Here is a 144,179-nt window from a genome sequence, read left to right as displayed (position 1 = left end):
ATTTTCTGCCTTTCGCAAAGTACCCAAGTGGCTACAATGCATGGTGGTTATCACTTCACAGGCCCATTTCACTTAGCTAAACTTCACCTCACAGCAAAGGGAGAGATAACTCCAGGGATCTATCACCAAGAGCAGCGAAAAGTGAAGGTCATTATAATTTCATCACAAGTTACCCTGCTGACCTGAAAAGCCCAGAGATTGAATATTGTCCGCTGTGGAGCAAATATAGGAGTAGAAACAATGAGAGGAGGGACGGTAAGAGAAAGAACATAAAGGGCAACAACACAGAGACAAATGTTGACAGACAGGAATTGTTAAGAGGAAAAAAAAGTGAAAATATAATAACATATTACAGTAATATATTTATGCAGGATTAAGTTGCATTGGAACAGGTAATGTATAAGCTGCCTGTTAGATTTATACCAGAGAGAATACGCTGGTAAAGATGCACTTTATCTTCAGACATGAAAACAGCCCCTCTGCTCGGGCGCAATCCCAGCAGGGACCTGGTGGGAAATTGCTGTTTTTACATTTCTGTATCATTCTCCCACAAGGAATATGGATAACAAATGAAATATTCAGCCCCATTGTCTGATTTATTCCTTTATTATCCACAAATATCACCCTGGCAGTCAAAGGATGCTTTTCATTGTTCAGGGGTTCTTCTCACTCGGGGCCCAACAGCCATTCAGGTCTTTTCACATAAACAGGTCAAGATCATATGAGCACTCCAATATTTGGTATATTTTGTTTTCAGCATTCAGACTCTCGAAACAGACCAGCAGTATACACTCACTGGCCACTTTATTAGGCACACCTTAATAGTACCGGGTTGGACCCACTTTTGCTTTCCGAACTGCCTCAGTTTTTTGTGGCATAGGTGTTGGAGGTGTTGGAAACATTCCTCAGATATGTTGGTCCATACTGACATGATAGCATCATACATTCACCTATTCAATCAGTCTGCCCATTCTCCTCTGACCTCGGACATCAACAAGTCATTTTTGTCCACACAACTGCAGCTCACGAGATATCGTCTCTTTTTCAGGCCATTCTCTGTAAACCCAAGAGATGATTGTTTGCGAAACTCCCAATAGATCAGCATCTTCTGAAATAGTCAGAACAGCCTGTCTGGCATCAATGACCATGCCACGTTCAAAGTCACTTAAATCCCCTTTCTTCCCCATTCCGATGCCCAGGTTGAACTTCAGCAAGTTGCCTTTACCATGTATAGATGCTTAAAGGCATTGAGTTGTTGTTGTTGACAGTTGCATGTTCTTTCCTTCTTGTGTGCAGCTGTAACAGTATGTTTATGATAGATTTAACATCTCGTTATAATCGTTCAGATGAGCTGCACTCTGATGCGGTGCGCTGACGCAATCACTCACTCTCTTCACTTCTTCTTTACTCCACTTGACGAGCTGCACGTATTGTTGGTGAGGAGATCGTGCCATGTTGCACGACATTTATGCGTGAAAGATTTTTTGAACATTTCAAAATTCTCGTTGCACAATTGCACACGCCGACGACCCTCTCGCGTTCAGTCTGCACCCATTAAAGATGAGTTTACTCTCTGGTACAACACAGGGTGTGCAAGTGCGTGAATCAGTGGGCCTTTACTCCTTCTCCCCCCGAATGAGGAGTTGTACAGCCTGATGGCCCGAGGGACAAAGGAGTTTTTCAGTCTGTTGGTCCTACACTTGGGAAAGACCAGTCTGTAGGTAAGGAGAGAAATATTAACAGAATGTACCAAGCACTTGTATCAAAGCAGCATTAGCCAGCAGGGGATATTGTCCTCTCAGAGAACACTTGTTCTTGTTACCTTTCCATTCTTGTATATTGTTATGTGTTTGCCCTCGTAGCAGGCATCATGTTACTCACCACGGTTGCTGCCTAAGCCTAGCTGTCAGTGACATTAAGGTAAGTAACATTCTGCAGGTGGCAGATTTACATATATAAATCTATTCATGCGCTTCAAACAGTGTAACGGTCATTTCCAACATACTTCCATATATTGTTTATATTGGCAGAGATGTTAACCCACATAGCCACTATAGGGCACTGCAAACCTTCTTGAAACTTTCTGCCAGCATGAAACACGGTGACAGTCAAAGAAACTGCAATAATGTATTGACTGCAAAACAAAAATGTAGTCAACATTTTTTTTTTTTTTAAGATTTTAAAAACTTTATGGCACAGGTTTTCCTCACGAAGCATTCATAGTAAAATGTATTAATTCCCATATTATCATCAGCCGGAAGGCTGTAATCACATAACCACATAAATAAATGAATATGCAAAGGTGGATATACCACTTATAATTATGGATATTGTTATTCTAACCCTAATATGTGTTCTGAAGGCTAATAATGTGAAATGTGTGTTGCACATGTGTGTGGAAATATATAGGATTATGCATGAAATGTGCTCAACTTTTCATATGACATCATACACAATGTTGATTAGCTTCTTTGTGTCCTTTTTGAGGGTCACATCTTGCTTGAACAACACTGCCCCCCACAATTTCTAGTGGTAGTGTTCAGTTTCTTCTGTATTTTTAGGTTTTCACAAAATGGACCCAAATAAAAAATAAATAAATGGAGAGCATAGCCAGAAGGTGCCGTCTGAATTGTTATTGAGCATAAATAAGCCTTAATTCCATCCACAATTGTTTGTAATTTTCAATGCTCATACAGCATCCACTAACCATCCAGCAGGGGGCAGGCACTACTGTGGGATATTACTTCGAGAAAAAAAATCCTAAATTACCAAAGTATAATTCCCTCTTGTAGTTTTGCAAGATTAAGATAAAAAAAGAATCACCATGTCATGAGTCAAATAATTAACATTAAAATCAAGTAGCAACAGGAGACACAAATAATATTTTTCCTTAGAAGGTTTTCTTCTCTGTCCTAAAGTGTCCCTCCAGCATGTTTCCAGCCACAAAGCCCCACTTTATGTTACATTTGAAAAGCAAAAGAGACAGATGCCCAGTTACTGCGCCGTCATTACACAATAAGCCTCATCAGATTTTAGTAATTGACCATTAATGAAGTCCCTCTGATAGTCCACTGAGGAATGCACACAAGGACCCTGGGGACCATGTGGCAGCAGAGGAAAGGGCCTCGTGACATTAACATATTCCCAAGGCTGCAAGAGGCTTTTAAATGCCCAATCAATAAAGAGCATTAGCTCATCGTGCCCTCTGAAGGACCCCGGAGGTGTCTGTTATGTGACAAGGGCCCCACAAAAAATGAGCAATCAAGACTCCTATTCTTTGGCAGTACTGAATATCAGGAACCAAAATGAAGACAACTGTTTTGTGATTGTCAAATTGTGAATATCATAAAATATTTGCAAGAACAGATTGGACATTCTCACAAAATTCAATTTTACAGTTGTCATTTGTAATTTTAGATGTGTTGTTAAAACGATATGATACAATGCAAATGTAGATACATGGGCAGTTCAGGAACAATAGTTTTTTTTTTTTTTTTTAGTCTGTGCCAATTCAGTCTGATATGTTGCGATATGATACAAGTCGACATTCAATGACAATGATAATTTAGTATAAGCCAAAAGTGGCATTGTTACATTCAAATACATGTTTCAAGAAAAACGAGAGACCTTCTTCAGGTTTTTACTACTGTGCTGCAGCAAGTTGGTACTACTCATCTTTTGCTCACCACTGCAGGCAGCATCACAGGCAATCACACAAAGCACAGCATAGAAGAAGCCCAGAAAGAGAAGCCAGTTATTGTTAGCATAGCATAAACAGTGTCATATAACTTCCTCATTCTAAAACAGTTGACCAACATTTAAAAACTGTGAACAAAACATGAAGTTCAAATAGTACATTTATCTTTTTTACTGCCTACAACTGTCAGGGATATTGATTTCATTTTTACATCACAAAATGTTCCTGTGACCAAACTTGTGAGATCCTCATGTTAATTTTTGAAGTTTTACAAGAATTTGAGTAGCAACAGAACAGGATTAGCTGATTTGATTTATAATGTTAAAATCACCTGGTTCATCATATATTTAGAATGATTACAGGATCTGTTCATTGATATAGTCCGTTCCTTTAAAATTGATTTTTGCGTTGTATTCGTTGTTACATACTAATTAACAGTCGTTTTTATTCATTTCTTCTTTTATAATTCCATCCATCCATTTTCTTCCGCTTTATCCGGGGTCGGGTCGCGGGGGCAGCAGCTCAAGCAAAGCCGCTCAGACCTCCCGATCCACACACACCTCTCCCAGCTCCTCCAGGGGAACCCCAAGGTGTTCCCAAGCCAGCCGAGAGATGTAGTCCCTCCAGCGTGTCCTGGGTCTTCCTCGGGGCCTCCTCCCAATGGGATGTGCCCGGAACACCTCTCCAGCGAGGCGTCCAGGGGGCATTCGGAAGAGATGCCCGAGCCACCTCAACTGACTCCTTTCGATGTGGAGGAGCAGCGGCTCGACTCCGAGCTCCTCCCGAGTGACCGAGCTCCTCACCCTATCTCTAAGGGAGTGCCCAGCCACCCTGCGGAGGAAACTCATCTCAGCTGCTTGTACTCGCGATCTCGTTCTTTCGGTCATGAGCCAAATCTCATGACCATAGGTGAGGATCGGAATGTAGATCGATCAGTAAATCGAGAGCTTTGCTTTCCCCCTCCCCCTCTAGCTGCCACCTTATCGCGGCGGGGGAGTTTGCGTACCCAGATGATCCTAGGAGCTATGTTGTCGGGGGCTTTGTGCCCCTTGTAGGGTCTCCCAAGGCAAACAGGTCCTAGGTGACGGGTCAGACTAAGGGCAGTTCAGAACCTCCATGACCAGTAAAAAATCAAGGACCGAGATGTCGCCCGGTATGGCAGAGCTGAGGCCCCACCTTGGAGCCAGGCCTGGTGTTGGGGCTCGCGCGCGAGTGCCTGGTGGTCAGGCCTTAGCCCATGGGGCCCGGCCGAGCTCAGCCCGAAAGGGCGACGTGGGCCTGCCCTCCTGTGCGTTCACCACCTGCAGAGGGGGCCATGGGGGTCGGGTGCAGAGAGGATTGGGTGGTGGTCGAGGGCGGGTGGCCCGGCGGTCCGGTCCGTGCTCACAGCCCCTGGCTGTTGGGACGTGGAATGTCACCTCACTGTGGGGGAAGGAGCCTGAGCTTGTGCGGGAGATTGAGAGATAGCGACTAGAGATAGTCGGGCTCACCTCCACTCACAGCTTGGGCTCTGGTACCCAACTCCTGGAGAGGGGCTGGACGCTTCTTCTTTTATAATTAATTTTGGCAAAACTTTTCACCACTTTCTAATATGTTGCTGAAGTCAAACCAACATCAACACATTAACCACTACTGTAAAACCAGGACAAGGGCATCACAAATACTGTGTGACATTTACTGTACATATCCCATTAGATGGCTATGAATAAAGTCAGACCTGCACTGCTCCAAGCTGTTTTATTCTTAATTTTCTCATTTGTGTTATATGGCACAATGAAATGGATATCATTACACAGAACAGCACTATCATACAAATATCACGCTGTGTCCTTGAAGGCGGCATAGTAAATGGTTCATCACCGGCAACCAAATGGCAAGACAAATTTATGACCGCTGATCCCTCGTATCATCAGTGAAAAGTACTCAGTAAAATTTCATTGTAACTTCCAGGGAAATAAATAAATTTGCCCCTTGACCTTGAGGAGAAATCCGCTCCCACCCACTCAGCCGAGATGATGGACCCTCTGTCTCCATCCCCCCCTCAATCACCTCCATACATCTTACCCTCTGCTCAGATGGGAGGCTAAAGATAGGTGTCCACCTTCACCTGCAGTCTTCTCCGTCTCCGTCTCCGGGGAGACGTCCAGCCTGCTGAGGAGTGAAAAAAGGGAGAGTCTAAATGTGAGGTATAGAGGCAGCACAAGAGCCTGAATTGATAGAAATGTGCAGAAAGGCTTAGTTTAAATGAAGATAAAAGGCAGAAATACAAAGTAATGGAGTGAACATACTCTGGATGTTGGCTGTCTTTAATGGAAACACACGGCTGAGGTGTTGTCAGCACTCTGCCGACACACGCTGACGTTTCTGCCTGATAATCTGGCCTGCCATGAAATTAGAATAGCAAATACCCCACTGACAGAGATGCATGTCCTCCCTCTCTCGTGCCACCATAAAAAAAAAACTCCTGCTGGTGTCTCCGAACGCCGCAAACTTCAATTTAAATTTACAGCGCCGCAAAAAAGGAGAAGTGATATGCATTCAGAAATTTTAATAACCTATTAAGTTATGACTTCAATTTCATTTTATGAATATTTTCCTTGGAGAGCACTGCCATCACCAGAGAAAGACAGAAATTTGAAAAAGATAAATAGAGCCATTAATCTATAACATTTCTCTCCCATTATTCTTGAAAATGAGAAGTTATTTTTGCTCAGATCGTCACGAAATTAGCTCCTTATATTTGACTCACAAGCCAGAAAATGACCGTGTACAAAAATACAAAATCTGTCAGCGGATTAGATTGAAATGAGAGCATCTTAATAATTGTCGAGCTGAGAAACAGATTCTGACATTGAATCTGTTTTAGTCTCTGAAGAATCAGAGCGACAATATTAAAAGAATAACATGAAGCTGAAACACACACAAAAAATTAAGACACTTAAGTTAACATTTTTACTCGAAGTGATATGTAAGGAATAAAATTGCCATTTTAATTTTACTCACAATCTGAAGTACAGTGTACTTAAAAATGCCATGAATGGTATTTTAATTGCTAATATGACAGCAGCCAACAACTATTTTCTATGTAAAGATTTCATGGTTTATGGCGTCCTATGGGAGAATGATCTTTACGTGTTTCCTGTTTGCATTCTCATTCTGGCCGAGCATACACAGTCAGTACATATGTTTTCTACATGTGCATGTTTAGGTCATGTGAGCCCTGCTCTGTGAAACTATTATTCACCCCACTACTCACCACATAGCAGTAAATAAATAAAAAAAATTGCAAGATGGTGACAGTAAGTTTCAACAAAAACATAAAACACACACACATACACATAGAGGCTATAAATGCCTCTAACCAAGAATGTGCTCAGATGAAAATCCACAAACATTTGGCTTTTCCCACATACAGAGCTTTTAAAAAAGGTTCCACCTGCCATTCTTTCTGCCCAATGCAGTGAAGGGAAAGGGCTGAGAAGGAGTGGCCGAGGATCAAAGCTTTGTTTATGTCCTGAAGTATGGTGCATCTAGTGGCATAAAAATAATTCTTGGTACCTTTAAAATAATATTTTTATTCAACTTGAAATTATGCATTGATAAATATTTTTTGTTATTGTTTTTAACAAAGAAATTTCTGATTTGCTTTAATCCTTCCTGACACTAACTAGCACATGAACGTGGGCTGGAGTTTATCTCAGGCCCAGCATAAATATAAAACAGTGAACCGCAATGTATTTTTTAAGGAAATAAATGAGGAACAACACAGGATTAAGTAAAATTAGCATAAAGCCATTATGCTGTTTGGCAACCACAGCTTGAGTGCTAACACGGGTTATCCATAAACAAAAATCTTGGTGGGTAAGTCTTTGCTTTTTAAAATGTATTTAAGCAAGCTACAGAAGCTCAGTTTGCTCCTGGTCTCTACCTGATAAAATTGGAGACTGTTATTACGAGGATGGGTTTAAGGCAATCGTCACTTCTTTAAACAAGCAATACTGTTACGTCCGCCAAGGATGTAATAAAATCATCAGTGTTCATTTATTTATTTGTCTCTTAGCAGGATTATGTCAAAACTACTGCACAGATTTTGACGAGATTTTCACCACAGATAGATATTAGGGCATGGAAGACTCCACTCAATTTTGGAGGTGATCTGGATCCGGATTCTAGATCAAGATTTCACTTTATATAGGCTTTGAAGGATTATGTTAAAACTACTTCACGGATTCTCACCAAATTTATACACAGATAGATATTAGACCATGGAAGACTCCACTGAATTTTGGAGGTGATCCAGATCCGGATTCTTGTTCAAAATTTCACTTTATATAGGCTTTGAAGGATTACATCAAAACTACTACAGGGATTCTCACCAAATTTGCACCACAGATAGATATTAGGCCATGGAAGACACCACTGAATTTTGTAGGTGATCTGGATCCGGATTCTGGATCAAGATTTCACTTTATATAATCTTTGAAGGATTACATCAAAACTACTTCACGGAATCTCACCAAATTTGCACCACAGATAGATATTAGGCCATGGAAGACACCACTGAATTTTGTAGGTGATCTGGATTCTGGATCAATATTTCACTTTATATAGGCTTTGAAGGATTATGTTAAAACTACTACAGGGATTCTTACCAAATTGGCACCACAGATAGATATTAGGCCATGGAAGACACCACTGAATTTTGGAGGTGATCTGGATCCGGATTCTGGATCAAGATTTCACTTTATATAATCTTTGAAGAATTACATCAAAACTACTTCACGGAATCTCACCAAATTTGCACCACAGATAGATATTAGGCCATGGAAGACACCACTGAATTTTGGAGGTGATCTGGATTCTGGATCAATATTTCACTTTATATAGGCTTTGAAGGATTATGTTAAAACTACTACAGGGATTCTTACCAAATTGGCACCACAGATAGATATTAGGCCATGGAAGACTCCACTGAATTTTGTAGGTGATCTGGATCCGGATTCTGGATCAAGATTTCACTTTATTTAATCTTTGAAGGATTACATCAAAACTACTTCTCGGATTCTCACCAAATTTGCAACACAGATAGATATTAGGCCATGGAAGACTCCACTGAATTTTGCAGGTGATCTGGATCTGGATTCTGGATCAAGATTTCACTTTAAATAATCTTTGAAGGATTACATCAAAACTACTTCACGTATTCTCACCAAATTTTCAACACAGATAGATATTAGGCCATGGAAGACTCCACTGAATTTTGGAGGTTATCCGGCTCTGGATTGGGGGACATCAGAAATCTCTGTTTGCTCCAGTTGTTTCATGTCAATTTTAAGTTAGTCAGTCCTAACTTGGTAAATTGAATTACCCACCTAACACCTATGAGCCATACTCAAAAGGTCTGTGCTTCATGTATTACATTTTTAATTATTCTTAACTTTTTCCTCAGATCTAGAGCGCGCCTGCCACAGATGCTACAGAGGTCATTCTGCTTTCATTTGAAATATTGCTGCACTATAAATTCTCAGACATATTATAACCTTGAACATGGTGCTTTATAGCTCAAAGTGGTTTTAAGCCACAAAACTATTAAACAACTCATCACAATTCCACTTTGTATAGAGTGAATGTGGGAGTACAGCAGGGTGTAATAGCTTTAATCTGTCTGTTGTTTGTCTCATGGGCATTAAACACCATCTTGATATGAGTGAGACTACAGTGCACGCAGGAGGGGGTCCTCATAATATTTAATAGGTCATCAAAGAGAATGGGGGGTAGACTGCTGACATTTGCCAGGATAGTTAGGAGAAACCCCAGGAGTTGTCATATGACTCATTACCAGAGCACAGTTGAGTTGGTTGCATCATTGTTCAAAATGGTTGGTTGGTGGGGGTGAAAAAAAAATCATAATCCAATAGATATAACTATTCAAGTCACAATAGCCCCATTAATGAGCAGATGATTCTGACTCGTGTTTCCACCCTGAAAATAGAGACTAATCAGTTAATAAAACTCTATTACTGAGAATGAGATGGCTGCATCTGTTACTGTGGAAACAGTGGTAACGGTGGTCCAGGAGCATCACAAAGTAAAGTGCATGTCTCTCTAACAGCAGCACAGGAGATGGATTGAATTTGGACTCTTCCTCTCCAAGTACAACAACTCCTGGCATACAACCACCAGCCTAACCTTTCCCTGTTCAAAGATTAAAAACTGCAGCCCTACACCCCAGAAAGGGTTGATGGGATCTCTTTTGGGGTTGTAAAGTTTTTCATAAAGAAAAAAAAAAAGAAATATGGCGAATGAGCCAGCTGCTGACCTCCTCAGGCTTCCTCAACAACAGGTGTCAGACCGCGATGCCTGAACTCTGTAATCAAGCTCACAGGCATGAAGACAGTCAGGACGACTGTAATCTGATATTTGACCCCAATGACCTTGATCTTCACCCAAATGATTGACATTTGGCTGACCTTGCCAGGTCCAAATCCAAATTGGGTGGAAATTCACATTCATTGAGCTTAACCTTTGCCAAAATGTGTTCTTGAAGTGCAATTTTAGTGTCAACCTACACTGACTTGCCACGTTTGGAAGAAATCAGACAAAATATGTGGGAGGAGTTGGACAACAGGCAGGAGAAATGACCTTACACCCACTGATCAGCCTTCGGCAAGTTAGACCTCACCTAGGGGAATCCAGAAACCACCTGTAAATGTGTGCCAAGTTGGAGTGAAATGCTTCCATTACACCTTTGACCCCAATGACCTTGACATCAATGATCAACCTTTGACAAATATGACCTTGTTGAGCAATTCCTGAACACACATCCATGTGTGTGCCACGTTTGCTGTAATTTGGAATGAAATTTTGACCTTTGATCCCAATGACTTTGACCTTTGCCAAAACAATCCCTTTAAGGGACATTTTTGGAGTCAGCCATCATCCAACATCTGTCTCTTTATCTCTTCAAGGGTCTGTCTCTGTGTCTCTGCTTCTCTCGCAGTCTGTCTCTATGTCTCTGCTCAACTCACTGTCACACAGAGACACAGACACAGATGGTGAGACAAGCACACAGACAGCGACACAGAGGCAAACAGCAAGACAAACAGATCCACAGAGACAGATGGTGAGACATGCAGAGACACATTCTGCCTCTGTGTGTCTGCCAGCGTCTGTCTCTGTTCTTCTCAGATTCTGTCTCTGTATGTCTGCCAGCGTCTGTCTCTGTGTCTCTACTTGAGTCACAGAAACACAGAGACAGAATGTGTTTCTGCTTGTCTCGCCGTCTGTCTCTGTGTCTCACTCTGTTTCTCTTTATTTGATCAGTGTTTCTGTTGAGTTTGTACACTGTTAAGTTTTTCTGACTTGTGGAATCCAAAACGGCAAAATTAGATGTTTTTGAATGATACAATAAAACAAAAAGTAATCTCTGATCTTAAGATGTGATCATTTTGTTTCAAGATGTTGTGTAGCTACAAAACTTTTTTGTTTTCAATGCGACTGTCAAAATGCTTGGTTTCGCTAATGTGCTTTGTTGCCACTGAAGTATTACATTTCTGAATTTTTGCACAGTTGCATTTTGAAGAAATGTGCAATAGTTGCAGCAATGGCTCATAGGTCCACAAGTAATCGGACAGTGGCATACTTTTTAGAAATTTGCTTCTGTTCACCACCACAGTGGAGTTTAAATGAAATGCTGTCAAGTGCAGCTGTGCTTGTTGTGTTGACTTTTAGTCTTAATTCAAGTGGTTTCACTGAAATGTCTCATTAAACTGTTTTGGAATTCTGATCATTTGCATACACAGTGCCTCCATTTTCAGAGCCCATAAGTAATTGGACAAATTAAATATAAAGATTGTTGTTCATACAAGTCATCGCTTTTATAGTCAGCTTTCTTTAGATACGTCAGACATTTTACAGTGGATGCCCTTCCTGACACAATTTCAGACTTACATGGAGAAACACACATCCCCTGATCTCCCATCCAAGTACTAAACAGGACCCACGCTGCCTAGCATCTGAGATCTGACAGGATCAGGCTTGCACAGAGCAGACTGGCTGCAAAGAAAAACTGCATGATACTCAGTAGTAAATATATCTGAAGTACTCAGTTCTCAAAACTGAGTGAATATACAACAAGCAAACTAGAACCCCAATTCCAATGAAGTTGGGATGTTGTGTAAAATGTAAATAAAAACGGAATACAATGATTTACAAATCCTCTTCAACCTGTATTCAATTGATTACACCACAGAGACAAGATATTTATAAGGGAGGTGATGGTCTAGTGGTTAAGGTGTTGGGCTTGAGTCCAGAAGATCATGGGTTCATGACTAGAAAATCACTAAGGGCCCTTGGGCAAGGCCTTTAATCCCCTATTGCTCCCGGTGTGTAGTGAGTGCCTTGTATGGCAGCACCCTGACATCGGGGTGAATGTGAGGCATAATTGTAAAGTACTTTAAGCATCTAATGTAGATGGAAAAGCGCTCTATAAATGCAGTTCATTTACCATTTATATTTAATGTTCAAACTGATAAACTTTATTGTTTTTGTGCAAATATTTTGCTCATTTTGAAATGGATGCCTGCAACATGTTTCAAAAAAGTTTGGACAGGGCAACAAAAGACTTGGAAAGTTGAACACCTAATTGGAAACAGGTGAGTGTCATGATTGGGTATAAAAGGAGCATCCCCAAAAGGCTCAGCCATTCACAAGCAAAGACCGGGCAAGGATCACGACTTTGTGAGCAACTGCATGAAAAAATATTCCAGCAGTTGAAGAACAATGTTTCTCAACATTCAGTTGCAAGGAATTTGGGGATTCCATCATCTACAGTCCATAATATAATCAGAAGAGTCAGAGAATCTGGAGAACTTTCCACACTTAAGCGGCGAGGACGAAGACCAACAATAAATGCCCGTGACCTTCGATCCCTCAGGTGGCACTCCATTAAAAACTGATATTATTGTGTAAAAGACCTTACCGCGTGGGCTCAGGAACACTTCAGAAAATCATTGTCAGTTAACACAGTTCATCGCTACATCACTACTTACTTTTAATAAAAACTCTCCTTAGTCCTGTTCCACCATGAAGCTGTTTAACTGGTGATACAATTGGGCAGCGCAGTCTCGTTTGAGGGTGGGCACTAAAGGGTTAAAATATGACGCATATGACGCAATAATCCTACATCCGGGGACAACTCTTGTATGTCCCCAACAGAAACACGGCACTTTCTCTGAGGTTTTGGGCAAATTACACACAACAAAGTGAAAATGCAAAGAAAAAGTGACGATGCGGTGGAAAGTGAACATGTGCTGTGGTTTGTTTATGACCCGGAGCTCAAATATGTCGAGGCGGTTGTGCAGGTGAGAGAACGTAGCTACTCTGTCAAAGTGTGTAGGCCTTTCACACTGAATACTTCAGGCCAATCCGTCAGTGTGTCCCAATCCGCTGACGCATGACGTCAGAGGCGTCGCTTCGGAAGCGGCAAGGGGGCAGAGATTGCTACATCACGCTCTGGCTGTTTCCACAACCTGAAAAAAAGTTCAGCGATCGCCATCTTGAATTTGGGTTGCTTGAACCACAAAAAAGCTTTAAAAAACAGCAGTACAATGATTCAACCATCACCCTGCTGGGAGAAGCTTTTTTCAGCTACTTTTCGGAGTGACGCTGACCGAGGGAGGACTGACGACTTGGTGGGATATCGATCGAACTGCGACAGCAGGCCGACCCGCACGGAGAAGCCGGCCTTCAGGCATCATCACTGTGCAGAGCGAGGCAGGCAGCCAGGGTGGAGCAAACCCACTCAGTCCGAAATCTCCCACTTTTTGGATATATGCGAAGTCCCAGTTTGCCCAACGGAGTTTAGTTCTGCAGCTTTATCGAAGTGAGAATAATATAAAAATAAAACGTGATGTTTACTGAACTGCTGTGAAGGTTTAATGATCGGCTAACGTTAGCTTAGCCTTTTAGCACAGTTGATCTGAGTGAACGCTTTAATTTGTAAATAGTCCAGTCTTTTTTATTTTTACCAAATAAAGCTACAGCTTTTTTCAGACACTACAAAAGCTCAACTTTAAATAACTTATTTTTTCAGCGTTTTTTTTTTTTTTTTTTGTCCATCGCTTTTTTCACTTTTTTTTCCTTTTTTTATATATAAACTGTTTAGTGTTTAATATAAAGACTGTTTAGTCTTTATATTTAAAGAAATATTTTTATTTGTCCCAATCAGGAACATTTGCTGTGCAGACAACCAAACTTCCATTGATGAGCTGAACACTATGAAGTCCAGTCGAAAGAAAACATCTCTGCTCTTCAAAATAGGACAAAAGTGTCTTCAGCAACACCACCAGAGTTCAAATCTGCAGAAGAAGACCTTCATCTGGTCCCGAGAATCCAGCAGAACATCACCTGCTTCTAATTAAAAGGCTCTTTCAACAGCAACTATTTTAGTATTTTTAAAAAAAGCTGTTTCACTTTATATTTTAACAATAAATGAACAGATCATTAAAAATGTCCACGAAATCAAAGTCAAAAGACATTTGCACAAGTAGAAGCTCTCCACTTATTGCACTCAAATTCATATTTTAGAAATGACTCTGTCCTGATAACAACATTAAAGGCAATTACATATTTTGGCGAAATTACAAGTGAAATGACCATTAAAAAATTCATCATGAGGTTTATGTCACAGAAATCCTACTTTACAATCACACTGCAGTCATTGTTAAATTATTTCCTGTTGCATTTATAATAAACATTTGTATTTATTTACAGTGTCTGTTTTTCTGGTTGAAATGAGATATAAATAATCTACCAGACTTTAAAAAATGTACAAATTTCCATGTTATTTTGTCTAAAAATAAATGTCCGGGGTTCCTTATGTTAAACAAGAAATTATCTAATCTGAAATAATAGGTGGTTTTAATTTACAGATGAAAGGTTTCTAAAGAACCATTTATTTATTTATTTAGCTACTTTAATTACAAGTGTTCTAAACTTTTTTTAACAGTAATCATAAATTCTGAGGTAACAAACAACAACAAAAAACATTTTGAAGGATTTTTCTTCAGAAAACTGCTCCATAAATAAGCGGTCCTGTGACACATATGTTTTGCACAGATCAGTGGTTTCTGTACCAGTCCGTTTTGTAGAGATCAGTGGTTTCTGTACCAATCCGTTTTGTAGAGATCAGTGGTTTTTACACCGATCCGTTTTGTAGAGATCAGTGGTTTCTGTACCAATCCGTTTTGTAGAGATCAGTGGTTTTTACACCGATCCGTTTTGTAGAGATCAGTGGTTTCTGTACCAATCCGTTTTGTAAAGATCAGTGGTTTTTACACCGATCCGTTTTGTAGAGATCAGTGGTTTCTGTACCAATCCGTTTTGTAGAGATCAGTGGTTTTTACACCGATCCGTTTTGTAGAGATCAGTGGTTTCTGTACCAATCCATTTTGTAGAGATCAGTGGTTTTTACACCGATCCGTTTTGTAGAGATCAGTGGTTTCTGTACCAATCCGTTTTGTAGAGATTAGTGGTTTTTACACCGTTTTGTAGAGATCAGTGGTTTCTGTACCAATCCGTTTTGTAGAGATCAGTGGTTTCTGTACCAATCCGTTTTGTAGAGATCAGTGGTTTCTGTACCAATCCGTTTTGTAGAGATCAGTGGTTTCTGTACCAATCCGTTTTGTAGAGATCAGTGGTTTTTACACCGTTTTGTAGAGATCAGTGGTTTCTGTACCAATCCGTTTTGTAGAGATCAGTGGTTTTTACACCGATCCGTTTTGTAGAGATCAGTGGTTTCTTTTTCTCAGAGTATCGAAAGTTGGATTGGGTTGAACTTTGACTGCGTCAGCATGCTGACAAGCGGCAATGCGCGCTCCCGTCAGAAGCATTGACGCGACGCTTCTGACGCATCTAAAAAGCAACGCGTCTCATTGATAATAATGCTTTTTAGACAGATTTTTGACGCATTTGACGCATCTGACGTATTCACTGTGAAAGGCCCATAATACTTGCTGACACGACCTCTCCCATTTGCCTCGTCTTCCCTTCTCCACTGGGAACCGAAAAAAAAACTGCACTTTTCGTGACTGCTTCAGTGATTGCAGCTGAAAACAAAACAGTGCACCATCTTTCCGTGTGAAGTGATGCTGGGTTTGTGTTGTGCAATGGCAGGCTGTCCCTGGAAATGGTCAAATCTCACGATATCATGCAGGGGTTCAGATGAAACTGTGCTGCCCCATTACAGCCACAGAAGCCTGTTCCTCCTCCAGAGTTGTTGTGGGTGTGTTGAGGCTTCCCTCAGTTGTCTCTCTTCTTGTATGGTCACTCAGTTTTTGTGAACTGGCTTGGTAAGGTTAGAGCTTATTTGTGTTGTGATTTGGCACTATATAAACTAAATAAATTGAATTTAACTGCCTGCTACATAAACATTTTACCATATAGCACCATACTGTGTGTGTTTCTTAGTGATTGCTGCTGGTGATTTTTGTTGTTGTTGTTGTTCAAACTAATGCTTATATTTAGTTATGGGCTCTGAAAATGGAATAACTATGCATAAAACAGGCCTAATTCCTAAATGGGTATTGTGATATTTTTGTTAAAGGTAACAAACTATCCTGCAAGCACATCTTGATTGTTTCATTTCGGATTTATTTTGTTAGTGTATAGAAGTAAAATAACAAAGCGTCTGTCACTGTCCAATTATTATTTTTTTTTTTATTGAGGATTTATTTCATTCATTTAAAAGAAAAACAGAAAAGCAAAATTAACAAAACATTACAAACCATTGAACGAAAAGGAGCAGTTTGGAAGAACAAGTCTTATATATTCTGCCCCTTTTTTACAATACAATCTTGCAAAGCATTATCAATCGACATCATTGCATTTCTATGACTTTGTCACATGCCACCGACTTCTTTCCTAATTTTAACCATTATTTAAAAGACTACATGTTGTGTGGGCCGCTGAAGAGGAGGTACTGCTGGCCACCACCAGAGGGCGCCCTGCCTGAAGTGTCGGCTTCAGGCACGAGAGGGCGCATCCGCCCCAGGAGCAACCGGGAGTGGCAGCTGTCACTCATCATCAACGCCAGCTGTCACTCATCAACCACCACCACCATATAAGCCGGGCAGCTTCTCCACCTCACTGCCGAGATATCGACTACCCTGTAGGTAATACTCTCAGCCGTGTTTGGTGCCCAACGCACGTGATTCTCTTCTGAACTGTTTGCAGGTGTCCTGATTCTCGCTACTTGAAGCTGGAGGCTGGGTTCGCGGATGGTGGAGGAGTGACGCCTTTCACTCCTCACTCCGAACTCCGATAAGTAGTGATTCAGACTCTGCATAACTGTGTTCTTGTTTCGGAGGTGGAGGTGTTTTTCCCACCAGAAAAAAGGAGAGACTCGTATTGCTGACTGTTTACTGGGTGTGTTTTCTCACACTCACCCTTAACTGTTTTTCTGCCTCACGACAGCAGTACCAGATCTGACAGCTGGAGACAGTGGCCACCTGGGGACTCAGGACTTGGCGACTCCGGCGTACTTCAGATCCGTTGGCAGTGGAAATCGTGTGGGACCTGACTCTTCTCTGGACAGACGTCTTCTATCCTCGAGCCTGCCCACATGTCACCTCTGTATATTGACTGATATCAAATTCTATGATTGTCTGTATTTCGTTGTGCACACTCACAACATTAAATTGACCATTCATTTATGCCCCCTGTTGTGGGTCCGTGTCACTACACTTTCCCAACAGGATATCTCGGCCAGCCTCATGGATTCCGAAGGGCGTCAACCATCTGTTGAACAACCAATGGAAGAGCAGGGTGCACAGGCGCCAGCGGGAGGCGTGGTAGGTGAGTTGCAGCAAATCCTCACCGCCTTCACTGCTCGGTTGGATTTAATGACCGAGCAGAACGTCATTCTCAATCGCAGGATGGAGGCTCTCACCACACAGGTGGAAGCGCGCGCACAGGGCGCTGCTGCAGCTCCTCCTCCTGCTGTCCTGGTGCCAAATATAGACGTTACAATGGTCATTCAATGACCCCCCCCCCCCCCCACCATCCCCTGAAGCATACATAAGTCCCCCCGGTATGGAGGCTGTGTGGAGACGTGCGCAGACTTCTTGATGCAGTGTTCGCTCGTCTTTGCACAGCGTCCCGTGATGTACGCGTCAGACTCCAGTCGGGTGGCTTATGTAATTAATTTGCTTCGAGGTGAGGCACGCGCCTGGGCTACGGCGCTTTGGGAGCAGAATTCAAGGCTCCTAGCAACATATACTGGGTTTGTGAAGGAGTTCAGAACAGTCTTTGATCACCCAAATAGAGGCGAGACCGCTTCAACAGTGCTGCTGTCTATGAGACAGGGGCGTCGGAGCGCAGCTGAATATGCAGTCGACTTCCGCTTTGTGGCTGCGACGTCCGGCTGGAATATGACTGCGCTCCACGCCGCCTTTGTAAACAGACTGTCGTCAGTCCTGAAGGAGCACCTGGTGGCTAAGGATGAGCCGCGGGATTTGGACGGGCTTATTGATCTAGTTATACGATTAAACAATCGGTTAGAAGAACGCCGTCGGGAGCGAGACGAAGGACGTGGCCGGGCACGCGCCGTCCCTCTCCCTTCCAGGTCCGAAAAGGTTCTGCCCTCCCCACGCTCCACAGCCTCAGCGCTCCGTGTGGCGACAGCTCCCCCTGCTGATGATGCTATGGACACGAGCAGGGCAAAATTAAGAGCTTCTAACAGACAGAGGAGACTGGCCCGCGGGGAGTGCTTTATCTGCGGCTCAAGCGAGCATCAGCAGAGAGACTGCCCCAAGTGGTTAAACACCAACGCCCGCCCTTAGAAACTGGGCTAAGGGTGGGCCAAGAAATTCACGTGGGACACACACGTATTTCTGCACGTCTCCCAGTTACGATCCTGCGTGGGGATCTAACCTTTCAAGCCCCAGCACTGGTGGACACGGGGTCAGAAGGGAATCTCCTGGACAGCAGATGGGCAAGGGAAGTAGGGCTCCCTCTAGTGGCGCTCCCTTCACCATTGAAGGTGCGGGCGCTAGATGGCACCCTTCTCCCTTTAATCACACACAAGACATTACCTGTAACTCTGGTAGTGTCTGGAATCATTGGGAGGAGATTGAGTTTTATGTGACTCCTTCTACCTCCTGCATAATCTTGGGCTTCCCGTGGATGATAAAACACAATCCCCGGATTGATTGGCCGTCTGGGGTTGTGGCTCAGTGGAGCGAAACCTGCCACCGGGAGTGTTTGGGATCCTCGGTTCCCCCCGGTTTGACTGCTAACGAGGAGATTAAAGTTCCCCCCAATCTGACGACGGTGCCTGAGGAGTACCATGATCTTGCTGACGTCTTCAGCAAAGATCTGGCACTCACTCTCCCCCCGCACCATCCGTATGATTGCGCCATTGATTTGATCCCGGGCGTTGAGTACCCGTCCAGCAGGCTGTACAACCTCTCACGTCCAGAGCGCGAATCAATGGAAACCTACATCCGGGACTCGTTAGCTGCCGGGTTGATCCAAAACTCCACCTCCCCGATGGGTGCTGGTTTCTTTTTTGTGGGCAAGAAAGATGGCGGACTCCGTCCATGCATTGACTACAGAGGGCTGAACGAGATCACGGTTCGCAATCGATACCCGTTGCCCCTGTTGGATTCAGTGTTCACGCCCCTGCATGGAGCCAAGATTTTCACCAAACTGGATCTTAGGAATGCTTATCACCTGGTTCGGCTCCGGAAGGGAGATGAATGGAAGACGGCATTTAACACCCCGTTAGGTCACTTTGAGTACCTGGTCATGCCGTTCGGCCTCACTAACACCCCCGCAACGTTCCGAGCCTTGGTAAACGACGTCTTGCGGGACTTCCTGCACCGATTCGTCTTTGTATACCTGGATGATATCCTCATCTTTTCCCCAGATCCTGAGACTCATGTTAAGCATGTACGTCAGGTCCTGCAGCGGTTGTTGGAGAACCGGCTGTTTGTGAAGGGCGAGAAGTGCGAGTTCCACCACACTTCTTTGCCCTTCCTGGGGTTCATAATCTCCTCCAACTCCGTTGCCCCTGATCCGGCCAAGGTTGTGGCGGTGAGAGATTGGCCCCAACCAACAAGCCGTAGGAAGCTGCAACAGTTCCTCGGCTTTGCAAATTTCTACAGGAGGTTTATTAAGGGCTACAGTCAGGTTGTTGGCCCCCTGACAGCCCTGACCTCCTCTAAGGTCCCCTTCACCTGGTCAGATCGGTGCGAAGCCGCATTTAGGGAGTTGAAGCGCCGGTTCTCGACTGCGCCAGTTCTGGTGCAGCCCGATCCAAACCGCCAGTTTATTGTTGAAGTGGACGCCTCTGACTCAGGGATAGGAGCCGTGCTGTCCCAGAGCAGGGAGTCCGATAAGGTTCTCCACCCCTGTGCCTATTTCTCCCGCAGGTTGACCCCGGCTGAGCGAAACTATGACGTGGGCAATCATGAGCTCCTTGCGGTGAAAGAGGCTCTTGAGGAGTGGAGACATCTGTTGGAGGGAGCTGCGGTGCCATTTACGGTTTTCACGGACAATCGGAACCTGGAGTACATCCGGACCGCCAAGCGTCTGAACCCCAGGCAAGCCCGCTGGTCATTGTTCTTCGGGCGTTTTGACTTCCAGATCACCTACTGCCCCGGGACCAAGAACCAACGATCCGACGCCTTGTCCCGGGTTCACGAAGAGGAAGTCAAACCCGAGCTGTCAGATCCAACGGAAACCATCATCCCTGAGTCCACTGTCGTGGCCACCCTCACCTGGGACATGGAGAAGACCGTCCGGGAGGCCCTGACACAGAACCCGGACCCGGGAACTGGCCCGCAAAACAAACTGTACATCCCACTAGAGGCCAGGGCTGCCGTTCTGGACTTCTGTCATGGTTCCAAGCTCTCCTGTCACCCAGGGGTGCGAAGAACCGTGGCAGTGGTCCGGCAGCGCTTCTGGTGGGTGTCTATGGAAGCCGACATCCGGGAGTACGTCCAGGCTTGTACCACCTGCGCCAGGGGCAAGACAGACCACAGGAAGACACAAGGACTCCTCCAGCCGTTACCTGTGCCACATCGCCCCTGGTCCCACATCGGCCTGGACTTCGTCACGGGTCTCCCACCGTCCCAGGGCAATACTACCATCCTCACGATAGTGGACCAGTTCTCCAAGGCGGCTCACTTCGTGGCCCTCCCGAAGCTCCCAACGGCCCAGGAGACAGCAGACCTCCTGGTCCACCATGTCATGCGTCTGCATGGGATACCAACTGACATTGTCTCAGATCGTGGTCCTCAGTTCTCCTCTCAAGTCTGGAGGAGTTTCTGCAGGGAACTGGGGGCCACTGTGAGCCTCTCGTCCGGGTATCATCCACAGACCAACGGACAGGCAGAGCGGGCGAATCAAGAACTGGAACAGGCCCTCCGCTGTGTGACCTCCGCGCACCCGGCGGCTTGGAGTGACCATCTGGCCTGGATCGAGTACGCCCATAACAGTCAAGTGTCTTCAGCCACCGGCCTCTCCCCGTTTGAAGTATGTTTGGGGTACCAGCCCCCATTGTTTCCTGTGGTAAAGGGAGAGGTCGGTGTACCCTCGGTCCAGGCCCATCTTCGCAGATGTCGTCGGGTGTGGCGCACCGCCCGTTCTGCCCTCCTGAAGGCCCGGACGAGGGCCCAGGCCCATACAGACCGCCGGCGATCACCGGCCCCTGCATATCAGCCTGGGCAGGAGGTGTGGCTTTCCACTAAGGACATTCCCTTACAGGTGGACTCCCCCAAATTGAAAGACCATTACATCGGACCATTCAAGATCCCCAAGGTCCTCAGTCCTGTCGCAGTGAAGCTTCAACTCCCAGCTTCACTGCAGATCCACCCGGTCTTCCACGTGTCATGCCTCAAGCCACACCACACTTCACCCCTCTGCACCCCCGGACCGGCGCCGCCTCCTGCCCGGATCATTGATGGGGAGCCTGCATGGACGGTACGCAGGCTCCTGGACGTCCGTCGGAAAGGCCGGGGGTTCCAGGATCTGGTGGACTGGGAGGGTTATGGTCCCGAAGAACGCTCCTGGGTGAAGAGGAGCTTCATCTTGGATCCGGCCCTGCTGGCCGACTTCTACGCCCGCCATCCCGACAAACCTCCTGGCGCCCGTTGGGGGGGGGTCCTGTTGTGTGGGCCGCTGAAGAGGAGGTACTGCTGGCAACCACCAGAGGGCGCCCTGCCTGAAGTGAGGGCTTCAGGCACGAGAGGGCGCATCTGCCCCAGGAGCAACCGGGAGTGGCAGCTGTCACTCATCATCAACGCCAGCTGTCACTCATCAACCACCACCACCATATAAGCCGGGCAGCTTCTCCACCTCACTGCTGAGATATCGACTACCCTGTAGGTAATACTCTCAGCTGTGTTTGGTGCCCAACGCACGTGATTCTCTTCTGAACTGTTTGCAGGTGTCCTGATTCTCGCTACTTGAAGCGGGAGGCTGGGTTCGCGGATGGTGGAGGAGTGACGCCTTTCACTCCTCACTCCGAACTCCGATAAGTAGTGACTCAGACTCTGCATAACTGTGTTCTTGTTTCGGAGGTGGAGGTGTTTTTCCCACCAGAAAAAAGGAGAGACTCGTATTGCTGACTGTTTACTGGGTGTGTTTTCTCACACTCACCCTTAACTGTTTTTTTGCCTCCTGACAGCAGTACCAGATCTGACAGCTGGAGACAGTGGCCACCTGGGGACTCAGGACTTGGCGACTCCGGCGTACTTCAGATCCGTTGGCAGTGGAAATCGTGTGGGACCCGACTCTTCTCTGGACAGACGTCTTCTATCCTCGAGCCTGCCCACACGTCACCTCTGTATATTGACTGATATCAAATTCTGTGATTGTCTGTATTTCATTGTGCACATTCACAACATTAAATTGTTACCTTTTGGCTCATCTATTGACCATTCATTTACGCCCCCTGTTGTGGGTCCGTGTCACTACACTTTCCCAACACTACATCCCTAATAGATTACATTTTAAACTTCAAACATTCTAAACATTATTAACAGATTACATTTTTGGCTTTGTCACAGCCCACTGACTTATTTCATAGTTTCATACTTACGAAATACATCAAGTTTAATACGTTTTTTAAATAATTTAAGCGACCTTGATTCTTTGATTTCTTTGCTGAGGTTGTTCCATGAATTTACACCATTCACTGCAATACTCCATTCCTTTATCTTAGTTCTGAATCTTGGTTTTTTTTAAATAAATAAAGGTTGTGTATAAGTTGTACATGTTGATCCCCAGATTTCTACACAATAAGTCAAATATGGAACAATCCATGAATTGTACAATGTTAATAATCCATAACTATTTAATGAATATTTAACTTTATGCAAAACAGCAATGGCTTTCGCTTTCTTTCCTTTTATGTAATTTATGTGTGACTTCCATGTAAAATCTTCATCAATCATAACTCCTAAAAATTTTGTTTCTTTTACCCTTTGAATGTCCATTCCATCTATTTTTAATGACACATCATTTTTTTAACTCTGTCATTAAACAATATGAAATTTGTTTTATTAAGATTAAGTGACAATCTGTTTATATCAAACCAATATTTCACTTTTTCCAACTCTGTATTTATCAGTTGTGCTACTTCCTGTATATCTGATCCAGAGTAAAATAATGTATCGTCAGCAAATAAAATGCTACCAAGTACATTAGATATATTCACAAAATCATTGATATACAAAATAAACAGTTTGGGTCTGTTATTTATGGACTTATGGAAGACTTCAGAAGACGTCTGTTACTTATGGACCTGACTGTATGTACTGTATGTAACTAGGGTACATGTTCGTGTATGGCTGGTGCACGCAAATATGATTTTAATACATACCTCAACTGTGGAACTTACCTTCAAATCTAACATCTTTGACACAAAACCTTTCTTTGTATAGAGGCAAATAACTTATGGGCATTTTCACAAAAGTGAGAGAGAGAAAAAAAACAGCTGTCACTTTTGAGAGCCTCAAACTTTGGACAACCCCCACAGCCGTCAACAGCACAACACTACAGCGCTTACATGCCCCTCTCACATTGATTCTCCTCCCGAGGGCCCAAACCATTTTCTCTTGTTTTCAGCCATTCTGTCTGCCTCAACCTGCAGTAGCCATCAAAGACATTCATCCATCCGCCCAGGATGACTATGACTGATCTTGTCACCAAGCAATCAATTTGTGCCCTTCTCCCTTTATCCTTTCCTTTTCTCTGCTCTTTCTCCCCTCTTTGTCTCCTAAATTCATCCTCTTTGTAATTTTTTATTTTTTTCATGTGAAGAATATGATGAAAAAGTGAGCGAGCCGATCACTTGACACCGTGGCACGTGAGAGTAACAGTGCAATCAACGTTTGACCTTGGAGAGCAGCTAATTCATATGTTCATCTGTCTGTATTTTTTTGACACGTAACTTTTCATTTCGCAGATAGCCCCCCGCCGATCACTCATGCAACGATAAAATAATAATTCTGTACTTGCAGGATTTTATTCTGCCGGCTACTTGATCTTTGATATGCTGAGCCATTAAAACATATGGGTGCACAGATCAAATTTTCAGAAGACGTCCTCCCTGAAAACTACACTGTAAGTTGTTTCAAAGCCATTTCGATAAATGTGATGTTATCAGTGGAATATGAATCGCTGTCATTCATTAAGCTGCAATCGGATGCGAGTCTCACCCAGGTATGGGTGGTGTGCGGGGTGATGATGACGACAGCAGTAGAAAGTGCTGCTAATCCATCTTGTAATTCCACAGAGCAGACGGTGGGTCAGTCTGTGAAACAGAGCAGTCGGAAAACAATGCGTTTCGGTACATCTGATTGTGCGATGAAAGCTTTTATATGTATTTGTGATGAGAGTCGAGTGCACGTTGATGGAGCTCGGGGGGGTTCTCCTTGCTATTCACAGACAATTTGTAAGGCCGGCTGTTGAAGTCAAGCCAGAGCCAGTAGAACAGCTGGAGCCCCTCAATGATTGATAAACGTGGCGGCGAGAACTTCATCTCCTCCTGAATGAAGACAAAGGCGCCACAATGCGCAGCCAGTGTGTTCCGCCTGCCTGTCGTTAAGTGTGGACTGCGGCCCTGCCCCGGTCCTCAGCTGGGGGAGTCGAGGTGCCAAGAGGGAGGTCAGGACCCAAACTAATTACCATTTTATGACAAAACGCTCCTTTTGTCGTCATTATATAATTGATTTACCTTTCAGGGAGAGATCATTATGAAGTGCTTTTGGGAAAGTGGGATTAAACAAGGAAGGATTGACTTCAGTTGTACATGGATTTTGATATAGAGTTGGAAACAAATATATATATATATATATATATATATATATATATATATATATATATATATATATATATATATATATATAAAACACAAAAAATATTTGCACTTTCATGTTGTGAAACTGATAAAAGTGTTCTGAGGATATTTTTTAATGACAACTGTGTGCAAATCATCAAGGAATAAATGTAATGTATTTGTATAATTTAGCAAGCAAATTAGCTCTTTTGGGGAAGAACATTTGAAACTGCATTTTTTTTATGTTTCCTTCTTATATTCAACAATATTCCTTCAATATTTTCATTATCAATCAATCAATCAATCAACTTTTTTCTTGTATAGCGCCAAATCACAACAAACAGTTGCCCCAAGGCGCTCCACATTGCAAGGCAAGGCCATACAATAATTATGAAACACAGTCTACGTCTAAAGCAACATAACCAAGGGATGGTCCAGGGTCACCCGATCCAGCCCTAACTATAAGCCTTAGCGAAAAGGAAAGTTTTAAGCCTAATCTTAAAAGTAGAGAGGGTATCTGTCTCCCTGATCTGAATTGGGAGCTGGTTCCACAGGAGAGGAGCCTGAAAGCTGAAGGCTCTGCCTCCCATTCTACTCTTACAAACCCTAGGAACTACAAGTAAGCCCGCAGTCTGAGAGCGAAGCGCTCTAATGGGGTAATATGGTACTACGAGGTCCCTAAGATAAGATGGGACCTGATTATTCAAAACCTTATAAGTAAGAAGAAGAATTTTAAATTCTATTCTAGCATTAACAGGAAGCCAATGAAGGGAGGCCAACACGGGTGAGATATGCTCTCTCCTGCTAGTCCCCGTCAGTACTCTAGCTGCAGCATTCTGAACCAACTGAAGGCTTTTTAGGGAACTTTTAGGACAACCTGATAATAATGAATTACAATAGTCCAGCCTAGAGGAAATAAATGCATGAATTAGTTTTTCAGCATCACTCTGAGACAAGACCTTTCTGATTTTAGAGATATTGCGTAAATGCAAAAAGGCAGTCCTACATATTTGTTTAATATGCGCTTTGAATGACATATCCTGATCAAAAATAACTCCAAGATTTCTCACAGTATTACTAGAGATCAGGGAAATGCCATCCAGAGTAACGATCTGGTTAGACACCATGCTTCTAAGATTTGTGGGGCCAAGTACAATAACTTCAGTTTTATCTGAGTTTAAAAGCAGGAAATTAGAGGTCATCCATGTCTTTATGTCTGTAAGACAATCCTGCAGTTTAGCTAATTGGTGCGTATCCTCTGGCTTCATGGATAGATAAAGCTGGGTATCATCTGCGTAACAATGAAAATTTAAGCAATACCGTCTAATAATACTGCCCAAGGGAAGCATGTATAAAGTGAATAAAATTGGTCCTAGCACAGAACCTTGTGGAACTCCATAATTAACTTTAGTCTGTGAAGAAGATTCCCCATTTACATGAACAAACTGTAATCTATTAGACAAATATGATTCAAACCACCGCAGCGCAATGCCTTTAATACCTATGACATGCTCTAATCTCTGTAATAAAATTTTATGGTCAACAGTATCAAAAGCAGCACTGAGGTCCAACAGAACAAGCACAGAGATAAGTCCACTGTCCGAAGCCATAAGAAGATCATTTGTAACCTTCACTAATGCTGTTTCTGTACTATGATGAATTCTAAAACCTGACTGAAACTCTTCAAATAGACCATTCCTCTGCAGGTGATCAGTTAGCTGTTTTACAACTACCCTCTCAAGAATCTTTGAGAGAAAAGGAAGGTTGGAGATTGGCCTATAATTAGCTAAGATAGCTGGGTCAAGTGATGGCTTTTTAAGTAATGGTTTAATTACTGCCACCTTAAAGGCCTGTGGTACATAACCAACTAACAAAGATAGATTGATCATATTTAAGACTGAAGCATTAAATAATGGTAGGACTTCCTTGAGCAGCCTGGCAGGAATGGGGTCTAATAAGCATGTTGATGGTTTGGATGAAGTAACTAATGAAAATAACTCAGACAGAACAATCGGAGAGAAAGAGTCTAACCAAATACTGGCATCACTGAAAGCAGCCAAAGATAACGATACATCTTTGGGATGGTTATGAGTAATTTTTTCTCTAATAGTCAAAATTTTGTTAGCAAAGAAAGTCATGAAGTCATTACTAGTTAAAGTTAATGGAATACTCAGCTCAATAGAGCTCTGACTCTTTGTCAGCCTGGCTACAGTGCTGAAAAGAAACCTGGGGTTGTTCTTATTTTCTTCAATTAGTGATGAGTAGAAAGATGTCCTAGCTTCACGAAGGGCTTTCTTATAGAGCAACAAACTCTTTTTCCAGGCTAAGTGAAGATCTTCTAAATTAGTGAGACGCCATTTCCTCTCCAACTTACGGGTTATCTGCTTTAAGCTACGAGTTTGTGAGTTATACCACGGAGTCAGACACTTCTGATTTAAAGCTCTCTTTTTCAGAGGAGCTACAGCATCCAAAGTTGTCTTCAATGAGGATGTAAAACTATTGACAAGATACTCTATCTCCCTTACAGAGTTTAGGTAGCTACTCTGCTCTGTGTTGGTATATGACATTAGAGAACATAAAGAAGGAATCATATCCTTAAACCTAGTTACAGCGCTTTCTGAAAGACTTCTAGTGTAATGAAACTTATTCCCCACTGCAGGGTAGTCCATCAGGGTAAATGTAAATGTTATTAAAAAATGATCAGACAAAAGGGAGTTTTCAGGGAATACTGTTAAGTCTTCTATTTCCATACCATAAGTCAGAACAAGATCTAAAATATGATTAAAGTGGTGGTGGACTCATTTACTTTTTGAGCAAAGCCGATAGAGTCTAATAATAGATTAAATGCAGTGTTGAGGCTGTCATTCTCAGCATCTGTGTGGATGTTAAAATCGCCCACTATAATTATCTTATCTGAGCTAAGCACTAAGTCAGACAAAAGGTCTGAAAATTCACAGAGAAACTCACAGTAACGACCAGGTGGACGATAGATAATAACAAATAAAACTGGTTTTTGGGACTTCCAATTTGGATGGACAAGACTAAGAGACAAGCTTTCAAATGAATTAAAGCTCTGTCTAGGTTTTTGATTAATTAATAACCTGGAATGGAAGATTGCTGCTAATCCTCCACCCCGGCCCGTGCTACGAGCATTCTGACAGTTAGTGTGACTCGGGGGTGTTGACTCATTTAAACTAACATATTCATCCTGCTGTAACCAAGTTTCTGTTAGGCAGAATAAATCAATACGTTGATCAATTATTATATCATTTACCAACAGGGACTTAGAAGAAAGAGACCTAATGTTTAATAGACCACATTTAACTGTTTTAGTCTGTGGTGCAATTGAAGGTGCTATATTATTTTTTCTTTTTGAATTTTTATGCTTAAATAGATTTTTGCTAGTTATTGGTGGTCTGGGAGCAGGCACCGTCTCTACGGGGATGGGGTAATGAGGGGATGGCAGGGGGAGAGAAGCTGCAGAGAGGTGTATAAGACCACAGCTCTGCCTCCTGGTCCCAACGCTAGACAGTCACAGTTTGGAGGATCCCAAAAAATTGGCCAGATTTCTAGAAATGAGAGCTGCTCCCTCTAAAGTGGGATGGATGCCGTCTCTCCTAACAAGACCAGGTTTTCCCCAGAAGCTTTGCCAATTATCAATGAAGCCCACCTCATTTTTTGGACACCACTCAGACAGCCAGCAATTCAAGGAGAACATGCGGCTAAACATGTCACTCCCGGTCTGATTGGGGAGGGGCCCAGAGAACACAACAGAGTCCGACATTGTTTTTGCAAAGTTACACACCGATTCAATGTTAATTTTAGTGACCTCCGATTGACGTAACCGAGTGTCATTACTGCCGACGTGAATTACAATCTTACCAAATTTACGCTTAGCCTTAGCCAGCAATTTCAAATGTCCTTCGATGTCGCCTGCTCTGGCCCCCGGAAGACAATTGACAATGGTTGCTGGTGTCGCTAACTTCACATTTCTCAAAACAGAGTCGCCAATAACCAGAGTTTGATCCTCGGCGAGTGTATCGTCGAGTGGGGAAAAACGGTTAGAGATGTGAACGGGTTGACGGTGTACACGGGGCTTCTGTTTAGGGCTACGCTTCCTCCTCACAGTCACCCAGTCAGCCTGCCTTCCCGACTGCACGGGGTCTGCCAGGGGGGAACTAACGGCGGCTAAGCTACCTTGGTCCGCACCGACTACAGGGGCCTGGCTAGCTGTAGAATTTTCCACGGTGCGGAGCCGAGCCTCCAATTCGCCCAGCCTGGCCTCCAAAGTTACGAATAAGCTGCACTTATTACAAGTACCGTTACTGCTAAAAGAGGCCGAGGAATAACTAAACATTTCACACCCAGAGCAGAAAAGTACGGGAGAGACAGGAGAAGCCGCCATGCTAAAACGGCTAAGAGCTAGTAGCTACGCTAAGCTAGCGGATTCCCAAACAGGGAATCCGACACTAGACAGGCTGTGGAGCAGCACAGGTAACGCACGACAACAGTGCTAAAATAAAATAAAAATCCACTAGACAGGCTGTGGAGCAGCACAGGTAACGCACAACAACAGTGCTAAAAAATAAAATAAAATAAAAATAAAAATCCACTGGACAGGCTGTGGAGCAGCACAGGCAACGCACGACAACAGTGCTAAAACAAAATAAAAATCCACTAGACAGGCTGTGGAGCAGCACAGGTAACGCACGACAACAGTGCTAAAAAATAAAATAAAAATAAAATCCACTGGACAGGCTGTGGAGCAGCACAGGCAACGCACGACAACAGTGCTAAAACAAAATAAAAATCCACTGGACAGGCTGTGGAGCAGCACAGGTAACGCACGACAACAGTGCTAAATCAAAATCCACTGGACAGGCTGTGGAGCAGCACAGGTAACGCACGACAACAGTGCTAAAACAAAATAAAAATCCACTAGACAGGCTGTGGAGCAGCACAGGTAACACACAACAACAGTGCTAAAAAATAAAATAAAATAAAAATCCACTGGACAGGCTGTGGAGCAGCACAGGCAACGCACGACAACAGTGCTAAAACAAAATAAAAATCCACTAGACAGGCTGTGGAGCAGCACAGGCAACGCACGACAACAGTGCTAAACAAAATAAAAATCCACTAGACAGGCTGTGGAGCAGCACAGGTAACGCACAACAACAGTGCTAAAAAATAAAATAAAATAAAAATCCACTGGACAGGCTGTGGAGCAGCACAGGCAACGCACGACAACAGTGCTAAAACAAAATAAAATCCACTAGACAGGCTGTGGAGCAGCACAGGTAACACACAACAACAGTGCTAAAAAAAAAATAAAATAAAAACCCACTGGACAGGCTGTGGAGCAGCACAGGCAACGCACGACAACAGTGCTAAAACAAAATAAAAATCCACTAGACAGGCTGTGGAGCAGCACAGGCAACGCACGACAACAGTGCTAAAACAAAATAAAAATCCACTAGACAGGCTGTGGAGCAGCACAGGTAACGCACAACAACAGTGCTAAAAATAAAATAAAATAAAAATCCACTGGACAGGCTGTGGAGCAGCACAGGCAACGCACGACAACAGTGCTAAAACAAAATAAAAATCCACTAGACAGGCTGTGGAGCAGCACAGGCAACGCACGACAACAGTGCTAAAACAAAATAAAAATCCACTAGACAGGCTGTGGAGCAGCACAGGTAACGCACAACAACAGTGCTAAAAAATAAAATAAAATAAAAATCCACTGGACAGGCTGTGGAGCAGCACAGGCAACGCACGACAACAGTGCTAAAACAAAATAAAAATCCACTAGACAGGCTGTGGAGCAGCACAGGCAACGCACGACAACAGTGCTAAAACAAAATAAAATCCACTAGACAGGCTGTGGAGCAGCACAGGTAACGCACAACAACAGTGCTAAAAAATAAAATAAAATAAAAATCCACTGGACAGGCTGTGGAGCAGCACAGGCAACGCACGACAACAGTGCTAAAACAAAATAAAAATCCACTAGACAGGCTGTGGAGCAGCACAGGCAACGCACGACAACAGTGCTAAAACAAAATAAAAATCCACTAGACAGGCTGTGGAGCAGCACAGGTAACGCACAACAACAGTGCTAAAAAATAAAATAAAATAAAAATCCACTGGACAGGCTGTGGAGCAGCACAGGCAACGCACGACAACAGTGCTAAAACAAAATAAAAATCCACTAGACAGGCTGTGGAGCAGCACAGGCAACGCACGACAACAGTGCTAAAACAAAATAAAAATCCACTAGACAGGCTGTGGAGCAGCACAGGCAACGCACGACAACAGCGCCAAAAAAAAATAAAATAAAAATCAAAATCCACTGGACAGGCTGTGGAGCAGCACAGGTAACGCACGACAACAGTGCTAAAAAATAAAATCAAAATCCACTGGACAGGCTGTGGAGCAGCACAGGTAACGCACGACAACAGTGCTAAAAAAAATAAAATAAAATAAAAAAAATAAAAAATAAAAAAAATAAAAATCCACTGGACAGGCTGCGGAGCAGCACAGGTAATACACGACAACAGTGGTAAAAAATAAAATAAAAATCCACAGGACAGGCTGTGGAGCAGCACAGGTAACACACGACAACAGTGCTAAAAAAAAATAAATCAAAATCAAAATCCACTGGACAGGCTGTGGAGCAGCACAGGTAACGCACGACAACAGTGCCAAAAAATAAAATAAAAATCCACTGGACAGGCTGTGGAGCAGCACAGGTAACGCACGACAACAGTGCCAAAAACAAAATAAAAATCCACTGGACAGGCTGTGGAGCAGCACAGGTAACGCACGACAACAGTGCCAAAAAATAAAATAAAAATCCACTGGACAGGCTGTGGAACAGCACAGGTAACGCACGACAACAGTGCTAAAAAATAAATAAAAATCCACTGGACAGGCTGTGGAACAGCACAGGTAACGCACGACAACAGTGCTAAAATAAAATAAAAATCCACTGGACAGGCTGTGGAGCAGCACAGGTAACACATGACAACAGTGCTAAAAAATAAAATAAAAATCCACTGAACAGGCTGTGGAGCAGCACAGGTAACACACGACAACAGCGCTAAAAAATAAAATAAAAATCCACTGAACAGGCTGTGGAGCAGCACCGGTAACGCACGACAACAGTGCTAAAATAAAATAAAAATCCACTAGGCAAGCTGTGGAGCAGCACAACAACAGTGCTAAAAAATAAAACAAAAATAAAAACGAAAGCGTTAGCAAGCTAGTTAGCCTGCCAACGCTGATGAAGGCCAGCTGATAAAAGAGCTCCGTCGCGATGCTTCGACCGTTAGAGGTCTTCCTTAGGCGTTGGAGCACGGTGAAAAAGTAAAAAAAAGTAAAAAAGTCTTGAAAAAGACTGTTAATTCAAAGAACTCAAACAGCTCAGTTCAAACAGCTAACAGATACAGCAGAACACCGCTGTGCTCCGGAACAGGAAGTCAATATGTCAAGTGCATATGTCACAGAATGCTCCTGGCTGTGCAACGAAAGCTCATCATTACTTGATTGATGCTGCATTTGCACTGAGGGTAATTTTGTGTGTGTGTGTGTGTGTGTGTGTGTGTGTGTGTGTGTGTGTGTGTGTGTGTGTGTGTGTGTGTGTGTGTGTGTGTGTGTGTGTGTGTGTGTGTGTGTGTGTGTGTGTGTGTGTGTGTGTGTGTGTTTTGAAATGGCATGTGCTGGGAACCTGGAAGTACATGCAGTTTGTGTGCATATTATGCATCCAAAAATATGTATTTCTATAGCTGCAAGATTTAATTATTTCAAAAACATTATAATATTGTTTTCATTAAAAAATAATGCAAAGTGTTTTTTTTAAACACAAAAACACTACAATGAAGCACTCCATAATATCATACCAGCAATTTTCTGCTAAGAAGAAAATGCTATATGAACATGAGGAATGCACAACTCAGGAGACTATATGATGCAAACTTTCACCTGAAAGTGATAAATGCAGTAGTCATCAAACAACTCTCAAGCAGCCAAGAAATACAGTGCAACATACTGCAATTTTAGAATATGACAAACACAAAAAGACCACGTTAACAATGCTGACAGTCGTAAAATCTTATGGTGTTCCTAAAATCAACTATTTACAAGAGAGATTGAAAGACAAATATGTCATTACATGGTTGAGAAAACAAATAAGGAGCTGCCTACAAAATGGGCTTTTATTAATATTATTTTCAAACAAAAGTATTGTCTTTATACAAAAAAGATTTTTTCTTCAGAAAATCTAATTCCAAAAATATGTCTTCAAAAAGGGGTGGGGGGGGTCATCTTATAATTGAGGTTGTATTGTATTTGGAGCAATACAGTAACATAAAAGGTATTACATTAAGAGAGTGAGTTTACTTTCCATTATTCTGTTAGAACTTACTGCAAATTATATCAGTCAGCTGGTAGAAGAGTTTAGACTTCAGTAGGGTAGAATTTTATGAAATTAGTTGATGTCTCATGGCTAGCTAATACAAGTATGATAGCCACCACACTAGAATAACACAAGAGCCATATAGTGAATAGGTCTTACAAAATGTCTAAAAACAATTAAAATCTTTTTGACACATTATTAAAGTTTGATTTAAAAACATAGTCATAGTGACTAAATTCATGGCACTAGAAAAATGGAAAACCACTGATAAATGGCTGACCCGATGAGAGGACATATGCTATAAGCAAGCACCATGAAAGTGACAGTGAGCATCAGTTCCCCATGATTAAAAACCAATCACTATGTTGTATTGATTATGGCAGATATCACTTCATTTCACAGAGTAGGATTTAAAACACATAAGTTGAATGGTCTGCTGCTTCAGTGTCATAAACTTTTGCTAAGTTTGTGACCCGTGTAGCAGCAGGTCATTGAGTCAGATTGGAGCCAACTCGGTCACTGTCTGCTGTATTTGTCTGTAAGCTGTTTGCTGGAACTACATAATACCTTGAAGATATCTTTCAGCCTCAGCAATAGACTGATGTTACAAACTGAATGCGCATGCTCAACGGTGTGTAAATCTCGCGTGAGTAAGCATGAAGTCCCACGTCCTGTATCAGCTTGGGGGCCAAAGTGTTATTCCAAGAATCCAACAGTATAGTGTGTAGCATGTGTTGCCGGCCTGAAAGATGGCCAAAAACAACCATCAGTGTGCAGTTGGCCATAATTTTAGATTTCATGTGGCATTTGTCCGTCACCAGGATGAAACTGGATCTCCTGCACAAACCCTTCACAGAAGAACTTGTACTCTTTGGTGGCCTTGTATGCACAAATCGGTAGTCTGTCAAAAGTTTAATCTGGGTACTCTACTAAATATTGTCTTATTGTTCTGATGGTCACATCTGGGACACATTTAAGGCACTTTGTCAACCCTTCTTTGAGCAATTTACAGACATTTACCGCAATGTTATCCATAGATTCAGCTATGTCCATTTAGCTTATGCAAAGCGTGCATGTCCGAGAACTGCTCATGTAACGCTTTATAACACTCTATTAGTCTTTTAATGTTTTTTGTTTTCTTTTATTCCAAAACTATAGCTTGAACAGAACCTCTATAGTACTCCTGCATCACATTTCATCTTCCTTCCAAGTGACAACCTCCATTGTAAAAAAAATAAAAAACATGAAGCAACTGTGGAAATGTCAAATCTTACAGATCCTTGAATGGTTGTTTGAGGGTGGCTCCAAAAGCAAGTCACTCCCCATAGACCCCCATGTTAAAACGGCAAACTTTATAGCAGAAATAAACACTCCCTATGGCTTGTTTCCTCTTTCATGACTGGCAGTCAGGCACTGCCAAGATTATGTCATCTAGGACCCCCCACCCCGCACCCCCATTATACACTCTAGGGTTGCTTCAAAATTGCTTGTAAAACATCAGTTCAGTATTTTCTTTTGCATATAATCGCCTTACTGCAAGTATTTCCTTTTCGGTGAAACAAATCATGCTTTGCAAACGTGCTCCCCACTTTCTTTGTTGGAGCGAGAGAGCAGCGTAGCCTGCGTACATCCATCCTTGACCTATTTAATGGCTGGGTTATGTTGAGGACCTGCTGCACAAATTGAAAAGTTTTCACTCACTAAGTGAAATGTATGACTCTGCCTTCAGTCCAGAAAACTTGGGTATTGTTCCATTTTAATTTAAAACTCCATTTCAGACATCCTCCTCTCTGCAACAGAAAGTGGATGTCTGGTCCATCCACTGCCTCAAGCCTGTCGAGATTTCAGCTGCCAAGACCAACAATGAATGAGTGAATATTGATGAACACAAAAGATAAACAATGGTCATTTTTTCCTGTTAGCGTTGGCGTGAAGCTGGAGAAAAGAGGAGAGAGCAGGCGCCTTTCAAATCTCCTGGGAGCGAGGAACCCCCTCTCCATATTCAGAATATTCCCTGTGAAGATCAGTAAAAGATATCAATCTCACTTTGAGGCTCCGGCTCTTCATTTGTTTGTGAGAGATGCGCAGCGCCGCTTAGATGACTGTGCCAATTCTTCAAATCCCACTTACAGTACAAGTTCACACATACACACAGATGAGCATCTGCCACTTTCCCAGCCGCTGTGTCTCAGGCATCAGCGTAGTTTGCAATCTAAGACCCTCAGGTCTTGATTGAGGAAGCACTCTGAGCCCACTTGGCAGCTGAGAGCTTGGAATAAATAGTACACCATGGCTGTTTGGGCAAAAACAACAAAACTGTTTATTGGATAAATGGTTATCAAACAGACAAACAGGTTTGTCGGTTTACAAGATGGTGCCTGTGTTTGGCATCGCCGTCGTTGCTGCCCGAGTTTCTGTCGTGTTTGTTTTATTGTTAGTCTTCCTGCTGGTCTACAATGGTCTTGCTGCTCACTGGGTGTATGACTGTCAGGCTCTACTAAATATCTCTATGGAGAATCACGGTGCTCCATTTTCATATTTTGTTGATGTGCCCTTTCAGTGGTCTCCATTTTTGCCATTAGCCAGTGATGCTAGCGTCAATCAGCGCTGTAGGAGCTCCCGTGGATGCAGACGGAGGAGAGGGAGAAAAGATGGAGTCTAGGTGAGGCTAAGGCTGCTCTGGAAACGTGGAGTTATGGGAAAACATCGTCATTCCCTTTCGATCAACCTGAAGTCTCTGGACCTACTCCTTCGGTGGGTCATCACAGGAGGTCTTGCTGTCTCTGTCAGGTGTTTCCTGACCTTCTCGCGGCTGTGATGGCCCCCCACTGGTGTGCAAAACCTACGGCTGCAGTGGATCATCTCCGCGGGTCCTGCACACCTTGCCCCTGCTGTCCTCTGAGGAGAACCTGGCTCCAACAACTTTTAGGATGGCGCTGATAAATGTGCGCTCCGTTACAAACAAGACTTTTGTCCTGAAAGGTTATATTTTGTCCAAGGACCTGGACTTTTTGTCTCTGACTGAAACTTGGCAGAGAGAAATGGGGCAAGTCCCCCTTATTTAACTCTGTCCCAAAAATGACAGATTCTTCAGATTTAAGAGAACCTGTCAGGACGTGGAGCATTTATGGAAATCTACAAAGTTCCAGGTCCACCGCCTTCATTTTAAGGAGCTTTTAATTTCTTTTAACAATATGGTGAAAGACGTGAGGGCTGCTTATTTTTCTAAACTAATTTTTAACAGTCAAGGGAATCCAAAAATTTTATTTGACTCAATCAGAGATATTGTTATACCTGCATCTCCTGCTGCAACCAGTCAGTCTAATGAAGACTTTGGGAACTTTTTGTCCTTTTTTATCAGTAAAATCCATCATATCAAGGCAAACATCAGCCCCTCTCTTCCTTCTTCTGTCCATGTCTCACCCGGACGTCAGTACTGGACAGTTCCACCTCACTGAAAGATCACTGAAAGAGCTCATCAGTCTGGTTGAGAGAAGGAAACCTCCCTCCTGCCCACTTGATATTCTTCCCACCTCATTATTCAAAAAGGTTATCCACAACACTGACCCATGTGTTTTATCAATAAGAAACAGATCATGGCCCTCTGGCAGTGTCCCTCAGTATTTTAAACAGGCTGTTGTTCACCCACTTTTTAAAAAGCATACTGCTGATCCTCTTCCTCAGAATTTTAGACCGATTTGAAAATTGCCTTTTATCTCAAATGTTTTAGAGAGAAAGTGGTGGCCAAACAACTTAACGAGGTTTTAGCTGAGTACAATATTCTTGACAAATTTCAATCTGAGTTCTGTCACTTGCACTCTACTCATACAACTCTTCAAGAAGTTTCCATTGATATTTTAATACACAGAGATGCAGGTGAATACTCGGTACTTGTACTTTTGGATCTCTCTGCAGCTTTTGGCACAGTTGATCATGGTGTTTTAATTGAGAGACTAAGGACATGGGTACACATCTCTGGGTCAGCCCTAGATTGGTTTTCATCCTCTCTCTCTCTCTCTCTCTCTCTCTCTCTCTCTCTCTCTCTAATAGGAGTTTCTCTGTTGCTATAGCTAAATATACATTCTCTTCTGCCATTCTGTCCTGTGGTGTGCCACACGGTTCCATTCTGGGACCTATTTTATTTGCATTGTATTTGCTACCACTTGGGCACATCTTGAGTTCTTTTGATGATGTCATATCATTGTTATGAAGATGGCATACAGCTGTACATCTCCTTTACTCCACAAAATGTTACTACAGTATCTGTCCTTCAAAACTGTTAACATCATAAAAAAAACTGGATGGCTGGTAACTATCTGTCACTTAATACAGCAAAAACTGAAGTTCTTGTTTGTGCCCATGATAAGTTTGTTCCCTCAGTGATTAAGAACCTTGGCTCTCTGTCCTCTTCTGTTCACTCAGCAGTCAGAAATATGGGTGTTACATTTGACCAGGCTCTCAATTTTGACACACGTTACCCATCTTGTACAATCTTGCTTCTTCCATTTACGGAACATTGCCTGTCTTAGAAACATTGTTTCTCAAGCTGAGCTGGAAATGATCATTCATGCTTTTATTTCATCACATCTTGACTATTGAGGAAGACTGTCTGATGGCCTGAGGGACAAAGGAGTTTTTCAGTCTGTTGTTCCTGCACTTGGGATGGAGCAGTGTGTGGCTGAAGAGGCTCCTCTGATTGCTGATGACATGTACAGAGGGTGAGTGGCATCATCCATAAAGTCCAGCAGTTTGAATTTCAATTCAATTTAATTTTGTTCAATTTCATTTCATTTATATAGCGCCAAATCACTACAGAGTTGCCTCAAGGCGTTTCACACAAGTAAGGTCTAACCTTACCAACCCCCAGAGTAACAGTGGTAAGGAAAAACTCCCTCTGAGGAAGAAACCTCAAGCAGACCAGACTCAAGACATAAATTACAGAAACAATTCACAAAAGGAATATACAGGAAATGTTGTTGGTGCACAGGACAGGATGGTCGCCAGCACAAATACAACTCCCATCTCTGGATGGAGCTGCAGCTTAAACAGAGAGAAAAAACAGAATCAGGCATCAGAAAGACAAGAAATACAGTATCATTTGCCAGCATTAATCAATGAGAAAAACAGAAGAAATACTAAGGTGATCGCTGACGACTAGCCTTAAGCGTCACTAAAAGACCCAGAATTTAAAAAGCGTAGAACAAAACTTTACCAGTATGTTAGCCATACGAAAAGGAAAATAAGTGCATCTTAAGTCTGGACTTGAAAATCTCTACATATCTGACTGTTTTATTGACGCAGGGAGATCATTCCACAGAACGGGGCACGATAAGAGAAAGCTCTATGACCTGCAGACTTCTTATTCACCCTAGGGACACAAAGTAGTCCTGCACCCTGAGAATGCAAAGCCCGGGCCGGTATGTAAGGTTTATTTAGGTCAGCTAGATAGGGAGGTGCCAGTCTGTGAACAGTTTTATAGACTAGTACCAGAACCTTAAAATCTGATGTCACTGGGACAGGAAGCCAGTGAAAGGATTTTTGCTTTTTGCTTTGTGTCAAAAGTCTGATTGCAGCATTTTGAACCAATTGGAGAGCCCTAATACATGTGTGCAAATAAAAACTAAATAAATAAAAGAAAATCAGCCATCCATTAACATACAACAACCACCACCAACCATAAATATCTACATTGGTTGTTAAATATATATATATATATATATATATATATATGGTTGTGTGGTTGTGTTAAAGTGCTTTATAAATAAATTTGGTTTGGTATGGTATGGTATCTAGGAGCCATAATAAGTGGATAAACTTAAAATTCAATTATGGCCAACAAAACTCCAAGAAATGAATCTGTACCTCTGTCACTGATTGTTTATACTGAGTTATAATTAGCACCATTGGGTTTCTTGCCTCAGAATATAGGTATCCTACTGGAAATCATAATCATCAGTAAACTAAGAGTCAAGCCATTGACAAAACCACACCTTGAAGGTCACGTTTTAAAAACGTGGCAAAGTGACTTCTTCAAAAATGGAATCCCATTTCTGATCTTAATCTTTGCCTTTTTTAAAAAATGTACAGTCGTTTTGTTGTTTTTTTTTTCTTTTAATATCCTGTAAATAGCCACAATGGAGCATTACACCGGTCTAGAAATAAGGTTCTTAGCTGCTGACAGCATAGCAAACAGGAAACAGGGCCGATAATGACTCTAAGAAGTGAAATAATTACAGGCAACCCTGTGAATACAGTTCTTCTACACCTCAATGATCACACCTTCTCGGGCTCTGTCTCTTTCAAACCCAATCGCTTTCCAGCTTTTATAAAGACTGTGGCTAGGGTTTATTTTTTTCTTTGCATTTTGTATTTGATGCCATTGGGTGATTCTTTAACTACGGGCACTGTTGGCCTTGTAAATGTAATTTCCACCACACCATTGCCTTACAATATAAAGCGCCTTGGGGCAACTGTTTGTTGTGATTTGGCGCTATATACATGTGCTCTGATGTCACTGTTTATCTCCATAGAAACTACCCAAACAATCTTTCATACAAACTGTTTAAAGGGACATTACAGTGTTGTGGTGGAAATTACGGCAATAGTGTGGGACAACTACATTTTGTTTAAAAAAAAAATCACAACAGTTGTATGACATTGAATACCCCAATTATGTTTTGATTATTTTACTGATATTTTATTCAGAGATATTTTAAAACATTAGAAAAAACATTTCTTTACCATTCATTTTTATCACTGAAAATCAAAAGTCTGGGTGTGGGACAAGCACAAAACGGCAATATTTGCACATAATGATGCTGAAAAAAGGTGAAAAAGTCATCATAGACTAGTAGAACAAATTTCTTAACACACTTTCATTGTAAAGATAACTATAAAAGTGTGAAATTTCTCTGTTTTCTGTTTTTCATACAATATGATCAAAGGACATAATAAGTGCCCGTAGTTTAAGAATCACCCCATTATCCCTCCATGTTTGTTAATTCAGACTCTTCAAAATTACGTTTCTCCTGAAGACACCGTTGCTTCAGGTGTACAATCCGACTGTGGTTTGGTTTTAGCAAGGCAATGGGCCATGCAGAACTCCCCCCCCCACAGTGGGTTTCTAAGTGGCGTCTTTGCCCTCACATGCATTCAGTTGGGCCTGCTTTACCCACACTATTGATTGCAGGTGATGTTCTGGACTCAGTCCAGCTGACCTCGAAGGGGACTCAAATACATCATTGTCCGAACAGGAACCTCCCGGGACCGGACAGAAGCGGCACAGAAAAGATAAGCAACATGACTTTCTCCAGCAGCTACATCTGTCAACAAGCACTTGGACAAAGGCGCGTGTGCTGCTTAGCGTATAGATGCAAAGTCAGTCAGATAGTTAAACATAAAAGAGAAGACAAACATTCACGGTTCAGCTGCTGTTTCTCGAAAGGCCACACGCACCGCATATTCCTCGATTGCTTCACCTTTTCTGCAACCTGCTAATTAGAATTCTTAATGTGCAATCATGTTAGCATTGGGTCTAATTTGTGCAACGTGCATCTTTGTTTCTTACACACCTCACAGCAACTGATGGATATCCAATGAGACGCAGAGTCCCTGCCAGAGGGAGTAGCTCTGCAGCTTGTGACACATCGCTTGGGGGGGGGTACGCCTTAAATTAATTAACATCGGACCTCTTGTAGCTGCTCACTTCTGTAAACAAACATTTTTATATGCAGTAATTAATTAAATCTGCCAAGCTCCTCTGCCCCTCCCATAGATCTTCCTTCACTCTTACTTTCCTCATCTTGTTAAAGAGTTTATTATGTGCTGTTGTGTGAGATGAAGAGCAAATTTTTCAACTTTGCCCACCACAGTTTCTATAAACTATAGCCTTCTAGCTGTGATATGTAATATTGTGGTTTTAAAAACAGACAAAAACACACTCTTGAGTCCTTACTCTTGACAACACAAGGTACTTGGTGCCATGCAGGATTCACATTTTATATACGAGGTCTGTCAATAAAGTATAGGTCCTTTTTATTTTTTTCAAAAACTATATGGATTTCATTCATATGTTTTTACGTCAGACATGCGTGGGACTTCCCACGGTGCGAGACGTCACGCAGCGGTCCCAGGCGTCAGCCTGTTTCAAGCCGCGACGCTCCGCCACAGGAAAAACACCTCTGTTGGAAGCCTTAAGGACAAGTTGGAACATGTCCAGCTGTTAAACAATTTCTCATATACTCACTCCACTGAAAGCCATCAAAAGCCGCCTGGATTTTACAAATGGTTATCAACACGGAGGTGTTTTTCCGCGCCGGCTGCGTCCCGACGTGCGGACCCGTCCGCACATCTTTCATTAAAAAAATCTCCTTTAACAGTGGAATATCCGGATAAAATGCTGAAACCGACTTCTTCTGAAACTTCTCTGTTCTCTCACGACGTCCTGGATCAATAGAGCCTGAAATGTGGAGGTTTTCAGCTTGAAACAGGCTGACGATGGCGCCTGAGAGCGCTGCGCGACGTCTTGCACTGTGGGAAGTCCTTAAAGCGACAGTATCACCTCAAATTCTCTCATCAGCCGTTAAAATTTTCACAGAAAACCATCTTAATTTTTCGAACCGTGTCCACTTCGATGTGTCTCACAGGTTTAGAAAAAATTTTGATCAAACAAAGCGCCAGTCTCTCAGCAACTTCTCAGACAAAGGAATTCTGACGAGGGGCTGGACGACTCCTCCCACAAGGAGTGCTCACAGGCAAATGACGTCACCGACAGGCGTGGAAAAACTCACGCATGCCCACGAGGGTTCAAGCGTGTCTGACGTAAAAACATATGAATGAAATCCATATAGTTTTTGAAAAAAATAAAAAGGACCTATACTTTATTGACAGCCCTCGTACAGTATTGTGAAAGTTGAAATATTACTTGGCACTTGTGAGGAATTGACCAATAAATGGTTTTATTGCACAAGTATGACACCCTTTAAAACTTTTGGGTTTAAATGCGGGAAAACAAAAAGGTACTGCTGAGCTAACTGACCAACAGCAGTGCCTAGAATTCCTTTTGACTGATGAGACTGACTAATTTGGCAAGAGCGTAATATGGGTCATTGACATTATTCCTGTCTAAAAATCATATTCGTAGATTCGTTCATTTGGGAATGGCGGCCATTTTTATGCTGAAAATAGCCATTTTGAGCACTTAAAGGCAATTTTCTCAAAAAACTGTCTGATAACTTTTTTCTAATTTGTCAAGGGCATAATATGGATTGTTGACATTTTTCATGTCAACAAAGTATGGTCATAGATTCATTCGTTTGGGAACGGTGGCCATTTTTATGCTGACAACAGCCAATTTGAGTATTTGGTCCCAATTTTCTCAAAACCTGTCTGATAACTTTTCTTTTAATTTAACAATGACACAGTATTGGTCATTGACATTATTCCCTTCCCAAAATTATTCATGGAAATTTGTTTGTTTGGAAATGGTGGTCATTTTTATGCGGAAAATAGCCATTTTGAGCACTTAAAGGCAATTTTCTCAAAAAACTGTCTGATAACTTTTTTCTAATTTGTCAAGGCCATAATATGGATTGTTGACATATTTCATGTCAACAAAGTATGGTCATAGATTCATTCATTTGGGAACGGTGGCCATTTTTATGCTGAAAACAGCCAATTTGAGTATTTGGTCCCAATTTCCTCAAAACCTGTCTGATAACTTTTCTTTTAATTTAACAATAACACGGTATTGGTCATTGACATTATTCCCTTCCCCAAATTATTCACGGAAATTTGTTTGTTTGGAAATGGTGGTCATTTTTAGCGGAAAATGGCCATTTTGCCGAGGCTCCAATTGAGCCGGTAACCCACAGGGCCCCTGACAGCCAATATTTAGTACTTATATAGTGTTATGTATGTCTATTTATGGTTTCCATAATATGTGTCAGTGTTGTTGTTGCTGTTGTTTAAATTTGTGTTGAAGTCTATCAACACTGGATTTTAACTTCAAAATTTTTACTTTTAGCAAATAAAAACATAAACATCCAAGTGCAGAACTGACTATACAATGATGACAAAGAGTCCTTGAGCAACACAGTGAACTCCAAATTCCACCCGGTCTCAAAAACTGAGTGTTAATTGGAAAAACAGCTTAAAAGAACAAGTGATGACACAAAAAAATTATTTTCATTACTGTCATCACATTATTTCCTCTTTGGCACACTTAAAATTTTGAATCAAACGATGCTGGGAATTGATTTCTCAACTTTATATTTTTTAACAGTGTATAAGTGTAGATTTTCATTGATTAGATAAATAAAATAAACAAATATGGAAACTTATGTTGTAAATAGGAAAACAGCCATTTGATGCAAGCTGAATATCACAGTTCCAAATATCTACGGATTTAGTTTTTTTTTTTTTTTTTTTTTTTTTAAAGATTTGTCTTTCTCAATACATTATTTCAAACACCTCCCAAATCCCTCAAATTATCTACAGTGGGTAGTTTTGCATTTATCAGAGATGGAAAAGAATGAGTTTATGAAAATCCACATCAGCAGGGACTGGATGCAGACTCAAGGGGCATCACTGCACAGGTAAGCTGCTTTTGGAGGGTTCATGTAAATCCTAAAGTCCAAAAAGTCAATTACTGGGGCATCTCAAGCGTGTGTTCGTGAAAGACTCTGATGTTTTATTGAAGAGAGGCTTTAATTCATCAGGCTTCTCAGCTCCTTTTCATGCAGCTTGGAGAGAGAGAGCGAGGTACCTCCTTCAGATGGCCAGTGTCATATATCACACACACACACAAAACACACACTAATGCCCAAAAACAACTCTCAGGTGGTCTGCTTCACTTGGCTGACCACGCCATTACCCTCACACAGCCATCTCAGCGCGGACCACACAGACTAAACAAGAAAATCTAATGCATCCATGCAGCTTCTTGTCCACATTAATTAATGTGGAAAAAAAAGAACTTCCATATGGTCAAAGGTGCAGTTATGAGGTGGATTTCGGGGTTTAAACCACACACTGTTATGGAAGAAGCAAAGCTTTAGAAACTTTCATCCAAATTAAAACACTACTCCAGAAAATGAAGGTCTCTTTTTTTAAGATACTTGAGTTAACTGTTATGCTACATGAACACTCTGGGATAAATAAAGTTTTCTTGAATCTTGAGTTGTATCTTAAACCACAATTTAACCATTGCTGCTAGTTTCCTTTTAAAATGGAGATGTTTTTAAGTGTATAATAGACGTGCATGTTGCCTGTGGGAATCCACGGGCTCTAGATTGGGTAGTGTTTGTAAAATAGATAGCTGACATTTTTTCAAGGTTCGAAATAAATTAAACAAAGTTTCTGTAATGAGATGGAATGGTGTGTGAGTCCAGAATCTTTGTAGAATCTTAGACCTCAACCATTTTTAGAAGAAGAACTCAACCCTTTTATTTCCTGTTAATTATGTAATTTTTAATGTTAATGTACTGTCTTAATGTATTTATAAAATGTTTTGGTTCTTGTTATCATATACACACTATTATTATTATTATTATTATTATTATTATTATTATTATTATTATTATATTTTGTCATTTGATTTTTAAATGGATCTCAATAGAAATAAGTGTTTTCACTTTTGTGTCATCCGTGTATTTTAACATATTTGCAATTATTATGTACTTACATTGAACTTACTAAATAAAATCACACACGCACTCACAGTTTAACATAAAGATGATTTACCGCCCCCTATTGGCATAGCTTGTGAGTCCAGAATGTAGTTAGAAATGTAAGCTACCATCCGCAGCTTCTCTAAAAATATTAGTCATATCAACATTCTGTTTTTGGTGGCGTTCATCCTTGACCCAAAAAACATAAGCATACCAAACGGAAAATGCCAGCTGTCCTCAGTTTCTCCATGATCAAAGTTACACACACACACAGAGCTTTTTGTCTTTTCTGAATTCTGCCACAAGCAGGGGCACAATAACAACATTTAAAACCCCAAACTCCCATGATGCATTGCAGCACAACATCCATTGTTTACTGGTTAGCTAAAATTGCTAATTTCTCCAAAATATTTGTCCTATAAACTTTCTGGTTTCATAGCATTCATGTTTGACTTAAAATACATAAGCATACCAAACAGAAAATGCCAGCTGACCTCAGTTTCTCCATGATCAAAGTTACACATGCACGCAGAGCTTTTTGTCTTTTCTGAATTCTGCCACAAGCAGGTACTTCTAATTTTAGACACAAACGGAGATGGCAGTGGAAGACATCAACCACAATACACAGTTCACCCATGGTACCATCAATAAAACTAAACTAACTAAATTGACTAAAACAATTGAACTACAAAAAAATACAATAAATCAGCAACACTAACAACACTGTTAAACTTACGTGAAACACAAAAACAACATTTAAAACCTGAAACTCCCATGATGCATTGCAGCACAATGTCCATTGTTTACTGGTTATCTAAAATTGCTAATTTCTCCAAAAATATTTGTCCTATAAACTTTCTGTTCTCACAGTGTTCATCTTTGACCCAAAATACATAAGCATACCAAACAGCAAATGTCAGCTCTCCCCAGTTACTGCATAATCAAAGCCATACACATGCATGCGTGCATGCATGCACACAGAGGCCACTTGGCTAGTATAATATAGATGATTAACATAGTAATTGTTGAATTTAACCCATTTTAGATAAACACATGAATATGTTGGTGGAAATGCACAGAAAAGCTCTTATTTTATCAATTTTATTGGTTTATAAATTTTTTAATTAGCTTTTTTAACAGACCATAGGACTGTTTGGGTTGTTGGTTGAAATCCTTCTTAAAGGAGATGCAAGTTTAACTGTAAATGTATTAATTAGTGGCAAACTTGTCATCTTTATGTCAATGATCCAGATTTCAAACCCTTTTAAGGATAAGTCTGCAGTAATACCACTTAGGGGTTCAGTTCCTAATGCTTCACAAGCTTATTGCAGTCAGTAAGTGTTAAACTGTTCATGAGCAAGATGCTCAGTTCCTCATTGATTCATTCTTGGACCAAAAAGATGCAACATTTTCTTCAGCAGTCACTGTCTTCAGACATTCAAAGAATCCATCCATCCTTCCATATTCTGTACCTGTTTAGTGAGTAATTAAGTAAGTAAACTTTATTTATATAGCACTTTTCACAGAGAGAGGTCACAAAGTGCTCTACAAGATAAAATATCACAATACAAAAAAAAACGTCAGGGTGCCAACTGTCTAAAAGCTTTGGAAAGCCTGTTTAAAAATGAAAACACATACAGACACACAAACATAATCACACGCACACCTACGGACAATTTTAAGTTCCAGTCACCTAACCTGCATGTCAAATGAGATCCCATGACCTTACTGTGAGGCAACAGTGCTAACCACTAATCCACTGCGCTGCTGTAGAACAAAGAATTACTATTTATTGTTTCAAAACATTAGAGAAAATTGCTTCAGAGAGTCACTGTTTCAAAATGTTCAAAATTGTACATGAAACAGTTGTAAAAGAAAATGAAGCATTGTCATGAAATATTCAAGTACAAAATGAACATCACAAAGCATTTACTGTTTTGAAAAATAAAATGGGAAAACTGCTTCAGAAAGATGCTTTCAAAAGTCTTGAAACAGGGAATGAAACATTTACTTCAGAAAATCACTGGCTTGAGACACTCAAAGCACAAAACAAACAAATAGTTCTGAAAATGTTGCTGTATATAAACACTAAATAGAATAAATTGCTTTGAAAGTCATTGTTTTAAAGGGTTCAAAACAAAAAATAAAATGGGAGGTGGGCAAACTTCAGAAATCCACTTTCAATATGTACAAAACACAAAAATAAATCAGTTTTCACACATGTGACATACAAATCATGAACTACTTTAAAAATATATTCAATGCTTCAAACATTCAAAACCAGCCCAGTCTCTTTTTTTTTTTTTTTTTTTTTTTCTTTTTTTTTTCTTTTTTTGTGCCCCGCCACAAAAAGGGCCCGCTTTTCATGACACAGTTTATTTTTTATTTTGCTATTTATAATCTTCCCCTAGCTCTAACCATAGAGTACGTCTACCCCTCCCAAACATTAACCATGACCCCCCTGCCCCATTACAAAATGATTTACTGACCCCATTACAAAAAATGCCCTGCCCTGTTACTTAGTAATGCGTTACCAGCATCACTGCCTGTCACGAACCCATATGCGAGATCTGTTAGAAAAGTATCCAACCTTATTATTTTTTTCAAAAACCATATGGATTTGAATCACGTGTGATTGCGTCAGCCAAGCTTGAACCCTCGTGCGCATGCGTGAGTTTTTTCATGCCTGTCGGTTGCGTCATTCGCCTGTGAGCAGGCTTTTAGTGAGGTGTGGTCCACCCCTCTCGTCTATTTTTTATTGTGAATAAATGTCTGAACGATTTGGATCTTTGCTGCATCAATTTTTTTCCAGAAACTGTAAGAGACCTCCAGGTGGACACCGTTCGAAAAATAAATATGGCTTTCAGGGACGATTTTATGGGGATTAATCGTATTAATGTACTTTTTGTTACCCAGTCCTGTTATGTGTCGGACGCAGGATGGAGAAGCGACCAGCGTTTGAAGGACCCAGTATAAAATAAGCAGAGCACGGTACAAAGGATAACAGAGTTTAATAAACATAACAGTGACGTGGAAATATACAAACAAATAAGTGCGCGGTCTGGCGTGGTGGATTGCGGTGTGCTCCCAGCAGCGCTAACGGTCCGGAGCCAGAACCAGTTCGGACCCAAGGACCCCACCGACACCCCCCAGGTGGCCGCAACAAACCGAGTCTGTGAATGAAGAAATCATCATGTGAGTCCACACTCAACACACAGAGAGACCGCTCAAAGGTGTACAAACAGCAAACACTTCCTGGCTTAATTACTAATCAGCTTCCCACCCTGCAGGCATGGAACATCCTGTTCAGCAAACTCACTGCAGTGGAAGCTGATTAAAACGACTAACATAACAGCTCAATATAATAAGGTGTGAGGGACACCACATTTACTGACTGTACAAATGTTAGTCACAAAACCTAACGTACCTCAGGAAGTGTGCTGACGAGCGTGAGACCTCACCCTCTCCTCTTTCACAGACCATGCATCAAACCTGGACATTCTCTGCATCCACTGATGATGAGATGGCTCTCGAGACGACGATCTCACCCGTCTGGTCACAAGGTCGAGTCTCTGGCAAACACACACTGTGCACTCCAGACTTAAATGCCACCATGTTCCAATCCATGTAGATGCACCACAGCTGTGAGTCCTGACGAGCTGCACGTGATCAGCCTCAGGTGATCAGGGTGAGGTCCTGATAAACTCAGCTACACAGCCACTCAGTCCCAAATGCGCACCACCTGGGAGGAAAACCAAAAGACAGAAACAGAAGACAAACAAAAGCCAGCCAGGCACGCCAGCCACAACACAGTCCCACGAAATGCCGAGAGACTGGGTTGTTCAAACATTGCTTCATAAATTAACTGGTTCAAAACATATTGTTTTGACACCATCAAAGCACAAAGTGAAGTGTTTATCATAACATTATCTGTTTGAAATATAATAACAAAAACTGCTTCAGAGTCACTATTCAGAACACTAAATGAAACAGTTACTTTACACAACAAATCAGTCTTAAATCATTTGACATACCAATCAAACAACTGCTTCTTAAAATATTCACTACTTAAAACATTAAAACATTGCTTTAGAATTGAAATGTTTTTTAAATGCTCAAAATGCTAATGCTAACAAAGGGTAAATTTTATCAATTTAAGGTGCTTCAGAAAGACAGGCTGTTTTTAAGTGCTTCAAACACTTCATGAAACAAACTGCTTCAGAAAATGATTTGCAGACTTGAACCACTTGAAACACTACATTGACAATATTGAATGAGCAACGCCCCCCCACCCCCCGGCTGCAAATAAAATCCTGCCGCCACTGCGTATTGTAACCTCCGTGAGCTTTATGGTGCTTGTTGTGTGTCTGCTTTTCCGAGATGTTATGTTCCTCTTCCTGCCGGCTATCCCAGTGTCAGGTGGCTCCGTGTTCACTCGTATGCTTCTATGTTTTGGGAATGATTGGTGTTTTTTGTGAAAATCCTTTCTACAGGCTGACACAGCCGTCCACAGCTGGAGTTCAGGCTCGCCGTGGCTTGCTGCAGCAGACAGCTTATTTTTCCACCGTGATTAGCCAAACTGTGCTGCTCATATACAAATGGAAATGGGATGTGCATGAGTGTTCTTTTCTCCTCACCATCTCTCGTTCTCTCCCTCTCCCATCTGTCAAGACAATAGATTTTAATCTTAATCATGAGCAGCCATTGAATACTAGGAAATTACAAATTACAGATGTTTTACTGTGTTTTTCAACACCTCGTGCCCGCTGCTCATCTTTCTGTTCAGGCCCTTCAGCTACTACTGTTATAATGTCAACACAGAAAGGTGCCCGCAATCACTTGCCGCAAACAAATGTGCACGAGGGGCACACAAGCGCACGCTCATCCTGTGCCATCATGGTGCCATATGACACTGTCATCATTTGGTAATTAAACCCTTGCTGGCTTTAAATATGAAAAGCTGGCACAAGCTGATGATGATGATGAAGATGATGATGATGATGCTGGCTGTCGCTCAGCCCAGATTTCCACCAAAACCATCCAGACACCAGGCAGGAAACATATTGTTATTGTTGTCTGAGTTTGGCTGAGGAAATGTGATGCAAAGAAGGCAGCTGACCATTTGCAAACTAATAATAATAATAATGATCATTCAAATAATGCAGTGCTGGAGAGTGCACACTGGGGGGAGATACGGGTTCAGCCTGCTACAGGGAGTCACAGTGGCCTCCAAGCGAGGGAGGTTTAGTTAATGTTCAGGTCTCGAGCAAGTAGGACACTCTATTTTTGAAAAAAGAAGAGGAGTTGGAGTGCAGGTGAGAAGTTTAGATGTCCTCAGAGAGGTTTTTGCACTTGCACTCACACACACACACACACACATGCACGAACAACCCCATCCTGTTAGCCCTCTGGCAATCTTGCACACAGTAGATACCGTTGACCACTCTAATGGACTCCGCCATAAGATCTCTTCCCCCACCCCCCCCTTACCAACAACGCGATCCAACCAAAATCACTCCTCTCCTTCAATTTTCAATCGGCGTCTCCTGCAGACTCCGGTCATAACCCGTAAATGTGATGTGGGGCTCTGAGAACAGCTTAACTTCCATTACTGACAGCCCACACAGCTTTATGGCCATTTAAGATGCTCTATTTGGGTTCCTCCCATTCGGATGTTGCACACCCCCAGTGTGCCTGGGCAAATAAAGGAAAAAAAAACAAAACAAAAAAGAACAGGAAAAAAGTCCCTCTCTTGCTAATGTAAGTCTGTTTTTAGATCTGATTCTCGTAAACAGTTTTGAAAAGAATAGTGGGTCAAACACTTCAAATCACACTTTGGGTGAATTTGCAGAAAGTAACATACTGGCTGTTTTTTTAATGGACATTAATCAAGAAATGCCTGAAAAAATATGTGATTTGTCATATAATTGATACAGCTTACAGCTCCAAACACACAAAAAAATTTAATATTACTGTTTTACAACAATACTTTCAATTTTATTTGAAAAACAAGTCATAAACAGCATATTTAAGTATTAAAATTGTAAGAAGATTAAGAGGTTTAATGTAGCATTACACTTAAATGATAAAAATGGACACAAGTCAACTTGTTATGATGACGTCATGCTGAGGCTATTATTTAAATGAAATTGAAAGTGTAGCTGGCTTTTTTTTTTTTTTTTTTTACTTTTTTTTATAACTTTTTTCTGTGGCAGTATAAAGGCATTCTGTAATAACTGCATGGTCTTTGGTCCAGTGGCGGTCTTATTGCCATTTCTGAACTTCAAGCACTGTAAAGACTCTTATAATACAAAATGTTTGTTAAATAGCCGATAGAGAAGCTATAATCTTTTAATGTTGAATTTTATAGCTTTACCACGCTCTGTCGTTCTTGTGGATATTGTAATATTGCATTTTTACTGGTTATTCATCTGTTAATGTTCCAGTTACTAAGTTTTATACTCTTCCTTGTACTTTTTTTTTCTCTTTGTGAATCTGGTCACACTGTAAAACACACAGAGAAAAAGTTTCTTCTGGGAAGTTGTATGTGTCTTTTGGTTGTACACCTTGACAACCAACCTGGTAAACCCCATTTTACAAACAAATATTGCAGTCAATAAAAATTATAACAGTTTTTTTTTAATAATATAGTTTGTGAAATCTATTTTAATTTACTCACAATGAGTTTACCACGAAATCTGTCTATCTTTACTGACTGTGAGTTTTTTACTCTGCCTTTTTTCTTCTCTCTCTCTCTCTCCCTCTCCCTCCTTTCCAGCATTGAGTAATTATACATGCAAATGTGAATTAATCTCATTTGAATATTTTTTATTATTATTACTGACTGTCGCCTTTCCTTGACATTTTGGTGCCATCTGAATGTGGCATTTTTTTTGTGATGGTTTTAAACCCAAATTACAACATAAGCTTTGTCAACTGCAAGTGCATAAAATTAAAAAAATAAAAACTTACTAGAAGCACTCAGAGAGTGCAAAACTCCACCAAGGCCATGGGGTCACTGACGCCATAACATCTACACACAGTGGAATCATTGAACCTAAAAAAGTCTAACAATGATGTTTGCTCAGTAGTAAAAAAAAAAAAAGTTTCATCTGCTGTGACTGGATAGCATGTATCCTTAGTGCTTGGCATCACAGTTTATTTCAACTTGCACCTTTCCCAGAAGCTACTGTCATCTGAGCACTGATATTGATATTGCATGTGCTTATAGACAAAAACAAATAAGAGACAAAATTCAATTTATTATTCAACTAAACTGCAAATATATGAATTTTTTTACATTTATGAAACACTTCTCTAAACAAGGCCATAGGGTCACTGACCCTAAAGAGATTCCCTCCTTGGCACAGTGATCTATTTCTTTTTGTCTCTTTCTCTAAAACTGTATATAATAATCGTTAGATTATTAATATATAAACAAAAATATATTTAAGAAATATTACAATTTGAAAACAAATGCACCCGAACGTGATGACAGCTGCAACTGCTTAATGCTAACTTTTAACATTGAAAATGCCATAGACATGCTAACGCGTTAGCATCGGGATCCGGATCATGATCCGGATCACCACTAAAATTTAATCACTTGTTCCTCTTGTCATTTCCAACCACTCCACAAAATTTCATCAAAATCAGTTCAAAACTTTTTGAGTTATCCTGCTGACAAACAAACAGACAAACAAACAAACAAACGCGACCGAAAACACAACCTCCTTGGCGGAGGTAATAACAACAATTCTCGTGCAGGAACCATCTCTTCGTGTTTTCTGCAAACATAAATGCACGATGTTTCCTTTAAAAAAAGTAAACACCGATACACAGTCTATAAATTAATAAAATAAAATAAAATAAATGCTAGAGTTGATTAAAAATGTGGAAGTTCCACACTTAAGTCCAATCTGTGTAAGTTTTACTGCTGCACCTGCACTGTGCTTTGATTTCTTTCTTTCTTTCTTTTCTTTTTTTTTTTTTTTTTGCCTTTATCAATTCTTAGCTCATTGGAGCACGGTTGCTTCCTCTTTTTGTTGTCGTATAAACCGTTTAGTTTTGGATGGTCGCTCAAAGATTCTCACAAGCAGCGGGTAGAAACACGACGGCCAGCCGGGGAGGGAGCGCAGGAGGCCGGACAGATGTAGTGGGCTGCATCGGGGAGACGCACCATTAGACAGCGGGGAGCAATGCGTCACAGCGCGCCTCGATCAGGTACCCACTTCTCCCTGTGCCTCAAATATTAATGTTGGTTTGCGGGACACGACACACGTCTAATTATTGATCTGTCGTTTTCAAACATTTGTTTGATTGCGCTTTTTTCTCCCTGTTTTGTTTAAACCTGTATTCACAGTCGTTTTTTATTATTTGCCCACGTGTTATTAAAAAATGCCAGGTAAGATATAATAATAATAATAATAATAATGATAATAATAATAATAATAATAATAATAATAATAATAATAATAATAATAATAATATTATCTTTCTTCCTTGGAGCTTTAATTGAAAACATAGATCACAATGTAATTCACCTCTCAGTTTTGGTTTTAGGTGGAAAGATCAATGGAAAACAATTGTAATGATCTAATTAATTATGGCAAAATTAAAAGCAAGTACAAAATCAATCTGCGGTGGTGTCGAGGAGACAGTCAAATTGATATCCATCTGTTCCCACTATAAAGCACATGAATAAGCAATCTAAGGGCGCAGCTGATATCCTGCAGTTTGCCATAGCCTACCCATATGGCTGTGGGTGTCAGGAGACACCAAATCATTGTGGGATATTTGAAAAGGACTGTGTGATACTCATGATTTGACCCCCCCCCCCCCAAAAAAAAAAAATAAATAAATAAATCTGATATTAATAAATAATCTCTTAAATAAATGCCATGGTTGTAAAGAAAGTGACACACACACAAAAAATTGAGCTTAATATACATTTTTTAAAATGCTCATTTTAATTTCCACTATTTTAAAAAATATACATGTGTATTCTGAAAATATTAATTCAGATGTCAGGACTTTTATATGTAAATTACAAGTCAAACTTGTACGTTCTGAAATTTCAAGTCATCAAATATATTAATGGAAACCAGTAAATTTCCACTTCATCTTTTATTTCAGTCCATAAATATAAGCTCAACAAAAGAGAGCCTTGCACTTATGTCATAAATAATTCCTCAAACTCTATTTTATCACTGAAATTTGATGGTTGAAGGAGCCTCTATGTAACTCAGTGTGATTCAAGAAAAAATTTGAAATGCTACAAAGGCAACAACAAAACAGTTTGTCCTCAACAAATTCAGCTCTCTCTTTGACTTTGATAATAATAATAATAATAATAATAATAATAAAATAATAATAATAATAATAATGATAATAATAAATGATATTTATCCAAATGTGAAAATATTAAAAATACCCTATGGTTTGAAGCTGTGTATTACTTATGGAATTGTTTCTGGAAATGTTCACATCAGCTGTAGTATTTGGCAAATACTCCATTTATATTTATTGTTTAATTTAAAAAAAGAAGAGGGGGAAAACCAGTGAAGTCCTTGGTGACTCGAATTTTAAAGGGGGTTACAGTAAGTCAGGACTAACAGTTTCTTAATTATCACACCATTTGTTTTGCTGTAGTGCTGTGACACGGGCACGTCACCACAGCAGTGCACAGAGGTAAGGGGGGCAAATCGGGTTGTTGTGGGGAAAATAGCAGCAGCTTTAGGGCAAAAGTGCACTGACGTGTGAAATTACAGCCTATGGTCCTACATATTGTACCAGACCCCCCCCGAAAAAAAAGAAGGAAAAACAGAAACAAAAACAGAAAGGGTGGTCTTCCTCAAACTTGTCCAAAAGGCAGGGGGGTCAGCTCCATAAAGTCCAACAGCCACAAAATCTCTGTCTAAATAGAAATGTCGAAATTACAAAATAATAATAATAATAATAATAATAATAATAATAATAAATAATGCAGCCGTTAATTTGCATTCACATATTAAGATAACTATTTACATATCATGTTGCAATTTTTTATTCAAACCTGCAGAATTAGTGCCATTTTCTCATTAAAAACCATGTAAAAATGTTGCTTGTATTTTCTGGGCATTTTTTAAAGGGGGTGAGAAATTAAATTATACCAGAAGAGATTAGAAGTACAAAATTCAGATTATCCCTAACCTTTGACCCAGCTAACCTCAGCCTGTACCTACCTGCCTGACAGGAGTGCAGCGAGGAGTGTAACCTGCTGTCAGAGCGCCATCTACAGAGCGACGCTGCGCACTGGCTGCAGGTGGTGACGTCCCTCTGCAGGCTGCCAGTTTACCTGCACCACTCACACACACACACACACACACACACACACACACACACACACACACACACACACACACACACACACACACACACACACATACAGGTGCAAAAAACAAGATGTGCACTTTAAAATCATCATCATAATAATAATTATTATTATCATTATAATGTAAACAAATAAAATTGGGAGCTGCACAATCATTTAGACTTGTACACCATGTGATTCCCATCACAAAATGAGAAGAGTTGCTATCGAGAAAAAAAAAGATCAACTGTAATTTTGAAACATCTTGAAGTAAAAGTGGATTACAGGCCCAAAGGAAAATGAAAAGTTCATTTTAATGTTAGATTTCTTTGAGAAAACAATAAAAAGTTCCGGCTGCGACTCGCCAACATTTTATCAGCATAAAACAAAACAGACAATCCTGAGTCCACGTGTTTTTGTTTAGATTACAAAAAAAAAGCTTTACCCTCTTACCCCCCACCCCACCACCACCACCTCTTTAATTTCCTTGATTCTTCACCCCCCAAAAGTCTCATCATTTCCCACTCCGTCTCCCTCCCCTTCCTGGCTGTTGGATGCAGGGACCTCCTCATTTGAGCTGCAGGTTTTTACGTGGGCGAATCACAAAGTGTTGGAATCTATTGCCTTTGTCTGACAAGTCATCCATCTCTACGCGCGGGGATCTGTGGGATGGAGGCAGGAGGGGGGTGATCATTGGGACTGCAGCTTTTAGAAACAGACACGCGGGGAGACGGCTTTCATTCTCAGCCCACAGCGCGGTCAGTGCGGAGGAGAGAGGGGGGACGCGCACAGCTCTCCGTGTCGACGTGTGTCCGTCAATGCTGTCCGATTAAAACCACACAGCGGCTCTACGCACAGGACACACACAGGGGGATTTTTTCTTTTCTTTTTTTTTTTTTTTTTTTTTTTGGTTTCCTGTTATTTTTTCCCGGCTGGAGCCCGTTGCTGTTCTGCTTTCCCTCATGATGTCCTTTAAACATTAATTCGAGCCGATGCTGATGCGGCTGGTGCGCTCTGCACGCGCGTGGGTCACGCTCTGCACTTGACAGCGCTTCTTCTGCAGACTTCTGAGGAAAACTTAGCAAGAAGTTCATCCCTGCAGCAGTCTGCGGACTCTTCTCACACGGACTGTTTTGCATCCAAAACATAAAATCGTTTGTTGTTGTTTTTTTTCGCATTTTAAAGCTGCACCACAGAGGCGAGACGGCGACCTCAGTCGATTACCTTTCTTTCCTTTGCTATCCAATGGATATTCACTGCAAAGCAGACCCCTTCTCGGCGATGCACCGTGAGTATAATCAGTGAAATTCGTCTTTATATTCCTGCGTGATCCCCGATCTGCGTCCACGGTGCTGCCTTTAGTGGTTTTAGGGGGGAAAGCGCATTGTTTGACCTTAAAGATGAAACATGTCTGAAGTTTTAGTCTTTTTTTTTTACTGTACAAATGCCTGCTTGATGAAAATATTTAAATTATTTTCTGTTATATTAATTTAAACATGAGAAAATACGCACATGAAATAATGACAGATATTGATAAAAACAGAGTATAATCTTCTGTGACAGAGACAAAATTCGTATCACGCGTGCTTCTAAATTGTAGTTGTTTTTTAATCTCGTGGAAAAACCTAAATGAAAATTACAAAATATTTATTCATGTGAAGGCAATTCCTATATAAATACAAAGCTTTTACATTCCACGTCACTGTGCGCAAATTGGCGCAAAAAGTGCCACTTTATTTAACATTTTATTTTACAAAGTATTTAAAAAGAGAGATGTCATTTTTCCATTTTGTTTTACACACGACATGGGTAACGGTGACCTGGACTGAAACATAAATTATTTATTCTTTCTCATTCACACCATGCGCGTTTGTAATATGAGTTATCAAAGCTCATTTAATTATTTACAGTAATTGTGGCAGGGAAAAATTAAACGGGTTGAAACGCGATATGTGCGACATGTGTTAGGCTGGAGTAGAAGAGATCCTCCTGGAAAATATGACCTAACGTGGTCAGTGCCATGGAGAGACGCAGGTTATTATTATTATTATTATTATTGTTATTATTATTATTACTATTATTATTATTATTATTATTATTATTATTATTATTATTATTATTATTATTATTGTTGTTGTTGTTATTGTTATTATTATTATTATTATTATTATTATTATTGTTGTTGTTGTTATTATTATTATTATTACTACTACTACTATTATTATTATTAAAGGGACATTTTTTATGTTTAAGAACAGTTAAAAAACTCTTCAATTTTTTTTTATTGTAAGAATACCGAACGTATTTTATATTGTTGTTGTTGTTGTTGTTGTTATTATTATTATTATTGATTCCCAACCGCTATTTAAAAAGTAATATTATAAGAAATTAAGATACATATATCGAAATAAATAAAATATTGAAAACAAAATACAATATTTCACTATAAGTTCTGTTAGATGGAATTTTTTTTTTTTTTTTTAAAGCTCCCACGCGTGTTTTCTGCAGGTATGTAATGTTATTCTCCGCCTGTGTTGCTGTTGTATCCCACGCAGGGCACGGCGGTGTGAACCAGCTCGGCGGGGTGTTTGTGAACGGCAGACCCCTCCCGGACGTGGTGCGCCAGCGGATCGTGGAACTGGCTCACCAGGGCGTTCGACCCTGCGACATCTCCAGACAGCTACGGGTCAGTCACGGCTGTGTCAGCAAAATCCTCGGCAGGTAAAAGGGGGATCGGAGCCCGTGTGTGTCACACGTCAGTTTTATATATATATATATATATATATATATATATATATATATATATATATATATATATATATATATATATATATATGCGCGCACTCAGCTCTATACGCCAGCCTCAGTCATTTTAATTTATTATTTTTTAATTATTTTTTTTTCTTTTTGCTTGACCGTAGCAGGTTTTCTATCCATCACGTGCAGCCTGATTAGAATCATGAAATGCTAAACTCACATTTGGGGGAAAAATACGAGGCTGTATAAAAACAGCATTTGGAATCACAAAATTATGTTAGTAAAAATATTTTTTTAAAAGCGCATCTAATTTTTCATCATCTTCAAACTGAGACATGACATCTATATAATTTCTCCTGGGAGCACAAATGCTGAGATTTAATTTCTTTTTCCAGCTATCAGAAGGCATTACAGAGGTATTTCATTTCACACACACTGAATGTTTGTCACCAACATTGTTTTTTTTTAGTAGGTCATGGTGGCATGCTGTGCATGCTACCATTCTGGAAACAGTTAAACTGTGCCTTTATTTATTTTAATTTAATTTATTTATTTTTTTCTTCTGTGCGTCTCACTGCTTTTTGTTCGCTCACCCTCCACTCAGTAATTAGGCCCACGCAAACCCGCTCCCACACCAACTCATAGATCTATTATCGCTCCATTTTCTTGCCTTTTTACGTGTAACAGCAGAAAGTCGACGAAAATTGAAAGGATTTAAACAAAAACAAAAAAATTCTGTGAGGACTGGAGGGTCAGCCTCAGCATTCAGGAGCGCTCCCTCTGTCCTCACGCAGGTACTACGAAACCGGCAGTATTAAACCCGGAGTCATCGGCGGTTCCAAACCAAAGGTGGCGACTCCAAAAGTGGTGGATAAAATCGCAGAATATAAACGGCAGAATCCAACCATGTTCGCTTGGGAGATTAGAGACCGACTACTGGCGGAGGGCGTCTGCGACAACGACACCGTCCCCAGCGTCTCATCCATCAACAGGTAGGTGCTGGAATGTTTTTTTTTATCACTATTATTTTCTTCTTAAAACACACAATCCAAACAAAAAGTCAGTCCTGTGATTAAAAAAAAAAAAAAAAAAAACGTTTGCAAAGGTGTAATAAACGCGTGCGTAATTGTTACATTAATATGAATCGAAGCCAAATTGATGTTTGTGGCGCTAAACGGTGCAAATCAAACGAGTAGAAATCGGAATAATGATATTTTATCCAGCCAGTGCACACCGGGGTGGTCTCACAAGTGCAATTCAATCTGCGCTACACGGGCAGCCACGAAAAATCACATCTGTCTCGATAAAAACCGATCAATACCGTGTAACCAGATCTAGAGGCAGAGGGAAATACCCGACTCAGACCACACTGCGACACGCACGACGGTTTTAAAATAATATTAATAATAATACACAAAAAACAACCAACTCTACATATTATTATCAGAAATTTTGACAAGAGAAGAGACAAATCCTAGCCATCAAAGCTGTTGCCCCGTGCGTAAAAAACGGTTGATAAACGAGTTTCTGTTCCACTGAAGGAGCTGAAGCAGACACTCTACACCTTCACCTTTCCCACGTGAAGCAGTGGACAAAGTGTCTTCAGACAGAGGACAGCGAAAAGCATGTGTGCAAAGTGAAGGGAAAAAAATCCACGGTGACTGGCGAGTGGTGAACTTTGGTTAGGAGGCACCGTTCCAGAGAGCTGGTCATCGGCATTACATTTTAATGAGCTGAACAGAGTCTCATAAAAGGCGCTCGGCTGAATGCAGGTGAAGGTGGATGAATCCACAAAAAAGAAGAAAAAAATGAAAAGATATTTAGATGATATGATTTCATCATTTAGTCAGTTAGTTGTTTTTTTTAATCTCCTTTCACCCATTGTTCGTTTGAAAAACATCACAAGCTCTGATCAATACCTGTGTAGCTAAAATCGATGAAATATTTATATTCTCATTGGTTTGACCTAAACTGGAAAAAATGTGTCCTTTGAAATAAAGTTAGAAAGCGTGTTAATAATTAACAGTGGGCATTGCTTGCAGTGGTATAATCCGCCCTTGAAGCTTCACATATTCCAGTACAGGATTTTCATTTTTTTTTTTCACCTTCTTATAAAAATCTGTAACTGCACCATAAAATATTATTTAATATTTCAGGAGTTCCCTCACAGTGTGCATTACATCTAACCTCAGATTTTCCACATTTTCTACCACAGAGGCTGTTTTATTTTTAACGAAAGCCACACAGCAGACCCCCCGGTGGTCTCTGTGGTTAAGGGTTTGACCTCTGCTCTCTCCACTAAGGAGGATGTCCTGGCCTTAAACACATTTTTCCTGCATGAATTATTAAAGATTACACAGAGGCTGGGTTGCACTTTGTTTTGTTGCCGCACAGAAGAGTTTCCACCCGCTGTACTGTGCGTGCCCAGCAGACACAAATGTACCCATAAGGCCCTAAGTGGCTTTCAATCATATTGATCCAATTTTTAATATTTCTTTGGGGATCTTTTTTTTTTCTGACAGCCCAAACACCAATGTTGTTAATTCCCCCGACCAAATTGCTTATTCAATATCAACAACACAGACTCGAAACAAAGTCCTTGAATTTACGAGGCTCCCTCGAGTCATGAGGTCAGATAACTGTTGTGGTGAGATGTTAGAAATTCAAATAAAATATTGATGTGTGTTTTGTGGAGGAGGCTGCTAGAGCCTTTGTTGCCCTGCCTGAAGGAGTATGGAGGACACATGAGATATGAAAAGAGTCTGATGTACATTTTACCCCTGAGGAAGTTAACCCATACCTGCCTGATTACTGGTGCACGCTGCACACACACACACACACACACACACACACACACACACACACACACACACACACCACACACACACACACACACACACACACACACACACACACACACACACACACCACACACACACACACCACACACACACACACATGCACATCTTTTACTTCAGCTGCTATGTGCAAAAGTCTTGAAGGAGCAATCTATGTGGGATTTGTGTCAGCCTACAACTCTGCTTATTAAATGACCTCACATTCATCTGTCAGTCAAAAGATAACAATTACTGTATGTATTCTAATATCCCACATTAGCTCAAACTCTGTGTAAATCCACTACTCTGCCTGGCGGGAAGACTTATTATAAAATTACGCAAATGTAAAATTTTCTCAGACCTCAATTTTTTTAATCTACAGTTTTATTATCTTTTCAGTTCATAAGCTTTTTTTTATTATTTTATTTGACAGACGTTGTATGCAGCATTGGCCTCAGGTTGTGCCAATAAGATGCTATTGCTTTCCTGTCACATGTAATTTATAGATCACCATTTGCATTTGCTGTTGTTCCACGCTATTCGTCATCAACTTTTCTATTCCAGGGTCACAATCAATACACTCTGATCCTCAGTGAGCCACAAAAAGAGCAAAAACTACTACAGAGATCAGAGAGGCGAAACACAAATATAGAAATATAGATACACAAACATAGACATATATATATATATATATATATATATATATATATATATATATATATATGTGTGTGTGTGTGTGTGTGTGTGTGTGTGTATGTATGTATGTGTTAAAAAGTTGCCTTTTTCTATTTTGTTAAAGTCAGCTATCATATTACAGTCTTTATTTTCCAATAATAATAATAATAAGCTAAAACAAGAAACACTAATGTATTTGTAGTTTACTGCCTCATATATGGCAGCAAAAAGAAAGTACACATGATTACTCAATAACTAAAATAATTGTGAAAAAAAACATTACTTGATTTGATTTGACTTGAAATGTAAGGGACAACTTAAAACTATTATGCAGTTTTATAACCAAAAAGAATTATGTATTAAACGTGAAAAGTGGTCAGATATTTTCTCATTTATGTATATATGATTAATCTATATTTAGCAGATTTTGGTTATTTTAAAATGTTTTCCTCACTTTAAATCTGCTATAAACATTTTTACAGTATACAAGTTTACAAGTTTTTCCTTACTATGTGCTTGCTCGTGGGGGAGAGAAGGTTTGATTGTACTCATGTGAAGCACCTTGAGGCAGCTTTTTGTGTGTGTGTGTGTGTGTGTGTGTGTGATTTAGCGTGATACAGACATTGAAAATAAATTTTAAAAAAATTGAATTGACTTGCTGCAGTAAAATAAATACAGTGCATAACTCTTGTTTGCCTTCCAAACTAAATTATGTTTGGTTGAACCCTCCCATATTTTTACAAGAGCATCATGTTGATCTATTCATTAGATTATTAATTCCTGTTTGTTGCCTTTGTGGAATCATGCATTGAACTGTAAATCTATTATGTTGTGTTTTTTGTGTTCTTATAATTCTCTGCAACATTTGATTTTGAAATATAAATGTAAAAATGTATTCAAAAATGTATTCAAAAATGAATACTTTTGACTCGTGCACAGCACTGAGTTGATAAACAGAGGAAGACAAAGTCTAGAAGAGAGATGTAACATCGAGAAAATAGAGTGAGCAGATTGGACAGTGGGGAGAGTAAAAATGTAAGTCTGGGAATGAGACGAGTGTACGATCAGGTCTGAGAGGTGGATAGAGAGAGAGAGAGAGAGAGAGAGAGAGAGAGAGAGAGAGAGAGAGAGAGAGAGAGGAGCAGGAGATTATTAGAGTTGGCCAGGTAGAGTCAGTGAAGCTGATCATTGAGGTGAATTGATGTGATTTCATGCTTTGTTTGCAAGATCATTCAGACCAAAGTGCAATGAAGACTTTCCCTCCACATCACATCTGACTGGTACGGAGACTTTATCATATTTCAAACCTCAGAATCCAGCTAGATTGAATCCACAATCTCAGGGGGCAGTCCTTATTCAGGTGCACAGAGTTGCAGAGAGATTGCCCCTAAAGACCAGAGATTGGCTATTTGTGGCAGCGCCTGTATACGGGGACATAAACGGTCCAAACGACGGGTCGCTGCCATGCACGGCTATGAACGTTCACCATGTTTAAGTATCCTGGAAACACTTATCGACTGATCCCTGTCTGTTGTTCATTTTACCAGGATTATTCGCACCAAAGTCCAGCAGCAGTTCCATCCGTCCCCCGACGGATCGGTTACGCCGCTCTCTACGCCCGGTCACACTATAGGTGAGCTAGAAGATGCCATTCAAATGATCTCACGCGCAACCACACAGTCTAATCCTAACTGTCTTCATCAGTGCCCAGCACGGCCTCTCCACCGGTGACCAGTGCCTCCAACGACCCCGTAGGATCCTACTCCATCAATGGCATCCTGGGCATCCCGCGCTCCAATGGGGAGAAGAGGAAACGAGACGATGGTAAGGGAGATTCTTTTGTTTTCACTCTCTCCATCACTCATCTCCTACTTTTCTGTGTGTGAAGAAGATGGCATTTCTAACAGCGCTGCGGCCGAGTGTGTTTCTCTGCGCTGTCTCCTGTGACTTGTTATGTTGTACATCAGGCAAGGCGAGTGTTGAGAGTGGGCTGCGATTGGATCAGTTTTTTGATGCCCTGCGTTTTACCATACGCCTGTGGAGCTGCATCTCAATTTTACACCACGCTCAGACCTACAGATACTCCGTATAGCTGTCATACAGCCCTAATCCCCTTTGGCAAGACAGCACTTGCTTTTATTACTATAAAAAGCAGGAACAGAGGCTCACTTGAGACTTTTTTATTTGTTTTTTTGTTTTGTTTTTTAACCAAATGCTGAACAAAAGCATTTCTATTTCGCCGTAACCACTCTGAGCACACCTGATCCCATCAGATCTCAAAAGTGGAGCAGAGTAGATTATGCTTATAACTTGGCTGGGAGATGCCTCGGGAACATCAGGAGATGTCCACATTTCTCCATGTAGGACTGGAGGTGCACTAGGAAGGGTAATCCAGGGTAAAACATATGCCAAATTTTATCTAGATTTGCTGTGGTGATTCAGAGCAACTGGGGGCTGGTGAAAAAACAACAACAAAAACTATATATATATATATATATATATATATATATATATATATGAACAAATAAATAATTTAAGGGGGTCATGTTGTGCAGAATCATTTTTATTGTTTTCATCACTTTAGAGTAACATGTTTTAAATTTCATGTTAAACATCCTTAAAATTCAACAGTTCATTATTTGTGCATTTACAAATTACATATAGGTAAATTTTAGGCAGCTAACAACAACAAAAAAATAAATAAATAAAATTGTCCCCACCTCCTATAAATTGAGGTTTGTTTGCTCTCAAAGCATATGCCCGCATGCACATATTTAAGTGTGTGTTTAAATAGAGTCAGGCATGTTTGGCAGAAGAACTGTTTGTCTGACTGTAGTTTATTACTGAACCTACATGGGGACACAAGAAAACTTGCAGAAGGAATGAACAGGCGCAGTGCATGGCACACAGTTGATAAGGGCATGACGGAAGCAGTGCGAATGTGGTACTCGCCTCGCGATTTGATTACTCGTAGTAAGAATAAACACAACATTACACCCACGTGATTATGCATGTGGTAAGAAATGAGTGAAAACTTGTTTGACACTGTGAGAACATGACAGGGTTGTAATCAGGACAAAATATGGACTTGAAAATGGCACATTTTTCCATCTTGACCACTTCCCTGCTGCATCCACCAATATTTTCTGGACACAGTGCTGTCTTCATCTGAGCGTGACGGGACGCTTAAAATCTCTTTGTAAGACACCTGGCAACCTATATTAGCTTGCTGAGTAACTGCACAGTATGACCCCTTTAAATTCCATCAGCACATTCTGTGAGATCTAAAAATACACTCTGCAGGAACTAGGTTCTTGTTTATCTTAAGATATTTCCCCTCTCACCCAACTGATTTATTTTTTTCAGTTTTGCTTTTCCAACATTGAAAACAGTAACTTGAAATAAATGTTTGCATGCAGTACCTCCTACCTGGATGAGTGATTACTTCCATCAACACACATTCTGTGGCGCTGTGAAATGCATTAAAATAATCAAGTATTTTACAAGACCACAAACACATCCAGATATGCTCAAAGATTACGAGCCAGGCCGAGCCAGACTTTCTCATTCCAGGCGCGAGAGTGGACACACACAGCCTGAGGGCTAATAGATTATCGGTTGTGCAAACAATTGGCTTTTTTAATGCCTATGAATTAACATGTCCCTGGTGGAAGCGTGAACAGGTGTAGGAACAGACCGGCGGAGGCAGGGAGGGCCGCGTGTGCTCATGTGCGTGCATGTGTGTGTGATGGTGTGGCGTACTGTACATGCATTGCTTTGAGGTGGCTGATGGGATGATGAACATTATCTCAAAGAGCATTCATCAAAACAGGCCACTTCCTTCTTTTATGTTTCTGTCTCTTTAGTTCTCTGGAGTGGCAACCACTTGGATGGAAGGAAAATAGGACATTGTAAGTTGAAGTTAGATAACCTTCTTTTTCTTTTTTTTTTTTCTTTTGTTGTGATCAAGCAGCTCACAGTGCTTTTTTCTCAGTTTGTGTTTGTGCTTTTGCAGGATTTCCCCCAATAAGTAATATTTATAGAAATTACCTTAAATTAAGATACAGGGTTTAGAAAATAATATTTTTCATGTAATGGGATATAATTCAACATTCACAATGTTTCCAACTCAGTACACTCATCATACTGAGATTGCTGTTTGAATATCAGTGGAGTTCATGATATCCATTCCCAATTTAATCTAATTTTTCTCTCATTTTTAAAGGGGTCATATTGTGTCAAATCAGGTTTTTAATCTGCAGTTACATGTATTTGGGATTTGAAGTTACACACCAGAAGTCTTACTTTTCTATGTCTGTGCATGTAGAAATTCTCCTTCTGTGACAAGAATTCAAACAACATCTAGTTCTAGACGCCTGTGACATATGTAACAGAAGTCCATATCTGAACATTTTCTGGACATGTGACACCTCAGTGTCAGCAGGGTAAAACTCTGCAGAGACCACATTTTATCACATTAAAAATAGTGTTAATTAAATGCTATCATAGTATAACTGTAGTGACTGTATTAGAGTTGAACATTTTGAAATAACTCTATAATAAAGATGTTTTAATATGGTCATAGAATTTAACACTGTTTGGAAATAGGCCAAATATAGTCCAGGTAGAGTTTATTTCACTCTGCAAAAATTTACATTGTGGGTCTCATTTATAAACCCTCTGTGTAGAATTTGGATTAATACTCTCGGTGCCCATACAGGCCAACATGTGCACATGGATTTTTTCATTAGAGCTATGAGACGGTGCATGCAAATGGTTGTTTTTTTTTAATTATGAATCTTTATTATGGTGAAACTGTATGCACATTCACAAGTGTGATTTCCCACCCCAAACTTGATCAAAAATGCTCAGAGAGCACAGAAATGCCACACACCCATTTCAAAGTATCAGGCATTTAGAGAAAATATTTCATGGGATTTTAAACTTACAATAAAATATCTTTACAGAAATAGTATTTTCTGTAAAGTAGCCATTTTCCCATTTGTGGATTGTTGAGTAATCCTAACCAAAAAAAAAAATCCTTCTTCCCACCCATAGATAGAATGTACTTGCCACATTTGATTTTAAAAAAATGATAAAGCGATATCTTGCAGTACATATATTTAGTCAGGTTCAAAAGTATTTGGATGGCGACAATATTTGCAATTTTGACTCCTTCCACCAATACAGAGGAGTTGAAATAAACCAAGTTGTGCTTCTACCACAGACTTTCAGCTTTTCACAATGTGAAAATGAGACTAGTGAGAGTTCACCAGGACCCCAATGACAACTCTGAAGGAGTTATAGGCTTCTCTTGTTGTTATTGGAGAAACATGGGATAGTGCCAGTGTTTCTTCTAGCAATGGTTTGATGAAACCATGAAGCTGTGTAACTGCTGATGCAAAAGACAAGAGTTGTATGATGCACAGTTTCTCCAATCATAAACACAGAAGCCAATAACACCTTCAAAGAAGTCTTGGGTGTCTTGGTGGCTTCCTTCACTCTTCTTATTGCATGGCCACTAATTTTTGATAACTGCCTCATCCAGACAGATTTATTATAAAGTACCATACTGTTTCACATTGACTGATGTAATGAAATCCAAGACATCTTGGAAATGTTCATGTATCCATCCCCTGACTTGACTGAAGAAAACTGTCTGTAAAAGTAATGATTTATATTAACAAAAATCCTTAAGTTTAGTTCATCCATATGGGCTGTGATAATAGAGGGACTGTCCAAGAAGTGTCTATGATTCCAAAATGGTCAGAGGTATGGAAACAAAAATGGCAAACATTGTATCACTGTCCAACTATTATGGATCTGACTGCACAATCATGGTTGCACAGAGACCAGTTTGGTCATTTGAATATAACACTTCTGCAATTCTGGCAAACTAAAAGCCAGACACGTTTCCTCACGCAGCTTAAAGAGAACAGATCTTGGAAGCATGAAGCTGCACAGGAGCCAACTGTCATCAGGAGCCCGAAAACCAGAGCAATCTCTAAATACCCGTCTAGACTGATAGTTGCACTGGAAAATTCTTCCAACTATACCAAAGCTGTCATCCTCACATGAGCATTTACATACTGCTGCAACTGAGTATAGCACCCACACTCAACAACAGCAACAACAATAATAATCCTACCTATAATTTGTGTTGTTTGTATGGATGTTTGCTGCTGTCTGGCATTATTCCACCAACCGCTCCGTTGAAACGTATCCCATCACTTCCAAACTCTGCCAAGGAATGGATTATATCATGGCCTTCCAGATTGGGTATTTTTGAGTTAAAATTTTGTGCCACTGTCAAGTAAGTGAGGGCTGATTATGTACCTCCAAGGCTTCATCTTGCCACTATGTTTTGGTCTCACTAACATCTCGGAAACCACAAGAGTTCAGTATGGTTGCCAACGTCATGTCTACTTTTTTTTAGCAGAAAGGAAAATCTCTGCCAGACAATCTTTCCATCAGTCACAGCCTGAAAATACACTTGACACTTCTAAATTAATAACAAAAATAAAACAACTTCTTATCAGTGTTTATAGGTGAATTGCAAATCAGCTTCAGAAGTGCATACTGCCAAGTGTGAGGAATAATGACAATTATTCTAAGTCTATGCAATAAATAAGGATTCAAAGGATTCAAAGGAATTTTATTGTCATATGCACAGAAGAACATGTTCCCTGCACAATGAAATATGTCTACTGCATTTAACCCATCCTAATTGCCAGTAGGAGCAGAAGTCGCCATTAGGCGCCCGGGGAATATAACGTAACAGAATAAAGTAATCTAAAAGTACAATAAATGTCCTGACATTTAGGAAACAGCACAAGTTTGATCATTTTACTACAATCAGACAGAAAATTTAAAACACTGAGCAACAACAGTCTGTGTGCTATTTATAGACTAAAACCACAGCGTTGATCTACTGATTCCAATGTATGTAGACAATTTTGCTGACAGTTTTGTAACTACTCTTCACCTGGTCGAAGACAGGTGCCTCTGCTAGTAGTAGTTGTAGTAGTAGTAGTAGTAGTAGTAGTAGTAGTAGTAATAATAATAATACGTAGTAATCACAGTGAAAACTGATACAATTTTGTGCGTACTCAATTATTCACAATGAATGGTAAAATGTACATATTATAAGTGTGTGTGTGTGTGTGTGTGTATGTGTGTGTGTGTGTGTGTGCATAAATTATATTTTAATGAGAATAAGAAATGCCTTATTTTTGATTTCCCCTTCACCACATCAGACTTGACTTGTTCTGAAAAACACATATCCACATGGTGTGTATCCATGTATCCATATGGTTTGTATGAGGTATACACAAGTCTTCCTTTACAAATATCAGTTTATGCGTGGAAAAGAAGTCAGCGTGGTTTTTGCACATGCACATCATTTAGAAATGAACAGTGTTGTATAAAGTACCGGAAAAATCACACTTAAGTGAAAGTACAGATACCCATTTAAAAAAATGACTTTGGTAGAAGTTCAAGTCACTGATTGAAATGCTACTCAAGTAAAAGTCTTAAAGTATCTAGTATTTATTGTACTTAAGTATGACAAGTAACGTACAACTAAATGTACTCAAGTATTGAAGTAAAAATACAAGTAAATGTTAATAATCAAAAACAGACTGATTCTTGTTATATTAAAGTTTATTTAGGCTTGGTAAATTACTGGTAGTATTAGTCAAAGTACTGAAAATTGTGCACATCACACAAAAACACTTCAGAAACAAGGTTTCAAACCTAAACCTGAGTAGGCTACTCACTAGGTGTTCACAGGAAACACTTATTTATTTCTATATGTATTTATTTTATTTTCATTGTTACATGGTTTTAATCTTTTCTGTTGTGTTTTGTTTCATTATGTTCTTTTTGTCCTCTTTCTCTCAAATTGTATTGTAACAATATTAGTCTATTATTATTGACTATTATTGTCTATTATGTATACTATTATTGTTGTTGCTATAATATGAATAAAATAAATGTAAAAAATTACAATTTGACTCTTTTGCAACAACGAACGCTGAGCATTAATTATACAGAAAACAAATAAACACAAATGTGCTTATGCGAACAGCTTAATGCTAACTTTAACATTGAAAACGCCATAGACATGCTAACACGTTAGCATCGGTCCTGTTTTTAAATTATAAAATACATCTACCAACTGTTTCAGAAGACCATAACAGGTCGGTTTAACATAAAAATATTCAATATTACTCACAGACATATGCTCTTCAGGGTTTTAGCGGGGAAAAATTAGGATAAAGCAAAATAAACCAGTCAATCCACGAATCGTAGATCGAAGCACTGCTTCGACCTGCGAATCACTGCTTCGATTGGTTCAAGGTTCAAAGCAAAGTCGTGCTGCAGAAAAGTTGATTATAATCAACTTTCCTGCAGCGGGTCTGTAATCAACGTAGAGAAATTATCATTTTCCTGACAAACACCCCCAAGTGCGCAACTGCCTACCGGACATGCCTCATGACAAATTGGCCTGACTTCGTTGCAGTCACTAGTAATCAGTGGTGTCTCTGGGTGAAAACACGACTTTGTTCGTGTGTGTGTGGTTTTTTGTTGTTGTTTGTTTTTTTTTGTAACGAGTAACAGCATGGTGATTAGAAAATGTATTGGAGTAGAAGTATGCAATTAAGGTCAGAAATGTAGTGAAGTAAAAGTGAAAGTAAGCTGAATTAAAAAAAAAAACTCAAGTAAAGTACAAAGTCTCCCAAAACGTACTTAAGTACAGTAGTGAAGTATTTTTACTTCGTTACTATACAACACTGTAAATGAATAACCTATACTCTAACTTTTTGTAAATGTGAATAAGCATGGCCCTTTTATTGTTGCATTTCTCCAGAATTTGGTCTGTGATGCAAAGATCTGTAGCTGGTGACTCTTGTTTGATTAAACCCAGATAAATTTCAGTAACGTCAAAGTAGAAAAGTCACAGCATGTTTGAAATATCACTTTCATGGTTTAGTAGAAGTATAATATCAGATATTCCAGTAAATTGAAAGATGACTAAACTAGAAGGGTACACAGAGAGTGCAGACGTCTGCCAAGGCCAGTAGTCTATTTAAACATAGATCCATATAACTATTATTTACTACTCATTCAGTGATTTTATCAACATGAATATACCTAAATTGTTTAATAAAGATCAATGTTAACTAACTAACTAATGAACTAACAAACTAACCAACTAAATAAATAAATGAAGTTCAAGAAAAAAAATCTCAAATCTGCAACTTGATCTAGTTCCCCTTCAAAAATTGAAAATTGTTCCATCTCCTCCACAAAGCTTCCATGTGCAATTCTGTTGTTTACAAACAGCAAAACAAACAAATAATTCAACAAATGCTAATGGAAACATAACCGCCACGGTGGAGGCAGTAAAAGGCAGACATGGTGCTACGAAGTTTTCACTGTTACAACAAGCTTTCAGTACACTTGTGCTCTTGACCTGAACCATCTCCTTATACATGTGTTGGTGAACATAAACAGTAGCACCGATAGAAAACGACTAGTGAGTTAATCACAACAAAACCCAATCAGACAAGGCTTACTGATAACTAAAACCATAATAATGTCATATGAGGACATCACGGTGACATCAGATTTACATTAGTAAATGACAATCTATTTTCTGTCTCAAATGTGCTCCAGGTCATCCTTCAGGCTCTTCTAGTTTCAGAGCTACTGAGAAAAATGTGGTTTTGGTTTCTATATTATCACATGATGGCATACAGTGACATCATCAGGACTTCACATAAAATCCACATACGAGGTCTGTTAGAAAAGTATCCGACCTTTTATTTTTTTCAAAAAACCTGTTGGATTTGAATCACGTGTGCTTGCATGAGCAAACCTTGAACCTTCGTGCGCATGTGTGAGTTTTTTTGACGGCTGTCGATTGCGTCATTTGCTTGTGAGCAGTCTTTGTGTGAGGATGGGTGGAGTCTCTCATCGGATTTTCTTTGCAAGGAAAATGGCAGAACGACTGGAGCAGCGCAACTGCATCAAATTTTGCCAGAAACTGGGTGACAGCCAGGTGGAACCCATTCGGATTATTCAGACGGCTTTCGGTGATGATCCTATGGGCATCACACAGATTAAGGAGCGGTACAACCGGTTTAAAGACGGCCGCACAACGGTGGAGAGCGAGCCACGCTCCGGTCGGCCATCAACATGCTGAAATGACCAGATCATTTCCAAAGTGAACGCTGTGGTGATGCAGGACTGTCGTGTGATTATCCGAGAAATTGTGGAAGAGGTGGACATCAACACTTTTTCAGCACATTCCACTGTGATAGAAGATTTGGCCATGAAAAGAGTTGCAGCGAAATTCATGCCGATGATTTTGGTGACTTTTCAGTCATGTGACTATCCGAGAAATTGTGGAAGAGGTGGGCATGTCACAGCATGTCCTGTGAGGCTTCAACACGGAGGCGCTTTTGCTCCGTCAGCAGCTTCGTGCCGAAGCCATCGGCATGAATTTCGCTGCAACTCTTTTCATGGCCAAATCTTCTGTCACAGTGGAATGTGCCGAAAAAGTGCTGATGTCCACCTCTTCCACAGTTTCTCGGATAGTCACACGACGGTCCCGCATCACCACAGCATTCACTTTGAAATGATCTGGTCATTTCAGCATGTTGATGGTCGCCCGGAGCGTGGCTCACTCTCTCCACCATTGTGCAGATGTCTTTAAACCGGATGTACCACTCCTTAATCTGTGTGATGCCCATAGGATCGTCACCGAAAGCCATCTGAATAATCCGAATGGTTTCCACCTGGCTGTCGCCCAGTTTCTGGCAAGATTTGATGCAGTCGCGCTGCTCCAGTCGTTCCGCCATTTTCCTTGCAAACAAAAAACGACGAGAGACTCCACCCATCCTCACACAAAGGCTGCTTACAAGCAAATAACGCAATCAACAGGCGTGAAAAAATTCACGCATGCGCATGAAGGTTCAAGGTTGGCTCATGCAAGCACACGTGATTCAAATCCATCAGGTTTTTGAAAAAAATTAAAAGGTTGGATACTTTTCTAACAGGCCTCGTACGGTGCGTCCAGAAAGTATTCACAGCACTTCACTTTTTCCACATATTTTTATGCTACAGCCTTATTCCAAAATGGATAAAATTAATTTTTTTCTTACAATTGTACACACAATACCCCACAATGACAATGTGAAAAAGTTTTTTGAGATTTTTGCAAATTTATATATAATATAAAAAAATCACATGTCGTCACATGTTCAGAACCTTTGCCATGAAGGTCAAAATTGAGCTCAGATGCATCCTATTTCTATTCCACTGATCATCCTTGAGATGTTTCTGCAGCTTAATTGAAGTCCACTTGGGCTAAATTCAGTTGATTGGACATGATTTGGAAAGACACACACCTGTCTGCCTATAAGGTCCCACAGTTGACAGTGCATGTCAGAGTAGAAACAAAGCATGAAGTCAAAAGAATTGTCTGGCGGACCTCTGAGACAGGATTGTTCTGGAGGCACCAAGTCTTGGGAAAGGTACAGAAACATTTTCTGCTGCTTTGAAGGTCCCAGTGAGCACAGTTGCCTCCATCATCCATAAATGGAAGATGTTCGGATCCACCAGGACTTTTTCTAGAGCTGGCCACCCATATAAACTGAGTAATTGGGGAGAGGGGCCTTAGTCAGGGAGGTGACCAAGAACCTGATGGTCACTCTGTCAGAGCTCTAGTATTCCTCTGTGGAGAAAAAAGAACCTTCCAGAATGAGAACCATTTCTGCAACAATCTACCAATCAGGCCTGTATGGTAAAGTGGCCAGACGGAAGCCACTCCTTACTAAAAGGCACATGGCAGCCCGCCTGGAGTTTGCCAAAATGCACCTGAAGGACTCTCAGACTGGTGTGAATGCCAGGCGCAGTGTTTCAAGGAAACCAGCCACCATCCCTATAGTGAAGCACGGTGGTGTCAGCATTATGCTCTGGGGATGTTTTTCAGCAGAAGGAACTGGGAGACTAGTCAGGATTGAGGGAAAGATGGATGCAGTAAAGTACAGAGACATTCTGGATGTAAACCTGCTCCAGAGCGCTCTTGACTTCAGACTGGGGTGACGGTTCATCTTTCAGCAGGACAGTGACCCTAAACACACAGACAAGATATCAAAGGAGTGACTTCAGGACAACTCTGTGAATGTTCTTGAGTGGCCCAGCCCGAGCCCAGACCTGAATCCGACTGAACACCTCTGAAGAGATCTGAAAATGGCTGTGCACTGATGCTCCCCATCCAAACTGATGGAACTTGAGAGGTGCTGCAAAGAGGAATGGACAAAACTGCCCAAAGATAGGTCCACCAAGCTTGTGGGATCATATTCAAGAAGACTTTTGGCTGTAATTGCTGCCAAAGGTGCATCAACAAAATACTGAGCAAATGGTGTGAATATTTACATGTGGTTTCTTAGTTTTTTGTTTTTAATAAATTTGTAAAAATTAAAACTTTTTTCATGTTCTCATTATGGGGTGTTGTGAGCAGAATTTTGAAGGAAAAAAATTTTTCTCCATTTTGGAATCAGACTGTAACAAACAAAATGTGGAAAAAGTGAAGTGCTGTGAATACTTTCCGGATGTCCCGTATGGAGATTTGTTTGTTGGTTGACATGGACTTGAGATCATCCTTCTAGCTCTCTTTGTTTCAGAGTTATTGCTGAAACTGCCATTTTTGTAATCATTTAATGTCATGTGGTGACATCATCTTGATACCACATATAGAGCAGCAGATGTTGCGTTTGCTGGTTCATATCTACTTGAAATAATTCTTCTAGCTTTCTTGGTTTCAAACTTACAGCAGAAATGTGATTTTCAGATTTTTTTTTAACACTTTGATTGACCTGGACCTTTGTCCTTCATGTTAATACCATGTCAAGATACTATTACCAGCAATTCACATGTGCCATAAGAATGAAATTGGTCACGTGGTTCTTGAGAAATTCATGTGGACACATGCACACACACAGACAGACAGACAGATAGACAAAGTGATTAAGTCTCACAAATCACTCTGGGGGCCAGATTAAAAATCTGGCATTTCAGTTTGATCCAGATTGCTGCCATATTGTTTTGATAATCTGCTGATGATCTCAGATTTTAACCTTGAAAGCGTCACCTGTCGTTTGTCTGTGATGTGATAACTTAGTTGTGAACATCTAATCCACATCGCACAGTCCTTGTAGTGCCCATTGTCATGATGATCGCATGCGCACGTGTGTGTGCGTTCCAGTTGTGACTAAAGTCAGCGTCTGCCCTTTGAGGAAGAGAAAGGTCCCATTAGAGGACAGATGTAGAGATAATGTACTGTGACACACGTTATGTACACCAGGTCCCCAAAAGATGAGTTTCAGGGACAAAGGTGCCATCAGAGTCATTAATCTGTCCTTGTCATGTGTTATTGCAAATTAAAAACGGCACGTCGCGATGGACGCCTTCTTGCGAAGATGGGGGGCTGCATTAGAGGAGTAGGGGATGACAAAAAGTGCATTGTGATGGAAGGTGGAATGAGAGTTCAGCGTGGATTAGTGTTGGGATTTGTGCGTTGCGCACACACCTGTGCATGCAAACGGGTGTGCAGAGCGCAGGTCTGCAGATTTAGACGCTCCTCACACAGTGAACACAGTCACATTTAAGAGAATTTGCAATTCTGCAGAGAACAGCTATTAATTCACAAATTAACATCCACCCCTCCACATTTCCCCTCCTTCTATCTTGGATGTGCAAGCTATCGAAAAGACAAAAGAAATAGCCTTAAGGGGGGAAAAGAGAGAGCCTCTGCTCTATCTGCGCAGAGATTGGTTTGCATGTCTGCAAGCAGCGATACCAATTATGCCAGTGCTGGGAGAGTGCGTCTCAATGCCCCCTCCTACACCCCCCCAACCCCCACCCCCATTCCCTCTTCCTACCACCACCACCCCATTCCACCCCGAATCTATCCATAGCCAGATTTATTTGTGTATCTCATTACAGGAAATGGAATGTTGTTGGTGCCAAATGCATTAATAGCGAATTGGGGAATTAGCCTGTTGTATAGCGTGCTTCCACTCAGTCATTTAAACCTGCAGTGGAAGTGGAAGCCAAGACAATAGAGGATTGGGTGACAACTACTGTGTGGAACTGTCAAATGTGCCTTTGCAATAACGCCTTGTGTCACAGAAGTTCACGCACTAATTCAAAAAGTTTGTTCCTTCATTGCTCCTAAATGGTTTTGAGACAGTTGTTCTGTGAAAGACATCCCGTTCATCTGTCCATCGTCTTCTGCTTTACCGCATTAGAGGTGAGAGGTGGTACGGTCCGGAGGGTTACTCTGGTAATGTCGCTAATTACCTTCTGAAAATGCAATCTGTTGTCAAATCCCAGTAACATCAAAGTCTTGTAATCTGACTACATCTGTTAGCTTTTGGATGTTGCTGGTTGTTGCTGAATGCATCCAAGTACTTACAGTAATGTTCAGAATAATAGTAGTGCTATGTGACTAAAAAGATTAATCCAGCTTTTGAGTATATTTCTTATTGTTACATGGGAAACAAGGTACCAGTAGATTCAGTAGATTCTCGCAAATCCAACAAGGCCAAGCATTCATGATATACACACTCTTAAGGCTATGAAATTGGGCTATTAGTAAAAAAAAAAAGTAGAAAAGGGGGTGTTCACAATAATAGTAGCATCTGCTGTTGACGCTACAAACTCAAAACTATTATGTTCAAACTGCTTTTTTAGCAATCCTGTGAATCACTAAACTAGTATTTAGTTGTATAACCACAGTTTTTCATGATTTCTTCACATCTGTGAGGCATTAATTTTGTTGATTTGGAACCAAGATTTTGCTCGTTTACTAGTGTGCTTGGGGTCACTGTCTTGTTGAAACACCCATTTCAAGGGCATGTCCTCTTCAGCATAAGGCAACATTACCTCTTCAAGTATTTTGACATATCCAAACTGATCCATGATACCTGGTATGCGATATATAGGCCCAACACCATAGTAGGAGAGACATGCCCGTATCATGATGCTTGCACCACCATGCTTCACTGTCTTCACTGTGAACTGTGGCTTGAATTCAGAGTTTGGGGGTCATCTCACAAACAGTCTGTGGCCCTTGGACCCAAAAAGAACAATTTTACTCTCATCAGTCCACAAAATATTCCTCCATTTCTCTTTAGATCAGTTGATGTGTTCTTTGGCAAATTGTAACCTCTTCTGCACATGTCTTTTATTTAACAGAGAGACTTTGCGGGGGATTCTTGCAAATAAATTAGCTTCACACAGGCGTCTTCTAACTGTCACAGCACTTACAGGTAACTCCAGACTGTCTTTGATCATCCTGGAGCTGATCAATGGGTGAGCCTTTGCCATTCTGGTTATTCTTCTATCTATTTTGATGGTTGTTTTCTGTTTTCTTCCATGCGTCTCTGGTTTTTTTTTGTCCATTTTAAAGCATTGAAGATCATTGTAGATGAACAGCCTATTTTTTGCAGCTGCGTATAAGTTTTCCCCTCTCCAATCAACTTTTTAATCAAACTACGCTGTTCTTCTGAACAATGTCTTGAACGTCCCATTTTCCTCAGGCTTTCAAAGAGAAAAGCATGTTCAACAGGTGCTGGCTTCATCCTTAAATGGGGGACACCTGATTCACACCTGTTTGTTCCACAAAATTGACGAACTCACTGACTGAATGCCACACTACTATTATTGTGAACACCCCCTTTTCTACTTTTTTTTTACTAATAGCACAATTTCATAGCCTTAATGCCGCGTTCACACCGGGCGCGATCAGATGCTACAAATTCGCGTGGGTCGCCAGGCGACGGACGCGCCTCCTTTGCCCGGTGTGTCGCTCTGCTTGGGTGGACTTTCGCTGCGAAAATTTGCCCCTGTGCGTCATTAAATAGGAGGAACTTCCCTTCCGCTCGCCGGCTCCGGTTGTCAGTCAAGCTAACATGATGGACCTTGATCACACGGAGCGAGTTGGTGTGAAAAGCTCCCAATACAGAGAGTATCATTATTTGCTGCAGGAGCTGTGTCTGGGTGCGGTCCTTCCACCTCTGCGGGACCCAGTTTGAGGACCAACTGTCCTGTTTGCGCGCGCACATGTAAACAATAATAAAAAAAAACTCCGCTGCTTGCTGCAGCTGGCTCTTCCCCCAAAAAACTCTGTCATAATTGTGTTTAGAAACCAGTCACATCTGTGTAGTTAATTAATAAAATATTCTCTACAGACGATTCGCTCGCGCGCGCACGTAAAGAAAAGAAAAGGAAAAAGCTCCGCTCCCCGCTGCTGCAAGTAGGGCTGCTGCTCGCTCCAAAAACTGTCATAATTGTGTTTAGAAACCAGTCACCATTTGCTTTATACAGGTGTGTAGTTAATAAGTAAAATAATCTCCAGGACGATTCGCGCGCGCACACGTAAAATAAAAAGAAAAAGAAACTCCGCTCCCCGCTGCTGTGGGGCTGCTGTTCGCTCCAACAACTCTGTCATGATTGTGAAATAAAGGACAAAAGAGACATAAGTCCTGCTCACAGGCTGTTACCAGATACAGGACATGTTCACATCTTCAGTCAAACTCCAGACATCTCCACGTCACTACATATTCAGTCCCTGATTGGTCATCGCGGTGCGACGAGACAAAAAAGTTCAGATTTTTGAACTTGGGGAGGAGGGCAGCGCGACGTGAGGCGACGCAATATCGCACCACAAACGCGCAAAACGCTCAAAATCGCTTCACTCGCCTCCGTCGCGTCGCGCTGCGTGGTTTGGCACCAAAACGCGTCCTTATATAGGGATTACATGGCAACCTGTGGCTGCAGTCACTCGCGTCACGCCCGGTGTGAACGCGGCATAGAGTGTGCATATCATGAATGCTTGGTCTTGTTGGATTTGTGAGAATCTACTGAATCTACTGGTACCTTGTTTCCCATGTAACAATAAGAAATATACTCAAAACCTGGATTAATCTTTTTAGTCACATAGCACTACTATTATTCTGAACACTACTGTAGATCTGACTATATCCGCTGTGGCGACCCTAAACAAAACAGGAGCAGCTGAATGGACGACAACAACAACTGCTTTCATGACTTAAGTGACTAAATACAATCAGCACATTCAAACTTCCAACTTGTCACATTTTTATGCTGGTCAGTGCCCCTTTCCATCACTATGTGACGGGTTAGGTAGCCCCATTACATCACTGAGTGACAGGCAGGGAGACGCGCATTTTGACAGAAGCATCATTGCACTCTGACAGCGCATAGAACTATCCCCTTCACTTCCAAGTCATCAGGGAACACTGATCTATGTTTTAATTTAGTTTATAGTTATGATTAAGGTTATTACTATGGTTAAGGTTAGCAGAGGTAGTGGCCAAGTTGTTCGTGCACTTGTTTCTAGTGGGGAAGGTTCCGGTTCAAACCCCACCCCTGCCCATTCTCCATGTAATGTGGTGTTGTGTCAGGAAGAGCATCCAGCATAAAACGTGTGCCAATTCAACATGCAGATCTACCTTGGATTTGCTGTGGCAACCCCGAGCACAAAAAAGGAGCAGCCGAAGGGACTTACTTTTTTATGGTTAACCCTCTGGGGCCGATGCTGTCGTATACCAAGACCAGTGTTGCCACAGTTACTTTGAAAAAGTAACTTAGTTACTTTACTGATTACTCAATTGTAAAAGTAACTTAGTTACTTTACTGATTACTCAATTGTAAAAGTAACTAAGTTAGATTACTAGTTACGTTTTTAGTTACTTTTCCCAGCTGCCGACAACAACCCTCTGCCACCTCAACATGACAATGATACCTGTTTTGCCAAAACTCACTTTATAGTCACCCTTTCTTGACTTCAATGAAAATAAATACTTGTTTTATAAAAAGTAAAATAAAGATGTCTTTCTTGACCTCATATTTAACTGTTGACAGCACTGTAACAGTAAAACTTGCAATTTCGAGCCTACATTGTTTATAAAGGTAACTATTAAATTCTAACATTTTTCTAACATTTAAATTCTATCTAAACATTTTACTTGTCGAAATTATTATTATTTTAAGCAATATTAGTTGTAGTAAAAAACGGCTTCAAAATTGCACCTTTAATCTAGGGGTGTTGTGGGGGAGGGGGGCACATCCTTGCCCCACGCCCCCATTCCATCTGGATTCGCCCCTGCTTTGGCGTTTGAGCACAAAGAATGGATAACATTTATTTATGCAGAAAACAGGACCAGATTTACAGGTAAGAAAGTTTTATTGCGTTTTCACATCATGTGGTCCTCAGAAAGAGAGTTTAGGTGCATTTGAGTGGAAAATAGTGTTAGTTGTTGACGCGTCGCGGAGGATCAGCTGTTTTTAACGAGACGACACAGAGTGGCTCAGCTCAGAATTCTAAATAAAGGAGGAAAAAAAGTATAAAAATGTCTTTGTAAAGCTCAGTGCAGGTGTGCTGATCACCGCGCTTTAAGAGGTGAGGACGAGTCGAGCAGCTGCAAAAAACCGCGGATGAAAAGCTCACAGCTCACTTAAAGTGGACAGTTCAGTCGAACCCCGACCTCCTGCCCACAGACCAAGTTTAATGCTGTTATCGACCCACAATGAAAAATAATAGTAACGCACAGTGACATGGAGAAGTAACTTTAATCTGATTACTGATTTGGAAAGATTAACGCGTTAGATTACTCGTTACTAAAAAAAGTGGTCAGATTAGAGTAACGCAACGCGTTACCGGCATCACTGACCAAGACCAAAGCTAAGACCAAGCTTTACTAAATTATAAATAACTTTTTAATGATATGAGATAGAAACTTACTTTTTTTATTTCCTGAAAAGTTAACTCCGCGGACTTTTGAGCCAGCCATCGGCCATCTTTGTACTCCTCATAGAAGCTGTGTTATGACGTGCGCAATGTGACTGTCCAATCGGAATTGGTTCACTGTCACATGGTTTTCCAAAATCCAATTGTAGGGCAGATTCACCTCACGTGAAAAGCCAAAGATCGTTTTCAGGAGTGATATGTTGCTAGTTGGCCCATTTGAATAGCCCCCTGGGTGCTCCAATGAGTACATACTATTGGGCTCCAAATGCGCTCTGCACCATTATGCACAGCGATCACTGAAAGCAGACGGAGCAGACAGAGAGCCTCTGATGACAATCTCACATGCTTAAACAAAGAGTGTGTAACTATCAGGATTGCTCCACTAGTTTGCATGTGAATGTTACTAGATAACTGTTGCTTTTACCATGAATCCAAAAAAAAACCAAGCAAAAAAAAAAAAACCCCGCATAGACCATTTTGTATATATTGTTCAAAATGTGCATTTGTGTTTATTGTTTGAACATTTTTGTTGTACAGTCTTTCGCACAAGACCTCAAATTGCCTTTATAAAGTGTCAAAACAGTTGTTTATTATAGTTTGCTGTGTGTTTTGAATAAATGTGTGTAGAAAATTATTTTCCGCTTTACTTTTAACTTCCTTATTTTTGATTGTAAACCTTTATTACACTTATAAAACACAACAAAAGCATATATATTCTGAAAGCACAGGCTGTCCTGAAAAAAGAGACATAAAATTTGATTGTGGGATGCAGGGAGAGCTGTTAACAGCAATAATAAAACATTTATTCCAGGCAAGTGAACTGTCCAAAAAATGCCCTCAGACCCCAGAGGGTTAAGGTTCATGTTTCTTGGGCGTCACATGGTGATGCAAAGGTGTTTTCTACTCATCACACATTGACATTCTGTCAAAATGAACCTTTTGTGTCAAAATGTGATGACTTGGGTGTGAAACGGTGTTGATGCAACCGCTTTGTGCACTCTACTTTGCACTCAGATTATGCGCAGTGTAAATAGCGAAATGTGCCCCCAACCACAGTTGGGCTGTGTGTGCTAGCCTGTGCATCACAGATCTTCAAGATATAAGACCTGTGATGTCTTATGGTTGCATATATTTTGCATTGTGAATAGGTCATATAACTACAAGTCACCTATTACTGACTAATGCACGGGAGCACTTGGAGCATATCCTAGTATAGATTAGAGGTTGTCTGGATCATCCAGCCCATCAAAGCAAATGAAGGCAAACCTTCCTTAATGTTTCCGCGCCTTGCACGCTATGACAGGCTGCTCCTGACCTTACTGCTTGGTGCAGGCAAGTTGATGTGACCTCAGCACATGTTTGTCTCATAGCTGGCCTAGCACGTCCTGGATGTAGCCCAGTGCAGCTCTGGGGAGGACAGGCAGCAGGGAGCTACAGTGATAAATTAGATGGAGAAAGCAAAGGTCATAGCTTGTGATTGTAGCGTGGGTGTGGGATGAGTGTAGAAGGGGTTGATGAGCATGTGAGCAAGGAGAGTTTAAAAAAAGATGCAGGTTGTTGATTTATGATATGAAAGAATGATTGCAGCCAGAGTCAGCCTTGTTCAATTTTTTGTGGTAAAAATGAATACACTTGCTATTTTGATTTGTTCAAATGTGATTTTTCGCCCTTTTTGAGATGGTCCAGTGTGTATCCTTTAACGCAGGCAACCCATTGGTGGAGTTTAAATCAGTTAGTTTATAGATTTTAACCTGGGCCTTCACTGGTTGGCCGGTCAAGCCAGTCCATGACAATGAGTCAATAGAGGATCACTTTAGAAAATAAATGCGTCCACGGCAAGGGAGAAATAAATGGAATCACAAGCACCATGATGGGCCTAAACGGGTGATTGTGTGAGAGAAAAGCTCGGGTCTGAGAGGGGCCACAGAGCGTAACACAGAGACAAGAAGCTGTTAGAGCCCCGACGGTGGTGGAGGACAGAAAAGGGTCCACATTGCATTTCTCCTGCTTTCTCGTCATTCTCTTCAACCTATCAATTCACTTCTTATCTTCTCCCCTCCCTCTTTTTAAGTCTTGTGGCCAAACCATTTACATTCAGCATTGTGACGCCGCATGTCTTAACGCATAGTTGTAAACAATATACAATGGGATCCGTCGTCCAAAAAATATAAGGAGAGGAAATTCGCTCAGCGGAGAGGAATCTTGTCAGTGAAAAGTCAATTATGGGCGCCGATGCCGAGAATTAATGGAGCGAGGCATTACTCAGCTCGGGAAGGAGGGAGGAGAAAGAAAGGGGGGGGGGGGGGGGAAGAAGCAATACGTTAATTGCATTTCCACAAATACTTACACCACACAGGGTGGCAACACTAAATGACACTCTGGAGACGAGGACAGAGAAGATAAAAGTTATACACAAGAGAACATATTACAGAAAAGAGAGAGAGAGAGAGAAATACCTAAACAGTGTGCAAGCACAGACTCAAGAAGTGCTATAAAAATATACATTATCACCTCCCATTTTATGTTATCATTCATGTCTAGTTCAATAGCAGGATGACTGAAAAAGTTTGAGATTTTCACAAAATTTGGCAGAAAGTTGGAATTCTTTAGAAAAGGCTTTATGACATTTTCATAAAATTGTCTAAGGTAGCACATTAAAATAAGATCCTTATAATAACTGTTGGTTAAATAAAAATAGCACTCGTATAAGTCCTTATAGGATCCTTCAATCAATCAATCAATTTTATTTATATAGCGCCAAATCACATCAAACAGTTGCCCCAAGGCGCTTTATATTGTAAGGCAAGGCCATACAATAATTACGTAAAAACCCCAACGGTCAAAACGACCCCCTGTGAGCAAGCCCTTGGCAACAGTGGTAAGGAAAAACTCCCTTTTAACAGGAAGAAACCTCTAGCAGAACCAGGCTCAGGGAGGGGCAGTCTTCTGCTGGGACTGGTTGGGGCTGAGGGAGAGAACCAGGAAAAAGACATGCTGTGGAGGGGAGCAGAGATCAATCACTAATGATTAAATGCAGAGTGGTGCATACAGAGCAAAAAGAGAAAGAAAGAAAGAAACACTCATTGCATCATGGGAACCCCCCAGCAGTCTAAGTCTATAGCAGCATAACTAAGGGATGGTTCAGGGTCACCTGATCCAGCCCTAACTATAGGCTTTAGCAAAAAGGAAAGTTTTAAACCTAATCTTAAAAGTAGAGAGGGTGTCTGTCTCCCTGATCTGAATTGGGAGCTGGTTCCACAGGAGAGGAGCCTGAAAGCTGAAGGCTCTGCCTCCCATTCTACTCTTACAAACCCTAGGAACTACAAGTAAGCCTGCAGTCTGAGAGCGAAGCGCTCTATTGGGGTGATATGGTACTATGAGGTCCCTAAGATAAGATGGGACCTGATTATTCAAAACCTTATAAGTAAGAAGAAGAATTTTAAATTCTATTCTAGAATTAACAGGAAGTCAATGAAGAGAGGCCAATATGGGTGAGATATGCTCTCTCCTTCTAGTCCCTGTCAGTACTCTAGCTGCAGCATTTTGAATTAACTGAAGGCTTTTCAGGGAACTTTTAGGACAACCTGATAATAATGAATTACAATAGTCCAGCCTAGAGGAAATAAATGCATGAATTCGTTTTTCAGCATCACTCTGAGACAAGACCTTTCTAATTTTAGAGATATTGCGTAAATGCAAAAAAGCAGTCCTACATATTTGTTTAATATGCGCTTTGAATGACATATCCTGATAAAAAATGACTCCAAGATTTCTCACAGTATTACTAGAGGTCAGGGTAATGCCATCCAGAGTAAGGATCTGGTTAGACACCATGTTTAAAAGATTTGTGGGGCCAAGTACAATAACTTCAGTTTTATCTGAGTTTAAAAGCAGGAAATTAGAGGTCATCCATGTCTTTATGTCTGTAAGACAATCCTGCAGTTTAGCTAATTGGTGTGTGTCCTCTGGCTTCATGGATAGATAAAGCTGGGTATCATCTGCGTAACAATGAAAATTTAAGCAATGCCGTCTAATAATACTGCCTAAGGGAAGCATGTATAAAGTGAATAAAATTGGTCCTAGCACAGAACCTTGTGGAACTCCATAATTAACCTTAGTCTGTGAAGAAGATTCCCCATTTCTCTGTAATAAAATGTTATGGTCAACAGTATCAAAAGCAGCACTGAGGTCTAACAGAACAAGCACAGACATGAGTCCACTGTCTGAGGCCATAAGAAGATCATTTGTAACCTTCACTAATGCTGTTTCTGTACTATGATGAATTCTAAAACCTGACAAACTCTTCAAATAGACCATTCCTCTGCAGATGATCAGTTAGCTGTTTTACAACTACCCTTTCAAGAATTTTTGAGAGAAAAGGAAGGTTGGAGATTGGCCTATAATTAGCTAAGATAGCTGGGTCAAGTGATGGCTTTTTAAGTAATGGTCTAATTACTGCCACCTTAAAAGCCTGTGGTACATAGCCAACTAATAAAGATAGATTGATCATATTTAAGATCGAAGCATTAAATAATGGTAGGGCTTCCTTGAGTAGCCTGGTAGGAATGGGGTCTAATAGACATGTTGATGGTTTGGATGAAGTAACTAATGAAAATAACTCAGACAGAACAATCGGAGAGAAAGAGTAACCAAATACCGGCATCACTGAAAGCAGCCAAAGATAACGATACGTCTTTGGGATGGTTATGAGTAATTTTTTCTCTAATAGTTAAAATTTTATTAGCAAAGAAAGTCATGAAGTCATTACTAGTTAAAGTTAAAGGAATACTCGGCTCAATAGAGCTCTGACTCTTTGTCAGCCTGGCTACAGTGCTGAAAAGAAACCTGGGGTTGTTCTTATTTTCTTCAATTAGTGATGAGTAGTAAGATGTCCTAGCTTTATGGAGGGCTTTTTTTATAGAGCAACAGACTCTTTTTCCAGGTTAAGTGAAGATCTTCTAAATTAGTGAGACGCCATTTCCTCTCCAACTTATGGGTTATCTGCTTTAAGCTGCGAGTTTGTGAGTTATACCACGGAGTCAGGCACTTCTGATTTAAAGCTCTCTTTTTCAGAGGAGCTACAGCATCCAAAGTTGTCTTCAATGAGGATGTAAAACTATTGACGAGATACTCTATCTCACTTACAGAGTTTAGGTAGCTACTCTGCACTGTGTTGGTATATGGCATTAGAGAACATAAAGAAGGAATCATATCCTTAAACCTAGTTACAGCACTTTCTGAAAGACTTCTAGTGTAATGAAACTTATTCCCCACTGCTGGGTAGTCCATCAGAGTAAATGTAAATGTTATTAAGAAATGATCAGACAGAAGGGAGTTTTCAGGGAATACTGTTAAGTCTTCAATTTCCATACCATAAGTCAGAACAAGATCTAAGATATGATTAAAGTGGTGGGTGGACTCATTTACATTTTGAGCAAAGCCAATTGAGTCTAATAATAGATTAAATGCAGTGTTGAGGCTGTCATTCTCAGCATCTGTGTGGATGTTAAAATCGCCCACTATAATTATCTTATCTGAGCTAAGCACTAAGTCAGACAAAAGGTCTGAAAATTCACAGAGAAACTCACAGTAACGACCAGGTGGACGATAGCTAATAACAAATAAAACTGGTTTTTGGGACTTCCAATTTGGATGGACAAGACTAAGAGTCAAGCTTTCAAATGAATTAAAGCTCTGTCTGGGTTTTTGATTAATTAATAAGCTGGAATGGAAGATTGCTGCTAATCCTCTGCCTCGGCCCGTGCTACGAGCATTCTGGCAGTTAGTGTGACTCGGGGGTGTTGACTCATTTAAACTAACATATTCATCCTGCTGTAACCAGGTTTCTGTAAGGCAGAATAAATCAATATGTTGATCAATTATTATATCATTTACTAACAGGGACTTAGAAGAGAGAGACCTAATGTTTAATAGACCACATTTAACTGTTTTAGTCTGTGGTGCAGTTGAAGGTGCTATATTATTTTTCTTTTTGAATTTTTATGCTTAAATAGATTTTTGCTGGTTATTGGTGGTCTGGGAGCAGACACCATCTCTACGGGGATGGGGTAATGAGGGGATGGCAGGGAGAGAGAAGCTGCAGAGAGGTGTGTAAGACTACAACTCTGCTTCCTGGTCCCAACCCTGGATAGTCACGGTTTGGAGGATTTAAGAAAATTGGCCAGATTTCTAGAAATGAGAGCTGCTCCATCCAAAGTGGGATGGATCCTTATTGCCATCATCTTGCTAACTATGTGTTAATAATACTATAATAAACATGTTTATTGTTATATAAGTAGATGTTTATAAGCACCTATAACAGACATGTTAACAGTTTATAGACTGTTTCATACACCTTTGTTTATAATTAATTAATTATAAAAGCATACAAACACATTTACTGAGTTTGTCGCCGAAAATTCGTGGTTATCCCGGTTAGTGGTACATAAAAATTTGGTCTACAGTAACTGGATTTTTTTAGTCTTTAATCCATTTCACTAATCATCCAAGTGGCTTCTTTTGTTTTGAAAAGTGGAAGAAACCACTTGGATGAGTTATCTTTTAGACATTTATTGAGTTTAACTCACTTACCTTTTATGTATATTACATTTACTCAGGATTTTTTTTCTTTATGGAGATTGACAGATAATGTGCATTTATTAGCAGGTAAATATATGTTTATTATGATTTAATGATATTTTTAAATAAAGAGCAGTACCTTATAATCAAACAAAAAATGGGTTTATGATGCTGTTACTAACTCTTATATGGCCTTATTAATGCATAATGATGCTAGTAAGTGTTATATAAGGAATAATAAATGGCTTAATACCGATTAACTAACAGTTATTACAGGGACCTCAATATAAGATGTTGTCTTGTCAAGAAATAATGCATAGGTGTCAATGGGGAAAACAAATTAGGTGTATTTATCTCTTAATATCTTTAAACATGCAATTTAGTGCTGATCTGATTCATTGGCACAGAATTTTTCTTTGGTCATTACAATTAGGTGGATGTGTGTTGGGTTGTCTGCCCTTGGCAGCACTCTGCTGACTACCTTTGTAGTTTATTTATAATAAATGTTGTATGTTGGACCAGATCTAAGAATTTAAATGATCATAAATCAAAGTGTACTGCAGGAGAGTGTAGAGGATACCCTCGGCCCTGGCCAACATGAAATAAGCGTCACTGTGCCTGCTGACAGACAGCGCACTGGTTTCCGGTGCTAAATCGAATTAATAAAGCTCTTAAACACGCCACAACATAACAGGATCTCAACAGCCATGGCGGTGCTGCCCCCCCACCACCACCACCATCACCACCCTCCTCTGCTTTCCGCTTCACAGCGTTCATAAATATAGCTAGCTTACAGGGAAGGTGTGTTCACCATCTGGGTACACTCGTTTGGTTTTGTTCTTTTTTTGTCTAAGATCAGATGCATTTAAAAAAAAAATCCACCACCAAATGATCCGTAATTTGCAACAGCATCATTTCACCTATCAGCCAAGGATGAAACAGTGAAGCGTGGACTCGCAGCCTGAGATCGAGGAAACCCGGTGTCATTGATTTACGGAAAGAGTGGGGCGATGTGGAGGAATTCATTTGCCTTTCAAACAAGCTCCAACCTCCCTCCCTCCCTCTCTCTCTCTCTCTCTCCCTCTCTCTCTCTCTCTCTCTCTCTCTCTCTCCCTCTCTCTCTCTCTCTCTCTCTCTCTCTCTCTCTCTCTCTCCCTCTCTCTCTCTCTCTGTTATCTTATCACAGGAACAGGCAAGATGAAAGTGCCTCCACAGGACATAACATCCCCTTTACAGACCAAAGTAAAGCAGAACAGCTTCTGGTATCCCTGTGCAAAAGTGTGATTATCAGTTGAGCTCAAAGGGAAACAAGTTTTAGCTTTTGTGATCACTTTTCATTACTCAGTAGCGGTTACGTGTTGGTGCTTGTTTTTGTCCTGTGGTGATTTTGAGTTGCAGGCCGCTTGGATCCAATATTTGACCCCCAAAATTTACTATTCCTCCACGCGGTGAGGTCAAACAGTGTCGATTGCGTTCAAGCTGATCAAAGAGAGTGTTTACCAATGATGTGTGAATGTCACCGGGAGACTCGTTTTTATCTTGGCTGTCTTTTCGCACTTTGGTGTTAAAACAGAGAGACGCTGTGCTGTAGGAGTGATAAGCGAATACCTGCTGAGACACCCACAGGGGCTGAAGAAACACTGAGAAATGAACGAGCTAGTCACACAGACACACACACACACGATCTGACAGCGGGGCTTCACACTCCACTTGACACGCTGACTGTCAAAGGACGAATCTGATTTATTGCAGCTATCTGATGATGCATGTCAAACCTGAACCTTTAATGGTGAATTGGTAAAATAAATGATTTATTATCTCCATTTAAATGTACAATCAGTATTTTTGACCATAAAAATCTGATGTGTAGTCACATATATTTGTGAAAAGGAAATTTATGTCCCTCAATTAAACATAATTCACACTGTATAGAAAGATCTATTGCTTAACTTTAACAAAATTCCACTTAGTTGCTTTAGAATCTTGAGTTAACTAAATTTAAAATATTAAGTCAACACAAAATTGCTAACAAGTGAAAGAATATTGTAATGTTTGTGACTAATATTCAGGATTTAGACTGGTTTGAATGATTAAGTTCAACTAAATTTGATTTTCAACTAAAGTTACGATGGCTGTCAATAAAGTATAGGTCCTTTTTTATTTTTTTCAAAAACTATATGGATTTCATTCATATGTTTTTACGTCAGACATGCTTGAACCCTCGTGCGCATGCGTGAGTTTTTCCACGCCTGTCGGTGACGTCATTCGCCTGTGAGCACTCCTTGTGGGAGGAGTCGTCCAGCCCCTCATCAGAATTCCTTTGTCTGAGAAGTTGCTGAGAGACTGGCGCTTTGTTTGATCAAAATTTTTTCTAAACCTGTGAGACACATCGAAGTGGACACGGTTCGAAAAATTAAGCTGGTTTTCGGTGAAAATTTTAACGGCTGATGAGAGATTTTGAGGTGATACTGTCGCTTTAAGGACTTCCCACGGTGCGAGACGTCGCGCAGCGCTCTCAGGCGCCGTCGTCAGCCTGTTTCAAGCTGAAAACCTCCACATTTCAGGCTCTATTGATCCAGGACATCGTGAGAGAACAGAGAAGTTTCAGAAGAAGTCGGTTTCAGCATTTTGTCCGGATATTCCACTGTTAAAGATTTTTTTTAATGAAAGACGTGCGGGCGGATTGCAGCGTCGGCTCGCAGCTGCCGTGACGTTCCGCCACAGGAAAAACACCTCCGTTGGAAGCCTTAAGGACAAGTTGGAACATGTCCAGCTGTTAAACAATTTCTCATATACTCACTCCACTGAAAGCCATCAAAAGCCGCCTGGATTTTACGAATGGTTATCAACACGGAGGTGTTTTTCCTGTGCCGCCGCACCGCGCCGGCTGCATCCCGACGCGCGGACCCATCCGCACGTCTTTCATTAAAAAAATCTCCTTTAACAGTGGAATATCCGGATAAAATGCTGAAACCGACTTCTTCTGAAACTTCTCTGTTCTCTCACGATGTCCTGGATCAATAGAGCCTGAAATGTGGAGGTTTTCAGCTTGAAACAGGCTGACGACGGCGCCTGAGAGTGCTGCACGACGTCTCGCTCCATGGGAAGTCCTTAAAGCGACAGTATCACCTCAAAATCTCTCATCAGCTGTTAAAATTTTCACCAAAAACCAGCTTAATTTTTCGAACCGTGTCCACTTCGATGTGTCTCACAGGTTTAGAAAAAATTTTGATCAAACAAAGCGCCAGTCTCTCAGCAACTTCTCAGACAAAGGAATTCTGATGAGGGGCTGGACGACTCCTCCCACAAGGAGTGCTCACAGGCGAATGACGTCACCGACAGGCGTGGCAAAACTCACGCATGCACACGAGGGTTCAAGCATGTCTGACGTAAAAACATATGAATGAAATCCATATAGTTTTTGAAAAAAATAAAAAGGACCTATACTTTATGGACAGCCCTCGTATTAGTTATCTTTACTTCAGTGATCTTTGCACTTGTAGAAATCATAGTTCAGACCACTGTGCATAAATGTGAACTCATATATAATTCAAAATGCAGTAGGTCAGAACAGGGCAGATTAATGCACACTGAAAAAAGAGAGCCCATAATTAAATTGTTTAAATTGATAACACAAAAAAATTAATTAAGTTTGTCCCAATTAAGATAAAAGTTGACGTAAATGTTACTTAGATCAACCTTATTCATGTGAGTGCTACCAACTGAAGCACTTATTTTTGGTCTAATAATTCTCTTTTTTTTTTTCAGTTTCATTTTGTGTCTGATCAAGTTTGTTTCCCATATCTGTATGTTTTTAAAGAAACGAACAGGTTATTTTAGAAGTCAGCAGAACAAGTTGTTCCAAGACACATTAATGTGGTGCTAAAGTGTCACTTCTAGTGTAGTTTCTCAGTTACATGACAAAATCAAATGCTAAATGAATGTGTAATCCTTCCATCCATCCATCCATCCATTTTTTTCCGCTTTATCCGGAGTCGGGTCGCGGGGGCAGCAGCTCAAGCAAAGCCGCCCAGACCTCCCGATCCACACACACCTCCCCCAGCTCCTCCGGGGGAACCCCAATGCGTTCCCAAGCCAGCCGAGAGATGTAGTCCCTCCAGCGTGTCCTGGGTCTTCCCCGGGGCCTCCTCCCAATGGGACGTGCCCGGAACACCTCTTCAGCGAGGCGTCCAGGGGGCATCCGGAAAAGATGCCCGAGCCACCTCAACTGACTCCTTTCGATGTGGAGGAGCAGTGGCTCGACTCCGAGCTCCTCCCGAGTGACCGAGCTCCTCACCCTATCTCTAAGGTAGCGCCCAGCCACCCTGCGGAGGAAACTCATCTCGGCCGCTTGTACTCGCAATCTCGTTCTTTCGGTCATGAGCCAAATCTCATGACCATAGGTGAGGATTGGAACGTAGATCGATCGGTAAATCGAGAGCTTTGCCCCCCTACTCAGCTCTCTCTTCACCACGACGGTCCGATACAGCGACCGCATCACTGCAGATGCTGCACCGATCCGTCTATCGATCTCGCGCTCCATCCATCCCTCACTCGTGAACAAGATCCCGAGATACTTAAACTCCTCCACATGAGGCAAGGACACTCCACCGACCTGAAGAGGGCAAAGCACCTTTTTCCGGTCAAGAACCATGGCCACGGATTTGAAGGTGCTGATTTTCATCCCGGACACTTCACATTCGGCTGCAAACCGCCCTAGTGCACGCTGAAGGTCCTGATTTGACGAAGCCAACAGAACCACATCGTCCGCAAACAGCAGAGACGAGATTCTGTGGTTCCCAAACCAGACCCCCTCTACACCCTGGCTGCGCCTAGAAATTCTGTCCATAAAAATAATGAACAGAACCGGTGACAAAGGGCAGCCCTGGCGGAGGCCAACGTGCATTGGAAACAGGTTTGACTTACTACCGGCAATGCAAACCAAGCTCCTGCTGCGGTCATACAGGGACCGGATAGCCCTTAGCAAAGGACCCCATACTCCCGGAGCACTCCCCACAGGGTGCCCTGAGGGACACGGTCAAACACCTTCTCCAGATCCACAAAACACATGTGGACTTGTTGGGCGAACTCCCAAGAATCCTCGAGCACCTGATGGAGTGTGTAGAGCTAGTCCAGTGTGCCGCGACCAGGACGAAAACCACACTGCTCCTCCTGAATCCGAGGTTCGACCATCGGTCGACTTCTCCTCTCCAGTACTCTGGAATAGACCTTACCGGGGAGGCTGAGGAGTGTGATCCCCCTATAGTTGGAACACACGCTCCGGTCCCCCTTCTTAAACAGAGGGACCACCACCCGGTCTGCCAGTCCAGAGGCAGTGTCCCCGATCGCCACGCGATGTTGCAGAGGCGTGTCAGCCAAGACAGTCCCACAACATCCAGAGACTTAAGGTACTCAGGACGGATTTCATTCACCCCAGGAGCCTTGCCACTGAGGAGCTTTCTAACCACCTCGGTGACTTCAGCCTGGGTAATGGATGAGTCTGCCTCTGAGTCCCCAGTCTCTGCTTCCTCTTCGGAAGACGTGACGATGGGACTGAGGAGATCCTCGAAGTACTCCTTCCACTGCCCGACAACATCCCCAGTCAGGGTCAACAGCTCCCCACCTGCACCATAAACAGTGCTGGTGGAGAGCTGCTTCCGCCTTCTGAGGCGTCGTACGGTTTGCCAGAATCTCTTCGAGGCCGACCGATAGTCCTCCTCCATGGCCTCCCCAAACTCCTCCCAGACCCGAGTTTTTGCTTCTGCAACCGCATGGGCCGCCGATGATACGACTACAAAGTCAATCATCGACCTCCAGCTCAGGGTGTCCTGGTGCCACGTGCACTTATGGACACCCTTGTACTCGAACATGGTGTTCGTGATGGGCAAACTGTGACTAGCACAGAAGTCCAACAACTGAACACCACTCGGGTTCAGATCGGGGAGGCCGTGCTTCCCGATCACCCCCCTCCAGGTCTCACTGTCGCCGCCCACGTGGGCATTGAAATCCCCCAGGAGAACAATGGAGTCCCCAGTCGGAGCGCTATCTAGTACCCCTCCCAGGGACTCCAGGAAGGTCGGGTACTCTGCACTGCTGCTCGGCCTGTAGGCCGAGACAACGGTGAGAGACCTGTCCCCAACCCGAAGGCTTAGGGACGCGACCCTCTCGTTCACCGGAGTGAACTCCAACACATGGCGACTGAGCTGGGGAGCAATAAGCAATGCGACCCCAGCTCTCCGCCTCTCCCCGTGGGGAGAGGGGACATTACATTGAGAGCTGGGGAGCTTTAAATATGTAATAAGCCTGTTTTATTCACAAAAAAATCATCAACAAGCCTGGACTGCTAATAAACAACATTCAGTGCTGCCACGGTCCTTTAAAAACATATTTCACTTTCCTTCACTTCAAATATGCTCCAGATCTGTTGCTGATGGTCACCACTTGTGATTTATGTTTCCTACCGACCAATCAGTTAACAATTTCTACAAAAAATAAACAAGTTTTTCTCATTGTTGTGGCTGGTACCCTCTTATTTAGAGTTGTACAGGTGCATAGCCACACAGGTGAGGGGTTGAAGCCCCCCATCCTTGTTTGAGTAAAGGTCTACTTTTAAAGGAATTTGTTTATACATACAGCAACAACAACAACAACAACAATAAGAAGAAACAAATATGTATTTTTACCAACTAAAACATCATTCAGTTACTATTACTCTATGTCCTAGTTTTACTATTACAGTTCTGCAGTAAGTGAAATTGACATGCCATTTTAAAAATCTGTTTATTTCATTTTATTAAAAAAAAAAAGCACAAACATCAAGATGCAGCTTGGTCAGCTTGGATTGAAGGGTTTCTTTTTTTCTTAATGCATGCCAGAGTATAAGAGATCATCACAGTCTACCTACTACAATAAACTAGACTCTACCACTGGAAAACAGGTTTACTGTCACAGTATGGACAATACAGACACACCAAGGTTTAATGAGAAAAGAAACAAAAAATAGATCCAGATTGAGCTCGCTCTCTCTCTCTGTTTTTCTCTGACCCACTGGCCTTCCTACCTGAATCCTCTTCTTTCCCAGTGGTTCCAGCCCTGTTCTGGCTGCTGGTTTCCTGTTAGTGGTGTGTTTGCCAAATCAACACCTGTTTGTCAGGTGTAAATACAAGATGAACAACTGACTAATCTCCTATTTTGCACAAGCAGCTCTACACTGTGTCACAGCTGTACATCATTTGCCATCTGTCCCCAGACAGTCTAAAAACATACCTACTCCACAGTGTGGAAGATTTCCATGTGTGATATAGGTCAGGACAGCTTTCGCCTTTTCTGTATCAGCAACACCTTCTTTTATTGCCACTTAGTGCCAAGTAGGACAGTGTCTGCAGAGTAGCTTTAGAATGATGTTCATCTTTGGAGTGTGAGGAAACACATGTAACAGGTCAGGTCTGTTTGTACCCATCACTACACATCACTATGTCCACCACACCATGGAACTGCCTTAGATCCTTGTTAGGAACCCTCTAGGCAGACATCTGATCCATCATTACTTTTTGAAAGTTATCTTATCTCCTGCAGTGAGATGATACATGGACTTGCCCTTGGCCTTTCCTCATTGTTGAGGTCCTCAGTGAAGCACCTCAGTGTTGGATCATGCTCATAGAAGCAAGTCACATGACTAGAATTTTGTATCTGATGTTTCCTCACAATGCAAGACTCTTCTGAGTCTTTCCAACGGCATTCCAGGGGCACAAAGTGACCCTCCAGAGAGACCCAGTGCCAAAGATACCCAGTCATCACCATTCGTGACCACACAGGAGCCACCAGGACCCTAAATACTTATTTCCTTCTACCACAAAGATATCAGCACCATTAAACACATCTGTTTAACAGCCCTATGACTCCTAGTTTCTGTCCAGGTGTTATAGTCTCAAAAACCAAAGTTCCAGAGGCACAAATGTCATTAATGAGATAACTGAATCTCTCAATACATTTGACATTTTTCACCACAAACAGATCAAGTTATCATGAAAAGTTTTTTGTAAAATATATGAAAAGTAACACACAAAAATCTGTGCATATCCCCAGTGTCTATAAGCCAGCTGTTGGTGATGACATCACCGAAAACAAGATGGCAGATTTTCCATCTGAACAGGGCAGAAATTTGTCATATACCTGTTACCGTTGTTATTCTAACCCTAACCCAATCATTTCTCATCGTTAAATGTGAAATATATGTTGCGCATGGAAATTTGTACAAATATGCATAAAATATTGTGTTTACCTTTTTGTATATCATAAAGAACGCGTCATAAGAGTACGTTGAGCAGGTACACTTTTTATGGAACTCTGGAACCCTGGATTTTAGTCGTGATCTCAGAGCATTGTAAACGCAGACACTATGACTCCTCAGCTTAACGAGTGCTGCTGCCAGCGAATACATCGATTCCACAAAGATTACACCATTGTCCATAAAGTCCATGTCGGTGAATCTCTTTCTCCTACACCTGCATTGCTGAACTCATAACCCTACCCATCACAGAGTGTAGAAGCCAGAAAACAATACGGGCAAGTGCTGTGTTGTGAAAATTAGCATACATTGCAAAGATGGATTGCTGATATCAACACTTGTGTTCAGTCAGTAATAAAGAAGCTGAAGATTGACCATTGACTTCTTGGTCGTAAATTCAGGCTGCTCCTGACACTGACAGGCAAAAAGTGGGAACTGCATGTTGTTGAGAATGGCAACTATCTATCTATATTACTTTTCCATCTGATGCAGATGCTTAAAGCACTTTGGTGTGATATTGATGTCAGGCTTCTGATATGCAACATGATTAAATACAGCACATCCCTCTGAGTCTGGTCTGCTTAAGGTTTCTTCCTAAAATCTAAAAACACCTGAGGGAGTTTTTCATTACCACTGTGGTGAATGTGCTCACTCAGGAGGTGGTTAAGGTTCAACCTTGCCCTTTTGAAGCACCTTGGGCTGACATGTTGTGATTGGGAGCTGTATAAATGAACTATATTGATATACACTGGAAGTAAGTTAGGAATTAAGGACCATGGCTGACTGACAAATAAGACATCTGACCCTTTCCTTTTCACCAGGCAGAAAACAGCTGATTTTTCACAACAATTTAAGTACAAGTGCACATTTGTACACTTAAAAAAAAAACATCAGCTCCTCCTTTTTTGCTTTCTGGACATCCTTATGTGTCACAATAAAATCTTTATTTTACGCATTTTACCCACAGGAAAGACATGCCTGTGGTCATGCCTAAACAAAAGCAGATTAGGACAACTGATCCATCAATCAAACCCTCTGCTATGATACTGTCACTTTACAGAGAAGGACTTTAAAATTTAAACTGCTCTCATATTTATATTAAATAAAAGTGACAAAGTATGCTTCACACCGAGGTTATCTGGTGCTTCAGTTGCATTTGCCTCAGGATTGTATGGTCATAAAATATCATGCAGGGGCTTACTTTGTTCCAGAGAATGGAAGATTTAAGCAGATATTGATATACTGTCTTTTTCTTGAGGAATAATAATTATAAAATATCACACATGCCGCTTCCAGGATGCTGGGCCGAGACATATATATATATATATATATATATATATATATATATATATATATATATATATATATATATATATATATATATATATATATATGAAAGCAGTGAAACCCAACACACACATGGCCACACACACACACACCCATTTCCTCTATTGTAGTGTCTCCGTGGATCTATTTCTCAGTGCAAGTTGGGTTCATCCTCTGGCCTCAGCCATTGAAAAAAGGTCAAGCAGCCGAGCAGAATGGCAATAACGCCCCTGAAATGGTACCATCAGTAGAACATGATTGATCAATTGAATTCCATAGCACAGAAAAATGTGGGATTAAGTAGAGTATTATACGCACAATGAGTTGAGGCATGATGTTCATTCCAAGTTCATTTTGCCTCCCTCCTCTGCTGGCGGATCAGGCAATCAATAGCAGCCTTGCATATCATATATCACCGCCGGCTCGCCCAGGAGAGAACATAATCTGCTGCAAATTTAGAATGACAGATTTGTACGGGAGCTAAAGCCCTCATCTGCCATAAGGATGAGGGGAAGGTGGCGGGGAGTGGAACTGTGGTTCCCTGGATGCTGGCTGGAGGTTTTACCTGCAGGTTTTTTCTTATTTTTTTTATTTATTGATGAGTGAACAGAGAGAGAGAGAGAGAGAGAGAGAGAGCTGCAGTGGGCTGCACTGATAGGGTCAGAGGTCAGCAGAATGAGGAAAGCACAGTCTCATTTGTTTATATAGAGTGTGAGCGGGTGAGGAAATGCATACGCTTGCCCTCGACGCCCTGTCCTCATTCGGTCCTGAGCACCGTCCCCACTCCATTCCGCTTTCCAGGAGACAGCCAATATGAGGGGAATGGAGAGAACGATAGAGAGAAAGAGAGAGAGAGAAATGGAAAGAGGGAAGGGTAATATGTTCAAGAGGAAATAGTGCAGTTAAAAATTGGCTCTCCATTTCCCGCTGGCAGAATGAGAGGCTGTGTGTGTAATCGCCAGCCCTACTTTCTCCTCAAACACACGCTCTGCTTTACAAGTATATACTTGCGCTGAAGGTAATCCATCAATTACTGTGGACCTATCACATGATGGCCGCGCTGATGGGAGCTGGTGGTGGGGCAGGGAGAGGTGCTGTGTGCGTGTGTGAGAGAGAGAGAGAGAGAAAGAAAGGGTGAAGAGATTTTTAAAATAGACAGAGGTGCTGGTTGTCCTCCCTGAATTCTCTACTGCCCCTCATGTCATCACTCGACTCTCAACTCTTAGAAGAGTCTCTCATTGCCGATTTTTGCAGCTGATTTCTGTCCCAAAGTTCAAGACTGATGGAATCAGACCCAATTGTTTATAATCGTAGCCAACATTCGTATATAAGTGCAGTTCTATATGACACCTAAGAAGATCCTTTTCGTTTGATTGGTGGATTCTATGTCATGTGATGTTCAGCAATTTTCCCACATGGGTGACGTCACTGCTGTGTATTTTTGTACTATTTACTGTGCTGTTTTCTGGCATTCATTTTGTTTGATTGCACAACTCCATTAGCTTTTTGTAAAAAATGTAACCATGATGTGAGGAAGCTAAATATGCAGTGTTCATGGTGACAACTTTAGCAACTGTAGAAGCTCTTTTTCGCTGGATTTAGGAAACCAGACGTGTTGGTCAGAACCAGCTCCTACTCTGCCCCCTGCTGTCACCTTCCTGTAAGTCAAATTTCAAAATACATAGATGTATTTAGGTGTCATATAAAACAAATAATGTGTTTTTCATTGAAGCAATTGGAATAATATTTTCATTCATTGAAAGATGGTACATCTCATTCAATATATCATGAATGAGATGTACCATCTTTCAACCCATGCTTCCACATTTTTCCCCACAAAAGCTTAAATGTTAAAACTGTCTTCTATGGAAGAGTGCAGCATGCTTTTCATGGGTTTCATGTTGCAGAGAAAGATAAAAAGGCTTCTACTCAGAGAACGGTAGGTCACTCTCAATGGACACTGTATGTGCTGTTTTAACATGAGTACCCCTGGTCAGCACCCGTTCAAACTGATTATTCCCCTTTTTTGGATCAAGATTCATCTTGATGTCCCAAATTTTGAAAACATCTTTAAAACTTTATTGATTGCTCATAATGTTTTCCAATGCTACATTGTCACCGATTTCACCCAACAATAGACAATCACATATCAAAAATCTGCAATGGGAGACAGCCTTATTTTCTCCACTTACTTAGCTCATATTGTTACCCTGCGGGATCCAGATTGGGCAAACAGTTGTGCAGTTGTACCCTGATGATGTTACCCTCTCTCCCTGTTTATCTAGATGGCTCTGATGGCTCAGGCCCTGGCAGCGACTCTCAGGGCAGCGTGGAAAGTTTGAGGAAGCACCTGCGAGCAGACGCATTCACCCAGCAACAGTTGGAGGCTCTGGACCGCGTGTTTGAGCGGCCCTCATATCCCGATGTCTTTCCCACTTCAGAACACATCAAACCCGAGCAGGTAATGTGATACACATCTGTTACAAACAAGCAGATATCAACAAGCAGACATCGGTATCAATCACAAACACGTGTGTGTGTGTGTGGGGGGGGGGGGGGGGTATTCATCATGGCTTGTGGAAACAAATCATCATAATAATTATTGGAAATGTGTCAGCGACCTAAGTACTTTTTTGATTACAGGAAGTAACATCAAGCAGACCAGCCTCAGTGGGGTGACCATCTGCTGTGGCCATGTTAATAAACAAAAACACAAAGTGACAGAATATGGAATGAAACAAGAAATCAATATAAAAATAACAGCACAGTCAAATCAAAAAATCTACATGATATCAAAAATATTTTACTTGGGCAGCACAGTGGCTTAGTGGTTAGCACTCTTGCCTCATAACGAGAAGGTCCTGGATCCCTTCTCACCTGATTGTTTCTGTGTGGAGTTGGCACGCTTGCCCCGTGTTTGTATGGGTTCCCTCCAGGTGCTCCGGCTTCCTCTCACTTCCAAAGATTAGGAATTGGAAACTTTAAATTGACTATAAATGCCAGTATGACTGAGTTTGTCTGTCTACATGTGACCCTGCGATAGACTGGCAGTCTGTCCAGGGTGAACCCTGCCTCTCTCCCAATGACCGCTAGGATCTACATTGTAGACAAACGAGATGCCTATGTTTCACCTGGCCAAGGTGGATAGCTTGTTACTTTCAAGAGGCAGAGATAGACTGCTTGTCTGCCTGGGTGGTTGCCAACCAGGATCCAGGAAGGTTCTGTTTTGTCGTGGCGTACGGCACCAGGACATGCTCCCAGACTTACCTTGACCTGACTGGACTTTGACAAAGTATATGTCAGCAACCAGTTGTTGACTTGATTTCAGTTTTTTTTTTTTTTTTTTTAATGATTTGTACTGATTGAAACAGAGCAACTGCAATGTAGCTTTTGTATAACACTCGTCTACAGCCAAAATGCTCCTGAAAGAAATATAATCAAACTTTACTATTATTGGCCCAGTGAGAATGAAAATGATGTTTGAATTTGTTGATTGCCTATAAATTTTAAGATATCCTACTACTATTGTACTCAGGAGGCAGAAAAAAACAATACTCTGATCAGATTCTCTACTTGGCTGAAAAGCAGTGTCCTTTAGTGTGCTCACCACATCAGCTTGTGCTATACTGTTAGGTGGACCTGAACATTTCTAGCTGCACCTACATCGCTGATCTCTCCATCTCTGGAGAGCTCTTGAGGAGGTCAATCACTTTGACATCCTCTTGAGTGTGTGAATGTCCTCCATCACCTGTTCAGTTGCTGAGGCATGGATGGGGTTCTTCAGGTCCTGGGGATTGTTTGGGAGGGCAGGATATGTGGGGCATCTAAAGAGGAAACAGGTCCAATGAAGTGGCAAGGAGTTTGGATCGAGAATAGAAGCTGTTCAAGAGCTTCTTTGTTAATTTTTGTCCCAATCTGGTAAGATGGTACATACTTGTTTCTGCTAATATTCATGCTTCCTTGACCAAACACCCTGAAGCCCAAGCACTATACTTGTTTGAGGATACCCTCATGCAATCCATTGGCTGGAAGACACTGATGAAAACTCACAAGGTGTTATCAGCTTCTGTGGAGGTGATTTGAGAATCAGGCGATAGTACAAATTTTGCTTGGTGCCTGAAACAAAGAAGTATCCAAAGAAGTAATCTAGGCTCAAGTCTCCCATGTGGCTTCTGGCAAACTGTAGTTGAAATTTCACATCTTTTAAAGAAAATACTTTAAGAAAAGCTGTGTAACTGTTGCTGCAACACACAAAATATGCACTATATGCACAGCTTCTCCAATCACAAAACCACAGAAGCCTCCTTCAGAGTTTACGAAAATTTCAACACACCATCTGACAAGATGCAAATTTTTGATGGCGCAAAATTTCTTTCTTTCGCATATTACATCCAATAAATTTTGGCGGGGGGAACCAGTGTTTACATTCCATCATTTACAAGCAAAGTCTGTCTTAAAATAGATACACTATACAATATCAATGTGGTGCATTGCCAAGTTTCAACAAATTTCAACTTGTACCTGTATCGTTCAAGCCCAATTCCTCTTGCGATGTGTCATATACACAGTGGTAGAGGACATGCATGCAAAAAATAATTTACTGCAAAAATTAAAACACAGCTTTCAAGACAATCTGTTTCTGAGTTGTTTATTTAATTGCAAAGGAGATGATTCTGGACATGCCCCCTCTGTCGATCACATGGAACGTGTGGGCGTGTTGCATAGTGCACATGTAATGAATCTCGGCAAGGACCCCATTGCAGAGACCCACAACATTGACCAGTTTTTACAGGTTTTGTTGTCCAATAATAAAATTAGCAGTCACAACTGACAGGCCAGGATGGGAGATCAAAACATGGACTGAGATTTGGTGCACAATTAGTCCAAATTAGCCTCAGATTCTCTGAGTGTAAGTCTCAGGTTCACTGCATGGTAACCAGTCAAAAACCAATCCTCAGCATATCTGAGGAGCGAGACACAAAAACATAACCCAGAGCCAGGTAATGATCAGTAACCAGAGTTCAGCTGGTGAAAGTCTTTCAAATGGATAGGCAGTAGACTTGTTCAAAGCACAGAATAAGATCAATAATCACGAAAATTTTGAACTACAGGGCCCATAGAACAGGTGTAACAGAGGTCCTGAATGGTAGCAACGTTCAATAACATGGAGTCCAAGAACACTGTATCAAGACAGGAGGCAAAAACAGAGATCCAGAAAAATAGCAAGTTCACTAGCACAGAGTCAGAAAACATAGCTAGGAATGTGAGAAACCAAGGTAGAACCAAATACAGTCTGGCAGCTGGGAGACATTTTCACTGAGCTTTTAATGATTACAAATCAATTTGACATCGAAACGTGTGGACATGTGAATGTGGAGGTTAGTAACCCACAAGTCAAAACTAAGATCATCAAACTACTACATGTAAACACCACAAAATAACAAGGAGGGAAAACTAGTGGAAATAAGTCAGAGTGATGATAAACTGGACATAAACAGGAAAACATGACTAGAGCTAAAACACGGGCAATGACAGTGCAGACTGACTCGGTGGGTGTGGCTCAGAGAGAATTTAGGAGTCCAAATATAGTGAGAAGTCTAAAATAAGCTGTCACACTTAAATTTGTTAACAGCACCAACTGTCATAGAATTGTGGGACTTTGGGGATATTCTATTGGATGTCAAACCCCACCCTCTTGACAGTGTGAAAGGTAAACAAAAATTGATTTGATAAACTATGACTCCTTTAATTATTGTTGTCAGGCACTGAAATGATTTATACACATTTAAAACATTATTTACGAAATTAAATGGTACGCCTGCTGACACGAGCAACTTCTTGTTCAAAGCAGCCTATAAGTTTACAGTCGATTACAGTGGCTAACCTTTATTTGCATTCGTTAGACGGTTAAACAACACGAAACTATTAATTTTTCTGTGCAAACTCTATGTGGGTGCCTGTGCAGCCTTAGCGGTGCCCTAATTGAGTTCATTTTCATCTCTGTGCGATCGCAGGGAATTACAGCGGCGATAAATCAGAGGGACAGCCCCTCAGCTTGCTATACAGGCCCTAATGCAGCTAATTACCAAAGTGATTTCTACAGCAAGATCAATATCAAAACGAATTGGAAATGACTTGCAATCACAAAGAGTGCAGGAGAAGGTATTAAAAAGGCGAGAGGAGGGGGGTGGGAACAGCATCAGAATGGTCCAGAAAAATCAGTTTTAATTTAATGTAATATTAATCAGAGCTCTTTCCAGTCTTTCTGTAGAGCTGTTTTTGTGCCTGTTTCCAACACCCCCTCCTTTTCTTAAAGTAGTGAAAAGGTGGGATATTAGGCTATTAGGACCTTGTCTGGTGTCTGCATCAAGGCATTAAAAAGCCATTTTGAAGAGGCCAGGCTGAATGGGCGTCATCCCTCCCACACTTCTGGCAGCCATGTGGTCAGGTCATTCAGGCCCCACTGTGCTTGCCACTCGCCCTCCGCCCAGCCCTACCCAGCCCTGCCCACAGCCCATCTGCATGACAAAATGACTGTTGTGCTGCTGAGGCCCGGCGGAATAGAGAGAAACATCCAGCCTAGTGCCAGGGAACAGTTGTAAGCAGACAATTAGAGTTTATCTGGGATAGAGGCAGACAAGACCAGGGTCACCAGCTCACCCCTGTGGGGATCCCCATTCCCTCCCCCTTCCAGGGGAGGATAAACAGATGCACACTTTGCACAGACACAAACATACACAAGTGCTTTGAAAGAGCCAGGAAGTGTCACCGCGTTGACAGACAGGATTCACCGTGTTTTCCTTGCAGAATCTTGGGCCTCTTCGCAGGAAATTTTGAGTATGATGCTGCTGTACCTACATGATGTGGGCGGGATGCTCTGGAATTTTGCCTTTTTCAAACACAAATGAAACCATTTCCTGAAAGTCACAAACTTAATCCCAAAAGTGACGTCATTCTCACACATGGGTACAACACTGGCTGTCCACATAACGAGTCGACCAAGCGCGCACGCCATTGTTATTAGCATTTGAATCGTGACACCGCTGACAATATTTGTAATGGATGAAATTATGTTTCACATTTCAATATATGTCATGGTGTTAGATGTGGAAGCTCACCAGATGTACAAAATTCCAATGGGGAATGTGAAGATCTTTATTTTAATGTGGGTAGCCAACAAAAGCCCCCACCTGGTTTGGTTGGTAAACTTATTTCCACAAGGGCTCTGGACATGTTTCTCTAACTTCCCAGCACCCCAGTTTGACACCCACAATACTGCAGATAATATAACACTCAGATCTGAAAATGACAACTTCACATTATGTAGCGGATGTGCACAGGTGGACCTGTTCTAGGAACCTTCATTTTTGGTAGCAAATTGCCAGAAAATGCCATGTATGAATTTACCCACGCAAAGAAGGTTTTAAATGCTTGCAGGACGTCACATATTCTAACAATAACAATGTTCTATTTGTTTTCACATGAAAGAAAAATGGACCAATGCAATGTGAATCTTGCATTGTGGAGATATCGCAAGATGTTAACAATTCACAAGGTTTCACGAATCAGTAGCGCCTGGGCAAAGCGATGTTACAAGGCTGGAAACAGAAGAATTTTTATCAAGTTAGGCAAGATCAACGGGGAAAATGAGGAAGAAACACCCTACTTTTAAAAAATCTGTCAGATGGTGTCAATATTGTGGTATGGTGTTGCAGCGCCATTGTTGCATTCTTCTGTTTGAGCCCGGAATCTTCATCCGAGACCAAGAAGAAACATTAAGTGGACAAACTGGTGATTAGACTGCAGACTGTAATGCATGACAAATGGGAAAACTATGACATGAAACTATGCCAGAAAGCTCTTCCTCTTTTCTTTGTATTACAGTTGAAAAGAAATGCAAATAAAAAGTAAAACAAATATGAAGTAAAGAATGATGTCTGAAAGCACACATAGAACTATAGCCAATTATTTTATCATTGTGTTAACCCAGTTTTGTGTGTGCATCCTGGAAAAAAATATAAAGGTTGATTTTGAGGTTGTATTCCCCTTTATATTAAAAAAAAACACCATGTCTCTCCTGTAACAAAGCCCTGAATGTCTCCTCCCTTGACTGGTCACAGGGATGACTGCAGTGGAGCACAAAGAGCCATCTGACACCCCTTCCTTTCACTCCTCTCCCAATCCCTCTCTCATCCCTCGCTCCCTTTCTGCTTTCTCCTCAGACAAGGCCTAATGCATGCATACATCATAGGTCTCTGTAAAGCACAAGGAGCAGGGACAGGACAGGCAGGAGGGGAAGGGGGCGGCACAGGAAATATTCACTGAAAGGGTCACAAACAGCAAGCACATTCATATAACCCGAAGAAGCTGCTCGAATATACGTCACCCACAGTGGTGGTTACTATTAACTACTATTAACCAGCTCAGAACACAAACTCAGATGATCTGATTTTATATATATATATATATAAATATAAATGTGTGTGCATTTTTTTGGGTACTGGTCTACAGGCAAACGAGTACTCGCTCCCGTCCCTCAATGCTGGCCTGGAAGATGTGAAGCCCAGTCTGTCCACGAGCGCCAGCTCCGACCTCGCCTCCAGTGTCTCCCAGAGCTACTCTGTTGTGACAGGTACAATCTGATTCACCCTAGACTGATCTTTTAAACAACATGTACACGTGCAGCATGACCACAGTGTGTGTGGCACATGAGGGGTTGAGCCTGTGCACACCTGCAGCGCCACGAATTTTAAGAAAGCTCCCATCCCACCATGAAAGCAACTAGCAACCAGTAGACAGTGTATAGGTGAGCAACCGCTGATTCTTCTTATTTTTTTCTTCCATGACGGTGCACCGTTGAGGCCTCCAACATTCTAAGCTTATGAAAGCATTTCAGCTCTTGTGATTATGGTTATGAATACAATAGTATTCTAGGTAATAAATGCCTTTAAATCCTAGACACAGTAGCTTGCAGATCAAACAAAGATCATATTTCTATGATCGGCACCGGTAGCATGGTGGATTAGCGGTTTTCACTGTTGCCTCACAGCAAGAAGGTCATGGGATCCATTCCCACTTGTGGCCTTTCTGTGTGGAGTTTGTATGTTCTCCTCATGTCTCCAGGTTAGGTGGATTGGAAACTTCAAAAATTGCCCAGGTCTCCCTTGTAAAAGAGGTCTCAATCTCAATGGGACTAACCTTAAATTAAATGAAAAATACCGTTAACTACCATCTTTTCATGGCTATGTGGTCTATTTGAACCTAGTTATTTAATCTTGATTGGCTGATCACATCTGACTGCATTAATTAGCTACGGGTGCATTTTAGGGACCAATGTGAGATGGGAGTTGGACTGCCAACCTATAAACTGGGGTTTGATTCCAGGTGTGTGCTTCAGGCTTCAGTTCACAGAGCTCTAAATGGGAAGAAACCTTTGATAGGCTAGTATTCCAACCAGGATGAGTCATAGCATCTCATCTGCTTTGTACTATGGTATCTGTGGATAAGCACCAACCCAATTGTTCTCAGGGCCTGCATAGAGCTATAAAAGCAAGGAGAGTTGGGGGCTTTCACATCAGGGGCCCAGGCCTGGATCCAAGTATTACACACTCCAGTAGTCCAGTAGTGTCAACACCACGTACCACACTCAAGCATAGATCAATGGATCATCCACTTGAAAAGATGACATTGAGTACGATTCATGTATTTTCTGGCACCTGGTGTGGAAACAAACTGTACCAAAACACGGAAGTGGTCAAGTATTTAGAATGTAGCCTAATCACTGTGCCTGTGTCTCAAATCAGGGGCTGCATCCTTTGAAGGCTGCATTCATCAAATGCATGCATCATAGTGACGTGACTCGGCCGTCTCATTCTGAAGGCGGAAGGTGGCCAGCAGCCGTCTTTCCCACAAAAACAAAGGATACAACAGGTGTATTCTTCAAAGCCCAAACAATCCCAACAGCCACTGTGCAGTTTTATTTTTCCAAGACAAAATGTTTGGAAAATAAAAAACAAAACAAAACAAAAAAAAAAACACAAAGGATAATTTTAGACTCCATAAGAACAACTGTAAATAAGCCATATTCATAAGTAAAAGAAAATAAGTGCTAAAATATAATCACTAAACTACAGGTTATGCACACCATGCTAGCTTGTCACATGCAGCCATCAAGGTTGCTAGGCAACAGGGGGCAGGGGAAGGTTAAAGTAACTGTCTACATGGTTAATGTTTGAAACACCACAAATTTGTAATAACAAAAAGAAAAAACATTCTGTGAAATATGCATTGCTTCCTGAAAGGAAACCTTTAAAGGGGCCATATTATGTAGTTTTAATCTAAGGGTTACACAAAAAATATGGTTGGATTTTCATGTTCTATACATCTTCAAAGAGTCACATTTGCATTGGACTGTGCATGTAGATGATACAAATTTTATGCTCAAAACAACTTATTTTAGACTTTTGTGACATATGTCACAGGACTGTAGTGACCAAGTAGCATCTTTACGTCTAAAAAAGGAAGCAAAGAGATTGTTTTCAGAAGACGGAATGAAATACCCTCTAAACTGCTCAATTTGAAGTAGAGAATTGACAATATGCTTAATAGAAAGTGTCGCAGAAACATTTTTACAGTCGCATGAGGTGTTTTTTCAGGCTATTTGAAAAAGCCATATTTTGCAAAACTGCACTAGAAACACTTTTTCCATTATTACAGGTCATATGACATAGAGAAAGAACCACATGACATTCTGAAGTACATGTTGTGGTACATATGGACAGATGAAGAGATGGAGACTTTTAAACCTTATAAGAGATATCTATCTATCTATCTATCTATCTATCTATCTATCTATCTATCTATCTATCTATCTATCTATCTATCTATCTATCTATCTATCTATCTATCTATCTATCTATCTATCTATCTATCTATCTATCTATCTATCTATCTATCTATCTATCTATCTATCTATCTATCTATCTATCTATCTATCTATCTATCTATCTATCTATCTATCTATCTATCCATCCACACTGAAAAAGCAGAATATTTGAACCAACTTAAATCAAGTGTTTCAATTGGTAACATCTAATGAATTAAGTTGTTTGAATGTAAGTATGTAAGTCAGAGTTGATCTAACCTACTAACTTATGTTCAAACAACTTAATTTATTCAGGTGTTACCAGTACAAACAACTTTTTAAGATGGTTCTTTTTTCAGTGCATTTTCTACACCTGCTTACTCCAGTTAAGGGTCATGGGGGGGCTGGAGCCTGTCCCCGCAGTCATAGGTCGTGAGACAGGGTATACCATGGACAGGATGTCAGTCTGTTAGAGGGCCACATATAGACAAACACACACATTCACAGCTGCACACACCTACAGACAATTTTTTAAAGTTCTTATAAGAGATAATGTCAGAGAAATATTTAAGTTTAAAAAAACAAAATGGTAATATTTATCAGGACTTATCCTTCTGTTGTCATGACCATTGGAAGTACAGCCTCATTGTATGAAGGATAGTTGTTACAAGAACACAAACCCTGCAAGTCACATTATTATTATTTTATTATTATTTTTATTAATCTTTCATTTTACAAAACTTTCTATTCTATATTAGCATGCTGAAAATGTATAATGTGCCATATTTTTGGTATGTTATTGTACTGTAGATCACTCTATGTTGTAAAAACAGATAGAAGTTTGCAGACAAAAAAAAATCTCATAGAGAGTGAGGTGATGTATCCTAAAAAAAAAAAAAAAAAAAAATCATTTTCAGGTCTAAAAGAAAGAACCGGTATTTGTGGCTGTCACTTTAAAAGAAAAGGAAATGCTGTCTTCATACCACCCCACCCTTAAAATCTGGGTCTATCTCTGTCTCTCCCACTCACAGCCTGCGTGAGTGTCACACAAAACAAATACACAAAAGCCACTAGTTGAGATAAGGAATTCCATGACATATGTGACAAGGTTTAAAACAAGCCATTTCCCACCTAAAGTTTCTTTAGAGCAGCAGATTTTCCACATGCACAAACATAAAACTGCAGGACTAAAATAAAACCATGATAATATTCAACTGTGAAACTCAGATGAAAAGAGATTTTGCACGGTGCAACCCCTTTAATCACCCCCTCACTCACTCATTCACTTTTCTGCTGTCACTTTGACAGAACTGGCGTGCACATTTTCTGGAGTATAAAACTCTTATGGGCAGATGAAGAAGCTCTTCAGAGCAGCTTTGCGGTGTGTTTATTTCTGAGGGACGGAGCCAGGCCGTATATCATCTAAGCCCTTTAAATTGTACAGTCCTTATACACGCCGCTCCTTTCACACGCCGCTCCTAACCGGCCGGTGTGTGAGCTGAGATTGGCCCGCTAACAGATTGACTGGGACCACTTCTTATAAGAGACAGCTGCTGTTCTCGCCGTGACACCACGTTGTCATCAAAGCCTATGATAGCCCGTTGATTGACAGCGGCTGTGATAGCGTGGCGGCGGCGGCTGACTGCCTCATCCTGCAGAAAGGAGAGCAGCTGAGATGGAAAGGGGACCTGAAATTAACATTTTTCTTGCCTTCCTCATAATTTACTTGCTGTTTTAAATGGTAAGTTGCACCGAGGAGCCAACAGCTGATGGCAGGTGTTGTGTTGTACCCTATGACCTACCTTGTATTGCGTTACAGCTTCCTTTGGCCCGCTGTTGGCTGCTGGGTAATTGAAATATTGTTTCACTGTGGCTGCTGGGGCTCTTTCCCAGGAGGGGTTAGGTTTACTGGTGGCCACGCTGACTTGAGACTAATATGGCGGCCTTTTAATAAGACCCCCATAATTATCCAGTGGGTACCAAATCAATGAGCCTACTGTGAGACAGAGAGAGAATAAGTAAGAGGAGGACGGCGTGATTGAAAATGGCAGCGCCCCTTTTTTTCAAATGATCCCTATAACCCAGGTCCAGGTCTGAGTGCAGTACTACGGGAAAAGAAAGACTCCTTTTTTGTTCCTCGATAGCTGGGAGGTGCTTCGCCTAGGAAGTTGGGCCTCAAGAGAAGAAAGGTGTGTTTTTGTCTTTTATGCTGGACTCCTCCTATGAAAGCGGTCTCGCTCTGGGGAGCGCGCTCATAGTAGGTGGCCTCCGAGCCACCTGGGGCACCGTTGGGTGGGGGGGAGGTCCTAAAGTGATACATGCAAGGGCCACCGATTACATAAAGAAGAGCTGCAGGGAACATAACTTTTCACAAGACGACATATTTTAATAGAGATATTAAACAGAAGACACATATGAACATCAAATTAAACTCAAAGCTTCTGTGATTTATTTTATCACTTCATTTTCAAAGTAATGCATAAAGCTGTTGATTGGATGTAGGTTGTTAGTGCGTAATATTTTTTTTTCTGCCATTAGGCAAACCCCGGAAAGAGGAATGTGTGCTAAATCGGAAAGTGTGAGAAATTATCCTTCTCATTTAGGCCGGGATCCAATTATCAATAAATTATGCTCTCATATTGAATGGAGCTTTAAGACTATATTCATTCTTTAAATGTTTTCTGTTCCCAATTAAAATTCACACAGTTATTGATCTTGTTGGTTTTTATGTCTTGAAATTTGCATAATCTATTAAAGATGAGTGATTAATGGAGTACACAGCGTTGTGCTCCAAGGGCGCCGGGAAAAGCGATACGTATCGGTCGCCTTTTGTGTCATCCGCTTTGTTTATGCTTTGAATATATCGGAGGGAAGGCGGCAGACAGAATTTTTGGCCACCTAAATACACTGTTGAAATTTTATAAGAAAAAGCCAGGATTAAAGAATTTGTCCCTCCTTTAGACAATCAGTATCTCTAGATTTTTAATATGTCATTGAAAATCCAGGACAAGATGTGTTTCAAATAAAAACACAAGCCTTGCTTGTTTATAGTACTGACCTATTGATTTGACTAAATTCACTTTGTTTTTGTCCAGCACATTTATTATACTTTTTAAAGCCATAATATATGGCTAATTTAAGTTGTTCTTACACTTGGTCAAGTTTGGCACCGTTTCAGGCCGAACGACAACTTGGTGCACCTTGTCTGATTTTGGATTTGACACAAAGTTATACCAAGCAGGCACACCACTCGGGAAAAGTATGACCTGAAGGTAGCAGGCCTGAAAATGCTGCAGTTTTCTGTGGGAGTGATGAGGATGGCCATGATTACAAATGAATTAGTTTCAGTGAGACAGCACAGGTTGGACAGTTTGGAGACAAAGACAGAGAGGCAAGATTGAGATTGTTTAAACATGTGCAGAGGAAGGATCAAGGGTATACAGGGAGAAGGATGGTGAGGATGAAGCAATAAAGGTTTATGGATGTGGTGAAAGAGGACATGTAGGTGGTTGGCATGACAGAGAGAGATGCAGAGGACAGAGTGAGACAGAGACAAATGATTTGTTGTGGCCACCCCAAACAAGAAACAGTCAAAAGAAGAACATGGACTCCAAAGCCTTTCTGCTCTTCCCCCGACTGGCACAGGACAAATTCGGGTCAACTCGGTGTAACTCCAGTAGAACTTGTAGGACATGCCGTCCTCAACTCTTGATATCTTGGGGAAATTCTTTCTGTGTTCAGTTTGAAAATTGGATGTCGAGTGTCCTGAAAACTTTCAGACCTGTTTTGACAACATATTTTGGTTTAGTTATAGTGGACTATAATGTCCTTTAGTTTTCGTCATAATTTTGTCATCTAAATTGTTTTAGTTTTAGCCTAGTTTTATTCCTCGAAATATAATAAGATTTTAGTTAACTTAATCTACAGAGCACTTAATGAGCTAAATTCTTTTATACCATGGTCAGTGAGAGTTCCATGTCTAACTGGCGTGCATTATTTTTGTGTATACACACACGTAGTTCAGTGAGTTAAGTCGCTGTAATATCACTCCGCTCTGGTTGTCACCATAGGAACGCGCAAATCAGTTGGTGCGGATCAGCTGTGTTTTGACAGGTGAATGACAGAAACACGATGAAACATGGATTTCCAGGTGAATTTTAATATTTTTAGCCAAAATAAAACGTTTGAGGAATGGAAAGAGGAGGAGAGCAAATGAGAAGAACAGCAAAAGCAACGGCGTAAAGATTTAACATTGGGCGAACTGAACAAGATTGAAGATGGGAAAGAAGAAGAGAACACGAAAAAAGTTAACTTAAATAAATATTTGTGTGCTAGCTCACTGTGTGGGACCATGGTATAAGCGGATTAAACATTATACGGTTTGAATGCACTTTGCGGAGTGTTTTAGACTCCACGTTGTGCATTCAAAACGTATATCGCCGGCTTCTCGTTGTTTAATCCTTACGTAATATATAGACGACTAAAACTAAAACAATTCAGATAACTAAATTATGTCTAGAACTAAAACTAATTTTAGCCATCTATGAAAAACAGTAAACCAAAATGTGCAGTGAAAATTAACACTGGCTTGCACAAGAGAAAAAAATCTAGTTCAAGTCATATACAGAAACTAGCACGTTGCCTGTGGGGATCCACGGGCTCTAGATTGGATAATGTTTATAAAATCGGTAGCTGACATTTTTCAGGGGTGGTTATAAATTATGCAAATTTTCTATAATGATTTTAACTGAAAGTACAGGAAATTAAAATGAGAAAATTTTGTGAGTAATTGTATTTATTATTTGGCACATTTAGTTGATGTCATGTTTTACAACTGGCAAGGTTGAGATATTTCCTTTGTTCAGAGCTTGTGTGGCTACCAGGGACTGATTAATGGTGATATCAACATCCATTGTTCGCTATTGTTACATAATATCCCTAATTTCTCCAAAAATATTGCAGAGTTCATCCTTGACCCAGAATACAAAAGTATGCCAAACAACAAATATCAGCTCTGCCCAGTTTCTCTATGATTGAAGTTACACACACGCACACACGTACACAGAGGCCACTTCGCTATTATATAATAAGACACTGGAGGAAGCACCCAGAGGGAACCCACATGAACACAGGGAGAGCATGCAAACTCCACACAGAAAAAGCCAAGTGGGAAGCGACCCCACAACCTTCTTGCTGTGAGGCAACAGTGCTAACCACGAAGTCACCACCCCGCCTACACAGTAACAATGAACATCATTATCATTATGAAATTCTTTGGCTGTGACCTCCTCAAATTTTGCACAGTAAAATAACACTTTAACACCATTCAAGAATAATAACTACTAATAAAAAATAATAATAAAGCACATAGTAGACAGACAGTATTTAGCATTTACAAGTACTCAATGTCTGTGGTGCAAGAAGATAATGTGTACATGTATATATCCGTTCTGGCATACAGTATATACAAAGGGTACATTTTAGGTAACTGTAGTTTTAAAGTGGGTGTAGAAGGAATAGACTTCAAGGGCGATGGACTTTAAAGGACCAGAAATGTTGGTGAAAGTGCAAAGTTTTTCCCTTTTCAGCAACTGAGTAGCCCAATGGCTTGCAGATAGAAACTGTGCCTGAACCTGCTGGTGTTCCTGTACCGCCGATCTGACCACCCTCTTTTGAGCTTTGCGGTCTGCAGCATTACAACTTCCACACCAGAGAGAATGCTGCAATGATCGGTGCACTGGTAGGATTTGGTGAGTACTCTGAAGTCCATACCAAACCTCCTCAGCTGCCACAGGAAGTAGAGCCACTGTCTTGCAGTGTCCTGTATCCAGTAGATCATTCAGTTTCTGTGCCTTCAGTCTCACTCAGGTTGGGCACCTGACGGGATCTGAATTTCCCGTGTTGTTTTCTTTGTCTTTCTACAGTATATGGGTAAAATGTGTAATGTCAGAGGGTGTACACACCACACTCTGAGCCTGTTTTATGATGTGGCACTAACCAGCGTGTCTCTGCTGGGTGGCGAACAGCGAGAAGATATCTAACCCGTGGTGCTCAATGCGTGGCTCGGTGACAAACGGCCCGTCTCAGCTCAGTTAACATCTGCAGCCCTGAGCTTGTAAATTGTTTATACCACTTCTACCCCCAAACAATCGCAGCTAGACTAACCTTTGAGCACACATTTGCTAATGAATGACGATGGAATGAACATGATTAAGGAATTCCTAGTATTTGGATGACGATCTTGTGTTTATTTCTGCTGATCGTCTACAACACAGGAGGATGAAACTACAGCTTTAACTGACTAAGTCTGTTGAAGTGGATTTAAGTCTTTGTAGACTGCTGTCAAACCAAACGTGAAGGTTAGTGTCGCTATGACCCTGAGCAAAACTTCACTGCAGTTTGAATGAGAGTTCTAACAGTTGCTCACCAAAGTTCTGCTGCAGGTTTTAAAACAAACCGAAGGCTGTTGTAGCTGAACACATCACTCAGAGGACTGCTGCCGCTTCTTAACAGTCCATTTCTATGGTTGATGGGATCTGGAGACATGGTATCTGTGGTGGAGCACAGACAGATGTTGGAGAACTCTATAGCAGCTCTGCTCTCTCTGAGATGTGTTTGCTGAGGAAAAGAGTCCCAGAGGACCCCGGAGTTTATCTTCCATCTCCATCATCAGGGCTTGTGATTGGACAGGCTCCCTTTACCCAAGGTCTGCCTTGTCTGCAGGACAATAAGCAACACCATGTCTGATTAGTTTCAGAGTTCAGTGGTCTTGAACACAGCGTTTGTGTCGGTTGTTGTTGCTCCATATCCCTGTCTGTTTGATGATGGTTGCTCCAGTGTGGTGAAAACAGAAGCCTGCAGGAGTTTGCAGCAGTTTTGGATGCAGTGGATACGGACTTTCCTCAGGCTTCAGTTTGCACACTTGGATCATGTTTTGCTTTTGAGTTTGGAGATTTATATGTCGCTCACTGTTGTGCCAGTGTTACCCTGACAGCCAAAATAATGCTATGTTGTACTAGAACGACCAGCGTGAAACACAGTTTTCAGTATTTTAAATTACTTACAGTTAGTTTCTATCTTTGTGACTGCTGGTTTTCTCTTTGATTGTAATCTGTAAGGTTGGTGACGTGATAAAAATCCAACTATTGGCCTTATTCTAAATAAGACCATGTATTGATTATGGCATTTACGAGGCCTGTGCAAAATCTGCACAGCAGAACTTGCTTGAAAACAATTCAATGACAAATGCTCACAACCTTATTGAAAAAAAAAACAGATAAATGCTCCGCAAGTATGTGCAATGTGGTATTTTAATGACTTACAATCTTTGATATTCAGAGTTTCTGCTTGTGCACACTTTTATTGTCATTCCCAAAGATTTTAACAACAGTATAAAGCTTAAAACACTTAATCACCAATAGGAGTTGGCGACATCTGTCACACTTTTCACATCATGGTTAGCACATACCACACCTCACTTGACAGCATGCACACCTCACTCATGACCTAACACTAGCCCTAACCCCAATAACTCTGCCTGCATTAACTCTCCATGCGTGTTTCAACAAGACAATACAAAACTACTTTCTGCACACATTACAAAGGCATGGCTGTGGAAGAAGAAGGTATGGGTACTGGACTTCCCTGCCTGCAGTCCTAACTTGTCTTCAATAGAGAATATGTGGAGAATTTTGAAACAGAAAACACAGCAATGACGACACCAGTGCTGTTGCACACCTTGCGCGAAGAATGAGACAAAATAAAATAACAACTAAACTAATATCACCTGGCATCCTTAATGCAAAAATGTCTTTTACATGTTGTAAGAAGGAATGAAACACTGCAACGAGTTGAATACTTTAGGATCTTTTCAATGCAGGAATGGATATACAAGGCGGGCCAATAAAATGTTACCACTTTTTGATCGTACACAAGTTCTTGAAATGAGAACTTATTTGAAAATTTTATTTACAGACTTGTAACAGAAGCATCAAATTAACATTTGATACCAAAGGTTTCCCACTTTGTCTCTTGTTTTCTGCACAGTTCAGTAATTGATGACATGTTCAATCCACGCTCCTATTCTTTGGATTACAGCTGCAACACGCACATCGAAGTTTGTGATGACATTGCCACACATCTCAAGAGGGATTCTCCGAATTTCCTGACAGATGTTGGTTTTCAGGGCCTCAGTGGTCTGTGGGTTGTTGTAATTGCCACAAATTAAAAAAAAAAGTGGTAACATTTTATTGGCCCAACCTGTATATTAACAAAGTAAGTCGACCATAGAAAACATGAACTATCTTGGATTCATGCCGTCTTCAGTGAAACCGAAACCAAAGATAATGTAAGAATAAAAGCAGGGGGCATTTTTATGTTGCATTTTCCATTTAGTTCAAACTTTTTCTGACTTGGGATTGTAGTACATTGGTTTCTTCTGTAATGCTGCATCACTCCTCACAAGAATGATGTTTTTTTGTGTGTGTGTGTGTGTGTCATTGCAACATATCTGCCACCGACAAAAAGAGGTTCAGGAGTATGTTGTCTATGGGAAAGCACTCTGACAACATTTGGTTCATAGGGTTGACAGGGTTGCAGCCCCCATCCATAGAATAGCCTTTATCTTAATGAGGAATCGCAACACACAGTCCTGTTGTAAAACAACAATGGCGGGGGAGCAGCTAATGAGGCTATCATGGTGTCGGGAAAGAGCCGTCTGTCCCCACAGGCCCCAGAGAACAGAGCGGGCGAGAGGCTGCAGACAGAGCTTACATTCATTGCATAGGTTTGAAAGCCGGTGCAACCAAAGATGCCAGGATTCATCAGTTAAATTAGATCAAAGTGCAGGCTTTTGAACTGTCTGCAAGCCATTTGTTGGGTTATTTGTGGGAGTGATTTTGTTGTGAGGTAGCAGCCGTGAGATTATATTGTTTGTTTTCCCCCCAAAACCTTTGGGAATTTTTTTATGCATTTAAGCTTGACTGATCAGGCATGATGTGTTGCTGCAACATTTCACTGGTGTTTGTTTCTACTCAGCTGAATGAATTACTGCCAGGTGCATATGAGATTGTTAATATATGAACATATCAACTGCTAAAGACTGTTTATCTATTTAGGATTCATATAAACTATTTGCTGCTGTAATGATGCAGAAATTTAGTCATAATACAGTAATGTTAATTTATGCAGCAGTTTATTGTTCCTGATTTTTGCAAAGCACATATAAAACTTTGGGCAATCTTTCAACTGTCTGATCAATCATCTAAATTAAACCTGTCTTTAATAAATCTTTACAAAATACTTTCCATGCTGTCTGGCCCGACACACGTGTCCTGTTAGAGAGACGTGACATTCAGATCGGCTGCTGTGTGTCCACATGGACTGACGGTCCATTTGTCCAGCCTGTCATAAAAGCGATATATGTTTTTATGTATTTCCACATGAGGACAGCAAGCACACACACGCTCGTGTCTGTCAAAACATGGTACATTTATGCAGCTGTGACGTCCAGGACTAGAGATGTCTCAACAGCTGTTGGCAACCAGGCATGCCTCCATCCATTCAGCGCACAGACCAAGGTGGCACTCTGTGTTCAGATGAGAGGCGCCTTGCCTGTGTGTGTGTGTGTGTGGGGGGGGGGGGGGGGGGGAAATGAAGCACACATGCTATGTGTTGGGGGAGTGGGGGGAAGCACGCGAAACACATGCACATGTGTTGTGGGGGGAGCCAACACTCTGGCGCGCCACATATGTACTTGGCAATTTCACAGTCGTGGCTACACTTAGACAAATTTCACCGCCAGCTCGACAGTGATTGTCTGTTGACTGTTTTCATGCTGACTGTGCGAATGGCCACACATTTTCTAAATGCCAAGCGAGCGGTGTTAGATGTTAGTGTGTGTCAGCTGGAATTTGACCAACACCTGCGTGAGAGGGATCAATGGGCTCTCACAGGGCACACTCTGTCTTTCAGCCGCTTGTGTGTGCAAATAGTTGTAACAGGTGTATGAGGCATTGGAAGCAGCTACAATTTTACATGTATTGCATACGAATCCTGCTTCATGCGCAATTCATTCACAATTCAACCACATTTGTACGATGTGTGAAGGGGCCCTTAGAGGCATTACCTACATAAACAGGCTTGTAAATCAGCAGATCATCAATTTAACAGTGAAATTCAATCTCCTGGCTAAATAATATCTGATCAAGAGGTGTTACATAAAGAGAGAATAGCAGTGAACCTATAACAGAACCCTGATGTCTCCCGTATTTGGCTGTGAAAAAAGGTGTAATGTCATTGATCACAAAACACAGTGACAAGTTGTATCAAAGGCTGCACTTAGAGCCATCAACTGCACCACCAATGTGAAATGTACATCTACAGCCAGCATTGTTGTTCTCTAGTTTCTGACAAATATGCAAGAAGTTTAGAAATTGTTAAATGGGTGGATTTGATGGTAGCATGTGACTTCATTCACTTTTTCCAAAATGTTTGAGTAAAAACAACTGGAAGTAGGTCTGTAACTTGTGTTAGACTACCAATATGTAGACCTGGGTTCCCTTACTGGTCATCATAATTGTTTGTGTTCTTGGACAAGACAGTACATCTGCATTGTCTCAGTCCACCCAGCTGTGAATGGACAGTGACAGTGGTTGGGGAAGTAACCTGCGTCAGACTGCCGTTTTGTTCAGGGGGAGTTGTGGACTTTCATCTACATGCAATGGCATCTGGGAATAAGCGCGGGCACTAATCTCCTTCAGGGCCTATATAGGATTTACTCACTATACCTTGTCAGCAACTCAGGGTGCAAATTGGGTTCCTGAATAAGATGTTTGAACATGAACACAACAGCGGCGAACAATATTCAACAAAGGAGACCAAGTACTTATCAGAAATCCTGAACTAATCTGGATAGCAAGGGTTTTAGAAGACAAGTAGTGCATTTAATACCCATCATTATCTTAGATTCTGTAAGGAAACAATGTCAAATACAGGCAGTAAAAGATTAGAATCTGAGACCACGTTTGATAATTATTTAAACAATTATTAATAATTATTTTTCATATTTAAAAAAAATCCTTAATTTCATCATCTGAAAATTGTGACAGAATGGTGTCTTCAAATGACTTTTTTATGTGTCAGATAAAATTCTGAGATTATATTTATTGTAGTTCAGAATTATAATCTGTTTTAGCATCTGACAGAGCTACTAGGGGAGCTACGACCACTACCTTTGCACCCCCCCCCCCCCCCAGGACTAAACCAAACCAACTTTTTTAGGTTCTTTGGATGACCCCAAAACACAATCAGCATGTTCCAAAAAATAAAAACTGGCCTCAACCCAGTTCTCCAAGATGGCCACCAAAATAAAGTTTTTTTCACTAAAACACCAATGATTTCTGTCTATTGTTTGTTCCTACTATGTATTTTAATGATAAGGGTCTGTCGGCGGCCATTTTGGATTCCATTTTGAATCTTAAACCCATGAATGAATTGAGTTTTGGCACAAATGAGTTTGCTGTGACCTGCAATTGTCTTCCCATTGAATCTCTGTGATATTTAAGTTGTTTATATGTTGTGTAAAAGTGTTTTAGTAAAAAAAAAAAAAACCCTGTTTTGGTGGCCATCTTGGATAACTGGCTTGAGGCCAGTTTTTATTTTTGGGAACATCCTGATTGTGTTTTGGGGTCATCTAGGGAACCTTAAACAGTTGGTTTAGTTTAGTCCTGGGGGGTGGGGGGGTGCAAAGGTAGTGGTCATAGCTCCCCTAGTAAGTGTTTTCATGCTCAGTCAAGCAACCATGTTGTTGTTCACAATGTCTCCTGTCCTCACTCATGCCATATACACCTTCTTTTTTACTTTCCTGCAATCTGCCAAATGTGCAAATGTTCTTATTGTCCACTATGAGACAACTTTCATCTTGACGTTCAGTTATCATCATGTCCATCAGAACACGTTTGAGCATGTGAGTGACTGTCTGAAATGAATGCTTGCAGGTGCTGAGCTGCCCATCTACATTACATCTTGTTTTTTTCTTCTTCTTCTTTTTCTTTTTCTTTGCTCTTTTCCACCTTAGACTCTCACCCATCCCACCCATCTTCCATGTGTGTAAAGCGTGAGCCCCATGAGGCATCCTTTGCTCCCTTCACCCCTTCTTCTCTCATGGACTCCGGTCTAGCCGACATCTTGTCCCACCAGTCCAGCCTCTCTGTAGATGCCTCTACTCCCATCTACCCCGCCCATGTACACGGCTCCTGCTACAGCCAGTATGCCAGCCAGCCCTTTATAGCAGGTACAGCTCCAGCAAATGTCCCTAAGTACAAAAATTCAGCCAAGCTTTTTCAACGTTGTTGATTTGATTTGATTCTGGTTATTGTCCCATCATGCTTTGTGGATATACTGACTCTCATTAACAGTACCTCTCCACCCTGCTTCTCTCCAGCCTTGACCCTTTTCTTGTATCTAACAACAATGCCCTTCTAGCCTCGTGACAAGGGTGCCAGTGAGAGGTCAGGAGGAGGGCAGACTTAAAGCTCTTGCTGGACCCTGCTTTGGACCCCTGTAGTATTTTATCGTGTATGCCCCTTGATCCTGCAAGACCAGCACTGTCATTGTCAATTAGAGCACTGAATGTGGAGAGTTCTCTCACTGGCCTGATGTCTCTGTTACTCCTAAAGCCAGTCTGCTTGGGATGGTGGGGTATTACCTCATTGTTGCTGTGCCTGATGAAGCTTTTAGAGAAAAAATATTTTATTTTTCTTATATAAAAAAAAGGGACATTTTCATCCAGATACAGATGTTTGTGGTAACTTGTGACAGGCTCCAGCATTGCACCATCATGGAGCATAAAAGAAAGCTTAGAAAATCCATAAATGGGTGGATTGGAGGGCATGTGACTTCATTAATTAGTCTCCAGTATTTTAAACCTCTATCACACTGAGTCACGTTTCTACAATGTCAGCAAAAAACTAGGAGGACCCAGCCTGTACACCTTATTAGGAAGCTGGTAGATACAGCAAAGGGTGTTGTCTCCCGGGACATGGCGGATGTGGTTGAAATTTGGACATGTTCAAAATATGCGTGGTGAGGACATGGGTGAATCAGGACACAGTAAGCACTAGTAACAGATGTATTGACCCAGTAATGGCATATTTACAACCTCAAACGTAAAAAGTACAGTGCTCAAAAAGATGATGCTTCGTCCATGCAACACAGTATATATACCAGATTCACAAACACACCTTAAGCCTGGTATGTGCATGGCAATGTGTGAGCAAACAACTGAGTAGAAACATGTTAAATGCTGTGCAAACAAGGAATAGACATAATCAGGACATAGTATGAACCATAAAATGGCATATTTTCCCATTTTTGGGATGCAGTACACTCTTTATGGTCTTTGATTGCGATCGAGCCTTAAAACCTCGTCATACTCAGCCATGTTCCCATTGTGTCCTCAAAAAATGAGTTGGACAAAGTAAGAAGTCATACAAAGTAGTTGGAATGTGGTAGAAACTAATAAGTATGTGTTATGGTCTCCATGGATGGCATGGTTGAACTTTGGACATCTTTAAAAAAATGTAATGAGAACCACTAATCGTGGTTGAATCAGGATGCAATAAAAACACAGTAATGACAGAACTGATGAAGTGAAGCCTTAACTAAAAGCTAGTAGGGGCTTCACTGAGAAGTAATTTTGCTTATGGGAAAGATTCCACGCTATTCTCAGTGAGTTTTCACTGGGTAGTCATTGCGTTTTTGCTATGTCACGATAGTTCTCACTACGAGCTCTCGACGCTTGTGCTATGACCATGGTATGGTATGACCACATTACCTTATTAATACATTCTTTCGGACCTTACCACATCTATGGCATGTTTTGGCCACAAGTTCTCACCATGTTTTTGTCATGTTCAGAGAATTTAGTAGAAATACTGGATCCATTTCTTCACACCATCACTTCTGTTTCACCTGATAACGATCTGTAAAAATAAAACATTTTATATAAGCATAACTGCAAAAAACTATTATGAGCTCCTGAAGGTGAGCTGTCCATGGTTCTGATTGGACATAGAGTCATACTATAAGTGGAACATTTGTCTAAGTGAAAACACACTATCACAAGCTTCTGCTGCAAGTTCCACTGACCCTTCTTGGACTCCCCTGATATCTTTGACAGCATAGTTCATAGCATAGACTCTAGCTGGTTGTTGAATGTAGATGTTGACACAAGAAAACTTGCAACTGAATGGAAAAGTGCAGCACATGGCACAGTATTTATGAGCATTGCACAGATGCAGTAAGAATGTGATAAGTGCATGGTAAGCACATGGTGCGAACTAATTGGTCATAGCAATAACATAAACAGAACACATCAGACACGTGACCATGTGAAGAGAACCTGGCATAGAAGTAGTATGGCTGTAGTATGAACATGTAAGCTGCACATTTTTCGATTTTGACAACATCCCAGCTGTGTTCATTGAAATTTTCATGACACAGTGCAACCTTCACGGTCTTCATGTGAATGTGATGGAGGCCTTACATAACCATGTACATTTTTTGAACAATGAGCACTGTGCTACACTGCTTACAGTTGCTCCTCAGTGCAGATTTTCAGGTTGTTTGCATTGTCAGATTTTATTGTCAAATTGTTTCAGACATACAAAACCATTTCCCCTTTGCATTATATCAGTATAAGTTGAAAGACACTCAAAATTCATGTTAGTGTATACACAGACCTTATGTTGGCTGTGTTCAGTAGGTCACACAGCTAGGTGAGTATGGCATGGCAGGCATCACGTCAATGGTGTCAATTCATCTGTTGCATCAGTGTTGATGTTTTTGCCCAAATAAGGCCCCATTTAGTTCAGCATGCAATTTCTTCCTTTTGAAGCGGACTCCAGAACGGTGGTCTCAAACATGGATGTTGCAAAAGTTTCAGTGTTTTGAGTTTGCCATCATTCAGTTGCACTGTTGACAAAAAGTTTTGTTTTTGTCCCCAGCCACACATTCTATCCATTCTTTAATTCCAGTTTTACTTTCCCATTGTGTTGTATATGCCACTGTGTAATTTGCCCACATATTGAGAAGCATGTTTCTCCCCGCAGTTGCTATCTTAACTTGGTGGGCAGAGCACACTGATGAGCACACAATGTGCCCACTAAATCTATGTTAAACCACAGCTGTTATTATTTTTCATGATCCATCCAGAATCCATACAGCATCAACTAAGCTTCCAGTAGGTGGCAGACATGTCCATGGGATATTACACAGGCAAAACAATGAGTTTGCTTAAATAAGATAGGTGGGAAGAAATAACCAGCCCACTTATCTACATTTTTGCTGTACAAGCTCTATGCTGTTTATCAGTGTTGTGCTTCTGTGAAGTTTATCTCATCAGTGGCATGATTTTACTGACCTATTGCTGAAATATGGTGCGAGATAATCTTATTTGGGTCAGAAGTGTAAACAAGGATTAAAGCTCATTATCAAGAAAATTGTTCAGTCAGATTAAATATAAACTTGGCACCCCTGAGATCTTTAACCCATTTAAACCCAAAAATTAATTTGTCGCTGAAGTGGTTGCTGAGATACAGCAAGGCACCATTCCATCAGGTTGAAGGTCAAAGCAGCCCATGTTCATTTGAATCAAACAGGGTTTCTGTACTAGTGGATGGCATAAGTAATGGAGAGCTTTTTAAACATTAGAAGAGCTGACGCTACATCAATACTGAAATAAAAAAAAAAACACCAAAATGGCAATATTTAGCAGGACTTACCCATCCACCGCCATGACTATTGGAACTACAGTTCTTGCGAGAGCCTCATTGGAATGACAGATATTGATAAAGGTCAAAACCAAGCAGTCACATGCCACCCCTCAGTGAAATTGCTGTCATTTCACCATAGTGTTTTGTTGACATTATGAAAATATTTAACTTTTGCACAAATCTGTAGTCGAACCCGGCTGAGTCATACTGGTGCCAATGTGTCATGCCATGCCACTACTATATACAATCTGAATCAGCTTTAATAATCAAATGTGTACACAGGGGCAAAGAATGTAAGTCGAGATTTATGTTTCCATTTAGTCCCAATGAGAAAATAAGACTGAAATATATCAGAAGTAAAAGTTCATCTTTTCTCTATTTGACCATCTTTTTACCTCCTGTTGTGTTCCTGCAGGTCGAGATATGGCGAGTACAACCTTACCCGGATACCCACCTCATGTCCCGCCCACAGGACAAGGCAGCTACCCCACATCCACGCTTGCTGGAATGGTTCCTGGTAGGTGTCACTACTTCCTTTTTAGCTTCCTGTGTCATCGCTGGAAGAACATAATGATAAAACCGTTGTGCACGAAACACCTACATGGACACTTTCAGAAGGATTGAAGCTCGTTATAGCTTTGTTAGACTGCGGTTAGCGTGCGGTTAGAGTGTGAGGACGAGGACATTAGATGAACTCAATAGGCGATCACCACAATCAGTGGCCGTGAGATAGGACAGTTCCTCTCAGTTACACTCGAGCTCCCAGCGCTCATTACCCTCGACATGTCCACACGGCGCGCTCTCACCATCCTCGTCGATAAACACTGCTTTTGCTCTTCTCTTCGCCTCCCCGGACACCCGGGGCTGCAGAGCGTATCTCTTTCCCCTCTACTTAACCTACAGTTCAGGTTCACAGCAAATAGTTAAGGGTCACAACACAGAGGCGTGGAGGGCCTGTAAATATTTAAATCACTATCTCTCTCAGGGATGAGCTCTGGTTTCACGGCCAACAGCGTGGATGTCTAAGCCGCCAGTGGAGATCTCCTCCAAATGACTGAAAACACAATTCCCTTTATTGTTCTGAGACACGCACCTCGCACGCTGATCAGTAGTCAAAGCAGACGAGCAGTACTTAACCACTAGCATGCGCTGCATGTGGGGAGCACTTTAAAAGGATTGGCGGAAGTAAAAAATGATTCTCAAATCAAATTCTGAAAACTTATTATATTTAGAATATATGTGTCATTCAAACACAAACTGTACACACAGAAATATACACAGAAACCGGGTTGAAGCAGGAGTATTATGATGGTCTAGTATTGCCAAATCAGTTGCTAAAGAGTCATTTTTACATGTCTACGTCATCAAAAGACTTTTTGAGGAAGAGTACTCTCACACATGCCACAATAATGGCAAAAACAGCACTGAAACAGCACTGTCTTCAGTTATTTTGTGACTTTGATGGCCCTCATATGTCTAGCATAAGAATTCATGAAATCCACCATTGACCAGTCAGTTATGCTGCAACCATGAGAAGATTTTTATGGAGGTAGTAGGTAAAGAGGAAGTATTTTGCGGCTTTGCTCGCTTGTCACAATTTGCATTCATCATTAAAGGGTGAAATAAGGTATGTTTTTAGCCCAAATATTCTTGAATGAAGACTGTATTATCCAAGTAGTAATAGTAATAGCAGCAGGATTCTGTCTTTGGGTTCCAAATAAATGTAAACTGCATTTTTTTTTTTTCTGAACCTTCCACATACACAATGCTATTAACACATTCTTGCATAATCTTACTTAAAACAAATACTGCTGGTGGCAGTACTAATTTGCTATAGAGAACACTTACAGTACAAATTTTACAGTGGGTACATATGGCCAACTCTGCAAATCATGTTAAATCAACTCTATAATAGTATAAATGATCTCTGTATGACTTGGTCAACTTACTCACTGCTGAGTCTGTTTTACTCTGTACAATTTACTGTGTACCTATTGGCAGTATTCATACTGTAAATATCTACTAACAATACAGCATCCTTCTTCAGAGGGCAGAGAGAGAGAGAGAGAGAGAGAGAGAGATTCGCAATGTCAGATGCATCCACAACACCAATGATAAATAAACTGATTGGAGCAAATATCTAAGACTGATGCAGGATTGATATATATCAATATTCCCTGTGATTAGCAGGGCAAGAAGAGGATTAATGGAATCAAATTTCCATCAGTAACCCCATAAATACCACAAGTTCAGCTCTTAAATTTTGGATTCTGATAGATAGAGATGAGCACCAGTGAACCTCCTGTTTGGGACCATTTGGGATCTTTTAATGTACTGTAATGTCCCCATAACAAAATAAATAAATAAATAAATAAAGACAGACAGGCCTATAAAGTAGCTTTTGAAGCCTTGTTTTTAAATTGCCAGGTCCTGGTGGCCAACAAGGCCGCGTTTGATTGAATGAGGGAAAAAAAAATGACTTCAAACTAGGTTTGTCAGCATGATTTTGTTGCTGTTTTGAGTGGCCGTGGATTTATAATAGTCTGAAAGTTTCAGAGGAAAGGACTTTACCATTAATGCTAAGGGTAAATTGCTGGCGCACTCACTTAAAACAACTTAAATGATGTCTCATTTTAGAATTTTGTGACGTATGCAACAGAAATAAATATCTGGACTCCTGCTGGGTCTTTAGAGTTCACTCAGTGAGCCGGACCAGCTCTGTGCCCAAGAGGAAGTGAGAGTATCTAATTGCAGCTACGTTTTGTTGTTGTTGTTGTTATTGTTTGTTTTATTTATTTATTTATTTATTTGAATGAATGAACTCCCTCAACGGCATACTTTGGGCTAGACCCTTTACTGTCTGTTTTTAAAACACCTGGTGACCTATAGTAGCTTGATGACAAGGCAGGCATATAAACGGTGCCCCCTTTTAGAAACAATATATAAAATTGTAAAGATGATCAGGATGAAGTACCAACATAAATAAATCTATTCACCTGAAGGAGTGTAGAAAAAAATATCTAAGCTGCCTTGGAGGAAATGCTGTTTGACAGTGTTGTGTGGTATATTAATTGCCATTAATTAATTGCCAGTGCCTTTGGTGATATCCCATTTAATGGTTTTTAAACTCTGCATTCCCCAAAGAACAACGTAATATTTATCAAACAAAATATTCTGGAAACTGTATCAAAATCCATGATTTAGTTGATTTTATTGAAATAACATGATCACACTTATATAGCATTTGTTTTGTATCTGTTTATGTGATAATTGTTGTCTCATTGGAAAACCTTAAATCTTGCTTATGAGTTTTGTTTGATTTGCACAATCAGATGGACAGTCAGTCAGCTCCATTTGAATTCAGTTAATATTTTAGAAATGTTGCCATCATTTTCAGCTTCTCTTAATCTGTTTTTCTTGATTTGGACTATATAGGAGGGGACTTTTCTGGAAACCCTTACTCTCATGCTCAATATACCACATACAATGAAGCCTGGCGGTTCAGCAATCCAGCGTTACTAAGTAAGTAAGATATGCATTTATGAGCAATGATTAATTAAAAAACATTTCTTACATTTTCAATGTGAGCTATATTCAGAGATTTCAAAAACAAACAAACAAAAACTCTTTCATAATGTTTGACCTCATGGATTCCAACGACCTCGTTCTTTTGTTAACTTTCAGGTTCCCCTTATTATTATAGTGCCGCATCCCGTGGCTCCGCACCTCCCACTGCTGCCACTGCCTACGACCGCCACTAGTTACCATGGAGACCAGCTGAAACTGCAGGGCCAGGGCATCGGCCTCCATATTGTCCCCGTCTGAGAAACACTGAGGTCAAAAGGAAGCACGGCGGAAACCTAAAGGAAGCGGGTTACGTGGCATGGAGGAAGGCATCTAACCAGGCGTCGGCGTCACACACTTTGGGGCGAAACGGGCCCGTGGACGCACAGAGCAAAACTCAACTCACATCAACTCCCTCATGGATCTGAGCATTTCCAGAATGACTTTTAAGAGATTATATAAATATATATATTATAAAATATAAATGGAAGAAAAACTGTGTGGAAAAAATGTGGAAAAAATGTTGTGGGTTTTTATTTTTGGTTTCTTTGTTGGCTGTTGTTGGTGTTGTTGTTGTTTTATTCACAGATCCTCTCATTTCTCTTATGAACTGCAGTATTTTCTCCTCTAAAGACTGAAATCTTGGGGAGTTGGGGGAGGGGGTAGTGGCCCCAAAACTCGATGATGCAACGACTTCAACCAGTGGTGTCCGGGGCCCCTTAAATTTAATGAGTTGCTGGCTCCAAAGCGTAGGGCGAGCAATACTCTGGTACTTTGTCTGTGTCCTCTGCTCCCATTCGTCCCACCTACAGTACGTCCGACTGCGTTTACCGACCGTCTACACCGATAGCAACATCACACTCCCTGTGGCAAGCAATCAGATGTAAAAAATGTAAATTCTTTTTTGAAGTATTAAAAGCACGGCAACCATAAATTCAAAATGGTCCTGTCAGAGTTTTAAATACTTTAAATTATTTTTCCTGTCACTATTTTATAATGTAAAAACAAATAATAATAATAATCAAATATTTCTGAATAAATGTGTTCTGTCACATTTCCCTCCTTTTTCAGTTATGTCCATGTGCACACGTGATCGTACTTTTATTTTTTTCTGTTTCTTTTGTTTGTTTGTTTCTTACCTCAGCTTTTTTTATTAGGTACATTCACTTCTTCACCGACCTAGCAAGCCAAGACAAAATCTGAATTTTTCTTATCATGCAAAAGTAAACAGAAGCAAAGCAGACAGATTGATGCGTGTTTGCTTTTACAGAAATATAACCGATGCAACATTGTGAGGAGTTTGTTCGCCATGCCACCATGGCTACACAAACAAATATTTAAATTATGTATCATCCTGCCCTGTATTCACACCACTAGATGCCTACACAGTTTAGTCAACTGCACACAGCAGTCCAACTGTAAATTAGCTTCAAATTTGCCTTACAAACCTGTTTTTCCAGCATAAATTCACGCCTATTTGATGAAATTAATTGCCTTTACGATCACATGTTCACCATCTAACTTGATTGTGTCGAGCTTTTTCTAGGGTCTGTCTACGGAAAACTGATTTGCTTTGGAAAATATTTTGTGAATGTACTTACATTTGCCAAAGACTAAGTTTGATATTTAATATTTTATTTACAGTGTATGTATGCATAAATAAAGCAGTATTATCTTTTTTTAAGTAGTCAACACTGAACATGTATGTTGTGACTTTTAAACGGGCAAACAACACAATGCATATGACTGCAACAAAAAAGGTTTAATCCGATGACTTAAAGGGGTCATAGTTTGCAAAATTGTTGCTTAGCTACTTTTGTAGTTATATGTGGCTGAGGTTTCATCTTAAGCATTCTCAAAGTCACACAATGTTATGACTTTGTATGTAGAAATTCCAATGTTATAAGCAAAAATTAAGGCACAACTTGTTTTAGACTTATGTGACATATGTCACATATATCTATACCTGAAGTTATAGACCTGCTCTGTCAAACATGCCCACTAAAATATGTGCTCTCACACCACACCCACACGGACAGACAGACAACCACATGCTGATGGGAGAGGGGTGTGGCCAACAACAGCATCTCATTTCCCTTCCACTTATTTGCATTTTTAGAATGCATAATCTGTCTGTGAAGTATTTTTGCCTGCAAACCTGATCTGTGTTTAACACCCAGTGATCTATATTAGCTTAATTTAAAAACAAATAGTGCAGAATATGACCCCTTTAATCATCCATCAGTTGCAACAAATGCTGCTTTGTAGAATGATTTGTGAATAATGTGAAGACAATTCTTCTCTGTAAATATCACGCACACCATTGCAGTATCATACTGATGTACAGACGCTCTTTGTACATATACAGACTGAAAAACAAAATCACAAACATTACATTTGTGTCTTACTGTGGTGAAGAGGTACAACTACTGTGACACCTGTGGCTACATGAGCAGCAGGTTTCACATGCTTACATCACATAGGCTGCCTTTGTCATTTGATTTGATTTTCATGTCCTTTTGATGTTTTTATGTCACTATGCAATGAGTTTAATGGCTTTCTGTGTCATCTTTTTGTGCTCGGGATCGGTACTCCCCAAGGTCTTCCATAATAATAATGGAGACAGTACATAAAAGTCAAAGAGAACATTACAACTCTGGTGTAAAACAGTTTGGTTTTTACTTCCGCAGTCCCTTAAACGAGATCAAAGAGAAATTCCTGGTGACGATCAAAGAAAAATTATTCTGTTTGCTGTTCGTGTTGATGTTCCAAGTTAGTTGTCTGTGTCCTGCCTCTGCCCACTCGTACCCTCACCGCTAGTTTGGCCCTTTAGCGTTATCCAACATCACACAGTGTAACCATCGCCAGACCGCGGGCCGTCTCGTCAAGTGATCTCCTCCACAGACTGCACCGAGGATTTGCCTATTTCCGTCTATGCGTAGCAGGACGTACCTGGGAAGGAAACATACAAAGCGTGTCGTGCACGCCGTCGCCATTCCGGCAGAGTCGTTGCTTCTGAAGGAAGAGGCGTTCTGCCGTTGTAAAGATGATACAGGAGATGTGTCGCGGACATAAAAAAAGGATTTCTGATGAAAATCTATACGGAAAGCCTTGTGGCCTCAATCATTGTTCTGTTTCACTTCTGTTCCAATTCTTTTTGTGCACACGAGAAATAAATTCTTTTATATGTCAGTCATTGACTCTGCGTCCTCTCATTATTAACCTTGTAAGAAAATGATTCAGGGTTCAAGGTGCCTGCTGCTGGTGTATTGATATTTGCTTTTATGCGCATGACTCACACGGGTTACCAAGTCAGAGAAATACTACAAATACTGCTGAGTGCTATATCACAACCTTCCACATTAAAATAGCCTGAATCTATAATAAAATAAAAGCAACTGCAGTTATAGCTGTGCACTTCCATGTGCATGAGAGGTACTGCAGAAAGGAATCAAAGGAAGGAAGAGACAATGAACCAGGACTGTTGGAAAGCAAGCAAGCGTTTCCCTGGCATCTGACTCGGATTTTTAATGAAGCATCAGTTTCATTCTGTCTCTACACTCTGAAACATACAATCCAGACCCTTTGTAATTCCGTTTCTCTGCTTCCTCTGTCTATTGTTTATTTCATGGATTCCCTGTGAAGCATCAAAATCTGCTGTTCCTGTCAGTCCTTAACTGTCCTGTGTGTTTGTCATTCAGGCCTTGTTAAAAGAGAAACATGCAGACAAAGTATCCCCCCCACCCACCCTTTTCCCAGTTGAGAATTCCCAATGGTAAAATTATTCCATTTAGATGGGAACTTTTTTTTGTCACTCTCCTGTCTAAATTGGCATCTTTGGCTCTCTAGTAGAAACCACTAAACTGTGAACCCGGATGCATCTGTCAGTCAAGCTCATCTTTACTTTAGCAGTCCAGATGACAACAACAGGAGAAGAGACGCGCGGCAGCAGAATGAAGCTCGCTGATTGGCTCTCATCAGTTAGGCATTACCAAAAGCACCTGTCACTCTCAGAGGGCTTCAACAAACTCACACAGAGGGGCCCCGTCACAGGGGCCAGTGGGGCCTCGCACAAGATTTACCGAAACGCTTCACCCTCGTTGCCAACTTAACTCGGTGATGCCATCCAGCGAGACATCTTTGGAGCGATTTATGTCCGGCACAAATAAAGTAGATGCTAAAATAGCAGACAATTTGAAGCATCCAATTCCAGATTTAAAATTTTATTCAGTATGTTGCATTAAGGTGTCACACTGTGACGGGTTGAGTATACTGATTATAAAGCATATTTAAATAATTTGTCAGGTGGCAAAAATTGTTTAATCCTTTGGTCTCCAATGGTTTTAGGGCTCAGAACGAGTGGACAACCACCAAATGTGAGTGCAGAGCTCTTCTGGACGCAAACAGAAGATGAAAAAAATAACTAACGTCTACTGGATGTCCACTGGCAAGCTAGCAAACAAGTACAGAACCACTTTGTAAACAAACATGCAACCACCGGGGATGTCTGATATTGGCTCAAAGTTTTGAGCATGCACAAAACTTTCTGGTGGACTTGCCAGACATTAGCTGACATCAGCTGACAAGGAACACATTTAATAAATGAGAAAAGGATTTGCACAGAATAAAAGTAAGCCCCTTTTGTGCCTCCTTTGTTTCACTCAGGTTTTGCCACAAGTTTTATGCCTTCCTGACACAACTCCATACTGGATAATGGAAAAGGGTGGGTTTAAACTGGGAACCTTCCACACTGGAAACAAGTGCACTTATCCACGAGGTCACCACCCCTGATTTGCACAAGACAAAAATGGACACAAACAGATATCTAAATTTTATTTCCATTGCTCATATGTTTCCACAATCCCTCACAGTCTGACAGTTGTTTTACACCTGGAGATTGCATTCCCTGCATGTTTCCCATGTGTACCAGCTGCAAACAGCTGATTAGTCAAGTCTGGTGTTTTCAAGCTCTTGATTGGTTGAGCACACCTGATTCAGTTAATTATGAGTGAGTGGAGCAGAGCACTGGCAGGTGATCTCCAGCAATATTAGTTCCTTATGGAGGCATAGTTTTAGCACAAGAACTTGGTAAACTTGTAGACAAACAAGAAGATCTTTTGTTCACAGCCACAACTATCCATTGTACTTGTGTGTCTGGAGTTGCATCTGGCATAAAACCTGTGTCAAATCAACATGCAGATCTGCACAAGATCTGCTATGGTGGAATGAGCCAAAATGGGGATAACTGAAAGAAGGCATCACCGGAATGGAGATTTTTGTCAAGGTACTGATTCTGAACACATCCCGAACTACACTGTAAAACATTTCAAGGTAGTTTAACCCTGTAATATCATACATATCATGTTTGATACATATGTTTCAGGAGTATGGCATTATAGGGTTAACTTGGAAATGAAAGTTCACTTGCTACCTTGAAAACGCAAGTTAACTCAACTTGACTAATGCCTTTTTTACTCAGAAATAAAAGCTAAAAAAGTCTTTTTGTTTTACCTATCTGCAGTGCATACCTATTTGATTGGGTCTAAGATTCAGTTGCGGTTTAAAGAAAACGGTTACACAAACTCTTAAGCCAAGACAACGGTTTATTTCTGTAGCTGCTGTCGCTCAATCCCGCCTTTTTTCATTTTCAATTGATAACATAAACTGAAGTGCAATCAACAAGTACAACTCTCAAATAATTAGCACAATGAAATACTGTATGTTTAACTGTCTAAAACATACACAATTAAGTGTGTGTTGAGTGTCATGAAGTCCAGCAGTCAACAGGCCTCACTCTCCCGACAGCCAAAGGACACTCAGGCCAGAGCCTGGGTTTTAGCCGGCTGGTCAGAGTGTTCGCCTCCCAAGCTGAAGGCCGTGAGTTTGCCTCCTGAGGGGAGAGAGTGGGAGGAGTCAAGCATAAAACAACGCAGAGCAAGCCGCTACAACAGCAAAGCACTCAGCGATAAAAGCACTCAGCGATACAGCCGCCAAGTTCCAACTGTCCTTTGTTGGTATGTTTTTATCTTTTTCATTGTGACCAAGCCATTCATTTGATCTCTTGTCAAACACTGTTGGATCCTAATTTCTGACCTTTGATCCTTTTCACTCATCTTTGTTCCCACCACTCACCTTTGACATTGACTTTTGAATCTTAACACCATGATTTGGTTCTGATTGCTGACCTGAGATATTTATCCTGATCACGCACCTTAATTCTGACCTTAGATGATGGTTGCGAAATTGATTGCTGAACTTTTATCCTGATCATTCATTTTTAGCTAAGTGCTGAACTTTGATCTTCTCAAGGAGGTTATGATTTGGTTGTCATTTGTTGATTTTGATCTTGTGATAAGAATCAAAACAATTAGGACCAGGGTGCATCCTGGCCTGTGATCCTTGTTGGTAAACTAATTAGGCTTACTAACTAACCTAATTAAACTTTGTTTTATTTTAGGATCAAAGCAACCTGAACTGGAGATCAAAACTTTATCAGGCTAAACGGAATTGGAATCAAAGATCAGAGGTAAGGTCCAGCCTTTGATCCACATCTGAATAAAAATTTTATCAGCTCTCCTATACAACCTTCCACTCCCCGAAATTTCATTGAAATAATATTCTTAAGATATCCTGCAGACAAACCAACAAGCAGAAAAATAGCAACAAAAACAAAAAATATAACCTCTGTGACAGGTGTAATCAACATTATATAACATTATATGTTATATAATAACATTATACAACATTATTCTCGTATATTAGAACATAAACAGCTGCAAATACAGAATTCAAAATCTAATCATTTATCTTTGTGTAATCATGCATAAGATGACTTGAGTTTTGAGGAGTTGTACGATTGCCGCGTTGTTCAGAGCCAAGGAGTGACGGTGGTCTGGCAGTGACGTCCTGTCATCTGCCTGCACAAGAGCCTGTCATCAGCCTCATCATGTGGCTGTCACACTTGATGTTGTTGAGGGGAGAGGCCAACCCACTGTGTCAATCAACAAGCCCTCATTAGAAGCAGCTTTAATTAGTGTCTGCACGGGTGCAGTATTGTTCACAACAGTGCTTTCATTAACAGTGTTAATTCCACGTGGATATGAGTTGGGAAGAGACGGCAAGTGATCAAGCCATACAACTGACACTATTTAAAGGGTATAAATATGTTTAGGAGCTGCTGTTTGAATCCATGAAGTCTTTGCAGTCCTGGTCTGATTTATTTCTGCCATCGGATCCAGATCAATTTGTGACTGCTGGTAGAAATTAATGGTAGATCAAAGCCAAAATGTTAACTTGATTAAAAGGGCTCAGAGAACACAGGAAGGCCACAGTCTCATTTCAAAGTATTGGAAATGTAGATAAATGGTACCTTGGGTTTTAAATAGTCAGTTGATTAACAGTAAAATATCAGGACTCACAAATTCGCATGTGTCTTGACTTTGACTTCTGACCGGGATCGTTGCCCAGTCCTAACCAACATCAAAACACTTCTTCCCATCCTTAAACCCAGTGTACCTGCCATACGTGATCACAACTGGATTAGGTGTTATGAAAATATCTTGCTGACATAATGTTAATGCAAACATCTCAGATGAGAATTTAGCCATGTTGATGGCTGTGCAGGTCCTGCTGTTTAGGGTTCTGGTGCTTCCTGTCTTACTGTGTGATTGTGAAATTTGGACACTAACGATTGACCAAAGGTGACAATGAGATGTCTCTTGGATGAGGTCTCTTTGGAAGATCCATGAGTACCAAGGGAATGACTTTGTATGAAATGAATACATGGCATTGATGCAGGTCAGTCCATTAAAAGGTTACTGTGTCATTTGATTACTCAGAATTCTGTTCTCTGTTGGGGGGGGGGGGCGGAAGCATAGCACTGCAAACATGCAACAATGTTAAAGTTCAAACCGAACTTTATCACACGGGATAAAAGGACACATCAAGCTGTATGTGTTTGTGCTTTCCATAAGTCTGCACAGTGGTCACAGTTCCGTGCGCCAACATGCGACTTGATGTGAGATGATGAGCTGGCTTTTCAGTGCAGGAAAGGAAATGGCAGACAACATGAACAACATGGGTATCACCATAGTCACCAACTGATGGCGCAGTTTAAAAAGGAAATCGAGCAAGAAGAGCTTCTTAAAGTCTCCCCAAACATCTTCTCTTTCCTTGTAGAAAATGGGGTGCTCGCCCAACACAATCCCAGCATCCTAATGCTCAGTACTAAAAGTAGCAAGTAGTGGGGACATATCCCTACACAAGTCCACTGTCATCTTACCAGTTCTTTGACCTAGATGTCTACAGATGATGCACATGCCCATATAACGGATTGATGGAAAATTTAAAATTTTGCAAAATTAGATTATTTTAAAATGGTTTCTGTTGTATATTTGTATAATGCCAGTACCACTTTTTTCACATATGTCTGCTATCTTCTCTGAATTTTCTCATGAAGTTCTTCGGTTACTAGGCTCCAGCTGCCTCATGGGATGGTGTAGTCCAGTGGTGGGCACAGCTAACCAAAACGTTAGCTTCAATAACCATTAATCCGACAACTGAAAAGTTATCTTTTATGACACTAAATCGATAAACTGCTAAAAAATTTCTTTATTACAGATAACCAATCGATAACTTTTAGTATTGATTCATACGCGGCCACATCAGATTACACTGTCGGCTTCTGATAAACCAGTTTCACCTTCACTTTTTGCTGCTCGGTCAATTCAAGGATCCCAAACACATAAGAACGCACGAAAAATGAATTAATAAAATAAATAAATAAAACCCCAAACACTGTCATCATCTTTCAAAAGCAGTAAAACACAATATTAGAAGTCACAGTTTATCTTGGTATTAGATACAGTCATTTACGAACTAAAAGCCGCTGCTTTTTTCACACGCTTTGAACCCTGCGGCCTAAACAACCGAAATACATCCATTAATGCATTGATTGGCAGATTAAAAGACATATAAAATCTTACCTGCTAGTTTCAGTAGGATTCATCTGAATAAATAATCCACATAATGTTTTAATTGAAAACAGTGTCGAAACAGTGATGAAAAGTCCCTCTGTACACAGCTGTGCCATGAGAGCTCCTCTCCCCCACCGAGTCTTGGCAATTAAATTATACTGTCAGCCATAAAGAAATAAACTGTTAATATTAGTCCGTTTTGTTTTTGTGTCGAGCGGACGACTCACTGTAACGTCCAAAGTGAACCTGAACTACACTACCCACAATGCTCCCTGCGTCGACCAGCCAATCATGTTTTGCGCTTAATAATGACGTCATCAGCAAGCGACAGGCAGCCAGTTTGCTACAAACACACAACAGACTAAAAATTCTACACACAATACCCAGTAATGACACTGTCAAAAAAGTTGTTAGCGTTTTTTGTTTGTTTGTTTTTGTTGTTGTTTTTTTTTGTTTTGGAGATTTTTGCAAATTTATTAAAACACAAAAAAACCTAAGAAATCACATGTACATAAGCATTCAGACCCTTTCCCATGAAGCTCAAAATGAGCTCAGATGCATCCTGTTCCCACTGATCATCTTTGAGATGTTTCTACAGCTTAACTGGAGTCCATCTGGTGTAAATTCAGTTGATTGGACCTGATCTGGAAAGGCATACACCTGTCTATATATAAGGTCCCACAGTTGACAGTGTATGTCAGAGCAGAAACCAAGCATGAAGTCAAAGGAATTGTCTGTGGACCTCTGAGACAGGATTGTTTCAAGGCACAAATCTGGGGAAGGGTACAGAACTTCCTGCTTTGAAGGTCCCAATAAGCAGTGTGGCCTCCATCTTCTGTAAATGGAAGAAGTTCAGAACCACCAGGACTCTTCGTAGAGCTGGCCGGCCATCTAAACTGAGCAATCAGGGGAGCAGGGCCTTAGGCAGGAAGGTAACCAAGAAGCCGGTGGTCACTCTGTCAGAGCTCCAGCATTCCTCTGTGGAGAGAGGAGAACCTTCCAGAAGGACAACCATCTCTGCAGCAATCCACCAATCAGGCCTGTATGGTAGAGTGGCCAGACAGAAGACACTTCTGTCTGGAGTTTGCCAAAAGGCGCCTGAAGGACTCTCAGACCATGAGCAACAAAATTCTCTGGTCTGATGAGACAAAAATTACAATTTTTAGCGGGAGTGCAAGGCGACATGCTTGGAGGAAACCATCATGCTGTGGGGATGTATTTCATTGGCAGGAACTGGGAGACTAGTCAGGATTGAGGGAAAGATGAATGCAGCAATATACAGAGTCATCCTGGATGAAAACCTGCTCCAGAGTGCTCTTGACCTCAGACAGGGGTGACAGTTCAGCTTTCAGTAGGACAATGACCCTAAACATGCAGCCAAGATATGTGAATATCCTTGAGTGGCCCAGGCAGAGCCCAGACCTGAACTCAATTGAACATCTCTGGAGAGATCTGAAAATATCTGTGCATCAACACTCCCCATCCAACCTGATGGAGCTTGAGAGGTGCTACAAAGAAGAATGGGCAAAACTGCCCAAAGATAGGTGCACCAGGATTGTGACATCATGTTCAAGAAGACTTGAGGTTGTAATTGCTGCCAAAGGTGCATCAACAAAGTTTTGAGCAAAGGGTGTGAATACTTATGTATATATGATTTCTTAGTTTTTTTTTTAATTTTTAATAAATTTGCAAAAATTAAAAAAAAAAATTCATCTTGTCATTATGGGGTGTTGTAAGTAGAATTTTGAGGGGAAAAAAAATAATTTACTTCATTTTGGAATAATCCTGTGACACAACAAAATGTTTAAAAAGTGAAGCGTAGTGAATACTTGCAGATGCACAGTACATTCCAGACCAGAATTCCAATCAGATCGGCTTCATTTCGGTCAGTTCCTCCAGTGTCCCACCAGCTTAACTTGTGCAACATTAAGTTAACTGGAGCGATACTTTTTCAGATATGTGAGCTGACGCACAGACAGACTGACATGCGGGACCATTAACAATACCCTCGTCACGTCCTCTAGTAGCTACCCTTTGTGAAAATGTTCAAGAGAAAAATGTTGTGCAAGTCATCATCCAGCGATTAAAATTATATCAGTGAGCAAGAGAGTCGTAGAGTTCAAGCCTGGTCTCTGATGATCCTGATCCTGACAGAACAATGATTATGAGGTTATTTTCACTGCTGGCGGGTGAGACCATCCAGGCGACAAGAACATGACTTTGTGATGTTTGTAATGAGTGAGCATTGATTGACTCAACACAGCCTAAAGAGGCTTTCTCCATGTTCAAGCGCAAAAGATGTTCAGGCCCTATGTGCAGGATAGTTTGCAATTAGAGTAATGAGCAGTCAGAGAGCTGTCTGCAGAAATGCATTTGCTGCGTTTCTCAACTCAGGCCTCATCTGCCAAATATATGCTATTACACCATTCCCATCCCTGATCAGTCAGCAGTGCAGAGCAATTTCCCTTCAGGAGCTAAATTATCGTTTTGAATGGCCATTGTGCGACACATTGTGTAATTAAGCACTAAATATGCCTCGCTAGCTGATTATGTCACTCTTCAAAAGGGCTGAGGAGCAATGAACGGTATCTCGGTGTTTGTCTGTGCACATCAAGGGGTAGGGAGGGATTCAAGGTTTGGGAGAATGTGTGTAGGGGTGTAACAAAATACTAAAATCTGTAAAACATGGTGGTGCTATGGACTCTATATATAAAGGAAAAACCCTCTGTGATGTCACCCATAAGTTTTATGAAGAGCGGTTTTGATCCAGAAATGGGGAGTAGGGCAGTACTCCACTTCCCAACCTTCCAGCCAAAACATAAATGGATAAAGAGGTAAATGGGCAAGACAGCGTGACTTGGTTGGGATGAAGGAATCCTGAAGCCCCACCCTCTCCCCCACACCAACAAGCAAACCTATAGCTAGCAGGCTAATATTGGTTCTGGTGTTTGAGTAATGCATATTTTTGCAAAGTGGGCAGCGGTTTTCATAAGTCATTGGTGCTAGTATTAACAGCCATGGCTGCCCTGTTACCTTAGGAACCATTGCAACATCAGTTGAACTAATTTCACCAAGATACCAGCTAATTAGTACTAATTTGTTGCCCACTGTGCTAACATATAAATCAATACAAAACTTTCATTCAGCGGAAATACTGTAGCACCAACATCTTTGATTTATCTCAGATATTTGTAATAAAATGCTCAGAAAGGACACACCGTCAACTCAGCCAAACCAAGTCCCCAAGAGTTAGGAAGCCCTGCTAGTGGGGCCCTGATTCTGGCACAAAGCTGTGACTCAAAGTCACCATGTCCACAGTAATTCCTAACTTTATGTCTTACAATATCTTAATTGATGAGTTATTAAAACATTCACTCCCTGTACAGTTATCATAGAGAAGGAAACTATCTATAGCAGGGGTATTCAACTCATTCTAGAAAGGGCAGAGAGGGTGCAGGTCTCCTTTGCAACCACCCACTCCACAGGAGGAGTGGGTGGTTTCACTGATTAACATCACTTTAAGTAGATGAAATCACCTGGTAGAGTGGGTGGTTGCTAAGAGAACCTGCACCCTCTCTGCCCTTTCTGGAACGAAGTGAATACCCATTAGGGGAGGTGATGGTCTAGTGGTTAAGCGTTGGGCTTAAAACCAGAGGATCCTCTGTTCAAATCCCAGCCTGACCGGAAAATCACTAAGGGCCCTTGGGCAAGGTCCTTAATCCCCTAGTTGCTCCCAGCGTGTAGTGGGCGCGTTGCACGGCAGCAGCCTCACATCGGGGACAATGTGAGGCATTGATGTGTAAAGCGCTTTGAGCATCTGATGCAGATGGAAAAACTCTATATAAATGCAGTCCATTTCCCTGAACTATAGAGACCAAAATGTGTTTTCGTTTTTTGTACCAAGCTGTAAATTTGGACATTTTAACATGCAGGTCACCGGGGAGTGACTTGCTTTTGGATCCAGCTTCAGGTGGCCATTTGAGGAATAACATTTGCCACTTCCACTTTGGCTTCATTTATCAGGGTCGGCGTTTGGGTAGCACTGTCCACTTCAAGCAGGGGTAGCTTCATCTGTCTGATAGAAACACAGCCTCGATGTGGGGGGTGACATGTTTGAGTCCCGAAAGACTGCAACAGTCGAGCCTCCTGAAGCTCCATGGAAGACTACGAATTATGAAGGCTTAACTTCGAACACAGTTAAACAAAAATAAACAAAAACACAATATAGAAACTCCACATATTTGAAAAGGAGGAGGAAGAAGCACAAGCTTATATAATCCTACCCTTTCTCCACTGGTCAGTTACAATTAAAATGTCTTTCCTGTCTTCACGCAGACGGTCACAAATTCTGATATACATCAAAAGAGAATATTTATACTCACATACTTGTATACAAAAAGTATTTGCATGCGTACATACTCAGGAATAATAGAAAATGAAACATCCCTTTTTTTTTCTCCCTGTATCCTGTGAGAACCACATTTTTGTACCGCTTTTTGAAATGAGTCATGCTTGGACATTGCTTTAGCTCCGCTAGAGGACCGCCACTACGAGGCAAAGACAGGAGAAAGAAAAGCAGGAGGCCACAATCACCAACCCCCCCACCACCTCTTAGTGGCTCTCCCAAGCACCCCCCCACCGCACACTCCCCGACACCTCCACCCAGCACCCAGTCGCTGTCAGGCCAAACACATGATGAATTGCCCTGTCAACAGAATTCATTCAGGGACCAATTAATTCAGCAGAAATGAACTAGAGCCATCAGTCGCTGAAAAACTCAGTGCAAAGAGAGCAAAGTAGCCTCACTTCGGAGAACGTGGAAGCAAGGGAGAGGGTGAGACGGGCTGGAGGGAGTAGTGCAGACGAGAGGGCAAGGCAGAGAGAGGGAGAAAGAAGGGGAGAGGGAGAGCGTAGTGGAAGTTAGTCTGACAGAAATTGGTCATTTAATGCTTTAGCGCACTGGAGACAGCCCCTGTCATAGACGAAGGCATGGCAGGGGCTCCCCTGGTATTTTATTTATTAATTATCCTATGCAGCGAGGGGCCTTTAACTGTCTCGGTCCGAGCCTGTCAACCTGACTTCCTGTCATTTTCTCTCCACAAACAGATCCTTTAACACGGTGCTCCAGGTTAATGGAGACAAAGCCAAGATCCAACCAACCTTGCCTTCTCTCCCAAATACAGTATTCAGCTGTATTTCATCCAGGTAATTATGTCTCAGAAGATCTGCTGAATATGTTGTCGGGATGCTAATAAACCACTTTGGAGCTACTGTGCAGAACACATCTAACCTTTTCAACTCACTCCTTCATGGAGGCTCCTGAGGAGGGCAGCAATTATTTACACCGTATGTCAAAGTGCTCGTCACTGAGAATCAACAGTCCCAAATAACTCCGCGACTAATCGCTTCCTCATAATTCACCGCTAATATGTTCACAGAATTTGATGCGCACTGCACATTTTTAACCCCAGACATTTCCTCTCTGTGTCCTAGTGTCGACAAAATTCAACAGAACCGCGCTCGCCTCAAGCTGTTTCGCCAGCAGTGACAAATTAGTGCTGTGAAGGGCGATATCAACACCGGCTAATGAAGGTGTCCTGTGATTTTTGGGCTCCAGATCAAGAATCTGCTGATTCATCACACGGGTGATTATGATGTCCATATGGGCAGCTATGCTACGCTAGGAAACACGATCAGCCCGCTACGTCGAAGCTTTGCCAAAAGTTTGATCTTGTCTTTTGTGGCGGTGTTGGATGGTGTTCATCAGGCCTTTGAATTATTAACGGCATCTTTTCTTTAAGCCAAAGATCCTGTGGTGGAAAACGTGGGATGAGGGGCAGCTGGGAGGCTGCCTGCACCCGGCTGCCACTCTTCTCTAACTTCAGGAAGTGAAATTCAACGCTCTTTCCACTGTCCTGCTCATTGATGGGGCAGTGCACCTTGGATGCTCCCTTCTTAGTTTCACTTTTAAGGAATTATCGCACCTTATCTGCAGTGTAAAGAGGGTTTTATGTGGTTTTAAGATCACATTAAGTTTTTTTACCTGTACTACATACATATTAGTCTGCATCTAAAAAGGAGTGATCACACTTTGGAGAGCTGTTGCACCAAGTGGACTGACATGAATCGTGGCTCCAACATGAGAGATGTCAATTGAAACAAAGGAGAGGATTATCAAACTCTTAAAAGAGGGTAAATCATCACGCAATGTTGCAAAAGATGTTGGTTGTTCACAGTCAGCTGTGTCTAAACTCTGGACCAAATACAAACAACATGGGAAGGTTGTTAAAGGCAAACATACTGGTAGACCAAGGAAGACATCAAAGCGTCAAGACAGAAAACTTAAAGCAATATGTCTCAAAAATCAAAAAATGCACAATAAAACAAATGAGGAACAAATGGGAGGAAACTGGAGTCAACGTCTGTGACCGAACTGTAAGAAACCACCTAAAGGAAATGGGATTTACATACAGAAAAGCTAAACGAAAGCCATCATTAACACCTAAACAGAAAAAAACAAGGTTACAATGGGCTAAGGAAAAGCAATCGTGGACTGTGGATGACTGGATGAAAGTCATATTCAGTGATGAATCTCGAATCTGCATTGGGCAAGGTGATGATGCTGGAACTTTTGTTTGGTGCTATTCCAATGAGATTTATAAAGATGACTGCCTGAAGAGAACATGTACATTTCCACAGTCATTGATGATATGGGGCTGCATGTCAGGTAAAGGCACTGGGAAGATGGCTGTCATTACATCATCAATAAATGCACAAGTTTACATTGATATTTTGGACAATTGAAAGGATGTTTGGGGATGATGAAATCATTTTTCAAGATGATAATGCATCTTGCCATAGAGCAAAAACTGTGAAAACATTCCTTGCAAAAAGACACATAGGGTCAATGTCCTGGCATAAGGTCAATGTCAACGAGCAGATCTGATTTGATGCAGGTGTTAGTTTTGGGGATGAAAATTTACAGGGTGAAATTTTTTTCCTCTGCTTGGTCTAAAAAAGTAACCGTTACTGACTGCCACAATCTTTTTTTCTTGATTTCTTATAGTGTTTCTTAAAGCCAGAAAGTTGCCATTTGAAATGACTTTAGTTTTGTGTCATGTCTGTGATCTGCTTTTTTTTTCTACAAAATTAAACAACTGAATGAACATCCTCCGAGGCCAGTGTTTCCATAATTTTTGCCAGGGGTTGTATGTTTGACAGAAAAGTCTGCATATTTACAACCTAGAGTCGGTAAGACGTCGAAATTGTACAGCTTACCTTTGAATTGGAGGTGATGATTGTAGAAAGAAAAGCTTGTTGAGGGACAAATTAATGCAGAATAAAGCATAATACAGTGACAGAGAACTTTAAAACTGACATGCACATCGGCATCATGATACAGAGTTACACAGCTGCAGCAGCACAAATAAGGCTTTAAATTATTTAAATAAATCATAAATTGTAAATTCATGTAAATTTGATATCTCAACTATTCTTATATTTATTTTGGTAGTGCCTGTACTTGGATGTGTTATTGTATGTGGTTAAATGATAAAAAAAAAAAGAGTTGACGCTACTCTCTCAATAAAGGGACCCACCACCCACCTGGCCGCCATATTGGATTTTCAAGTGGCGAGCACTTTTTTTCCTCAAACACTGGTTTATGAAGAGCATTCATGCCAAATATGATGCTTGTATCAACAAATGAACAATTCTGACCCAAAATAATACTTACCTGCTCCACTATAAATAAACCTCAGATGGCACTGATTTGCATTGGTTGGAAAGTAAAGTGAAAACAGTGATATAATTTTTTTTTAAAAATGCATTTTTATATTATTTTTGTCATACAGTAATTTCATAGAAGAAATACTTCAACATAAAAGTCATCTGAATTAATTATGCAACACCAAATTTTTAATTAAATTGGAAAAAAAATAACTGAGAAGTGAAATTGAATTTCAACATCTACTACTGCTACAAGTCACTCATGGGATCCCCAGGGTGCCTCCATTTGACAAAATGGCAGAACCTGTAAAACCTCAACCCCATCGATTTTGGTACTGAAGTGATGAGCTTTCAACTCCCCTAAATGCAAGTCTTGTACACCAAAAATTCTCCTGCTTGATAATAGATGGAACTAGAAAACCATGAACTTGGCACCAACAACTTAGCCACCTGTAGGAGCAGGCCCTGTAGTCTACACTCCT

At 41.0% G+C, this 144,179-nt stretch overlaps 1 protein-coding gene and 1 long non-coding RNA gene across 9 annotated transcripts; one reads left to right on the top strand and one right to left on the bottom strand.

The window, feature by feature from the left end:
• Positions 1-36,802: 36,802 nt before the first annotated feature.
• Positions 36,803-42,915, bottom strand: LOC117523516. 2 transcript variants are annotated; one of them, XR_004564524.1, is made up of 3 exons: positions 42,861-42,915; positions 42,545-42,698; positions 36,803-36,814 (listed from the first exon to the last, which is right to left on the bottom strand). It is a non-coding gene; the product is annotated as an uncharacterized LOC117523516 (long non-coding RNA). The 2 variants fall into 2 exon arrangements; XR_004564523.1 differs by lacking the exon at positions 36,803-36,814 and having other exon boundaries at positions 42,544-42,698.
• Positions 42,916-56,431: 13,516 nt separating this feature from the next.
• On the top strand, positions 56,432-127,515 carry pax2a (paired box 2a). Of its 7 annotated transcripts, none has more exons than XM_034184935.1 (12): positions 56,432-56,773; positions 58,041-58,206; positions 59,037-59,234; positions 63,302-63,387; positions 63,459-63,578; positions 65,621-65,665; positions 99,079-99,254; positions 105,305-105,425; positions 119,734-119,949; positions 123,846-123,947; positions 126,866-126,952; positions 127,134-127,515. In XM_034184935.1, the coding sequence occupies exons 1-12, from the start codon at positions 56,731-56,733 to the stop codon at positions 127,253-127,255; spliced, it is 1,482 nt and encodes a 493-aa protein (XP_034040826.1). In that variant the 5' UTR covers positions 56,432-56,730; the 3' UTR covers positions 127,256-127,515. The 7 variants fall into 7 exon arrangements, with proteins under 7 accessions (XP_034040826.1, XP_034040825.1, XP_034040827.1 ...); XM_034184934.1 differs by having other exon boundaries at positions 58,029-58,206; XM_034184936.1 differs by having other exon boundaries at positions 58,029-58,206; positions 127,115-127,515.
• The last annotated feature ends 16,664 nt before the right edge of the window (positions 127,516-144,179 follow it).

Source organism: Thalassophryne amazonica, chromosome 13 (assembly GCF_902500255.1).
Source record: "Thalassophryne amazonica chromosome 13, fThaAma1.1, whole genome shotgun sequence".
Taxonomy (NCBI): Eukaryota; Metazoa; Chordata; class Actinopteri; order Batrachoidiformes; family Batrachoididae; genus Thalassophryne; species Thalassophryne amazonica.
The sequence above is the reverse complement of the archived record's forward strand: the minus strand, read 5'-3'. Positions and strand labels throughout refer to the sequence as shown.

What these genes read in the sequence shown, in the direction of transcription:
- pax2a (XM_034184934.1), top strand. Translation starts at nt 56,731, where the DNA reads ATGGATATTCACTGCAAAGCAGACCCCTTCTCGGCGATGCACC. An exon ending in AGCGTCTCATCCATCAACAG is followed by an intron (nt 59,235 to 63,301) that starts GTAGGTGCTGGA and finishes TCATTTTACCAG; the next exon opens with GATTATTCGCACCAAAGTCC. An exon ending in TACGCCCGGTCACACTATAG is followed by an intron (nt 63,388 to 63,458) that starts GTGAGCTAGAAG and finishes TGTCTTCATCAG; the next exon opens with TGCCCAGCACGGCCTCTCCA.